The following is a 144,179-nucleotide window of genomic DNA, read 5'->3' on the forward strand; positions in this document are numbered from 1 at the left end:
AATACAAGCCACACATAGTTTTTAATTTATTGGTGGCCACATTTAAAAAGTAAAGAGAAACAGATGAAGTTAATTTTAGTGTTATGTTTAACCAATATATTCAATATTATTTTATTTCGACACATAATCAGTATAAAATTTTGAGATATTTTACTTTCTCTTTTTCATATTAAGTCTTTTCTCCAGTGTGTATCATATACAACAGCATATATCAATTCACAATAGCCATTAGTGGCCAGACTTTCTTTCTCCCAGTCTAACTTATCCTATTGACCAGATAATTTCATATCATGTTCAGTGTTTTGAAGTGTTTCCTTCCCCCAGTTATCAAATTTCTACTCATTTTATATCTTTCAATTTAATAAGTATACTTTATTTAGTGCCTACTATAAAAAATGAAGGAAATACTTCCTACTTTTGAGCCACTTACCTGTTTGGTAAAGAGAGCCTACTCAGAACTCCTACTTTTCTCTCCCCATCATGCTTTGTATGCACCTGCCTTACAGTAATTATTAGGCCTTCTGCACTTAGGAAATGGCTAGGGAGACAGAGAGCACTGATTCTGCTTACAGGAGAGATTTTTGCCTATGTACTAGTGGTAAATATGGTTTTGTATCACAGAGGTATAAACTGGAAGAGGCTTCAGAAGGCGGGAGGGTTAATTTTATGTGTCAACTTGACTGGGCCATGAGGTACCCAGATATTTGGTCAAACAAGACTTGATGTTTCTGTGAGGGAATTTTGGGACACGATTAACATTTAAATCAGTAGCTTGAGGAAATGGAATTGCCCTCCATAATGTGGGTGAGCCTCATCCAATCAGTTGAAGGTCTGAATAGAAAAAAAAACTGACCTTCCCCAAGTGAGCGTATTCTTCCTGTCTGAAGGCCTTTGAGCTGAGACATCAGCTTTTTTCTGCCTTCCAACTCAAACTGAAACATCAGGTCTTCCTGGGTTTCACGTCTGCTGGCCTCCAGACGGGAACCATACCATCAATTCTCCTAGGTCTCCAACCTGCTGACTAACCCTGCAGATCTTGGGACTCGCCAGCCTCCTTAAATCACACAAGCCAATTCCTTATCATAAATAAATAAATAAACAAATAAATATCCTATTGGTTCTATTTCTCTGGAGAACCCTAATACAGAAAGCTTTTCATCCAACCTCCCTCATTTTAGAGCAGAATCAGCTGAAGACCGGAGAGATTAGTGATCTGCTCAAGGTCACACAGCCAGCTGGGGATGGGTCAAGATCAGAGGCCAAGTCCTCAAGTTCCTACTTCAGTGCTCTTGCACCCTGTACCACACGTGTACAGTACCACACTGGGACGCTCACACGCTCGCACTTTTTAAAAATGAAAGCAACCTACTTCAATGAGAATTTTGCTTTTGTACCCAGCAGGAGATATTTTTGGAACTCAAATCATGATAGAAAGTCCATCAGTTATATGAAGAGAATTCATTAGCTAGGAGGTGCAATTAAGGTTGGTGGTGAGAAGTCTGAAGCAACGGGTGGTTTTTCAATAGCCATGGAAAAACCTGCCTGGAGTTGTGGCTGAACCTGCGGATCTGGGTTAATGATTTAATGAGTAAGCTGATCTGAGATCTGAGGTTTCTGTTTGGCACACTCTCCTAGTATACTGTGTTCCAACCCAGAGTATCAGAACCTTGAGAAGCTCAGGGATCTATGTTAGAAAATAGCAATGCTGGGGTGAGCTGGAGGTCCCAGCACACAGGAGACACACAGCTGCTGAGACAGCCTTTCTTTGCCAAGGTGGAGTGAGAATAGTAGCCAACATTTACTGGTTGCCATGGCCAGGCACTCTTCTAAGCCTTTTCCTAGAGTTAACTCTTTTTTCTTTCTTTTTTTTTTTTTAGTCGCATCGCACGGCATGCAGCATGTTTGTTCCCCAACCAGGGATCAAACCTGTGCCCCCTGCAGTGGAAGCAGGGAGTCTTAACCACTGGACCACCATGGAAGTCCCTGGAGATAACTCATTTAATCCGACACTAATTCTATGAGGACGTGCTGTCGATACCCCCTTTTTACATGTGGCAAAACTGAGGGACGCAGAGGTCAGGAAATGGTGGGTCTGGTTTCTAGCCCAGGTGTTCTGGCTAAAGAGCCTGTGCCCTTAGCACACAGAAGCCTGGGCATGTTTCCTCAGAAAACTTGAGGTTTTATGTTTAATGCAAATTTCTGACTTTCTCCACTGCTTCCTGGGTGAGAGTGAGGAGACTTGATTTGGTCCCAGCTCTGCCACTATTTAGCCACCCGCCCTTTGGCAAGTCACACAGCCACTCTAGGCAACCATTTCCTTATATACAAATTATGTTGTTAGTTTAATTCCAACAATCACATCTAGCTATCAAGTTCTATGATCCTAATCACTCACTCTGAGATTATCCTATTTAAAACTTAGTTTTATCATTACATGGATTCTTATTATAATCTTTTTCATTATATTCAGGAAATACCCTTAATAATACATAGGTGACTTAACTAATTTGTGAGTAAAACTCTGAGGGTATATATTTTATCCTTTGAATGATATTTTAATATCATGCCCTTCTAATATTTTCAAATGGGATCAGAAAAGAAAGATTTCAGAAGGAATTTTTCTGAGACAAGGCTGAGCAATGCATTACGCTAAATTTTCTAAGTGTACATGGAACTGTCATGAGTGGGGAAATACACAATGCTTTGATTAATAGAGAGTTGTTTGTGCCATAGTTTGTATTAATCACTGTCAGTGAAAAGAGCATGGTCTAGGCAGACAGGAGAAAGGAATTGTAGCCCCAGCTCTGGCACCAGCTAGACTTGGGATCTCGGGCAAGTCCCCTTACCTCCTAGTTCTCAGTGTTTGAAGAGAGTTGTTTAGTACAACCAATTTCCTTACCAGTATAATGGTGAAGACGTGGGCAGGGCCTCCTGAAAGGGCTCATTTCTGGGGCCGCTCCCCTAGTGTGGACCACCCAAGGTAATTGCACTCTTGGCATCTTTTACAGGCTCCATGGGATATATCGTTAAAGGTGAAAATTTCAAACTTGCATTGAAATAATGTTGAGAAAAGGGCAAGAGGACATGGTCTCCCTCACCCTCTCTCCAACTCCAAGCACAGGATCCAGGAGAAGCTGCCCAGGGGTCATGCCCAATAGCTAGACTCTAAAGGATCACCCTTCAAAAGCTAATGTTTTCCTTGAAGTGTAATGGCAGGTTATTACCTCTTATGACTATTTCCCTTAGAAGCAGAGCTTTCAGAAACTACTCCCTAAAACCCAGCAGAACCACCATTACCTGAATATTTTAATTCATTTGGCCCTTTACGAGGGAGGTTACTTTACATTCCATCTGGTCTTTCCCAGAAATTCAATTTAATTCCATTCTGTTCAGTTCAGTGTAATTTGCCTCTGAGTACACCTTCTAAGGAGCAGGGTCCCAGGCCTAGCTCTCCCATTCTCTAGTCCCATGATGTTGGGCAAACCACATACCCTATAATCTGTTCTAGCATTTCCCAGTAATGCTCCATCAGAATTCCTAAACTAATCTCTCCATTTTTTCCTGGTTGGAGAACTAGTCAATTAACTACATAAGACAACATTTCTATATGTAAGTAGAGACAACTATTCATCTTCATGATCTTTTTGTGTGTGTGTGTCCTAAAGCTGCTTTCAAACTTGAGTTTTGCCATTCTTAAACACCTTTTTGGTGCTTCTCTAAAGATTCTGGGTGTTCTTTTTGTACCAGTGTATTTTGTACCACACCTACCAACCCCCAAGTAGGCACCAATCCCCCACGGTGACTAGCCCTAACCAATATTTAAGTGCTTAATTTTTTTTCAAGGTCTGTGTGTTTTGCCCATGACACTAATTTACGGTTAGGTTATAACAATGGCTATTTAAATTGCTGTGGACCTTATTTGGGGGAGAAAAAACCCTAAAGTGTTGTTTGTATTTATCATTATTCTTGTTTTAAAATTCTTCCAGGATTTTCTCTCCATACTTCACCTCATTCTAGGTATTTTAGGAATAACTAACAGTGAACTTGTCTGAGTAAAACTGCCCTGAGCTATTCTTTAAGTTAATTATCACTTCTTTTGGTCCTGTGAATTGCTGTTCAATGACTGTCAGCAAGTGGAATGAACCAAATTACTTTAATTATGGAGTAATTGCAAGGAGTGATGGTAATTAAATCTTGATCAGTTTAAGTGAGTGAATTAATTGCTCTAACTTGGAATGCACACCACAGCAAGAGGAGTTGTTTTGTAGTTTAATTAACACCATCCACTAAAGTCTTATCATATCTAAAATGTAGACAATTATTGAGTTTGATATTATTCTCACCTTGACAAGAACTAGGACAGAATACATGCTGAGAAAGGTAGTGTATTAGGGGAAAGACAGAAAACCTAATATTCGTGTCACTTGTATAGATATATTGGTTGCAATCTCTACATTGCCTTCTGGAGAAATGTGCAAATAGAAATATTTCCAAATAATTAGCTTCTGGCTCCATCTCATTTCAGCATTCCCTGAAATATGCAACAGTGTAAATTTCCAAATTTGTTAATGTCTTAAATTTCTACTGCCTGAATTTCATTGTGAATCTATCCATCATTTCTTTCCTTTTAGTTTGGAGGAGTACTGCCCTTATGAAGGTGTGCCTGGGGTCTTCATAAAATTTGATCATTTATCAATCACTTATTCGATATAGATTTCCATGCTTGTTTTATTATCCATTCCCCAGTCCTAGGAAATGCTTTATGTTTTTAGAGGAACTTTCCTGCCTAAATCTAGATCAGTGATGCTCAGCCCTGACTATGAATTAGACCTACAAAACTTTAAAAAGATTATTCATGCCCAGGCAGCCCTCCAGACTTTAGAGGGTAGACCCAGGCATGGGTATGTTTCAAAAGCTCCTTCTAATGTGCATCACAGGTCGAGAACCACTGATTTAGAAAGTTCATACAGCCCATCCATTAACCCTCAGAGGAAGATGGTATTATCACAAATTTTCAGATGGAGACCCTCTGGCTTGGTCAAGTGGTCAGGACAGAATCTGAGGATTGAGATCTGGCTGTAATCCTCAGACCCTCTACCACTGTCTCTTAAGAGCCAATTCTTCATCTATGTTTCACAACCATGGTCTAGAATAAGTCAAATTGATAATTCCCAGTTTACAAACTCGAGAAGCAAAGAAAATGAACATGATTTATTTAGCCATCTTGGGCATTGTCTTATTAAGCTCCAAATAAGAAAAAGATGTATTGTTCTCAGCCCCAGGATTATTAATAGGTGTGCAGTTGGTTTCAGGGTTGTTTCTTAAGTGAGAAAGAGGGTGGTAACCCTCTATTCTATTCTAAATAGAATTCGTTGGGAGAATAGCATTTGCTAGTTCAGCCCTAATTTGAGTAGAAAGTAAGCGTCTCTAGGTCATACATTGCAAAAACCAGAACTTGAATCTGGTCTTCTCTGATTTCAATGTCCACAGAGGTTGAGCCTCTACGTCAGAGGCTCTGGCTGAGCGTTAACACAAAACAATGCGAACTTGACCCAAGAAAGTGTGTAGGATCTTGGAAGTGTTCACACATGACTTGACATGGGAGTTGCATTTTGAAAATTAAGATAGAGTTTTCTATGTGGAGAAAGGGAGGAAAAATGTCCTGGAAGCCAAGGGAGCTGCCTGTGCTAAAGGATGCATGTTAGGGAAACTGCATGTGGGCTTGCTGTGACCAGAGCAACCGCTGTGGAGGGGAGAGATGTGTTAAAGCCCATGGACCAAAACCATCAAGAACTTACACCTGGGCAAAAAGGGTAAATTTATTTAGCTTGTTATAGCAGGAGAGAATGATCAGCGAAGGTAATAGGAAGTTGAGAGGGGCTCATTCGGGCTTTTGCTGAGTGGTTTTAAGGAGGGTGTAAGCAAGTGCAGGCCTGCTCTGGATTGAGTCCCATCCAGAACAGGGGCTATTCAGTCGTTGGGTATTTAATTTAATCTAGGAGATGGAAGGATTAAAGCGGGGTTAGCATTGTCGTGGTAGAGTCTTCCATGTTAGTTGGGAAGAGGGGATATTTACTCATTTTTGTGGTTGCAGAGCATCCTTGTCTGTTTCAGACATGGTCATGGAGAGAAAGTGAGCACACTTTATGTTCAGTTGGGAACATCACAGCCTGGCTGCCCCAGATGCTTTTTACTTTCTCAAGCAACCACTCCCTTGATATACATGTTGAAAAGTTTTTAAAAGTGGAATAACATAATAACGTCTCTGTTTGGGGAAGACTCCCCTCAGGTGGCTACGTAGAGGATGGTTTTGAATGTGGCAAGACTAGATACAGATGGCCCAACAGAAGCAGAGGAAAGAAAATGCCCTGGGAATGGGGATGGAAAGGAAAGCACTGCTAACAGATGCTTTAAGAGCAGAAAAGAGAAAACTTGTGCTACATAACAATTCAGAGAGAAATAACAATGTAAACTTACTGGGACAAATCACAGGATGTCTCTTTATCTCCATTGTTTCATTGGGGAAAACTACTTTGGGGGGAAAATTGTAAAGGGTTTCCTTTTCTTTGAAAACTAAAACCCAGTGCTTATTAAGTTCCTGCAGGGCAAATATAATTTCTCAGGCACCTGAAACTTGTTTCAGCTATGGTAATGGTCCTACAGTAGCCTTTTCTTACTTCGGATGCAAAAAGTTTGTAATCTATTCATCCTGGTACAATTCAGAGCAAATAGACCAAGCACAGAGACTGCTGATTCCAGGTTTTCTTGGGAGATGGACTCTCTTGGTCCAAGACTGTGAGTCCTGAATCAGCTGCCAGGAACCTGAGCAGCAGATAGAAAAGGCTGGTGATAAAAGAGAGTCAGGTCGCCCAGCTCCTAGCCCCCAAGGAAAAGAGTAAATGGGCCATTCTGGAGAAACAAGAGATTAGTAGAATGCAGTAGAACCCTGGAAATTAGGAAGGAAAAAAAAGAGGGAGAAAAGAAAGAAAATTTTCTTTAATGTCAGGCAGGAGATTGGTAGTAACTGAGCATAAAGGAGAGGAGACCATCTTCTTCTAAAGAAACAGAGTGCTTCAGATGTAGAGAACAAACGTATGGACACCAAGGGGGGAAGGTGGAGGGGTGTTGAATTGGGAGATTGGGATTGACATATATACACTACTATGTATAAAATAGATAACTAATAAGAACCCACTATATAAAAAAATTTAATTTAATTTAATTAAAAAAAAGAGAGTGCTAATTACATTGTTGTCCGACTTTTTTTATCCGTAAAATTGTCATTTACTGATGTAAAAACAGATGCATAGAGAAGACGCACGTGATAGAGGGGAAAGTAAAGAGAACAATGAAATAAGTAAATCATTTAGTATTACAACTATTAATGGCCGTAAGATAGAAATTTTAGCCATGTAGAAGGAAAAAGGTTATGGAAAAATCCAATCTTTCCTTTTAGTCTTGTTTTGTTTGGGGGAGATTGCCTCAAGTCACTTAATTTTAATCTGTGACAGCACATTTACATAAAGAGCTTTGAGCAAAGTGCTTCTTAACATTTACTTCTACTCCATTTAACAGAAATATTTTGAGGATCAGACATTACTTTGAGAGCAACATTTCCTAAAACTCAGATGGCTTATTTACCCACTTCTTCTACAGGCCTATCCTGCAGATTAATCTTTCCTAAAACTGTTTTTTTAAAGCCAACTGAAACCCTCAGAAAGTGAGGATTCTATTAGTTCACGACCTTATGTTTTAGTGGAGAAAAAGTGGCTTTGCAACCCATAAAATGTATTAATGTAGGGATAGAAATCTTTATCCTTCCACTGATACTAGGTCCAATCAACAGAATGGATTAGACCTTAAGTCATCTGACATTAGTATTAAAACATATTTAAAAACACGTGTATCCATTACTGGTACACTATGTATGGAGCTTTATTTCTTGGTATTAAGACATATCCTGACCCCAAAAACCTTGAGCAGAAATCATGACTATATGTGAAGTTGGGTAGGGAATACAGATTATGACTTACATCACTTTTTCAGTTAGTAGCAGAGCAAAGATTTGATGGTCTTTTAAGAACTGATTAGTGAGACAGCGGATTAAAAAGAGGGAAGAGGGTACCTTGTGACATATTTTGCTTCCCTGCCTTTGAATGTGTCTGATTGCAGTGAAGGACATCTGCCATGATCAACCAGTGAGTCAATGTTCAGATTTCACGACCGAACAATGTATTAACAAGCACAAAAGGCAGGTCCAAGTCTCCAAAAAGCAAAAACCAGCTCTATTATCAACAAATTGGAAGTGGCATTGCAACAGCTATTTGTATGGTTAATTTAAATCATCTTCTGAAAATACGATTTTACATATTTCAAAATGTACCTCATTTTCCATTCAACTGCCTACAATTTTCCAGTGCCTAATTATGACTAAGTAACTCATTTCTTTAACATTTTATTTTGAGCACCTGCCATTCATTTTCATGCTGACAAACCCCATGGGGTATAGATGCACATCACATTGTTCCTGCTCTCATGGAGCTTAAAATCCACATGAAGAATCATTAAGGTTAAATGGTGGCATGTTAAGAAAATAACTCTGAAAACATCCTAAGCCACAATATACTGCGTAAGTGTCAAATAAGTGGAATAGATCGTACATGTGCCCTCAAACTGTGGCAGGCAGGAGATCATTGAGTTGGAGTTGAAGCTTTATGAGGAAATGAGTATTAAGCTGGTTCATGAAAGATGGATAGGAGCAGGGGTGTGCTGGTAGGCTGGGGGAGCCTAATCTGTAGCATCTGCTATTCCCATAAACACTCCCACCATTGCTGATTGAAAGCTACCAACCTGATCTCACTGAACGTGACATGGGGAGAACTGTTCATAACTGGCTCTTGTGAGCCAGTGCAAGCTGATTCCAACACCACTGAATACACCTACAAGTGATGAAGATTCATTCAGTTCAACAAGTGTTTTGAAAAAAAGAAAAGATGGTGTTGTTTGAGGTCTTCCTAAGAAGTAAAATAGCATTTTGCCTTATCTCTTTTCCCTCATCAATCCCAAATTCAAGCACAGTCCTAATTATAAGTGGAATACTTTTGATAACTCCAGAAGGATGTTTCCTATTAAAGGTGGCAGTGCTGACCTAGCACCAGCAATGCCTTTGAGGTGCTTTTCCCAGGGGTGGTGGTGGTAGTCTTGCCCTATGTATTTACCCCTTCTTTCTCAGCATCTCTTATGAGCAGGACCATTGGCCCAGATTAGAAGTTCAGGCTGTGTTTCTAAAACAGATCGGAGTTACACACACGCACAGAATTAGGCTGGATATAAAACTTGGTAGAACCTGGCTGATTTGCTCTCTCTTAGCTGTACATCTGAAGTGTTCAGTGGGGACCCCAAGTCCTGATCCCATCGCTCAAGAAATGTTAAAATGCCTCTAGTGAATCTGATTTTAAATCAATGTGACTGCTAAAACAGAGGCTTTGGAAACTAGAGGAGTAGCAAATCTCCTATGTGAGATCAGAACTGGCAGGGGAATATTCTGCAGCAGCTGCTTTGGCTATATATGTGGATCCAAAAAAATAAAATAAGTATTTCTAGCAACTTTTCCAAGTGCAAATGCATGGCTGAGGGGGTAAAGAGGCAATTTATTCATCTGGTTCCAAAAGGATTAGAACAGACCTCATTTTCCTTGCTTCAAACCTTGCCTCCTTTCTTTTTCTTTTTCTCTTTTTCTCCACCTCATCCTTTTTTTAGCTACCTCCCTTGTCCAAGACCTTGATTAACAGACAACTCCCAAGCTTACAAAAACAGCTCTGGAAAGAACTATGCTGATGGTTGCTGGGGTGAGATTGCTCCAGTGACCTCCAGCAAGAATCATGAACACCCAGAGCAATCTCCAACCATTTGTTGCAAGGCAAATTTTGCAGCAGTTAGAGATCAAGAAAATTGCAACTTGGGCCAGACCACAAGGTCACGTACTCCTCGCTTCTCAATTTATAATACACCAATACTGCTTCCTCTTGGAAAGTTTCTGGGTCTTCAGAGCCAGATTTGCATCAGCTGAATAGAGCCTTTAACCTCTGTTTGAATCGCTTGAACTATTTCTTTTTCCTCCAACACAACAAATATTTATTGAGCATCTCCTGTGGCCAAGCACTAATGTTGGTGCTTTGGGTACACAAGTGAACACTACAAGGCAAGGACCCCGGCCTGCATGGGGCCTACATTCCAGCTATCCACAACACCATGGGCTGACTGATTTTGGATGGGACAACAGGTTTACATGGGGAGTGGAAAGTAAAGGCTGAAGGCAAAATTCTAGGATTTTAGACCCATTGCCTATTCCCTGAATGTTGTTTATGCACATAATCCTCTCACTGATGTCCCTTTTTCATTCTAAATTGGAATAATGATCTGACTTTTACCAAATACTGGACTTTCCAGAAAGGTGAGGTGAGAGATTGAAAATAGAAAGCTTAACTTATTTGACAGAAGGAATGGGGAGGTCAAATACTTAAGACAGAAAGACACTGATTTCTCTGAGAGTAAATATAAAGCACCCAGCTCATAGTGTTTTGTAAGAATTACTAGGGCAATAAAGGACTACTACCAGGATAATCTTTTATTATCTAGAATTGCTGGTTCACAATGATAATAAAGAGTGGACTGACTTTTAGTTGGTTTTATTGTTTTTAGATTCTCTCCAGAGAACACCTTCCTTTTCCCTGCACCCGGGGGTAACCACTCTTATGACTCTGGCCCCCCGCCCCTTGGTACACCACTGCTCTTCCTTCAAACATTGTCTTAGGTTCATCTCATCTATAACATCTTTTTGACCAGCCCATGTCAAGGTGACTCCTAGTACCTGTTTCTTCTAAGATCTTGTATAGCCATTATACTCTGTCCATCTTCATTAGCCCTTATCTAAATATAAACTTAAATGTTAATTACCCCTTCCTGTACATCCTGTACCTCCTCAAAAAGCACATAACAAGGATAGGACTGGGTCCGGCATCCATCACCTGCTGAATGACCTAACAGGTGCACAGTAATTGTTCATCAGTTGGTAGTGGAAGAGGGTGGGGATGGCGATGTGTAGACCAGTACCCCCCCCAAAGGCCCTCCTCCTTTCATGGAGGGAAAGCGCATCAGTGTCCCAGCCTGGCCCAAGCTGTGCTCTCTGCAGAGATTCAGCTCTGTGTGCCCAGCAATGTCTAATGACCCGGTGCAGGTGGGGCACAGAGGGAGTCAGGCCGGTAAGCACAACCTGGTAGCAACAGTTAAGGAATAAAGGGCAGAATATGCTTCTGAGTACAAAGCAGGGACTTATGCCTGTGTCAGAGGGAGAAAAGGAAGCAAGTAAAAGCTTAGTGAGACTTTGGGGCCCAAGCAGTCCTGCCCCGGGAACCTGCGTAACAAAATGTCTCCCAAAAGGCTGGGACTCTGCTCATCTTTGCCACGAGCCCCTGTGCGGTCTCCAGACAATGGTAGGAGCATCGTGAGGGAGCAGTCTAATGGGGAAAAGACAGCAGCGTCGGGAAGGGACAGCGGGGCCTGGCAAACGGAGTGGTGCCTGGCAGGGTGGCTGAGCCCGGCAGGTGTCACCTATCAATGGTAAAAACCCCTAACATTTACTGAAAACATGCCTTGTTCCAAACACTAGGCTAACGTACATCATGTATGTTATTTATTTACTATTCACAATCCTCTGAGGTAATTTGAGGTCTCAGGTATGGTGCAACAGAACAAGGCAGGTAACAGACTGGATTTGTTCAAGAACACACGTGAGCCTGCTGCCCCATCCCCAGGAAACAGACACTTGTGGGGCGAGTTCTCCAGGGGCTAAATATTGGGGTTTTTCTGCTGACTATTTTAATCAAACTCCATTGGATTTCATGGGTTGGAGAAGCCTCAGAAAACGTGGGTGACAATAAAATAATCATACTGGGTTAAGGAGAAGGTAGATAACCACAAATCAGAAATAAAGTAGTCCTAGCTCAAATATCCAGAGAGAAGGAGCTGTGCAGTGCTGATGTCCCCGGGGCAGAGACGTAACTAGGAAGAAACTGATTAGCGCTGATGGCTGGCAGATTGCTGTTCTGGCAAGTTGGAAAAGAAGAAAGACAAGCCTTGGGGGTGTGTATGAGAGGGGGGTGGGCAGCCTCTCCCCCTCCCCCTTTCCTCCCCACCAGTCCTGGGGCAGGCTAATTAGCTAGTGCCCATTACTAGGCTCCTTAGCTACAGGTAGACCAGTGGTTCTCAATCTAGGCTGAACATCTGAACCGCCTGGAGCTTTAAAATAGCCCCCACACCCACTCAGCCCCTCAGGGATTATCTTTGAATTGGGCTGCAGTGTGGTGGAGGGGGAAGGAGGGCAGAATTGGGTTTTTCTGAACTCCTCCAGGTGATTCTTATGTGCAGCTGCCGAGGTGCCAAGTTTGAAAACCCATGGATTAGAGCAAGCCCTGATGAGTTAATTGCACCTGATATTTATTGAGCAACTACTATCCCCAGGCACTGCACTGGGCACTTTACATGGATCCTTTTCGATCCTTCAAATCAACTTGCAGGTAGGTATGCTCATCCCATTTTGAGAAGTGAATACACTAAGCCTTAAGGCTAAATCAGGGTCACAGAGAGTCTGTCCCATCTGCCCACCCTCAAACCTAGTCATTTCCTGCTCTAACTGCTGCTCCCCTGGAAGGAGAGTACCATCATTTCAAACACTGAAAAGAGAAGTAAAAAGAGACCAGAGATGCTCTTCTCAAACATTCTTCCTGAGAGACTATAAAGACACGAAGAGAGGCTCTCTGACACCTTTTCTGCCGATATCACACATTGTCCTTGAACTTAAGGGTCCTACCTCGCAGCTCTGCTGCCATCACCTCTGAAAGGGTTTGCCTCTGAAACTGTTCGTTACTTCATCTTTCTTGTTCTGATGATGGCGCTAGGCTAGGTGCTAAGGGGTATACCAAGGAGCTAGAATAGGCAGTGCTTGTCTTCGGGAGATCTCTTGTTGAGTTGAATAGCAATTCTTAAATGAGACTACTTTGAAATAATATGTGGGGGGGGGGATGATTATTTGAAAGACCAGTAAATTGCTCTAGCCCCTAATTATTTAAAATGTGGTCCTCAGACCAGCTGCACCGACATCCTCTGGGAGCCTGTCAGAAATGCAGAGTCTCAGACCCTACCCCAGATCTACTGGTTCACAATCTGCATCTTACACAATCCCTGGGTGATATATTTACACATTAAAATTGGAAGGAGTGGTCAGGAGAAATATTGGCATTACTTTTGTCCCACTTTGTTGCTTTAGGAACATCTGTTTTACCCTTTTTCCTAAGAATTTCTCTCATACATGCTTTTTTTTTTTTTTTTTTTTTTTTTTAAAGAGCATAGCTGCAATTCTCCCAATTCTCCCTGCCCTTCTTAAAGTACATGAAACCACGATGAGCGGAGAACTGGGATCTTGTTCATAACTAAGTCTTTTGTCAGGTTTCCTTTTATGGCCCCAGGTGCCCTGGCACAGCTGCTGATATTTAGTTACGTTCTGCACCAGCAATTCTAGCATTTGGGAAGTGAAATTCATTTTTCTCTCTCTGGCTTATGAAAGCCTGGGGCAAAGGAGGTGAAGAAAGGGGAGCTTGGAGGAAATCAGCCTTGGAAGTATCAGGTGTAGTACTGAGGTCAAACCATTTTCGTTTTAGGTTCTGACGTTTTATTTAGACCTTGGCGATCTATCGCTTTAAATGGAGATGGGAGGATTTCTTCTTAAGGCCACAGACAAATGTTTGTAGTTCTAAGGACTCAACATTTGACTCACAAGTCCTTATATTGAGTTACACCCTAAACAGGGGTTGTGTGCCGCTCTGTGTTTGGAAGGATTACTCTCAGAAATGTTCAGTGAAGTCCTCCCGAGCATGATCTTCAGACACTTGTAATATTAATTGTTCCATTTAATAAGGGAACCGCAGTCCCACTGAACCTCACATGAAGCTATGATTTTCATTTAGTCAGGTAATAAGGTGAATGGCTTTCTCAGATCCCAGATCTCCTCTTTCATAAACCTGTTCTGCTCCTTGTTTTAGCATTGAGAATAAAGACCTACCTTTGTTATTGAACAGATTCACAAGCAAAACCTACTCAAAGCAAGGAATGGATCTGCACATATTGGGAAACTCTTTGGGGTTTAAGGATGTGGGTGACTGAAACTAACTGTATTATTCTTGCAAAGTTGCAGAATTATGCTATATGATGTTTGCATTTGGGAAAGCAAATTATGATCCTAAGTCATGGGTTAGAAATATAAACTGATTAGTGTCATAGGATAAAAATAAAAAGCAAGGCCTGTGACAGCTTCCCACTTTCCCTTGACTCCCCAGAAAGCCTCTTAAAGGAACATTTAAAACATGAGCCTTTGTTCCCTCAATCTATGGTGCTCAGGTCAGGTGGACCCTGCAGCGTGGCTGCAATATTTCAAGCAGGCACTCACAAATGTGTCATTTGACCTGCTGTTCTTCCAAAGAGGTAGGAAAAATGTGTTCCTTGCTGAGATAACTTGAAATCAAATAAACATAATCTCTTTAATTCTTTGTAAATAGTTCCATATTTTAAGTCTAAACACAATAGAACACAAAGCTTCTGGCTTTTAAAAAAAAGTTTTTCTTTTTTTATATGTGTGTTGTTGGATTTTTTTCTTCCAGTTTGTGTTTGTTTGATTTTAAGAGTATAATTTACCTTTCAAACCTAGTGAATCTATTTCCTTTGGTCAAGAGTAACACACAAAAGATGGTAACATTGTTACTTGGTTAAATGGATAGGGGTGCTTTTCTAAGAGTGCTATCTGTAAGCAAAGACAGATGTTCTTATTTATATTAACCATCACTTGATAGACCAGAGAAAAGTCTAAACCAAGGCCTGCAAAAAATTGAATGATATTTCCTTATGTAAAATTGGTTCTGGTCCATTGTTTTTATTTATCTGCAATAATGGTACTCACTCAAGTTTGTAATAACACCGTCATGGCTGAAGGGAGTTTGTTTTAGGTATTATATCTATTATCTGCTTCCTCTCCTTTCTTTAAACAGAATCTCCAAGGAGAAAGTCTGAATGTGGCTTGGATTTAAGAAGAAAAGAAAAAACAAAAGCTTTCCTAAATCCTCACTGGGTAGGGTGTTATTTTTGATTGTTTTACAATTTTGAATAATTCTTGTTTGTTTGCCTTTGGCATTGAACATTGGATAAAACAGAACTTGCCTTATTCTTAGAGGAGAATTATAAGGCTTGGAGTCATCATAAATGTTCTACTAATTCCCTTAGCTGTTTTGAGGCAAGCCTACCTAACCTTTTGCCCGAACAAGGAATATTTATCTAGTGCTCCTTCGCAGTGGATAAATTTAGCAGTTTGGAAGTATTTGCTTTGCTTCACCACCACTAGAGTGTGCTCTAGTGCCATAAGATTCAGAATGTTTTCTTTAGGAAGTTGGCAAGGTAGACGGATGAAATGCCTAGGAAAAAAAATCTTTTGCATCTAATTTCACAAGTGTCCCTTTAAGTGTCTTGGTAAGGCTGGATTATGTTCTTGGATATGATTAAAGTAGAACCGGAGACTTTACCTTCAATATTAATGTATGCTGTTTTGAGTGAGTTCATTTTTTGTATTTGGAATTTGCCTCGTTTAGCTCCAATGGTAAGAAATATTTCCCTCTCCATCGACGAGCTATGTTTTCAGGCAGTAAGTCTTGATTTATAAAATAACCATCACCATGGCCCAGTGCATGGATGTACAGTGACATGACTTGGAAAGAATTCATTCCTTGAGTGTCCCTTGCCCTCGTCTCAAGTTCCTGGCAGAAGACCCCTCCCCTGGTCTTGGGACACCCTGATGGTGATGAGAGCACAGTCTCAGTCTCCGCACTGGGGGCCGGTCATGCTGGCGGACAGCACCGCACTCATCAGTGTGATGCTAGCACGTTTTAGCATTACCTCCTCCTCCTTCAGCCCCACCACTGGAACAGAGTACTGCCTTTCATCTTTACTCCTCTCCAAGAGAAAGTAGCCCCTCATACCTCCACTGACCCGCTCTTTTGCTCTTAGGCCTTTAAACAGCTTGAGACCCAGTATAACTTCCTTCTTTAGGCATCCGTATCGTTGCTCCAGCAAAGTCTGCAACTACATCCTTGTAGCTGGGACCCCTTGTCTGCCTGGATGTCTAAGGCTCGCTGCCCAGGGTTCAGCGACCACCACCTCTGGGGCTTACATTCTCCTTCTAAACGGAGGATAGCCCAGGACCACTTTCACAGCAGTACGTGGCTGGGTCCTACCTAGACAGATGGAGACCCGGCCCAGGTCCCGCTCTGGAGGCCACCCTGAAGCAGACTGGCCCTAAAGGGACCACAGCCCAGGGTGCTGAGTTGGTCCAGCGAGCCAGGCTTCCTTTGCCCCTGGAGAGACCCCCCCCATAGGTGTCTAACCACCCCTGTGCGACTTGTGCCCCCTCTTCCCAGGAACCTCAGATTTAGAACAGACAACATTCCAGCCCTCTTTTCAGCTGGGAGGTGATGGTGAACGTTCTTTAGTTCAAAGTTTCTCTTGCACAATGGAGCCACAAAGAGGTAGCTTGGAAGATTTCAGGCCCCCCTCCTCCCTGTAGTAATAGTTACCAAGCAAGGGCTCGCTGCCCGAAACGCACAGAAGCCAGTAACATGGCACTTTTTGAGAAAAGAAAGAGTGCATTACAAGGCTGACTGACAAAGAGACAGGCGGCAAGACTCTCAAACCTATCTCCTAGATCCAGGGTTCCCTGCGAAATTTAAGGAGTTAGGGGAATTTTAAACTCAGAAGCTGATTGGCTAGTCTTGAATCAGTCCACATAAGCTACTCCGGCTGCTTGAAGCCAGATTTTCCTTACTGAAGGTCTTCTCACTTCGTAAAGGGCGCCGGTGGCATCATTTCTATTCTCTGAGTTCCGAAGACTGAAGATTCTTGGTTCTGGGGTCATTCTGGAGGCAAGGGTTCCAGGCTGGCCCATGTGCTGTAAAATAACGCAAGGTTTGATCAATCAACTGCCCATTGAAGGAGGCAAAACCAGTTTAAGCTGGTGCTGTTTCAATTTGATTAATCAACAACCTATTGAAGGAGGCAAAACCAGTTTAAGCTGGTCAATGTCTTACGTGCTGTTTCATAACCTACACCCAGGCCCTTTCAAAGCCACCCCAAATAAAAGCAGACTCTAAATAAAGGAAGCACACTCGCTATGTCAGTACAGTTTTAAGCCAAGTCACGTGAGGAGCAGCTTCTCTCGCTTCCAAGCAGAGCCCCATCCATGTGGACACTTAGGAGCCGTCTTTCTTCCACTGCGGCTCCTGAACAGTCGGTCCTTCAGACTCCCCTTCCAGAAACCCAGGGGAACTAGCCTCTGTGGACTCTAGGCCTCCAGGAGCAAATCAGCACCATCTGTCCCACTCCTGACCCCGAGATTCTATCAGGACCAGGAGCCCCTCAAATACCACGGTTTGGGCACCTCGTTGGCTTCTGAGAACACCCATAAGGATGGCTTGTGTGACAGCAAAGCTCCCACGCTGGTCCTGCCTTTTCTCTCACTCTCAGAGTTCCTTCAGCCCTGTGCTCCTGTGACTCTGGGCAGAAAAAACTAACACAAACCCAGCAGCGTGATGCTAGGTATAGAAAGAGCACAGGCCCCAAATTTCTCAGCTTGTCGGTTGTGTGATCGAGGTTTACTCAAACTTTCCAGGCCTCAGTTTTCTTCTTTGTAAAAGAGAGATCATATGAGAACCAGGCTTTTGTGGCGCACTACCAAAAGTGAACATCAGCGCTGTTAACTCAGAGGATTCTTCAATCTACAGCAGGGTTTCTGCAACCCCATTTGTCAAAACTGCCTTAAAAAAAGAAGATAATTACTCCTTCTTGGGTTTATATTATTTACCAAACAAGCTGTAATTTCAAAAGCAACAAAGTTTTGCCAGACTTAAAAAGAAAAAAGAATTTTGAGATTTGCCCCAAAATAAATGTTTTCCTACTGAACGTACGTTGGCTTTTTAAAAGTCATTGCAGTTATTTAACATGGGAGAAATTGGTGACATAAAAATGAAAAAAATAATATGGTTCCAGCTTCTGAGCTGCTCACATTTCACTTGAGGATAGAACCACACACCTTGAAGTTGTGAAGGGAGACTTACATAGAATGTACATTGTGTATAATTATGGTTACTCCCAGTTTATGATGATGAATACTATATGATAGTGGCATACCAAAACACAAATGCACTTATATTTGGGTGTTTTTCCCCCGAAAGCATTGGACCCATTCAATATAGTGACAGGAAGGTAGAATGTTGTGGAAAGAACATTGGGCTAAAAGCCCAGTTCCACTTCTGCCATCAACCAGCTATGTGGCTCAGGTGAGACGCTTAACCTCCCTGGCATCTGCTTCCTTATCTATAAAATGAAGGGTTGTAACTTTAGATCGGTGGGCTCCAGACCAAGCTAGTCAACAGGTTCACCTGGGAATCTTTGAAAACGTGAAGATACCCAAGATCTACCTGGAACTACTAATTAAAATCTCCAGGGGTGGGCCCAGGCATTTACATTTTTTAAAAGCGTTGCCGAATGTTTCTGATGATCAGGCAGCTCTAAGAAATACCGCCTTAGAAAACTGTCCACCCTTGGTCTTTCTTTAACACACCTGTTTTCTCATCCTGCTTAAAGAAATCTCTCTCAAATTCACCCCAGTCTCTTCCATCACTTTCCCACTCCTTGCTGAGGGGTTTCATGATGTGCTCCTTTGCACCTGTGGCCACAGACAGACATCTCTTCTCCCCCTATGTCCTCAGGTCCCTCCTCCACTGGGAGCCCCGTCACTGTTCCCACTGCTTGGATTCCTGCCCTGGCAGCTCACTACCCCCCGCAGCTGAAGCCACTGATGGGATGAACCCAGTCCCTAGAGGGTACCACCCACATATCCACTTACTCAGGCTCTGGGGCAAAGGCTAGCCCAAGACAAGGTCACTTCAAATGCTCATTCAAGGACGTGGTGTCAAAGCAAGGGGTACAGACGAGACAGTTGCCCATCGTGGTTAACGTGTGGGCCCTGAGATGAAATACGTGGCTCCACCACTAACTGGCAAGCTACCTAACCTCTCCATAGCTCCCTTCCCTCCTCTGTAAAACAGGAATAAAAATGGTTTCTAGCTCACAGGGTTGCTGGAATGTAAAATGAGATCATGTGACACAGCTAACTTTGTTTTAGGTGCTTACTGCGCAGCAGGCAGCATTCTAAGCATTGTACGAGTATGGACACATGTCACTGGTGGACGCGGGTCTCCAACCCAGGCAGGTAGGCTCAGACTCCACGGCCTCAGCCACTACTCCATAACTCACATAACACACTTGCTGAAGTGCCTGGCACACAGTAGCAGTTCAATAATATTAATTTAAAGAAAGTCTGTCCAGACCACTCCAGGGCTGGCCTTTGTGACATTTGGACTCATGGATGTTGGTTTGTCCCATAGAGGGGGAAGAAGGGCACAAGAGCCGAGGATTTAAGAAACAGAAGTAGCCAAACTAGACAGGTGAGGGAGATTTCCAGAGAGGCCAGATTCTCAAGGGTTTTCAAGCAGGTGGAGATCCAGCTTAACCTGTTAGCACCACCTGAGACTAAGGACTGATGGAGTGGAGTGAGGGGAACAAGTGTGGGGTACATACACAGAGACACATCTCTTTGGTATTCAGGTGGGAAAATCTCTGCTGGCCCCAACTTGGCATTGGTGTAGATGACACCTGCCTTCAAGAGACCAGGTGGAGGCTTCCCTGGTGGCGCAGTGGTTGAGAGTCTGCCTGCCAATGCAGGGGACACGGGTTCGAGCCCTGGTCTGGGAAGATACCACATGCCGCGGAGCAACTAGGCCCGTGAGCCACAGCTACTGAGCCTGCGCGTCTGGAGCCTGTGCTCCGCAACAAGAGAGGCCGCGATAATGAGAGGCCCGGGCACCGCGATGAAGAGTGGCCCCCGCTCGCCGCAACTAGAGAAAGCCCTCGCACAGAAACGAAGACCCAACACAGCCAAAAATAAATAAATAAATAAATAAATAAAATAAATAAATTAAAAGTTTAAAAAAAAAAGAGACCAGGTGGACTTGAACAACGAGCACGTCACCAGAGGCCACCATGTAGATTAAGCCCAGAGTGTGGTGGCTGTATAAGCCCCAGGACTCTCATGTGACCTGGATGGGGTGGAAAGGAGCCCCAATAATGACTGGGTGAATTTCCTGACAACCAAGTGGGATGGAGAAATAATGCCTGCCATACTTACAACTGTTTACACAGTGCACAAAGCCTGGCACACAGATACCCAGCTGATATTTTTGAAGTGAATAATAATAGAATGACAAACACTGTTGTTCTGGCTTATTCTGTGCCAGGCTGGCTGCTAAGCACTTAACCTAGATGATTTTATTTAATTCTGACAATATCGCCATTTTATACACGGGAAAAATAAGGTAAGAGAAGTTAAGAAACTTGCTCAGCTCGTAAGTGATGGAGGTGGGATTTGAACTCAGGTAGCCTAATTCCACAGCCCATGGACTTAAACACTGCCCTGAAAGGAGCACAGCTCCTGGTAGGCAGGCACCACCATCTTCCTGGGCTCTAGCAAGACTACCGCTCTGCTGAGAGGCCCACCTCACGGTTCATGACCACTTCCTGCACTCCGTGCATACTCTCTTCACTCCACTCTCCCCACCTGCCGCTCTTGCAACCTTCCTTTATTTCTACGAACATACATGCTTTATGTGCTGCCCTCATGTCCAGGACATTGCCTTCCAAGGTGAACACTCTAGAACTTACTAACCCCATCTTCTTTCATGTGCACAGGGGAGAAAGGTCTCATTTGCCCCTCAGGTTGCATATTTGAATCTTAATAATAACACTTGATGAATGCTCCCTCAATTAACTCCACTGATTTACTGGCAGCTTATTCCCAATGTCCTGAGCCCAAACTCGTGATTGAACTAAATGATGCACTTAACATGGTGCATTCCCACAGGGGAGCAAAGCCCTTTTATTGGGTTTGTGGGGGGGAAAATCCCACTAGGAATGGCACTAATTGCCCAGTCTGCCATACTCCTTCTCCTGACCCCGTGACAGAAGTCTAGTGTGTTCGGGCATTCTTCATCTTGGCTTATCTTTGGCTTCACAGGGACCTGCTGTTAACATCCTTCTAAAATGAGGACTCAACTGTCAGCATCCTCACCTTTTCCATCTGGAAACGAGCAGGAGGGCTGGATCTGGGGCATCCTCTTACAGGATGTAATGCCAGCCCCAGAAGCCTTGGGGTGTGTAGGGCTCAGGCCCTCAGAAGGGCCCCCTCTCCCCACTCTACTCAAGGCTCCCATCCTTCAGAGAAAAGCCAGTTTCCCACTGGGCTCTATTACCTGGGAAGTAAGGGGCTTCTCCCTCACTCCTAAGGCTCAGGCAGAAGAAAGATGATCCATTTTAGCTTACTCAACAAGACAAATTTAACACTCCTGGGTTGTGTTATGGGTTGTGAAACACTAAGTTGTCCTTTGACTGTCAACATTTTGAGACACTATTTGCCTTCTTCTAAACCCCAGTTATTAGTGTGTGGCTATTTTCTAAAGGGGAAGAAAAGAATCAGTATCAGAACATCAGTGATTTTACTTTTCTTCTTCTCCAACTTCCAAGATTAGATCATCACAAGCAAACTGACACTTCTGGAGACAACGTTCTCAACTTTGGTGTTTAGTGTGGCTGAATGACAAACCATAGAATTTCAGGTCAGGGAGGAGGTAAACAACAGGATTACAGCCCAACTGACCACCGGGGTCTTGGGTTATTGATCCTCAAAGAGCACCATCCAGGGACTCCATTGCCTATACCCAGAGAGACCACTGCATAGTCTATGGAAGGTAGACTTTAATTATATGTGGAATCACTACTTGTATGCATATATGTGAAAATATTTAGTTCATCTTATCAACTATGTTAAACTCATCAAGCTATTACACATCTATCCTTTGGTAATTTTTCTTCTAATGTTGAAAGCATCAATGCAGGAAACCTGAGAGAGAAGAAAGTGTACTAGACTGGGAGTCAGGTCCTAGATCATTAACTATGCCTGTGATTCAGAGCTTGTAAATCCTGTCACATGGAAGGTCCTTTATTTTACTAACTAAATGCCTTTGGTGACTGTGGTATGCTAGTTTGAGCAAGCACACATGCTGTGCATAAGTGGGGGAAGAACTCAGAGTTTGCAAAGGCAATTTTGAGACATAAGGGGATGAGGAGGAGAGTGAGCAGGAAGCTGGGGTTGTTGTTTGAACACTTCTTTCCATTTCACTAGAACTCAAGCTTGTTTGGCATGAGTGGATCTCTGTGGAAACTGGAGAAAGGGTTGAGTTTGGGTTAATGCAGCATGATTAAAGAGCTACAGACAGGGCTTCCCTGGTGGCACAGTGGTTGAGAATCTGCCTGCCAATGCAGGGGACACGGGTTCGAGCCCTGGTCTGGGAAGATCCCACATGCCGCGGAGCAACTTGGTCCGTGAGCCACAACTACTGAGCCTGCACGTCTGGAGCCTGTGCTCCGCAATGAGAGGCCGTGATAGTGAGAGGCCCGCGCACCGCGATGAAGAGTGGCCCCCGCTCGCCGCAACTAGAGAAAGCCCTCGCACAGAAACGAAGACCCAACACAGCCAAAAATAAATAAATAAATAAATAAATTTAAATTATTAAAAAAAAAAGAGCTACAGACAGTGTGGGACATTACAGCAAGATTTCCCACCCCGGACATATTGGAAAGGGCTTTGGGTTGGGGGTTTTACCCAAGTTAGACTAAATCTCTAGGGAGCAAGGAGCTTCTCAGATCACACCTAGGCTGCAAATGGATGGTTCGTTTCTCTCATATATATTTTCATTTCTAGTGAATTAAGTTTTAAATGAAGTAGAAAAGTATGAGTTTTACTTGTCCTATTTTAAAACCATATCCTAGAGTATTTCTTCTAAATTTAGATAATAATAATGATAGCAAATATTTATTGTGGCTCACAATGAGAAAGGCTTTGTTCTTTTAACTATTTTACCTACTCTTCAGACCAAACTTACGAGGACGGCACTACTGCTATTCTCATTTTTCAGATGAGCCATCCGAGGGCCAGAGAAGTTAAGAAACTTGTTCAAGATCACAAAGATAATTAGTAGAGCCAAGACTTAACACAGCTGCTCCCTGAACTATTATGAAAATGCTTAATATAAGTTCCATAATTACTTTCTAAATTACCCTGTATAGTTATATGCCTCTTAAATTTCCTTTGTCATTTAATTTATCGCAGATCTGATTTAGGAGAGACCTTCCTTAGGGTGGGTGGTTTAGATATAATCTTTTCTGAAAACAGTTGGCAAAGTTAGATATCCCCTCTACAGCTTTTCTACTGTCAATCATCGAATACTTTTGAGTACATATTACGTTCTAAGTACTATGATAGGCACTGGGATAAATCCACAGTCCTAGTATTCAATGTTCATTTTCAATCTGATAGATACTTTTAAATATCATCTTCTTTACTGAACGTAAAAAAGTCATTATTTGAACTGAATTAGAACAAAAAGGTTTTGAAAATAGCTCAAACCATCAAAAACTCTAGTTGAATTAAGGTATAAGCTCACCAGATTTTGGAACAGTTGTACCATAATATTTAAGACTCTTCTGTGTTGGGGCCAGACATTTCTTTTCCTAAATACGTATTGGGTTAATGGTTTGAATTTTCCAGACATCTGCCTCAAATGTGTTTTCTTTTGCTCAGGTAGAAAAAAATAATGTTTGTGCCATATATTTTCTTCATTTTTGTAAGAGCTCTTATTGGATGATATATTAAAGATGGCTGTAAATTCTTTCCTACTCCCTTTGATAGGTGGAGTCCAATTCCCCTCCCCTTGAATCTGGGCCGGTTTTAGTAACTTGTCTGACCAATGGAATACAGCAGAAGGAAAATTCTGGGCTTTCTGAGGCTAAGTCATTAAAACAACAATAACGACAAAACAAACACACACAGAGAAACCTTGCAGCTTCCACCCTTGCCTCTTATAAGTCTCTGGTAAACAAACTTGAACAGGTAATAAGTTCCAGTACCCTGAGACTGCAACATGTGACCACTCAGATCAAAAGTTTCAGCCAAGCCCAGCATTCCCACCATTCCCACCAAAGCATCAGACATGTAATGAAGGCATCTTGGACCTTACAGACCGTCTGCCAGCTGCATACCACAAAGTGACCTCAGTCAATGCCAAACGATGCAGAAGAATCTTCTAGCTGAGCCCTGTCCACATTTCTGACTCACAAAATTGTGAGATATAATGAATGGTTGTTGTTATATGCCACTAAGTTTTGGGGTAGTTTTTAACATGAAAACAGATCATTAGAATCAAGATTTTCAAAATACTTTATGAATTTGTCTAATATGGATAAAACTCTATTTGCAAATTGAAATAGAATGGCTAAATCAGAGAAATTTTCAAATGTAACTAATTAAGAGGGACAAACTTCCAGTTTCAAAATAAATGAGTCGAGGGTATGAAATGTACAGTGTGGGGAATATAGTCAATAACTATGTAACATCTTCATATGGTGACATTGCAACTAGACTTATGGTGGTGATCAGTTTGAAAATGTATAGAAATATCGAAGCCCTATGCCATATAACAAGAAATAATATAATCTTGTAGGTCAATTATACTTCAAAAACAAACAAACAAACAAACATAGAAAAAGAGATCAGATTTGTGGCTACCAGATATGGGGGATTGGGAGAGGAGGAACTGGATAAAGGCAGTCAAAAGGTACTACAAACTTCCAGTTACAAGGTAAATAAATACTAGTGATGTAACGTACAACATGATAAATACAATTAACACTGTTGTATTCTATATATGAAAGCTGTTAGAGAAAATCCTGAGAGTTCTCATCATGAGAAAGCAATGTTTTTCCTATTTCTTTAATTTTGTATCTTGCAGCTTGCACCCTTGCCTCTTATAAGTCTCTGGTAAACAAACTTGAACAGGTAATAAGTTCCAGTACCCCGAGACTGCAACATGTGACCACTCGGATCAAAAGTTTCAGCCAAGCCCACCATTCCCACCATTCCCACCAAAGCATCAGACATGTAATGAAGCATCAGACATGTAATCTATATGAGGTGATGCATGTTCAGTAGACTTATTGTGATAATCACTTCATGATGTATGTAAATCATCATGCTGTACACCTTAAACTTATCCAGTGCTGTACGGCAATTATATCTCAATAAAACTGCAAGAAAAATAAATAAATAACATGTAATTCAAACAGGAAACAATCGCTTTAGGGCAAATATTTATATATCTCCTACTATGTTTCAGGCTCTTCACATATATTATAATCTCTAATTCAAAAAAAGCTATGGTTTTGGCTTTTTTTTTCATTCTCATTTGTTCCTTTACAAATATTTTCCTATTTTTTTAATCAAAATAGTACAATGCAGATGGCAAAATATATAGTAGTGCAGAACAACTGTAACGAAAGCCGTTATCTCCCATCCTACTTCTCCCCTCCCCATCTCCCGTCTCAGAGGCAACCACTTTTAACCTTTTCTGATTTTGGTTCTTCCCATGATTACCTCCCTAAATAATAGGCCTCTAGAACGATCTGCTGATTTATCACTTTAAGACATTATCTATTATTCCCCAGACACAATGAGGATTTGGCTCATTGCTACAATCCTCACCTCCACTTCTAACTTTGATAGTTGTAGGTTTAGCTTTTTTAATTGTTTACTTCTGTGCCTTTAAACAATATTCATTTCTTGTGTGATATCTTAGAGTTTTGTCTGAAAAAAAATTGGTTCATTAAAACTTTGAGGAATACTGACAGATACCAGACTATGAAACCAAGTATTTATTTTTGCCAAAGATTTCTGCCAAATTGAAACACAATTCACAAAATTTATGTTTAAAAAGTAAATTGATTTCAGGAGAGAGTTTAGTACTCTATTATATGATATATCCAGAAGGGATTTTGAAAAAGAATTTACTTTCATGCTGAAAGTTATTTTCCTTGAGTATAAAACACCTCCATATAACCACTTATATTACAGGGAACTAAACAAATGCAGAAATATTCATGAGTTATTGCATGCTAACTCAGGGTAATATTCTTGCTAGCATTCATTACAAAACTATCCATTAGGTAACAGCTCCGCAATCTTCCTTCCCTCCTGTCTATTTTTTTTATCATGAGATATATCATATAGATAGAAAAGTATATATTTATAAATAGTTTAAAGAATAATTATAGGACAGTGGAACTTTCCATGTCTGTCATCACTAGAATACCATTTTTTGGATTACTAGTTAGGCTGGTATTATGATTTTAATTTATTAAAGACTGCAATTTATTTTAAACCAAAAAAAAAAAAAAAAAGAATGATTATAAAGGAAATACCCATGTAGCCACCACCCAAGTCAAGAATAGAAACATTGAAGAACAGAATAGCACATAAAGCCCAAATGTACCCCTTCCCATCAAAGCACCCACCCATCTCTAGAAGTAACTACCACTGTCCCAACATCTGAGATGATGATTTTTTATTTTCTTTATAGTTTAAAACTCTATGAATATATCTCTAAACTATTTATCTTTCAACTTTAAATAACTAGAATCATTCTGTGTGTATTGTTTTATCACTTGTCCCTTTTGCTCACTATTTTTTGTGGGAGTCATCCATATTATTCCATGGTAGCTAGCTGTAGTTTGTTCATTGTTTGTTATACAGTATTTCATTGTATAAATATGTTAGGATTTATTTCTCTATTCCAGTGTTGTTGAGTGTCTGGGGTCATTCGTATTTGGGGGCTCTTAGGAACAATATTGCCATAAACATTTTGTCTCTGTCTCCTGGCTTCTCTAGGTACAAACGTAGAGTAGAACTGCTGAGTTGTAGGCTCTGCATATCTTTGGCTTTACTGGAAAAAAATGTTTGTTTTCCAAAGTGGTTGTACCATTTTGCTCTCCTGCTAACATTTCCATTGTTCTACACGCTTGCCAACTTTATAAACAGTTAGACTTTCAGTTTTGCTAACCTGGTAAGTGTGTAGTATCCCATTGTGGTTTTAATTTGCATTTCTCTGATTACTAATAAAGTTGAACACATTTTCATATATTTACTCACAATTCTAGGTCAAATTATATGAGTATCTTACAGATTGTTGATACACAGAGGTATATTGCCCTCTAAAATGTTATACCAAATTCCTTTATCACCAGTACTCTAGAGATATTAAGTATCTTTGGAATGGCCATCATCAAAATGTCTACAAATAATAAATGCTGGAGAGGGTGGGGAGAAAAGGGAACCCTCCTACATTGTTGGTAGGAATGTAAATTGGTGCAGCCACTGTGGAGAACAGTATGGAGGTTCCTTAAAAACTAAAAATAGGGTTACCATATGATCCAGCAATCCCACTCCTGGGCATATATCTGGAAAAGATGAAAACTCTAATTTGAAAAGATATATGCACCCCAATGTTCATGGCAGCACTATTTACAATAGTCAAGATGTGGAAGCAACCTAAGTGTCCACTGACAATGAATGAAGAAGATGTGTGTGTGTGTGTGTGTGTGTGTATATATGTGTGTTATATATATATATATATATATACATATATACATATATACAATGGACTATTACTCAGCCATAATAAAGGATGAAATAATGCCATTTGCAGCAATACAGATGGACCTAGAGATTATCAAACTAAGTGAAGTAAGTCAGACAAAGACAAATATCATATGATATCACTTACATGTGGAATCTAAAAAAATGATACAAATGAACTTATTTACAAAACAGAAACAGACTCACAGACACAGAAAACAATCTTATGGTTACCAAAGGGGAAGGGGGTAAATTAGGAGTTTAGCATTAACAGATACATACTACTATATACAAAATATATAAACAACAAGGACCTACTGTATAGCACAGGGAATTATAGTCAATGTCTTGTAATAACCTATAATGAAAAAGAATCTGAAAAAGAATATATATACATGTATGTGTATATATATATATATATATATACACACACACACATATATATATAACTGAATCACTTTGCTGTATACCTGAAACTAACATGACATTGTGTATCAGCTACACTTCAATTTTAAAAAATCTTTGATAATTAGAAAGGTGAAAATGGCTTTTCTTTCTTTTATTTTAAATTCCTTTGGTTACTAGTATATTTGAATGTTTAAAATTATTTTTCTAAGGCACTTAACAGGGATGTTTGCATCTTCTTGTATTGTCCTATTGTAGATGGCTTATTGGATAGTATTCCAGGTATCTAATTTCTATTGTTTCTAATCTAAAATTTCACAGGTATTTGTAAGATTAAGATGCATTTGACTTTATTTCAAGTGGGGTTTTGGGGGATAATGACAAAATTTTCAGGTGAATTTCAGTGCATTAATATCTGTGAAGCTGCTCTGAATGCTCAGAAAGAATAAAACAAAGGGGAGGGACTTCTGCTTCCAGAGAGATGGAGTGGCCATAGTTTCCCCTATTCCTCTTGCTAAGTACAACTAAACACCCTGGATATTATATATAAGACAAACGTAACAAGACGGAAAGGTGGAGAGAATAAGGTAGACCAGACAGGAGCCTTGAAACCTGAAGAACAACACAGTGGTGAGATCCCTGGATTTCCTTTTGCTTCGTGCAGCCCAGACTGCGTGCCAGAGAAGCGAGCAACACAGAGACCCCAACAGCACATAGAAGAAAAAAAAAAAAAAAAAAAAGCCTGCTCTCTCTGGTCAGAGGACGAGGAAAAGGCAACATAGATACATTTAGAAAATAACTCTCTACTGTAGCCAGAAACCAAAGAGAAAACTGTGGCCATCCACCCCTACTCCAGCAAAAGCTGAGTGGGGAACCTTGACCTCCACCCTCTCCAGTCGCCCCAACACACCCACCAGGCTGATGGCAAAGAAGGCTGAACAGGGACCCAGACCTTTCATCCATGGCATCAGTGGAGTCCACGTGGGGAGCACAGACTCCCACCCACCCAGCAGTAATGAGCTGCCCGTCTTCTCCCTGCTGCGGTGGTGTTAGAGGGGCCCTAGAGGAGAGTCAGGACTTGTGCCCAGAAAATGGAGGGCACTCCCCCACTCTGCCCTCTCCTCACCGTGGTGTCGTGTCGGAGGGGGCTACGGGGGAGCAGTCACGGGCACTCTTACCCCTTTCCCACTGAGGCAGGTATCAGTGGAGGCCTGGTGGGGAGCTGGGACACCCACCGCTGCCCGGCTGTAATGCGGAGCCCTAGACTGTCCGTAGATGCTAGACTTGGCTTTCCCTGTGGATATAAGCCCTGTGGCTTTCCCAGTGGCTTTCCCACTGGCCTAGCCAGCCCCCCAATCACATGAGACAATTCCTTGCAATAAATCTCCTAATATGTATCTCCCACTAGTTCTGTTTCTCTGGTTGGATCCTCAATGATCCACATATTTTTCTGTTGTACAGTATGTATTCTTTTAAATTATTTATTTATTTATTTATCTTTGGCTGCGTTGGGTCTTCGTTGCTGCGTGCTGGCTTTCTCTAGTTGCGATGAGCGGGGGCTACTCTTCATTGTGGTGCATGGGCTTCCCATTGCAGTGGCTTCCCTTGCTGCGGAGCCAGGGCTCTAGGTGCGCGTGGGCTCAGTAGTTGTGGCGCGTGGGCTTAGTTGCTCCGCAGCATGTGGGATCTTCCCGGACCAGGGCTCGAACCTGTGTCCCCTGCATTGGCAGGCAGACTATTAACCACTGCGCCACCAGGAAAGCCACACTGTATGTATTATAGTAGCTGCCTCTAACCCACTGTGGAGTGAAGCAGAGCATACATAACAGGTAAATAATACTCTTTGTATATTTTGCTAGTGTGCCTAAAGATAAGGTCCAACTGTCATGTGTTTCCCTCTTTCTTCTACAACTACAACTCTAACATTTTCTGTTTTCATCTCTTCTCTTCTTCCCTCCTTTGTTCCATCCCCTCCATCCTCCAGTACATCTTTATCTCCTCACTATTTCTCTCCAAATACTCCCTTGGATTACCAAAAACCCATTTGACACTTCAATCCCTGTGACTTCCCACACTACTTCTCTCTCTCCCCTCACCGCCAAACTTCTTGCAAATGTATTCTATTTTCCCTTCTTCCATTTCCTCACTTCTTACCCACTATTACCTTGTTTCCATATGTACTAATCTACTGAAACTCCATCCTCAAAGGAGATTAGCTATGAAGCCAGCAAAGCCCAAATCTTATGGTTACGAAAGGGGAAGGGGAGGGAAGGGATAAATGAGGAGTTGGGGATTAACAGATATACACTACTGTACATAAAATAGATAAACAACAAGAACCTACTTATAGCACAGGGAACTATATCGTAATAACCTACAATGGAAAAGAATCTGAAACTAATACAACATTGTAAATCAACTATACTTCAATTAAAAAAACTTTCACAGCCTGTCACTAGCACAAGCTCCTTCCAATGCCCATACCTAATTTTGTATCTGCAGTTTTGTATTCTTTTGCTTACACGATTCTCCAAATTGTATAAACTTAAGCCCCATAAACCTAGATGTGGCTCTCCTCACCGTCCTTCTCCTCTCTGTGACAACCTGACCACACAACCTGACCACACATACATTGCTGATATCATTTCATCCTTAGGTCCCTGTGGTGCATCCCTCTCTTCCACTGTTCTCTCCTCTTCTCTTGCCATTCCCTAAACGAAGATGTGGTCTAACATTTGACCTCAACCTTCTCCCTACATTATGCCTCTGTGAACTTATTAATTCATCTCATCCTTACATGACAACTCCCAAATTCAAACTTCCAGCACTGAGCTCTACCTCTCAAACATGGGCAAATAATTATGCGCTTTTTTTTTTTTAAGGGATCACTTGGAGCCCTTCTTTTTTTAAAAAATTTTTAAAATAAATTTATTTATTTATTTAATTTATTTATTTTTGGCTATGTTGGGTCTTCGTTGCTGCGCGCGGGCTTTCTCTAGTTGTGGCGAGCAGGGGCTGCTCTTCATTGCGGTGCACGGGCCTCTCATTGTGGTGGCTCCTCTTGTTGCGGAGCACGGGCTCTAGGCGCACAGGCTTCAGTAGTTGCAGCACGTGAGCTCAGTAGTTGTGGCTCGAGGGCTCTAGAGCACAAGCTCAGTAGTTGTGGCTCATGGGCTTAGTTGCTCCGTGGCATGTGGGATCTTCCCAGACCAGGGCTCGAACCCATGTCCCCTGCATTGGCAAGCAGATTCTTAACCAATGCGCCACCGGGGAAGCCCCATAATTATGCTCTTTTGAAAGTAATTGCCATGATAGAAAGTTATCTTTTTATAAAACTCATGAGCAAAAGATGAAATGGATAAAAAAGGAAAGAAGCATATGCTTGGCTCGGTCAGTATTAATCACTGGCATGCTCTTTCAGAAAAGAAATTGAAGGCAGGCTGTCTTAGTAATCTATTGCTGAGCAACAAATTACCCCAAATTTAGTGGACTAAAACAACAACATTTATTATTTCAGTTTTTGCAGGACAGTAATCTGGGTGAGACTTAGCTGGGTCCTCTGCATTAGGGTCTGTAGTCAAGGCTGCAGTCAAGGTCTTGGAGGGAGTTAGTCATTATCTCATGGCTCACGTGGGGAAGGCTCGGCTCCCTAGCTCCCTCGTGAGGTATTAGTGGGATTCAGTTCCTTGCAGGTTGTTGGACTGAGGGCCTCAGCGCCTCGCTGGCTGTTTGGCTGGAGGTGACGCTCAGTTCCTTGCCGTGTGGACCTCTCCATAAAGCAGCTCACAACATGGTCGGTGGCTTCATCAGAGTGAACAAGTGGGAGGACAAGAGAGGTAGCGCCCACCAAGGGGAGGGCAAGCAAGATGAAAAGTCGGTCTTTTATAACCTAATCTCCAAAGTGACATCCATCACTTTTTCCTTATGCTATTATAGACAGAACTGAGTCACTAGATCCTGCCCACACACAAGGGGAGAGGATTACACAAGGGAGTGAATACCAGGAGTCAGGGATTGCTGGGGGTCCATTTAGAAGCTGCCTACCTGCTCTCCAGGGCTCACAATATAGCAGAGAAAGCATTATGTAGTACCTGAGATGCTGACACAATGGCTGCCTATCTTTGCAAGTGTGTTAGTCACTCTACATTTGAGACTCTATGTTCCTGTCAGATTGCTTGTAACACGTTTTAGATGGTCACTGATCTTCAGTGTATTTTGAGATGCATTCCAGGGAGGTTGCCCTCCTCTCCTCCCACTCCAGAATAATTGCTATAATAATGTAAAACGTAAGCTTAAAGATCTCACCAAGAGCCATGCTATGTGGTGATCCAAGAGTCCCCATTCTTTTTTGCATTGCAGCTAGTTGGAAAGTGCAGTGTCTTCAGTTCATTTTCCATTGTGTGGTCAAATCTTCATCTAAATACTTCTCTTCATTAAAGTAGGAGACAACTTTATCACGTTGTAAATTATTTGTATTACTACAGGAACTCAAGTTTCTCAATTCATCTCCCAAGTTTTCCTCATGCTATAAGAAAAAAAATAGACCAACTAGCTTATTTTAATCTCTCTGAAAATAACTCAGCGATTTAACAATTAGCACACGGGCTCGTGTGCTAATTGTTATGCATGTTTACTATTACTCGTAGTAAACATGCGATTAATGTATGTATTGGCTTACTCTGCACATACCGTGCGCACACGTCCCCTCGGGCTGGCGGTCTGGGGCCCCTCGTGTAGTTCCACCCCACACCGCAGGGGGCAGTCGCGGCCCTTCCTCACGCCCGCTTGGCAACCCGGCTCCTGTCTCTGTCAGACCCGACCAAGTCGCTGAGACGTTGGGGGAGGCCATAGAGACGGAGGCCCTGGGCCCAGGCTTCCTTTCTTAAAATAAGGCTGTCGCTTGTGATGCGCTAGTGGAAAGCACATTATAATTCTGTAAACCCTGGCGCGCGGTACGGCGCCAGAAGGCTGCCTGGGCCTGGCTCCAGCGAGACCCCGCATTTTCCCCCCCCGCGCCGGCGCAGAAGGTGCGGTCCTGTCCGCCCGGCCCGACCCGGAAGCCGCCGCGCGACGCGCTCGCCTGTCGCCCTGGGGACTCCCGGCTGCCCTGAGTCTTGGGGCCTGCGGCGTCCTCCTTCCTCGGTCCCCTCTGGCCCATGGGTCTCCATGGCGACGGCGGGGGCCCGGCCGGGGGGCGGGCAGCCCGAGCGGGGCCGCGGCGCTCTGGGGGCCTCCGCGGTGGCGTCGCCGTGTTCGCCGCTGTGGCCGCCGTGTTCACCCTCACGCTGCCCCCCTCGGTGCCGGGGGGCGACTCGGGTAACGTACTCTCAGGGTCGTGCCTCCTGCCCCCCTCTCTGGTCCGCACTCTCCCCACGAGGTCTGGTCAGCTCGACCCCTCCATCCACCCGCCGGGGCCCCCGCAGGGTTTTGCGTTCCAGAACCAACCTGTGTTTCCATTCGTGTAATTTTTCTGTAATTCTGGTCTCTTTAGTTCTCAGGCTTTCGAGACAGGGCTGGTTGGTTTCGCCTGATGGGACTTACCGAGCTCTCTCTCCACTTCTCCAGATCATTTTCCTGGACATGAGTTTTTGCTTTCCATTCCTTTTTAGTCCACAAACATTACTTACTGAGTCTTTATCGCGTTCCAGACAAAAGGACTAACAGGAGTGGTGGACAAGTATCTTGGAGAGTGTTGTAATGCGGGCAGAGACAATACACAAACTACTGAATAGCCAACAACGTATTAGGTGGGGAGAATTTAATGGAGACAGTAAGAGGGAAATGTGATTGACAGTGGGGTAGGCAGTGGCTCCATCAGAATGGCTAGTTGGGAAAGGCCTCTGAGGAGGTGATATTTTAGTTGAAACCTGAATGTTGAAAAGGAACCAGCCTTGCAGACTATTTGCGGGAGAACGCCTGAAAGGGTGGAAGCCAGTTGAGGCTTAAAGCTGCTTGTATTGAAAAGCGGGACCCGTGGGCCATTTAAATCACATGAATAATCGTTATGTATTTAGGATGAAAGACAAGATGCAGGTTTTGTTTTGCTGCCAAATTGACCATCTAATAACGCCTAGTAATCCGTAATTTTGTTAGAATGGTGCTGTAAATTTGGGACGTGAATCTATATAGGTTGAAAAAAAACTGAGTGCCCTAGTTCCTGCAAAACAAAATACCCCCAAATTGAGTGGCTTAAAACAAGAAACGTGTATTGTTTCACATTTTCTGTTGATCAGGAATCTGGGTGCAGTTTAAGTGGGTGCTCTTAGGACAAGGTTGCTGTCGTGGTATGGGGTAGGGCTGCAGTCCTCTCAGGGTTCAGCTTAGCGAGGATTAACTTCTAAACCCCATCCAGCTCTTTGCCAAACGGGTTTCTCTGTAAGCTGACTTTTGTCAAGAGAAAGAGATGGCACCTCTGCCTGACAACGCTGTCATTTCGTAACCTAATCTTGGAAGTGACAGACCACTGCCCTGTTTTATTCTTGGAAGTGAGTCAATATGTCAGCCCACACTCAAGGGCGAGAGGATTACACAGTGAGAATACTGGAGTTGGGAAGCTTTGGAGGCCATCTTCAAGGCTGCCTACCACATTGATGATCCTTGATGTTCCTTTTACACGTCATTACCTTTACCCTTTCTTTCAGGTCCTATTGAACAAATAGGAGCAATGTTTCGTTAGTATAGTGGGGAACGGAGTTACCATATTTCTACGGTTTATACTAAATAATAGAAATAGCTTTATAGTTGTGAGAGTTTTGACATTGGAGAGCATTACTCAGGGGTTGAGTAGTTCTGTAACTTTCAAAAAAACATTGACAGTTCTTTACCATAGTTGTTTGAGCCTGAAGGACGGGATTAGGATGAATAATAATAACACTTATTGAGTACTTACTATGTGCCAGCACTGTTCCAAGTGCTTTACGTGAATTATTTTAATCCTCCCAGCTACTACCCTGTGAGGTAGGTACTATCAATTTCTTTATTTTATAGATGACAAAGCGGTTAAGCTGTGTCCAGAATCACACAGCTAGAAAGTAGAGGCAGTCAAGGAAAGAAACCAAATAGACTGACTTTAGAACATGCTCTCTTAACCAACCTTTGCTCTAAATTCTTTGTTAAATCTATCATCACGTATTTAGTGATAAAGTCTATATAAAATTTACAATTGTGTTACGGAGCCCAGGCTTGGTCTGCTCACCACATGACAGGCCAATAAATCGGGAGATGTGTTGTTAGAGCAAAGAATAACCACTTGAATCGGAAAGCTAGCAGACCAAGAAGATGGCTGACTAGTGTCTGAAAAAACATCTTCCCTCAATCCAAATTTGAGCTCCTTTTATACAGATGGGGAGGAGGAGGGGCCCACTGCAGTGCCAACCAATGGCTGAGCGGGGCTGCTATAGCTCGCACCTGTCCCGCCCCTATTACAACTGTTGCTTTGTTTTTATTAATACTGTCTTTTTTCCCCAAAAGAATAAAGTTATCTATTCACTTTGAGTTATCAGACTTTTTAGGCATTCTGACTTGTTTAGTTTGACGCTGAATAGTGGTTGCTTTTAATATTTCTATGTTCATTTTGGGGAGTGATAAACTGTTTTCCAAGGGTTGCCAGTAAAATTTGTATAATCACATCTTTGATGATTTTGTTTATATGTTGAATGTACTGTTCTCTTTGAATTTTGTGTTTATGAAATTTTTTTTTATCAATAAACAGAACACATCTCAAAACCAACATAAAGCATGTATTCTTCTTCCTGATAAGTCTTAAATTATACTCCATGAATCCATCACATTGTGTGGCCTTGCCAAAATTTGTTTTTTGCACCGCTTGATACACATAGTTGACTTATGGTCAGGAGCACTCCTGGTCCTTTAGAGGAAAGGGTAGGAATCTAGCCTTCACTTCTATTTGTTATCCTTGGGAAAAATAAATTAGCTTATATATGTGTTTATATATTTTTAAGATACTGTCTTTAACACACTTGATATATGACAATATAATTTTATAATTAATATAAAAAGTATAATATGGAGGGAGCTGGGTTTTGTAAAGGTGAAGCTTCTGCTAACAACTCTGAGCTTGCCACCCATTTGTGTCCCAGATGAAAAAGCTGTGGTTCTCAAACTTGAATGTACTGGAGAATTGCCTGGGAAACTTGGGCCCCAATGCCAGAGGGTTTAGTGTAGGTAGATTTGGGTTATGGTCAAGAAATCTTCATTTTTTAAAAGGCATCTGGGTAATTCTGATGCAGGTTGTAGTAGGACTTAACATTTGAGGCAACCCTAGTGTAAAGGGTTGAGGGAAAGCAAGGACCCTTTCTCTTATATCATATTTACTTTCTCTTTTTATCATATTCAATTTTAAGAGTCGTGTTTAGCTTTTTATCAAGGGTGCATTCATAGACTTTGAATAGTAGCATCTTTTCTATTTAGATTTTAGTTTTACACTTGATAAGAGTTGGTGATGGAGGTTAGTCACATTCCAGATTCATCTTTCTACCAACAGAACTCCAGCAAAGAATAACAGCATATTGACTTTTCAATGATAAAAAGAAATTAGAGAAAATAGGCTATTTTTCTTAATGTTAAATGTAATTCTAAGTACATTTTAAATGGAGGAGAATGAATAGCAACCTTGGAAATCTGAACTGAACTGTGCTTCATAGCACCTACAGAAATACAAGAACCAAAAATTGATTAAAACCATTTGGGACTGAAGACATAAAGAGCAAACCCATTCTAGAATAAAACTATGAAATACTATAAAATACTGGTAACAGCTACAAAGGGAGGAGTTACTTTAAACGTATTAAAACCATAAACAATTTCTTTATATAAGGTACAAGAAGGGCCTTTGGCTTGTAAGATGCTCTTGAATATCTCCAGCAAACGTCAAAGATGTCCTTAAGTAAATGACTTAAGTGAGCAGTATCTGTCTTTGGTGCCCTTATGGAATTTCTGTGAAGTGAGCAGTCTTTCAACCTGAGATGGGGGTGTCTGAGTAGCAAGGATGACAACATGATAGGTCTTTTTGTCAGTCTCTATGTGCGGGGCTTTTCTGTGTGGCACGAGGAGGGAGAGGTGCTGATGTCTTCTTGACAGAACCCTGAAATGGATAGGATATTTTCAACTTAGTGGAAAAGACAAATGAGAACAACTAACCAGAATAAAAGGCAATCTAAGTAAGTGCTAAATAGAGAGGTTCCAGCAGGTTCTATGGAGGAAGAGGAAGTGATTCATTCTGATGGGTGAAGCTGGGGAAGGGTATGTGTAAGGAAAGGTGTCACTGAGAAGGTAGCAACTGAACTAGGCCTTGACGGATTTAGGAGAGAATGCTGGATGAGAAAATGAGTGATAAGAGGTGCAAAAGAGGACCATTCAGAGGAACAGTGGGTAGTCAGATCTGACAAAGGTGAGCATAGGTTTCATGGACATAAGCCTTGGAAAGGGACCTGGAAGCCATAGAGGGCTTGCATGTCACGCTGAGGAATCAACTTCATTCAGTACACAGAGAGCAGCCATTGAGCAGTTTTAGTCTAAGGAAAAACAATCTGACCTCTGGGGAGTGGGGATGGCAGTAATTAGTGATTTCAGTAGGAAGATGAATTGGAATAGAACATTGGTCAAAGCTATTGCTGTAGCCCAGGCCAGAGAGAGGAAGGGTCTAAAATACGGTCAGGGCAGTAGAAATGAAGAGTACTGATATCCACTGAAGGATAGAAAATGGACATTAATACATTTCCCAATAGATAATAGTACTTTCATAAATCATCAATTAATATTGATTGATTTCGTACACTGTACTGTATTAAGTGTATAGGGATAATCAGAAACAGTCCCTGTGCTCTGGATACTTAAAGTGTTAACAACTAAGCATTGAATCACTACATCATAATTTTAGAAGTAATTACTAATGGTGAGGAATTACAAAGAACTATGTAAATAATATGATTTAATGGTTTGAAAAAAATGTACTCTGGTAGTCAAAGCTTACCAAAATAACCTGGAGTTAATAAGCATTTGTCAATTGTTTAAAGATATCCAACATAATTAATGTAGAGAATGTATCCAAATGTCAGTTTAGGGCAGAATGGCACATTTTATAGACTGTTCAAGTCTCCAGTGTCTGCACATTTTACATATCATAAGGTTGCATCTTTACCGACAGTTTTGTACTAAATTCTTGAGGGATAATACAGCATTTTACACTAATGCTCTGTAAGAGTTTTTATATATTTGCAAGGGTAGACAACTTTCAGGAGGGAAAGTAGGCATATTTTTAAAATTGAAGTATAGTTGATTTACAATGTTGTGTTAGTTTCTGGTGTACAGCAAAGTGATTCAGTTATACATTTTACATATTCTTCATTATAGGTTATTACAAGATATTGAATATGGTTCCCTATGCTATACAGTAGGACCTTGTTTAAAATAAGCATTTTTAGAAACTAGAATTCACATATATTTACACTGACCAGTTATTAAAAACTATCAAAGATAGTTTGTTCAGTAGTACCTAAGGGAGAACATATTCTGATACTATTTCATGCTGTTAAATCTCTACAGATTTACAGTTTTATCCAGTCAAATTAATGCAAAACCCCAATGCAAGCATTTGGATTTTGAAAACTTCGGAGGAGTGTCATTTTCTAATAGTAATTATTGGTTTTCCATTATTTTTTCACAGGGGAACTGATCACAGCCGCACATGAGCTTGGAGTAAGTATTAGTTTTATTGTTTAATCAATGCTCTCATTAACAGTTTTAGGAATTAAGAAAGTTTAATTAAGCATGGAGTAAAGTAGATTAATTTATTTTCAAACCCCAGTTTTTAGTAACTTATAAGTACAGTACATGACAATTTACTTTAAGTTTTAAATCCAATTAAACTGAATTATAAAGCAAAGCCCTTACTATATATACAGTAGCTGGCTTATTATCACCCCAAATTTTGTATAAGCTATGGAGAATAAAATAAATCGGGTTAACAGTTTTAATAAGTTTATTATTTAATAAACTTTATTGTGGTGCATGATCCCTTTAGGCAAGACCTTAGGACTGTCAGCATGGTGGTAATCCGATAGCAGTGTGGTCTTTCAACTTACTAACCAATACGATATTTCAGAACCCGCTTTTTTTCAATAGCCTTTTAAATGACCCTAATGTACTGTGAACCCAGAGAACAAACTGCTTAAGAACTGACAATGAAATATGTCACCCTTTCTCTAGGTGACACACCATGTGATAGACCCTGCCAAATCCACTAAAGAAAATATTTATTTGTATTGGCACAAGAGGATTACAATAGAAAACCACTATTCAAACATTTAGTCATTGTCTCTTAATCTTTATACTTGCCTGAGAAAAGCGCTACTTTTCAATTAAAGCCAGTGTGACTCTTCCTTTACTAGATGAAAACCTTCTGACTGTTGCTAATTTTCCCTTAGGTTGCCCATCCTCCTGGCTATCCTTTGTTCACTCTGGTGGCTAAACTGGCAATTATACTATTTCCTTTTGGTTCGGTTGCCTACCGAGTCAATCTTCTGTGTGGCTTCTTTGGAGCAGTAGCTGCAGCATTACTTTTTTTCACCGTTTTCAGGTAAAGTAGTTGATTAGTTAATTTTGACTAATTGGAGATGGCCCATGTACATACATTACAAAAAAAAAATCTTTTGTTGTTTGAATGGTTTTTCCTAATCACTCATGTGATTTCACTTCCTCAATTTACAGTAATTTCATATGCGTTTGACTGCTTAAATGATTACACAGTTGGTTCTGCTTCATACAATGGAGAGAAGGTGTCACCAGTTCATTATCACAGTTCTCTGGTTAGGCAGAACTAATAAGGTTTGTCATTTCAGGAAGATGCAGATGGGCCAGTTTAATTCAACAATATAAAGTTCATCTTTTGGTAAATGGTAAATATCACTTAATTACTCACAGTATTGCTGATGGGCAGCTGCCTGTCAGGTCCAGAGCTAATACCTAATTATACTGTATTTTAAATATGCACATGTGTACTTTTTGAAATGAAGCTGTTAACTAAGGAAATCAATTTGGGTTGTGGTTTTAGTAAGGTTTCACGTTGTTCCGTTACTGCTGTAGGGAAGATAGGCGAATTAGACACCACTTACTTCATGATGGAAGGCTTTCTTAGTTTGGAAGGCTATGCTGCTTTTAAAAAAACAGGTCATTAGTTTAGGATATTGGTAAACACATTTGTCTTTGCTGTTTCTCTCTCCTTCGGTATTAACTCAGTCTAACCTATACCTAAAAGGATTGTAGTCAAAAATACAAATTATTCTTCCTGCAAAGGGGAAACCAAGTTAAAACATTTCTTTCAAAAAGTATTGCAGATTTTATTATAAAAACAAATAATTTTTGTATGTAAATAGAGTATAATTTGAATAGACAATTTCAAATGTCATTTTTGGAGACTAATATTTTTATTTACATTTGTCATATCACTGCCCTTTGACTAAATTCTTTGTAAATTCCCTTTTGATTATTTGTAGAAAGGTAAAAGTTACAATAATTATGGCTAAAGCTTACTATTAAATCTATTTGTGGAAATCTTTCAGATTCAAAGTTGTAATTGTTGATCATTTACTAAACTTTAATCTGTATTGTTTAATTTGTTTCTATTTCAGTCTTACAGGTTTTCAGTGATAGCCATATCTTTAAGTATGAAATGTTTAAAATAACATTTCTGCTTGGATTAATAGGTGTTATGAATACTTTCTTTTTCTAAATGATTAGAATAATCATTATTAGTATTGTTCCTTCTGATCTTTTATAATTAAGGCTCTGTCATTTTCGTTGAGAGAAAAACTCTTTTTTTATTTTTAAATATCTAGGTTGAAATTTAGAACTTACCTGTCCTGTATTAAATGTATGAGTTTTTGCAAGACATTTAAGACAAAGACATTTTAAAGAAAACTAATACTTGTATTTGTTTTGTTAGTTCATCTGTACTTTAGATTATTTCTACAACATATACATATATTTAAAGGCTGTAGCTAGCTCTTAAGCAGGTAAAGTGATTCGTTTTCTAAAACTTTTCCATGTTTTCCACTATATTAATTGTCGATGCCCTTCCTCATAAAAACCACTGTAAAAATCATATATAAAAATCTTCATCTTTCCAGAATCCGAATAGTTTGGGACAATAATTTTCCTTTGAGTTGTCCACATTTTAAAATAGCTTTGATTAATTATTATGCTTGATTATAATGGGTTTTAGATTAGCACACAAGCCTGTGACCCTTTTCTTTTAATATACAGTCTTAATGATAAATTCGTATACTTGCTGACATATGTTTTAAATCAAAAACTCTTCATAGACTAAATTGGATATATGCATGCTTTTAGTAATCTAGTACTTTGGAAAAGTTGCTTTCTTTCTGAAAAGGGACCTGACAACATTATCTCTTACGTACTTTTAATGTGAAAATACTTCATTATTTTGAATACAAATAATTGACAAGGTACACGTCCTTTGGGAACAACCTAGTTCAAGTGGCAAATCTGTTTTGTCAAACAATAGCCACCCTTTCGGGAAAGAGCACGCCATCTCTATGGTAATAGGACTAACAGTAGCCTATTGATCGAGTGGAAGAAGACATTATACAATGTCAGCTGGCTTGTTACAATTTCATTTGTCGTATGACCTGAACCTACCCTCTAAAACCTTCCTTCTGTGAATATAAGCCCAAGAGCAGGACGCGGTTTTTGTGCAGCCATTACAGTGACGGCTTTTTTTCCTGTCCCAGCGTACAGTAAATGTGTTCCTTCACAGGTTGACTCCTTCACCAGAACTCATTCAGGAGACATTTCACTACTTTATTCATTTGCCGACCAAGTCATCATTCCATTTTGTTGTTGAATATTGAAGGGTTTTGATCCAGGAGACAGCTGTATTCTTTCTTTCCCCCATCACTTAAGAGAACATTACTGTACATGTAGGATTAGTGCTGACTGGTGTGCAGGAAATTAATTCTTTTAACAGTTTTAGGTTTTTTTCAGGTAATTGTTCACATAGCATTCACTATATTTAGCTCTTGGGGTGGGTATAAAGACCTTCTGTACCTTTTAAACAAAGATTGTATTTCAAAAGCAAATTTCTGTTTAAATATGTTGATGTAAAAAGCTCCATTTTTTCAGTAAACATGACTTAGATTGAAAGAACAATTTATTTGTTGTTTCCAATTACTTTGTAATTTTTGCTTTTCTTACATCTTTCTCTTGCTTTTAAAAGCCTTTAAGATGTCATTAACACTGCATTTTTTGTCAGTCTTTCCTAATGGTTGGCAAGAACTCTTTTATGTTTGCTTTGCCCTGATGTAGAAAGCATATGAGTAAAACAGCACATTGAAAGCTGTGTCACTGTAGTTTATTGAATTAAAAATAGTAAGATTGTGGCAGTTGTTTCTGCATGTATTTATTTATGTATTGTCCCCTTCAGGGGTATTTTAAAGCATGCACTATGTTAAGGGAGTTTAATATATTTCATTTATAGGAACTAGTATTCATTTTATTAATACGTACATCTGTGCATTTGACTGTACTACAGTTAGTGATTTAGAGAAACTGGGATTTTCTCTTTTAAGGCCAATGAAGTAAATGATTTTTTAGTTTGATAGTATGATATTTAAAATGTCATATTTGAAATTCACAAATCCTATTAATATAAAATTTTAAAAGTTATAGGTATGTAAATCACTAATAGGAACATCATTTAGCTTTCCTTAGTACTTGAATTTCAAAATTGTTTTCTAAGAAACCTCAAACTAGATCCTCTATACTTAGTAAGGAAGGAGTACTGAAATCACTGTAATTAATATCAACATGCTTATATTTCATATGTTCTGGTAACACTGAAATAGAATGGAGTCTGTTGATAGTATATAAAAATTCTTTACTTGAGGGAAGATTTAAATTGCTTATGATCTCAGGTGAGGGCATGTCTTGTATCATGTATTTTGATAGTTACAAGGCAGGGAATATATTCTCAACAGGCTTGAGAGTCAGCATATCCTTTTCAAGCTAGTATGGGCCAAATGGAACTATAGAAGAATTCATTGAACAATATTTGTTACACACTCATATGAATCAAAAGTAAAATTCTTTTAGTTTTTATAATCAAAATTCAGTGCTTATTTTAAAGAAAGTAAGACAAAGTTACTATTAAATAAACAGTTTTTCTAAAAGGCACTGTTTCAGGAAACTTGCGTAAAAAATCTTTCTAACACCATTAACGTTGTACAGTAAGAAATCAGATCTCTTAATGTCAAGCAGGTTCCCTAGAATATATGAATATTAATTATAATTAAAGGTATCTTGAAACTATGCCTGCTTACTACAAAGAACTTACAACCAATTTCAGTAATATTTAAATATCTCCTGGAAGATTGTTTTGTGCCAGTATTTTATTTATGCATATTTTATTTTTTATAAGTTATATATTCCTAAACATTCTGCCGCTGCTAAAAATTAATTTTATTAAACTTTTGGAACAGGAACGCTTGATTCTGAGCACTGTGTCTGCTATTCTTACAGCTTCAGCTAAGATTCCATTCAATAAAAATCGAAAATTAAAATGCCATACCTTAGAGAACGTAGGATCTCCTGCTTAAGAGACATTTGGATTTTCCAGCTCAAAGAGTATTTTAGATTATTGCCATAGAGAATAATGTGAAGCTCTTCCAAATTTCAGAGGTAACTATGCATAAGTAACAAATAGTCACCAAGTTTTTGTAGTTGAAGAAGAATGGAAAGTACTGGAGCATTAATTTCTATTCAGGAGAATATCTGTCTTGATCCCTGGTTAATTGATCATATATTTCTCTCATACTTGTATTAAAGTTGCATTGACTCAGACTGGCTAAGCATATTAATAGCTTGGTTCATTTGCATTTTCTTATAAGTAGAGGAACATATTAGGCTCAAATAGCAGCATTTCGTTTTGAAGGGAAAAAAGCAAGGCAAAAACTCTTTTTTAAGACTGTAGAGTCTCTTCTGACAGCTAGTCAGAGTTAGAATTAGTTCAAGGAAATGTTAATAATGCATTGCCTGGCCTAATCCCCTTGATATCACCAGGTATCCTCCTGTTCATGGGTTAATTGCTTTAAAAGCGAAGGCAATATTCTGAGCGGTGGGCCGCTTCACCTTTTCACAGCTGTTACCATTGAGTGACAACTAAATCCCATGTGTAAGATGAGGAAGAGCTCAATCTCCAATTGGGAGAAAATTTATGTAAACCACAATCCCTTCAGAATGTGCGGAAGTCATAGACTTTCTTGATTTACTCTGCTTTTCCCAGAAAGCTCTATTGTTCACTTTCCTAAGTCCCATCAACCCTTTGTAGCAGAATATCACAGCGGCAGCAGATAGCTTGAAATATATAAATGCTATCATAGCTCTGATTAATAGCAGTGCTTATGAGTCAAGTCTGATAACAGTGCAGCTCTCCACTCAATTTCAGATACTGCTAATGGAATCTGTCTTCTCCAATTGTAATATGAGAAGGCCTAATTTGCCATGGAGCTTGGAGCTGTCACCAGTAGGGGATTGTGGGGTCAGATGGGAGCTGCCAGGTTTTTGCCCTGCAGCTTGTATCTCTCACTTTGAATAGAGCAGCCCCCTGCCTGCCAGTTAGCTGATAGGCCGCCGTGGGGTTTATGCCACTATATACAATAGGAAAGGGCTACATAGGCTGACTTTATAATTGTGAAGCTAGCTCATATTTCCACAGCTACTGTGCTGCATAATTTCTAATAAGTGGTTTTAACAAACGTCAGATTATGAAAAGTTTCCTCAATTACAGAAACTTATAAAACATTTAAATTGCTAAATCTGTTTCCTGCCGAGATTTTGCCAGTGGAACTAGTCATCAGTCATTATGGCTATCATAATAAATGCATATATTTCTTAAAGTTACAAATAAAATTATAAACCATAACTCATATAGATTTGCTGCTTTTCAAAGCCATAAAAAGTAGAAAACAGTCTTAATGAATTGAAATATTATGATATACTTCATAACTTTGCATAATAAGACTACTTTATATTAAATCTCTATTGTTTAGTAAGTTAGTGTTGCTGATGAAAGTAGTTTAATACCCTCATTCTGTTGATCTTAGTTATTTGGATCTTTTAAGTTTACTTCATATACCTTTAGTATATAACATTTTAAAAATTATGGAGCATTTTCTAAGTTTTCAGTTAAAAAGGACTTTGAGAATAATATGCTGCATTATACTTTTAACCAATTTCAGTTTTGCTACCGAATACAAAATACACTGTCAAGATTGAGTAATAAGCTAATCTTGAGGCTTTGTGTGTGTGCGTTTTTCTTTTCTAAATTAATTAATTTGTTTATTTTTGGCTGTGTTGGGTCTTTGTTGCTGCGCACGGGCTTTCTCTAGTTGCGGCGAGCGGGGGCTACTCTTCGTTGCGGTGCGCGGGCTTCTCATTGCGGTGGCTTCTCTTGTTGCGGAGCACGGGCTCTAGGCGCACAGGCTTCAGTAGTTGTGGCTTGAGGGCTCTAGAGCGCAGGCTCAGTAGTTGTGGTGCACGGGCTTAGTTGCTCCAGGGCATGTGGGATCTTCCTGGACCAGGGCTCGAACCCGTGTCCCCTGCATTGCCCGGAGGATTCTTAACCACTGTACCACCAGGGAAGCCTAAGGCCTTGTGTGTTTTTAAACATTTCAAACAAAATTGATGAAAATCTGTAATTTGGGAGTTATTTTAAGCTAGGCTGTACCTTAAGATATTGCCTCCCATAGTGCAAGTCATTTGGCATACTATGGAAACTTGGTAAAATGTAAAGTAAATGATGGTGATTCCTATAAAGCTCAGTTCAGTGTTTTCCTTTTAGATATTTGGGTATGAGGTTGATGAGCTGTAATAAAGTGAATTGTTCTAAGCCTTGAATAGTTTCATCATTTATTGGTTAGTGAACAAATTTTAATTCTAATGGAAATTGTGTAATTACATTTTATTTATGGAAGCTATTCATAATCTTGTTCCTTCCATTTCACTTGTGCCTTTTTCCTTTTTGAAGGCTTTTCCACTTTTTTCCCAAGTTTATTTAGTGGTTTTAAATCAGGAATAATACTTTGTATTTTTCCTTTCAGTGTACTGGTAGTTGATATTTACGTAGCTGAAAATTCAGGATAGAAGTTTTCTTCCTTTTGATAGAATCTCATGGAACAGAATAAACCTTGGTAGGATTTTACCTGGAGTGAAAGTAAATTTTTATAAAATATAGGAAAATGGGATTACTTGCAAATTTATTAAAGATGGAAATGTTTTGCATTATTTTTTAGGTGCAGTTCAGAGATAGAACTTTAATATACCATGTCCTCAATTATTGATTTATGTTTATTAGGTCTAAACTTGAAAATGACAAGAAAAAATTTAGATTCTACTGCTCTCCAAATGCCCACTGACTATAATTTGCCCACCTGGAACACGTTACATACTCAATACGTATTTGTTGAAAGGGTCTTGAGTGAACTGCCACTGAATGAGAAATGTTCAGCTGAAACTGAAAACCTTTCTTGTCAGTAGCTTAGCTTCCCAGTTTGACCATCTCCAGGTACATTGAAGAGAGAAATATATGGGTGTTGATTTTGTGAATGGGAGCCAGAGATAACATTTGTATAATCTTCATGAACAAGACCCAGAAAGATAAGAACTTGGGAGGACAGGGGCAGTAGATTTGCCACTAATTGTACCCTGCTTTACCATATCTCTTCCCTGTAATCCACTGCATTTTTTTAAAGTCGTGAATATGAGTTGACACTAATAATAATTTATTTAACAGTAATGCTCAGATGCTGCATTGTGGCCTTCCTACTCGATTCTACTTACTTCAAGTAGGAGTTTTCAGTGTTGAAGGAAAGTAGTGTACCCTCCATGTTGGGTTCTTTGCACACAAGTAACACTGAAGACAAATACATTCATGAATTTTATGAGGCACATCAAATGTGTGTTCTGAAAGAATTTCAGGTTTCTGTTATTTGCCTTTTGATTGAGGGTTAGACAAACATGTGACTACACATGAAAATCAAATACTGTGTAGCGGAAAGAAAAATATACCTTATCATCAATAGCAAACCTGTGTCAGTGGTGTAAATTGTAACCTCCTGATTTATCCATTGTGTCAACAGATGAATAGTATTCCATAAGTGAGAAAACTGCTGCACAATCAGTACCTTTCTTAGGAATCTCATGTAGGCCTTGTAGAATTCTGAGCCTCACATTTGTTAGGATGCTCTTAAAAGCATCACATATTCCTTACCCTAGTGGAGAATTTCTGTCATTTGCATTTTCTGGGTGAAATTTTAAATACTTAACCACCTTTCCCATACTATCTGTCATACTCTTGGTATATCTTTTCTCAGTGACTGACCACTGTGATCTCCTGGAATGTGAACTACATGGTTTTAGTGTTAGCCCAAGTTAAAAACAATTAGGAAAATTTATTTACTGCCAATATACTGCAAAATATATTTTATATATAACATATTTGTAAGATATATTTATTTATATAAAACATACTTCAGTGACTTTTAGATTATTTGTTATTTTGAATCATCCATATCATTACCTTACTCTGTTAGTGTGAGACCTTGAAAATTAAGCATGCCTCTCTAATAGTGTAAAAACTTGATTTTGATTGTTGACATGTGACTCTTTTAAAATACAATGGTCGTTTTATTAAAATTTCACGGTAATGTTTGAAGTGTGTGTTCTTCATATAGCCTTGTAAGATGTTATCTTTCTGTAAGTCAGGTTAGATTCTAAGAACATGTATTTCACTTGAAGAAGTGTCTCCCTTGATATCCTTCTATGAGGCTTTATGAGCCTCTAGATTGGGAATAGAAAACAGTTTTTTCTCATATTATATATAATTTATCATGAGGTGTTCTTTAGTTCAAGTGGAAAACAGTTTAGATTATTTTGCAATTTATTAGTGAGTTCTGCTGAAAACAGTTCTCATTTTGTTCACAACCTCACTTGAATTTCCCTTTTTTTTCCCTCCAGCTTCCTATTAGTGTGGTTGAAGTAGGTTCATCAATTTCAGTAGAAAAATGTACATCTTTTAATTTTAATGAGCTAATTTTAAGATGTCACTTTAGCATATTAAGGGTAAATAAATTCATTAATTCCTTAGTTGCTTTTTAAAAAAATAATAATTACTTAAGCATATTTATTTAAAAGAATGAAATGAAAATTGAAAGTAGGCCTCCTTGACTGCTAAGTGAAAACACAATGGTGTTTTTGATTATGCCATTTTTCTTTGGGAAAAAAACCCTTCATACTTAGTCTACAGATAGATGACAGTTGTTTTGTCTTATTTGGGAGGTATTTATATTTATACTCCATCTGTACATTTGACTTTATGGATGATACCAAACAGCTCGTTTTGTGGGCTCAGAACAACAATTTCATTTAAAACTCATGTTTAAATAACAATATCAGATTAGATATTCCTTCCATATATTTTTGAAAGAAATATTGCTTAGCCAGAAATTTGGACTACCAATTCATGTACCAGTATTTGTGCATAGTGTTTCACTCTACTTATATAATCTAACTCTGCCAAAAAATTACAAATATATATTGTAGCCTTTTCAGGGGAAAAAAAATGTAGAGTGTGTGTTCTGGTTAGAATTATTGCCCAAAAGAGTTAGATTACAACTAACTTGTTTGATCACCCATTTTGGGGAACCCTTCATCGAGAAGGCTCATAATTGGTCCAACTCATAACAAAGGCCCCAGCAATCAAAACAGATGGTGGATTAATTAGAGGCTTTAAGAATTCAGTAGCCAACAAACACATGAAAGAATGCTCAACATCATTAATCATTAGAGAAATGCAAATCAAAGCTACAATGAGATATCATCTCACACCAGTCAGAATGGCCATCATCAAAAAATCTACAAACAATAAATGCTGGAGAGGGTGTGGAGAAAAGGGAACCCTCTTGCACTGTTGGTGGGAATGTAAATTGATACAGCCACTATGGAGAACAGTATGGAGGTTCCTTAAAAAACTAAAAATAGAACTACCATGTGACCCAGCAATCCCATTACTGGGCATATACCCTGAGAAAACCATAATTCAAAAAGAGTCATGTACCACAATGTTCATTGCAGCTCTATTTACAATAGCCAGCACATGGAAGCAACCTAAGTGTCCATCAACAGATGAATGGATAAAGAAGATGTGGCACATATATACAATGGAATATTACTCAGCCATAAAAAGAAACGAAATTGAGTTGTTTGTAGTGAGGTGGATGGACCTAGAGTCTGTCGTACAAAGTGAAGTAAGTCAGAAAGAGAAAAACAAATACCGTATGCTAACACATATATATGGAATCTAAACAAAAAAACAAAAAAATGGTCATGAAGAACCTAGGGGCAAGATGGGAATAAATACACAGACCTACTAGAGAATGGACTTGAGGATACGGGGAGGGGGAAGGGTAAGCTGGGACAAAGTGAGAGAATGGCATGGACATACATACACTACCAAACGTAAAATAGATAGCTAGTGGGAAGCAGCTGCATAGCACAGGGAGATCAGCTTGGTGCTTTGTGACCACCTAGAGGGGTGGGATAGGGAGGGTGGGAGGGAGGGAGACGCAAGAGGGAAGAGATATGGGGACATATGTATATGTTTAACTGATTCACTTTGTTATAAAGCAGAAACTAACACACCATTGTAAAGCAATTATACTCCAATAAAGATGTTTAAAAAAAAAAAAAGGATTCAGTAGATTCATAGTATTCATAGAATTCATGCCTTTTTAAAAAAAAAACTGATAAACAGATTTAAAACAGTGCTTGCTAAGTCATCTTTTCTTTTTAATTTATTTATTTATTACTTATTTGGCTGCATCAGGTCTTAGTTGCGGTATGCGGGACCTTTCCTTGCAGCGCGCAGGCTCTTTGTTGTGGTGTGCAGGCTTCAGAGCGCGCAGCCTCAGTAGTTGTGGCGCATGGGCTCTGTAGTTGTGGCACATGGGCTCCAGAGCGCATGGGCTCAGTAGTTGCGGCGCACGGGCTTAGTTGCCCTGTGGCATGTGGGATCTTAGTTCCCTGACCAGGGATCGAACCCGTGTCCCCTGCATTGGAAGGTGGATTCTTAACCACTGGACCACCAGGGAAGTCCCGCTAAGTCATCTTATTTGCTTAACAAGTTTAAGACCAGATTCACTTACAGACATATTTGTCAATGTGATTTTTGCAGCATCACTTAGATAAGTCTTGTGCACATTTAATGTCTTTTTCTATCTCAAATTCACAGTGGCTTATTGATATGAAAGATTCATTGATATTTGGCTCAAAAAGACATCAAATGGAAACTTTGAGGTACTTCATTTGAAATTTCACAAAAGTTTGAGAAACCGTAAGGGATCTTCTTTACACATCAGTGTGAAAGGCAATATGAGTAACTGTGAACCTTCCGTATTTTATTTTTCCCTTTGAAATATTTATGTTATAGACAAGGGATAAATCAAGTAATATGAAAAAAACTTTTAAAGTAAATTATTATTTCTATACTGTTGCCAAAAGAATATTTAAACACTTGAATTAAAGTACAGAATGATGAAATGATTATTCCCTAGTTTCTGAAAGATATGTCCATATGGACCTCACTTTATTTAAAAAAATCAGCGTAACAAAATCAAAATGAATCTTTTAGTTTTTTTCCCTTAATCTCATTTGTTACTAAAACATCACTTTTATAACAGTAAAGGACAGCAGTGATAAAGGACATGGTTCTTAAAAGAAACAAAATTCACTCCAGTACCAAAACATCTTTTCTTTCAATTTTTTTACAATTAAAAAAGAATAATTTCTAAGTAATGGCATAAGTTATTTTATAAAGCATTAACTGGAGATGGTTGGACTTAGGTTGAGGTAATTAGAAACCATTGCTATTTGGATATTTGAAGAGGATTAAAAACTGAAGATAAAGTATATCTGAAATTAAATACATATATATAAACATTTAGTTTTCAAAAAATCATATAGCTTTTCTAGGGATACACAAATACACATATATGTAAAGTGCAATATACTTTTACCTTTTAAAAAGTGCTGATATGCTGACATGGCTATCTAGTGGTATCGGTAGTCCAAAAATAATTCTCTTGGCTTTGTAATACTTTGGAGAGTTTTAAGCTCCTCACATCTGGTTTCCTTACTATGTTTTGATTAGGTTACAGTTAAAATATTCTATTCCTCAGAAATACAGAAAAATCTACCTATTCAGTACCCATTTAATATGTTTAATGAGAATCTGGAGATGGAGCAACTACCCTCGTCTTGGTGAAAGTACTTTTGGGAAAACTTCTTGGAAAGGTGACGCCCGTATTGAGTTGTAAACAATGAGTGGCAGTGGCCAAGTGAAGGCAGAACCGTGTTCCAGATACAGAGAACCTCCTGTGCAGAGAAACCCAGAGGTGGAGGAGAAAGAGCCTGTAAGCACAGGGACTTACGAGTCATTCAGTGTTGCTGGAGCACAGCTCGAAATGGGTTATGTCAGAAATGAAGCTACAGGTGGACGGAGACCAGATCACGAAAATCCTTGTCTGTTGTCATGGGGAGCTCGGAATATGCTCGATGGTCAAAGAGGAATCCTTAAAGGGTTGGAGGCAGAAAAGTTCAAGATCAGATATGCTTGAGGTCCCTCACTCTGGTGGCAGTGGTGGGCCTAGCCCTGGAAGCAGGCAGCACGCAAAGCTGCAGTATTGGTGTGAACCTGAGGTGAGGATTCAGATGAGCTGAACTAGGGCAGTGGCGATGTGGGTGGAGAGAAGAGCGTGAGTGGTTAAAATGTTGATGAAGTACAGTTGGCAGGATGTGATATGTTTGGCAGGGAGAAAGGGAGAGGAGCTCTGATGATGACTCCTAGGTCTCTTCACTTAGATAACTAAATGAGGGAGATAATGAAATTTACTAAGAGAGAGAACACGGGAGCAGGAATTATTTCAGGGAGGAGGATGAGAAATCAATTTTGCATGTACGGACACTGAGGTTCTATGGAATATCCAGAGTTGGGGTGGCTTTGTGGTGAGGGTACAACAGTAAGTTGGGGATAAGGTAAGTTCAAAACTAAGGGAGAGGCATTGCTGGAGACATTTGGTTTCTTTAGTTTGTAGCTGGCAGGTGAAATCAAGATGGTGAATGAAGTCACCCAGGCAGAGCAGAACGAGAACAATGTGCTGAGAAAGAAATCTTGGGAAACACTGGCTTTAAAGGACTTAAATGCGAGAAGAGGAGCCATTTGGAGAAAACACATAAGGAAGATCCGGAGCCATAGAAGGAAAACCAGAGGATGTGAGGTCCAGATGTCAACTCAGTGAGTGTGGCTGGGGGAGTGACCCAGTGCAGCAGAGGGGTCCCCAGAGCCTATCGTATTTGGCAGTTAGATGGTCATTGGGGACCCCAGTGAGAACAATTTCAGTAGAGAGCTAGGGTGAGAACAGAGGGTGGAGGCTGCAGATGTAGACGGTGTGAAGCCAGTCCTGAGCCTCGCCATGACCCTGAAACTTGCCTTCAGGAAAGCGTCCTCGACATCAGCTTGCTCTTTAGTCGTTTATCTCCATCTCAATAAGGTGAAACGAAGCATGCACAGATAATGTGTATACCGTGAACAATATAATGAGACTGCCTACCTACAGAGTCAGTGAATGAATTGGAGACCTTCGAAGTCTTCAGAAGCTCCTCATCCTCACCATTGCTGACATTATCCTTTGACTGGTTAGCCAGTCACAGACTCAGCTTGCTGTACTGATGTGGAGTGTCACATCTCCTCGTTAGCCTGCGTGTGATGTGGCACTGGGCCACACACCTGTCTTCCTACATTGGGCTCACCCTGCAGACTTATTAATGTATGATGTACTGCTTGTCTTTGGAGACAAATGCTTAATTTTAATGAATATCGTATGATTTTGAGAACAGCTTTATTAAACTCTTCCATCACAGGCTCCTTTCAACAGTAGAGTCCAGTCTTGCTTTACAGGCCTGTTCCATCCTTCAACAATCTGCCATCCCCTTTCCCAACCCACTTCCCACTCCCTGCCTGACTTGAGCTTTCAGCTCCCTCATTTCCTCGATGCCCCTACACTTGTCTTCCATTTAACTGAGACCTACATCCCTTTGCTCATCTTCTTGATTCCTCCATCAGCCCCCTGCTGGCTCTGCTTCCATCCCCATCCAGTGTAGACCCTGTGGTTCATACTTTAACACCTTTCCCTCTTGTCCTTCTGTCCTGCTTACCTAGTAAAGCCCCTAACCCCAGCTCCGTCCAGCCTGCCCAGGCCCAGCTCAGGCTGCTGCAGACCTTTCCACAGCCATGCGGACTGAGGCTACTGCCCCATCTCCACAGCCCCTGCGGTCTCCAGCCTCCGCTGAGCGTTTATTATTACGTGTTATTTGCTACCTACAAGTCCTTGTTATGTAGCCCTCCTCAGCTTGTGGAGTTTTCTCACAACAGACGTTTCAAATTATCTCGACTTTTCTTAATCCATTAATTTGTACATGTTACATGGTCAGTAAATGTTGCTTGATTCTGAATCTTAGTATGAAGCAAACTTTTAAAGGCAGTGTGTTCAAACGTGTGTGTTTGAAGGGACATTCACAGTTTGATTTATAAAAGGCTGTTGGAATCAAAGAAATTCTCACAGGCTTAGCCTATATACATTATTTTATGGAAAACATAAATAGTAAAATGACGAGGCCTCCAAAATGTTTTAGTATATTCTCTGTATGGATGCACACGTAACTTTCTGCTCTTAAGCATACTGCCGTCTCTTCTGTGTTCCACAAAGCTCTGACAACTTCAGCATTTATTTTCAGAATTTCCTCACAGTTTTTCTTGAAGACTTAATAGAAATAATAAACAGGGAAGGCAGGTTGTTTTAGTCAGGATTCTTGGTTGCAAGCAGTTGACTCTGGCTGTGTTTAGCAGAAAAGAAACATTGAAAGGAAGTTGGGAAGAATGCTGCAACTCAATAATAAAAAGACAACATAATTTTAAAAATGGGCAAAAGATCTGAATAGACATTTCTCCAGGGAAGATGTACAAATGGCCAATAAGCGCTTGAAAAGTTGCACAACATCATTAGCCATTAGGGAAATGCAAATCAAAATCTCAATGAGAGGGACTGCCCTAGTGGCGCAGTGGTTAAGACTCTGTGCTCCCAATGCACAGAGCCTGGTTTCGATCCCTAGTCAAGGAACTAGATCCCACATGCATGCTGCAACTAAGGAGCTGGAGAGCTGGAGAGCTGCAACTAAGGAGCCCGCCTGCCGTGACTAAGGAGCCTGCCTGCCGCAACTAAGACTCAGCGCAACCAAATAAATAAATGTTTTTTTTTAAATGCTTTTAAAAAAAAATCTCAGTGAGATACCACTTCACACCCACTAGGATGGCTAGAATCAAAAAATCAGATAACAAGTGTTCACTAGGTTGTGGAAAAATCAGAACCCTCATCCATTGCTAGTGGGAATGTAAAATTATGTAGTGACTTTGGAAAACAGTCTAGCCTCAAATGATTAAATGGGTTGCCATAGGCTCCAGCAATTCCACTCCTAGTTACATACCCTAGAGAAATGAAAGCATATGTCCACACAAAAACCTGTACACAAATGTTTATAGGCGCACTATTCATAGTAGGCAGAAGGTGGAAACAATCCAAACGTCCATCAATGGAAGAATGAATAAGCAAAATGTGGTATATCTATACAGTGGAATATTAATTCAGCCATAAAAAGAAGTGAGATACTGATACTACAAGTTGGATGAACCTCGAACACATTGTGCTAAGTGAAAGAAGCCGGTCACAAAAGTCCACATATTCTATGATTCCATTTATAAGAAATCCCAGAAGAGGGAAATACACAGACAGAAAGTAGATTAGTGGTTGCTTAAGCCTGGCAGTGAGATTGGGGGTGGGGATAGGGGGGAGATAGTTAAAGGAGATAGAGTTTCTTTCTGAGGTGATGAAAATGTTATAAAATTGACTGTAGTGATGGTTGCATATATCTGTAAATATACTAAAAATCTTTCATTGTACACTTTAAATGGGTGAATGTACAGTATATGAATTATGTCTCAATAAAGCTTTTTACAAAAGGAAACATTCAAATCTAGCATTGGAAGAAAAAAAAAAGAGAGAGAAGGAAGTTGCAGAGCTTGCAGAATTTCTAGGAGGGCTGGATTACCAGGCTCTGAGCCCAAAATATTCAGAGTCCTAGGCAGGTATATGCTAGTGAAACCACCACTGCTGCCATCTCTGGGCCCCAGACACCCCAGCTTACACCACCAACACGGACCTGGATTCTGAGCACTGCCCTTCAAAGTGCTGCCATCGTTGTATGTGAAAATGATGCACAAATCCCACCAGCCATGTCTGATTCTGTCTCCATCCTTGCTTCTTGGCCTCACGATTTTCCAGTTCAAAGAATGGAGCAGGTGATTCTGACAGACAGAGCCCAGGTCATACACCCATGCTCTAGCTGCAAGGGAGATTGGAAAAGTATCTCGTATTTTCAGTGTGTAAAATAGGAGGGGCCGTGCCTCATAAACTCGTATCCCTCAAGCATAGGAGAGGATTTTAGATGTTAAGCAGCAAAACCAAAACAAAAGAAAAGGTCCACTACCCTTTTGTCTTCAATTTATATTAGGACTACAACCCAAATTCCTATAGACTGAGTTGATTTCTAAGCAAGCTCATTTGAGATGCTAAAAAGATCAAGATTATAGGTCTGATTTCCATTACTGGTTTTATAATCAGTTACCTTCTCTTCTATAACCTTACTCAGCAGTCTCACAAATTATTTCTCTGATACCAAGAAAAATCTAGTGAAAGAGTATATGGATTATTTGTTGTAAAACCATCCTGACCTTGCCAGGGGGGTGGTGTGGGACAGAAATCAGGTGGGGAAAATTCAGATTATAAAGACCTTGCTGTTGTGGGATAAGTCTTCAATAAAATGCTAATGTACATAACTATCTGTAAGAGTCTAAGGTGACTGGATAAATTTTATCACTGAAGTTGATAATTTTTACCTTTACCCTTCAATTTCTAAAACCTTATGAAATATTTGAAAAGGCAGTTAACATAGTTCATAATTCCAATAATTAATGTCAACAATTCAAACACTAGGATGTCTTCTGAGCATAATAATGTGTTAAAAATCATTGTAGATTAGTGAGTCATGAGTTTTCTTCCTGAGGATTTGTACATATCAGTTCTCTTTAATTAACTGTTCGGTGGTTTTAAACTTTAACTAATTGCCCTTTAAAAAAAAAAAAAAGGTTAACATCAATCTTGACAGGTGTTGTGTACAATTCAAGTTGGTAGTATGTTGTGTTGATAAAACATAGACATAAACACGATTCTAATAATGGACAAAACTTTTGTTCTGTTCTATTCTTCACTCAAGGAGGTGCATAGTTAACCAAGTAAAAGTACAATGTATCATTAGCCTGGAATAAATTATTTGACATTAAAACTAAAATAACCATCTTTTACCCCATAATGTCATGGTCCTAAATAGCTAGACTAACAATTTCAATCCTGGTTCTGCCACTTAATTACCTACCATAGGACTTGGAAAAATTACTTGGCCTCCCTGAGCCTCAGTTACTTCATTTGAAAAAAGGAGACAAATCACATCTACTCATAGGGTTATTGTGCAAATTAAATGAATTAATATAAAGAAGGCACTTAGAGCAATACCTGAAAACACAGCTAGCAAGAAACTCAATAAATGTTAGCAAATTATCTTGGAAATTTGCTGATTTGTTTTTTTAACTTCTTATTTTGACGTAATTTCAGATTTATAGAAAAGTGGCAAGAAGAGCCCAATTCTTTGTCTACCCTTTACCCAGGTTCCCCAGATGTTAGTGTTTTACCACATTTGCTTTATCCTTGATTCAGTGGGTATGTATGTATTGTTTTGTTTTGTTTTTTAACCATTTAAGAATAAGCTGCAGTCATAGTATCCTTTTACCCTTAAATGCTTCAAGATATGTTCCTTAAAAACATTTTCTTGTATATCCACAGTGGAGGTCTCAAAATAAAGAAATTATCAGTGATACAACCCTGTTACCTAACCTTCAGACTTGATTCGATTTTTCCAATTTTCTCAGATAGTGTGCTTATAGTAGAAGAAAATCCTAGATCATGTCTTTTATTCTATTGTGTTATTCCTTTAGTGTCTTTAATCTGAGACGGTTCCTCATGATGTTTTTTTTGTTTTTTGTTAAGACCTTGACATTTTTTGATACATACAGGCTAGTTATTTTGTACAATGTCCTTCAGTTTGAGTTTGTCTTTGCTCTTGCTTAAATTCAGGTAATGCATTTTTGGCAGGAATGCCATAGAAATGATGCTGTATTCTTTTTATTGCAATAGATAAGGAAGCATATGATGTTTGTTTGTCCCATTACTGGGCTGTTAACTTTGATCATGTGGTTAAGATTGTGTCTGTCCAGTTTGCCACTGTAAAGTTACCATTTCTCCCTTTGTAATTAATCTTTTTACAGGGCGATAACTTTAGACTATGTACATATTTCTGTTACTGCAAACCTTTTACCCACTATTTTGGTATCCATTGATTATTGTTATGACAGTTGCCAAATGGTGATTTTAATTCCATCATTTCTTCTACAGTTATTAGTTGACTTTCCATGGACTTTCTCTTCTCACCCAATTTTTGTATCACTATAGATTCATAGATTCTTATTTATTCATTGGGTTACAGTCTATTACTATAATTATCTTATGATCAAGTTATCCCCAGTTTGGCCATGAGAGCCCTGTAAGCTGGCTCCTATGTCCTTTTGTCATGTCTCCGTTTGAGCACTTCCTTTCTTTTAAGTAGAGGAAGGAATCTTGTATCTTATGCTGACTGTCCAGAGTCATATTGAGAGCTGAAACTTAGAAGTTCCTTTAAAATGTTACTAATACTTTAAGATATAATTCATTCTCTCATTTGCTAAGTTTCCTTTCTGTGCTTGGGGCTAGATGCTTCCAATCTAAGTGAAGTTTAACTCCAGTTCATATTTCAAAAACAATGTCAAAATAATTGTTACAGACAATTAAATGCTATCGATACGCAGAGATGGGCTAGAAACCAGGGAATTGAAGAGAAAATTGAGAAAAGAGCAGAGTTTTAATAAAGGAGCAGCGAGGCTATTCAGTTCAGCACTACAGCATGAGCAAAGGTGCAGAGCTAGGAATAGTCCTGTCTTATTAGGGAATTTTGAGGAGCTTGACTAGTTGGCGGGAGATCATGTTGGTAATTAGTGGCTAGGGGTGTCTGGTTTATTGGGAGCCTGGATTCCAGGCTGACTCATTTCTAATTTATCCTATAGGGATGAAGAGTATTCACAAAGAGTATGTTTCAGAAAGTTTAATCTGATGTTATATTGCAGAAGGGTTGGAAAAACATAAGACAAGTTAGGAAACTATTAAAATAATTGAGTCTAAGGCAATAGGAATATAAATCAAAAGGAATCTGGGAAGGAATTTGGAAGGAAGAAATAACTTTAGGGTACTGAATCAGGATAACTGGGAGAATGGGGTACTCTGCAAGAAATAGGAAACTGATGATTTTTATAAGGGAAAGAAAACAGAAAAATTGTAAAGAGAAACTCAAAGAAAAACAGGTTTGGTGATACTGAAATTTTTTAGGTGTTTTTTTTTTTTCTATTAAGATTGATTAAAAGCCATACAATTACTCCATAATTTTTATACAAAGCAATACAGTTAAAAAGTAATGACTTGGGGCCATATAATATCATAATTATTAAACACAGAGATGCTTGCTGAATAATGCTTGTAAGCAATAGATTTTCAGTAGTAGCTTTAATTTTCATAGCTTTAGATTTATAGAGAAATAGGAAGTTGTTTTGGTTTGATATGCCACATTACCAGTTTCAAATCTTATCTCTGAATTGAGATCCAGTTTCCTTGACTGATTTGAAATGTGGGGCTCTTGTTGGCATTTGGGGGCGAGGAATTTGTTTCCAAGTGTAGTATTTGATTCTTCAGGGTTTCTAAAATTCACATTCCCATCCTTCTCTTTAAAAGGTATATCATTTTTAACTTTGACTTTGTGTAAAGAAGAAATCATCAGAAACTAAGAATCTAGCTTACAAGATCTTAAAAGCACCAAATATTGTGACCAAGACATATTTTGCCAAATGTTGGGAGATAAATGTAGGAAGTACCTAGATCCAAACATTCCACAATAAGTGAATGTTCCTGAACAGATATTCTGCCGTTTCATTAATTTTTACAATTAAACACATTTCAGTCTTAACCAGTCGTTATCATTCTTCTTCTTAGATATAGCAAGAAAAATGACACAGGTTTGTTATCTCTCTAGCTACTGTCTCTTCAGGCTTTCTGAACTGGCTTGAATCCTAAAGGTTACATCTGAGAACTAAACCTCATCCAATCCATAGGATACCAAGCAGGTTTGTTCATTTGTTTGTTAATAGGTTAATATATGGACTTCATAATTAAAATCTGTTGAAAGGAGTTATTACATGAAGTAATGTATTAACCATCTAATGTGTTGGGATAGTGCTGGGCAACTGTCATAATTTCTGCTGCTACAGTTCACATAAAGGAAAATAAAGTTGGTTCTTTTTGTTGGGAAAGAAGATTTCATGTTATCTGTATTTGCAGGCTTTCTGGCTCATATGCTGGAGGAATCCTTGCTGCGGGGGTGTTTTCATTTTCTCGTCTAACATGGCAGTGGTCCATTGCAGCAGAGGTTTTTAGCTTAAACAATCTGTTTGTGGGGCTGCTTATGGCTCTTACTGTACATTTTGAGGAGGCAGCAACTGCACAAGAAAGATCAAAGGTAACCTATTTTGATCAAAGTGGAATCACTTTTTGTTTTAATTTTTAGACAGATGCTCTATTTCTTTTTAACTTTGGTTTAGATATTGTTTATCTATTCTGATTACTGTCAAGGTAGTCTAGGCATGTTGAGAGAGAAAATATTCTCAATTCTTTACTCTGAACCATGAGAACCTTTATAAAACATGAAATTTTTTTTTTTCTTTCAGAGTTCAAAAGTTTTTTGGAGAATGAGGGTATTCTGAAATCCCTTTTGAGTCCTATGGGAAAGATAGACTTGTTGGTTAATCCACCATCGTGTGTGTGTGTGTGTGTGTGTGTGTGATCTTAAGATGCCAAGTCCTAGGTTGACTACCTTAAATTATTTACCATTATGGCACATTGACTTATTATCTAATTGCAAAAAAGATCAAATTTGCACTTTTTTTTTTAAATTAAAAGTAGAGGATCAACTGTAAAATGAAGTAGTCCCAAAGAGATTACAGTGACTTCTAAGGCCAACACTATCATCAAAATAATTTGAAATGTGGAGGAACCCTGTCTTCTAAGGGCTTACCGTCTGTACATTGAAGAGTGCCAGATCATCTTAGTATATGCGCAGCCTGTGTCATTAAAGATTATAGAAACAAAAGAATATAAAAGTTTATCTGTGGCTTCCATAAACAAACCTGTGGTGCTATTAGAGTTTATTTTTTGTTTAAAATAAACTTTTTTCTGATTATGAAAATAACACATGTTTAAAAATAGCAAAAAGACCACCCATAGAGAACCAGGTTTCTAAATAAAAGTGTTATATTCAATTTATTTAATTCAATAGGAAAAAAGTAAAACGGAATTGTTGAACTTCAGTTCTAGATTTCACTTGAATGAGAATTACACAATATCCTGTTACTGTTAGGACATGTCATCATATAGGACTTTCTAAAACTTAGTTTGAAGACGGTAATTTAAGGTCACTCTGCAATGATTTGATGAGAATGAAAAATAATAATAAAAAATAATGGTGATAAATATTAGTGCATGTTAAAGCATGACTGTTTGCATGTAAGAGGTTGATTTTAACCTGACTTATTGTACAAATGCTTAGCTTTAATATAAAGAGTAGCTTTTTACTATTGTGCTGTTTTTGGTGAATTCTTAACTTGGATTTTTTTCTTTTATTTTTTTTCAGATAGCTAAAATTGGTGCTTTCTGCTGTGGCCTTAGCTTATGTAATCAGCACACAATAGTACTCTATGTTTTGTGCATAATACCATGGATTCTCTTTCGACTTTTAAAAGAGGAGGTAAGTTTTTGAGTAAAAATGAAAATTCATAATATTTTATTTATGCCCACTATGACATTTATGGAATCAGAAAACATGGGGCTTGCTTTATTTATTTATTTATTTATTTATTTATTTATTTATTTATTTATTTAATATAAAGCTTGATAGGAATATCATTGAATCTATAGATGGCGTTGGGTAGTATGAACATTTTAACAATATTAATTATTTTAATCCATGAACATGATATATCTTTTCATTTATTTGTGTCTTCTTCAATTTCTTTCATCAATGTCTTATAGTTTTCAGTAAACAGATATTTCACCTCCTTGGTTAAATTTATTCCTAAGCATTTTATCTTTTTTGATGTTATTGTAAATGAGATAGTTTATTTTTTTCCAGATAGTTTATTGTTATTATATAGAAACACAACTAATTTTTGTGTTGATTTTGTATCCTGCAACTTTCCTGAATTTGTTTATTAGTTCTAACAGCTTTTTGATGGAATCTTTAGGATTTTCTGTATAAGATCATGTCATCTGCAAACAGAGACAATTTTATTTCTTCTTTTTTTTTTTTTTTTTTTGGCCCTGCTGAGCCGCACGTGGGATCTTAGTTCTCCCACCAGGGATCGAACCCCTGCCACCTGCAGTGGAAGCGTGGAGTCCTAACCACTGGACTGCCAGGGAATTCCCACTTCTTCCTTTCTAATTTGGATTCCTTTTATTTCTTTTTCTTGCCTGATTACTCTGAGTAGGACTTCCAGTACTATGTTGAACATGAGTGGTGAGACTGGTGAGTGGGCACCCTTGTCTTGTTCCTGATCTTAGAGGAGCAGCTTTCAGTCTGTCACCACTGAGTATGATGTTAGCTGTGGGCTTGTCATATATGGCTTTTATTACATTAATGTATGACCCACATCCATTAAATCAGAATTATTTTAGAGTGGGATCAGCCACTGGCTCGGCTCTGCAGATGGGCAGAACTGCTGGCTGAGATCTCTGCTCTGGCACTGCTGCAAGCAGGAACGTGGTCTGCCAAGATTGGAGACTGGTTGCTGTAAGGCCTGCTCCCCTTCTCCGTCTCTATCTGATCCCCAGTGGTTGAGCCCTGAAGATCCCCCCAGTGGTCCCTGCGAGGTGAGAACTGAGTGAGCCTCCTGGGAAGCATCCTGCAATGCTGGGGGAGCTGGATATCCACCTTGGGCTCTCTTTTCCCACTGTAAAAACTGTAGTCCTAGGGGAGTCCTCTTGGTGCAGTGCTGTGCTGGCCTAGCAGAGGGGTGACATGGTCAGAGTGCCCCCTGACACTTCGAAAGCGGTCCTTCTGAGTCTCTGTAGTCCAGGAGTATGCTTTAGCCTCAACCCCATTTTCTGGGATTTTCACAGTGGGGCCATGTCTATGGATAGTTGCTGATGGTGTTTTGTGAGAAGGACTGAAGTTGGGAATGATTTATGTTGCCATCTTGATGGTGTCACTCTTAGCCGGTCTTCTGACATCACAGGAGGTGCATTTAGATATCAGAGAGGTACATTCTCTGGCATGAACTTAAAAAGCAAATCTTTTGTGTTAGTTCTTTGAAGGGAGAGCCGTATTCTTGTATAAAACATGCAAGACTCATAGTTGATGAGTTAGGAGCCTGGTCTGAGAGCCTGTTTACTCTGTACTTAGATCAGCTACTGATGAATGACGAAATTTGGGGAAGCATGACTCTTCAAAGGACCTTTTATTTTCATTATTTAAAGAGCAGAGGCTAGAAAATAAGATCTACCAGTGAAGTGACAGGGAGTTGGATCTCACTGGTCAGGTGATCTAAGGCAGAGCTGGAAGTCCTGAGTCAGTTGGTTGCAACCCTGACTGCTCACTTAAATTATCTGGGAAGCTTTAAGAAAGTAAGTAAGAGAGAGTGTGCATGTGTGTGTGTGTGTGTGTGATCCCAGCACCCTAAAATAATTCTGATTTAATTGATTTGGGGTAAGGCCCAGATATTAATATTTTTTAAAAGTTCCCCAGGTGATTCCAGTATACATGCAGCTGGGACTCAGAACCACTCTCCTGCACTCTCTGAAATAGTTCTCATGTGATTGTTTCCCTGTTTATCTCCCATACAAAAGGAAAATTCTGCAGCAACTGCATCTTGCCATTCTAAACTGAACCTTATAATATGCAGAAACTGCCAAAATCTAAACATTTACTTTCTTTAAAGCTACTTTTAAGAATAGCAAAGGCATATTTTTAAATTAGTTATTTCTTACACTTTTTTCATCCCATCATTTTTATGACTCTCATTACCACTTTGAAATGTCAAACAAAATTAGTACTATAATAAAAACACTCCATTTTCAATTAAGAATGTTTATTTGAAAATGCTGATGGAAGTCAACTGCTTTTCTACTTCTGGTGAATGCAAACTTTGGTACTCATATTCACTGTCACCTATGAATTTTCATTTTTTGTAAAGGAAAAATGGGCAATTTCCAATCACAATATTTGTAAGAGACCCCTTTCCCAGTTACTAAAGCAACCACTATTTGAACCTTTCTAGTATACCAGAATTCTTCTGGACTTAATCTTTATAAAAATTTGGCAGTGTTGTCCTTTGTTTTAGAAATGTGAAGATGAGAAATATATTCTCCTTGAGGCAAGACTGTTGCATGCAACAACAAATTTCCTTCCTTCCTTCCTATGTAAATTGAGAAAAAAGAACATTTGGATGAACTGGGATGTTACTTAAAAGCTAGCTTCATTTGTGCCAAGTATTTCCATGAAATGTCCAAAACACTTGTAGAAAGAACATATTGTCAACGTACAGTCATAATAAAGTATATAGTTGAAGTCTGCTCCTGATGATGGGAATGAAGTGAATCAGTATTAGAACAATATTTTGGGCATTTTCAAAAACGGCCAGACACCGTAATCACTTCCAAGTGGGTTATCTCAGCTGTGCAATGCTGCATGTCATGACATGGTTTTAAATGTAAAAGATGCAATAAACATGATACTCATGAGTCTTTGCTAATATTATTTGCTTCACTCAGATTTCACCTGCCGTGCAAAGGAATTCAGACTGATGCAATTTTCTAGTAATCCACAGTAATCAGAAAGTTTAACATCGTATTCTGTGGTGACTTAATATAAATTGAGAGATCAGCTCTGAGTAAACATATTTGATGTTTTCCTTGATGTGTTCTTGAAGTTCCAGGATGAATCTGACTAAAATAAACATTATTATACATGTGACACCGTGTGCTCTGACGCAGGAACTCTCGCTGGGCTCTTTGTTGAAGTTGAGTCTGTACCTCTCTGCTGGTTTGCTGCCCTATATCTACCTTCCTATCTCATCCTACCTCCATCAAGCCCGTTGGACCTGGGGAGACCAGACAACATTGCTAGGATTTTTGACACATTTTCTCAGGGAAGAATATGGAACATTCAGTCTGGTAAATTTATATTTCAAGCCCTTTTAAGGAAATAAGTGGCAAAACTTCAGTGTTCTGCCTGGATCTTGAGTGGAAAGAACAAAAATCAGTGTTTGTATCAATGACAGTACCTGGAATTTTCATTTGTTATTTGTATAGCAGACTTGCCCCTTGGAATGTAGCCTTTCACATATGTTAGAAAAAAAAGGAATCACTTAATCCGACATCATCCTGTTGTATATCCTGAATATATTTTTCAGGATAACAAGCAGTAAAAAGACTGCTGCCAGCAGTTGAAGCATTTCAGTCTTGTTAGCATTGGGTATCACTTTGGGCTCTTGGTCTGTGATTAAAAATATTTGGAAATGATTAAAGGGGAAAAAATCTCAAAAATTTTAATACACCTTAATGAGTATATTTGTTTCTTTTTTTAAAACATATTTGATGAACAGTGTTCATGTTAGTATTCAGTGGGGGATCTAAATATGTAAATGCTTCATAAAATATGATCTCACTCAATGGAAACTGTATGTTCTAAAGAATTTCAAAAGGCCTTTCTTTCCCTAAGACATAAATTAGGGGAAAACACTAAATGTGGTTGTAGGTAATGGCTATCTGAAAAGTGAAAGGATAAACAGATGGGTTTTTATTTTAAGATAGACAGTTGTATCTGATTTTTCTTTCATGGTTTGCACTTTTTGTGTCTTAAGAAGGCAAATCTCAGAAGACTACAATATTATATGATAACATTTATACAGAATTCTAAACCATGCAAAAACTAAACAGTCTATTGCTGAAGGATACATAAAAAGTAGTAAAACTATATATTTTTAGAAAGTAGGGGAATAACTAACACAAAATTCTTATCCCCCAGTTACGACTGGGGGATAAGAAAGCCCCTTTGAGAGCTTTGTGAGATACCTTATGGTATTCGTGCGGTTCTGTTTCTTCAATGAGTGGTGAGTCTATAGATTTTTTAAAACTCTTTATTCCCTAAATATATATTATATATGTTTTTTGTATGTAGGAGGTATTTCATAATAAAGTCATTTAATAAAAGGATAATTATTATTTTTTGACTTAGAAAGTTTGGTACTTTAAATTTATACTCTGGTTTACTTACATTGGTTATTCCATTGAAATGTTGCTTGAGGGCCATTCCAGATTTGAAATGTGTATAATTCACACATAATTGTGAAATTACAGGCAGGCGATAATGAGCTTTAACCAAAGTGCCCAAAAAAAGAGCTTAAAGAGACTTTGTAATGAAAGTGTAAAATCTGTTAGTTCATTAATGTGTTAATCATTCCTGCTGGAAGAGTGTAACTGATTTTTAGCCAATTATTGTCTCTGAAATTATTCCTAAGGGATATCTATGTTTAGTTTTCACTGACTTCTCCTAAAAAATCCAATAAGGCTCAGAAGTAAACACTTTGAATGAAGAGACAAGTTGCATTGTATATTTAAACATGTATCTTTTAAATCAGGGTAATTAGAACACAATAGTCTACCAAAGCTTCAGTTTAATGCTTATGCAAATAAACTTTTTTATGTTTAGGCCAAATCTGAAATAGGATCCAGTATGTCTGAAATATTGCTGTGAGTATGAAATATCTTAAACTATTTTAAAATGAATTCTTTATTAGTTCCTTTAAATGATTTTAGGGATTTCTGAGTTTATCTCTTTGTGAAGCAGTACGTCTGAGATGTAGTTTTCACCTCTGTGGTTAACAGTTTTTGTGTATAATGACAAATATTCCAGCATTTCCTTCAGTAAGATAAAGCTTAACATGAGCAATAAATAAAACAGTAAATAAGACTATTAGGAGACTAAATAGAATATATAAAATGAAAATGTTTCAACTTTCAGTTGTATACAAAATTACCCAATGTATTGTTGCTTTAGAAATAACTTTTTCTTTGTTTATATCTTCTTTCTTTTGGAGACATTTTAGAACATTGTATTTAGCACAATTTGAACAATTATTTTCTTGTTATTTTGGTTTGAGCTATATTCATTTAATTCTTCAAACATTAATTTATTTAATGTTTTTTAAGACTTCCTTTAAGCTGTCCGTAAGCTCTATTTTTGACTTGCATATTTTTAAACATCCAGCCTTATTAGAGCCAGCAAATATATTTTCATCTATATTATCTATTAGAGTTCTTTGAAAAATGGGTTAATATTTGCTTTAAAACCTATACAAAGCTGGGATGAAGTGAGAGAGTAACATTGACATATATACACTACCAAATGTAAAATAGATAGCTAGTGGGAAGCAGCTGCATAGCACAGGGAGATCAGCTCAGTGCTTTGTGACCACCTAGAGGGGTGGGATAGGGAGGGTGGGAGGGAGACACAAGAGGGAGGGGACATGGGGATATATGTATACATATAGTTGATTCACTTTGTTACACAGCAGAAACTAACACAACATTGTAAAGCAATTATACTCCAATAAAGATGTTAAAAAAGAAAACTACACAGATTAAGGCAACTTGAAAAATATACATACCAGTTCTGTAATATTCTTACAATATTTTCAATATAAAATTAGGGATGAATAGGTTTCTGTAACACTAAAGTGATCTCCTAACTATTAATATGGAATTCACAGGACTACTTGAAAACTATTTTTAAAATATGGGGAAAATATTTCAAATCTATATGTGAGGTAGTTCACAGGTTCTCACAATTTCTGTCTTGTTCATTTGCTAGCTTGCTTGCTTCCTTCCATACTTCCTTCTTTTCTTTTTAAATTACTTTCTTTTTACTCCAAGAAATGATACATAATTATTACAGAAAATTTAGCAAATACAGGTAAGCAGACCAAGAAATTAAAATTACTATAATTCCAACATGCAGAGATAACCACTGTTCTTAATCCATTAACATTTTTGTCTATGTCCTTCCAATATTTTTAATATTTTTGCTTGTTTTTGAAAATGTAATCATAATGTATACTCTGTTTTGTTAGCCTGCTGTTTTTCATTTAATAGTATATCTTGAAAATATTTCCCTGCCACCAGTTATTCTTATATAACCTTTTGAGGTTCTTACAATTGACTTTAAATATTTCTTTTTATGTCTGACAGACACTTTTGTGGCTCCTTTTTCTTTTCTGTTGGGAAGAAGGTAGCAAGAAGCTCAGTTCCCGTTTTAAAGATAAAGACAACTTTATCAGTGTCTCTGGGCTTCTCCATTGTTTTGCTTTTCTCCATGCCAAGACTCCCTGCCTGCTCTTTTCTACCTACCTTTCTTTTCTACCTACCTTCGAAGTTGTTACCACATTCAGGATCACTAGTATATTTTGTCTTAACAATCCCACATGAACTCCAGAGAAGCCTCAAGACTAATCGTAGACCATACATCTAACTTTCATTAGTTGCACATAAAAGTCATTTATTGGGGAACTTAAAGGCCTCCTTTACATTGAAATAATAGCAGTTAGGTCATATACTTAGAAAAAAAGACTTGACAAGAGTGATGACCACTCACACCGACACTCTTTGCTCAAACGAAATCATAATACGGTATGGGGGCATAATCCTAGCACTCTCTGAATGAGTGAGAGAATTTCTAGTCTTTAATTGTTTCAGGTGGACAAGAGTATTGAGAAAGGCAACTCATAATTAACTTACTAGAAAATCCTTCAACATGATGGAACCTAATCATCTACTCTCTTCCAGTCAAGCAAATTACATTCTTTCTCCATGCATATCTTTAAATTGCAATCCTGTTGAATTGCATACTGGAAATTATTGAATCTAACCCTAGGCAGTGACCATGTTTTAGAGCTTACATTTAAGCAACAGATCTCCAAGAATAAATTTTGAGACTGACTTCATTCCTTTTGAAGAATGGTTTGAAATGGGCCTCATGCTGGAATCAATTTTTCAAGTGTATTTGAAAATGAGTAAGGATATCTTCTCATAGTAGATAAGTTTCCATTAGTAAAATACACATTGTGTGGTTTCCATAATTATGGCATCACATTTTCTTCAGTAAAATTGCCAGTAGGGAGAAGAAAGTTCTTTGAGATAGTGTATAGAGTCATTTCTTTTTTAAAAATTGGAGACTGCTAGAGCTATTTGAGAACTCAGATAACACTTAGAAAATGCTTATTAGTTAATGAAAGAATTTAGATTAATTGTAGGGGAAAAATACATTTCTTGGAGATTGCTTAAACATTTTTTGAACCAAATAGTATAGAAAACAAGGAAGCCTTTTACGGAAGAAGATAACCTAGAAAAGGATGGTTAGAGATCACTTCTCTTTCCTTTTTTCTTCATGATTGGATCTCCAGAAAATTATTTGAATTGTTTTATTTTCAGTTTCACATGACTTCTTATCAAACTAATCTAGGATACAAATTGGTTTATAATATCAGCATAGTATACCAATATCAAAAATACCGAATAATTATTTGTTCTTATCTCAGGTCAAATTGTGTAAGTTGTTAACCAAATGTTACAACTGGAAAATATCTTAGACTGTTTAACTCTTTCTTGTGGTACTTTTTCTCCCAAATTTAAAAGAATACAAAATAATTTTAAAATCTGACTCAAAGCCTTAAAATTATTCAGTGCATAATCAGATATAGTCTATAAAGAATGCTTTATTTTGAACTAACAAATTTGTTTTTTGCCAACAATAAATTAGATTGTCTTTTACAGTTCTCAGGTGACAAATATGAGGACGCAACTCTCACTCAACATTCAAGCCCTTGCAGTTTGGGCAAATATATGTTTAGTAAGAAAGTGAGTAAAGTAATTCCTTTTTCCATTATTTTTCCCATGTTCATTAATTGAATTAATATATTCAATATGTCATTATAGAACATTGCCAGTAGTATTTTATATTCCAAATAAATGACTCTAACCAGTTCTATTAAGGCAAATATGTATTGCTTTTTTGCTAGGTTTTTTTTCTAATTATAAATTAATGACTTTGAAACATTGAACAGTATATTATAATCTAACTAGGTGGGCCATCTGATATCTTAAACTTCTGGTTTGATCTCTTACTATCCCATAGCCAATTATTGTTGCTTTGCAAAAGAGGCAAACAATTATTTGAACTCCCCTGAAGAAAAAAGTAACCTCCAATAATAAAAGGAAACCTAAAAAATATAGCACTATTAACCTCCATTAATTTCTTGTTCATTTACTTTCTAGTCTGTTGAGTGTATTTTATGTAAATATATATTTGTATATATATTTATAGTTTTATTTCCTTAACATTATATTTTGAGCTTTTTCCCATACCATAAGAGATACTTAGAATCATTTAAATTTCTGTATAATATTCCATACTATAACCTAGGACAATTAATTTAAATGTTCTCCTATTTGAGGGTCTTAGATTACTTCCACTTTTTCCACTATTATAAGTAATACCAAAGCATTGTTGTGGATTAATTCTTATCCACATTTCTGGTTATTGCTTAAAAATTTATGCCCACATGTCAAATTACTGGGTCAATGAATGTGAATATTTTCTTTAAGGCTCTTGATATATATTATCAAATTAACTTTTCTTGAACATTGTACTAACATATATTCTCATACAACTGCATTCTCACCAGCACTGAGATTTGTCATTTTTAAATCTTTATTATTTTGATGCATAAAATTACTCTTTTGTTTTGCATATGTTTAATTACATCTTAAATTTAACAAGATTAGTAATTTATATTTCTTCTGCAGATTTTAACTTCATATCTTTTGCTGCATAGTTCCAAATTATGCTGTCGACAATATGTAGTGCAGTGTATAGTTTATTACTATGCTTTGGTTATCTATTCCAACTCATATTTTTCAACCTAAGATCTTTCTTTTTTCCTACTTAAAAATGGAAAGTTTTTTAGTTCCAAATATTTTTTCATAGTTTAAAACTATGTAATATTATTATTGATATTCATGTCACATAAATAATTTGGACATATTTTAATTTTTTTATAGGGACAGACAGAACTCATCATTAGTATGGCTTTTTACTGGAATGTTTTGCATTTATTCATTGTTCTTTGCTTGGAGGGCAAATTTAGATATTTCAAAACCACTTTTCATGGGTGTGGTAAGTTTTACTTAGATATATCCTTTGACCAGAAAGTTAGTGAAGAATGTACAAATTTGTCTTTCATGAATATTGTAGAAGAGCAAGTTATCTCAGAAATAGTTAAAATTGTATATACATTATTATAAATCAAAATTTAAATTATTGAACCAGTAAGGCTAAGCCTTCTTTTTTTTGGGGGGGGAGGGGGGCGGGAAGCATTGTTTAGTCAACACAATAGTTAAATAGAAAAATAAATGTAAGGTAGATTTCAGTGAGTCATTTTATATGTGTGCTTGCAGATATAGGTACTACTGCATTTCTCCTGGATTTTTTTTTTTTAAATAGCAAAGAAATATGGGTTGTAATTAGGGGCTCTACCAACACATTCCCTTATTTCTTACCTCACCAGTCAGTCCAAGCCTGTGCAAAAGAGCAAGTATATTTCTGTTTTTCCCTGACTACCATATCTGAGATTAGAGTATTTCTTCTCCTTACAGAAGAAACTATATAAATGTAGATAGCTCTTTTTTTAACAGCTGAAACAGTGTGTGTGTGTGTGTTCAAGAGGCCTGATGAATAATACCTTACTTGAGCACCTGAGTTCTGAATCAGTTGAGAACAAGATAAACCAGTACACTGGGTGGGAGAATTACCTTTGTTACCCATAATGCTGAGATTGGAGAATGTGGTTAATATCTGTGGGGAAGGGAGTCTCCTCATCCTGCATCCCTGAATGGGCTAGTCACAGGCAGTGCTGCACAGGGCAGGCCTCACCCCTCCCCAGCTCACCTCACCCCAGAGTCTGCCCCTGGACAAGTACTTCCTATGGACGGCTCACTTCCAAGAGGAAGAGAGAGGAAAGAGGAGGGCTATGCAGGCCCAGTCCCAGCTCCCAAACTCCCCAGTCAGCTGAATCCCTACAATCCTTCAGGAAGAAATAAGTGAGGGTAGAGAGAGGCCAGGAGTGTTATACTAGTGGAGCTTCTCTACATGGAAGGAAACATCAGGAGTTAAGCAAAAGCATTTCTCCACCTCTTCTGCTTTGCATGTTAGAATAAAGAGTTCAAGATGAAGTTTGTAGTATAGAAAAGAATGTGTGGATCCAAAAAGGGAGATCCACACGTCAAACAGGGAAGGAGGAATGCTTGAAAATTGAAAAGTAAAGTGACATGGAGTTAGGTTGGAGAAGTCAGTTAAGAAGACCTAAATGACAGGCATAAGCAACTAGATACATGCAATATATTTTTAAAATATATAAATACCTGATTGATTGCATGAACCAGTCAACTGGACACGCTGTTTGCATGCCTCTTTCACAGGTGGAACGATTCTGGATGCAGAGCAATGCAGTGGTGGCTGTCCTCGCTGGCATCGGTTTGGCTGCACTTGTTTCTGAGAGTAACCGAGTACTGAACACCAATGGGCTTCAGTGTCTGGAATGGCTTTCAGCAACTCTTTTTGTAATTTACCAAATATATTCTAATTATAGGTAACACATGGTTATTTTTATGAAAAGTAGCATTCAAGGCGGAAGCATTTGGATATTTAGATTCTAGGGGTTTGTCTTATTTTTACCTTCCACTAGTTTTCAAAGGGAGACAGCTTGGTCTGAATGCAGTGGTTCTTAGACTTTTGAACAAGAATCTCAGCATGAGTGATGTGTAGTTTCAGGCCATTGCAAACAAGGTTTTGGGTGGTGCATGTAAACTATCTGTATATTTTCCACTAAGGAATCCTAGAGATACTTTGTAGAATCTGGAGTGTACGTAAAATTCCATGATCTAAAATACCACTTAGATGGAGACTAAAGACATTTGGGGTTTTTTTGTATGCCCTAAAATAATTCACTTTATGCTTCAAAGATTTCATCTTTTGAGTAATTCTTGGCCCTTATCTAGTACTCTCTGTAGTAGTGTATATTAAGTATTTTAAATAATCAAAGTTCTAGAAGTTTCTTAACCCTTATGCATTATTAGTATTAAATGTATTTTTCAAAATCTGCTTAATAACCATTATAATGAAAATTTCAGTCTAACATAAAAGATGTAGAAGTTTAGATGATAGTTCATTTATTTGCAGCAGTATTGAGTAAACATTACAGAAGTGGAAGAGTCCACTGGAGTTTTGTTACACTGAGACTTGATTGGTACTTTAAAAGGTTACATTCCCCCTTTCAACTTAACTTGAAAAACTGATGTTCTTTATAATACTGAGGAAGAGCCGGTGTTAGGAAGGCTGTGTCACCAGGAGGCCTTGTGGAAAGGGGATGCAGGTCCCAGATACAACTCCAAGCTCAAGAAGGGTTTGCCGAGCCCATAGTGTGTTTCCCACCCTTTTTTTAAAAAAAAAACCTTAACTATTTATTTTATTTATTTATTTGTTTTTTTGGCTGCACTGAGTCTTCGTTGCTGTGCACGGGCTTTCTCTAGTTACGGCGAGCGGGGGCTCCTCTTCGTTGCAGTGTGGGGGCTTCTCATTGCGGTGCCTTCTCTTGTTGCGGAGCACCGGCTCTAGGCGTGCAGGGTCAGTAGCTGTGGCTCGCGGGCTCTAGAGCGCAGGGTCAGTAGCTGTGGCTTGCGGGCTCTAGACCGCAGGGTCAGTAGCTGTAGCTCGCGGGCTCTAGGTGTGCGGGCTTCAGTAGTTGTGGCACACAGGCTTAGTTGCTCCACGGCATGTGGGATCTCCCCGGAACAGGGCTCGAACCCGTGTCCCCTGCATTAGCAGGCGGATTCTTAACCACTGTGCCACCAGGGAAGTTCCACTCACCCTTTTTTATCCCAGTCTTCTCGTGGCTCAGGTCTTTAGGGCAATTCCGGTTCCACACCAGGGATGCCTGCACAGACTGGGTGGTTTGGTTTGGTTTTGATTCTTTTTTTACCCCAGGTGAATGGAATAGACAGCAACTTTCCTGGGTGGCAAAATGTGAGGCATCGCCCTGCAATGTAGGGAATCACAGTAGAAAATGGTTGCATCAGTTATAAAGGCAAGGATAATATTTTGTTCCTGGAAGTATTCATTTGCTTTGTGATGCTAACCCAGTGATTCAACTTTAGGCTGTGTTTTTCAGTACCATTACATGTAATGGGCCTGATAATATCAGGAAGGACATTGCTTGTTCTGTTTTTCGATGCTTTTCCTTTCTTGTATTCTTTTTCTTTTTTCATGGAAAGCTCTCAGAATTCATGCCAGTTTTTTCTTTGAAGTTAGAAAGTCCACTTCATCATTGAAAAGAGTTGTACTGCTATTGTTGGCAATGGCAAATAATGCCTGGAGAGAAGTAAACATCTCAACAAATTATTCCTTCCCTTCTTTCTCACTGGTCTCATTCTGTAGTGATTTCTCAGTCTAGAAGGGAGAGAGGAACACAGGGAGTCTTTGGTCCAGGGAAGTGGTGGAAAGGATCAACCTCTATGTGCAAGAGAGTCAGACAAACGTGCAAATTTATGCCAGAAACTGGCAGATTTCCTTTTGCATTTCTGAACATTCCTTTGAGCTAAATGGAATTAACATGAAATTACCTTAAACTCCAAGTGGAATCAGAAACCTTACTTCTTTTTAGTGAAATTGGATATGCTTTTAGGGAAAAAAGTACTTATTATTGACCACTAACTGATTCCCTTTTTTATGGAAATGATAATGAATTCCAGAAGTAAAGCAGTATGGTGATTTTTCTCAATTGCACAATTAGTTCCTTCTTTTTTTTTCCCCAGTTAATAGTGTTCCCTTTTCAAATATATGCATCCTCTTAGAAGAGACGTTAGAATATTTTAAAGCACTAAATGTAGATTGTGTGATGGGAAAGGAATGGAGCAGGAAATAAGCCCAGTCTTATTAAAACAATGTGTTGCTATTTTAATATTTTGTAATCCTTTTATTTAGCATTTGTGACCAAAGGACCAACTATGTGATCGATAAGTTTGCAAAGAATCTTCTAGCCTCTATGCCTCATGATGCAATTATCTTACTCAGAGGAGATCTGCCAGGGAATTCTCTCCGTTACATGCATTATTGTGAGGGACTGAGGCCAGATATTTCATTAGTGGATCAGGAAGTAAGTATATGAAAGATACACTTAGAATATAGTAGTAGCGATCATTTTAAAACATACGTTTTTTAAAGAACTATTTTTTTTAAACATTGAGTGGGTACAGTTTCTATGATCACTCTTAGGTAAAATATATATCACATTCTTTTCTTTATTTTAACTAATAGGAAAAGTCATGAGTTGCTTCTTTCCTTTTTAAACTGAATGTTCTAAGAATTATGTTCTAAGAATTAATGTGTTTCATATTAGATTCAAACAGCATCCTAGGTCTCTAGTTCACATGACAGACCATGACAATGTTGTGTTGTAAATTTATTTTTAAATTGTTCTTTTACATCCAGCCAACTCAACCATTCAAATTAACACTTCCCAGTGATCCAGGGATTAAAATAAATTAGGTTGACTATAAAATAAGTCATACTGCAGGTTGGTATACATTTCATGCAAAATAGAAATTATTGACCACAATTCTGCTATAGAATTTATTTGTAAATTTTGTTGATCTTATGACAAAAGTATTTTTGGAGAGGACTTGTGAAAATTTCAAGGTCTATTAAAACAATCTTCTTGAACTGAAAAAAATATATGTAAACTATAGGATGTATTGTTTAAGCCATAAATAGTTAAAGGGAACAAATCTTTCTCTGGTGTTTTTAGAATGGTTGTCAGGAAAAGAGAAATTCTTAACCTTGAAAAAATACATTTAGTTTGACTGAGCAAACTATTAGGCACAATACTCACTTAATAAATTTCATTCAATTAATGAATAATTAAAATTTTTTGAGAACACTATAAACAGATTTGCAAATATAGGGAAATTTGAAAATTACACATTTTTAGAAGGAGTTTGCATTTATATCATGTACACAAATGATTAATTTGATCTTCAGTCTAGCATCTGACAAAAGCTAGATCATTTGTTGAAAATATGGTATCATACTATGATTTTAAATACTATTTGGGATGACAGCTACTATGATTGAGAAGCTTGGATTTCAAAGTTAATTAGACCCAAATTCAAGTCCTCATCCTCTCACTTCCTAGATGTGTGACTGGGGTCTATTGATTTTTCCTCTCAGAGCTTCTGTTTCCTTATCTATAAAATGGAAATGATCATTAGATAAGTAAGTTAGGATGCTTCTGAATGTAAGGAACAAAATCCCTGACTACGAGTAGCTTAAACTATGGAGTTTTTAATCTCACAAGACAAGTAGTCTGGAGAGAGGAGGTTTAGGATTGATAATACAAGCGGTTCCATGAGGGCAGTGTTCTGGGGCAGCTTTTCTGCAGGTCTCCTGAACTGATGGATGCCTGGTGCCAAACATCACATGCAAAGTGCTTCTTCTGGGGTCTCTCTCTTTCTCTCTCTCTCTCTGTATTGGGAGTAACATGTACCCCAGAGGCCCCCAGCAGACCTCTACTTGGGCCCCACTAACCAGTATTGGGTCACATGACCGCTCCTAAACTACTCACTAGCAAAGGAGAATGACTAGAACTACCTGATTAAAACCAGGATTGTGTTAGTTGGAAAGGATTGGCTGTTGAGTGGGCAATCAACAGTATCTGATATAATTTAATTATTCTCACATAATAAGGTTATTATGAGAATTAAATTAGAAAGAGTAAGGCCATAGCACACAGTGGGTATTTAATTGTTACTATACCCAAGAACTGAAACTATTGGGTAATAAACTCTAATTCAATAAGTATTTTTTGAGTATTTACAATGTACACTTAGATTAAAATTAATTTGTCACTTCTAGTTAAATGACTTGTATAGACAAGTAAAACATAAGCATAATTGCTCAAACGATGATATCCAAACTTAATGAAGCTTTGAAGGTGTAAATAGGAGTCTTTTCTTTAAAAAAAAAAAAGAAATCTGTACATATAAAAGTATAGAATGAAGTATAAAGTATAGAATTAAGAAAAAATTTTTGATACTAATGATTTATTTTAATCAAAAGGATATGTAATTAATTTGGAGCTACTAATAAATTCAGATAATTTAGCCAAAGGGTTTTTAATTTTGAGGCCTAGGTTATCATATAATTGAGCTTCTCAAGGGCAGGGATTATATCTTCTTCATTATAGGTGAGCAATACTTGTTTTTTGAATGAATGAATGAAAGAACAGAGTAATGACACATCTCTGTATTTTGCCTAGGTTGTCTAGTCTGGCCATCAGAAAGACATTTCAGGCCCAGCAAACATAGTTTGGGAACTATTCTATGCCAGGCAGTGTGATAGGTGCAGAGGCAGTGAGATGAAAACAGTCCCTTTCATGTGGGAGCTTGCAGTCTAGTGAGGAATAGGCTAAGAGCTATAACTGAGGTAGGTACAAAGTACTGTAGGAGCATGGGACCTGGGGAGGGCATCTGAGAGGAAGTGGTATTTAAGCTGCTTCCGAAAGTTCAGTACACACTCTATAGGCATGAGAACGGAAGGTCATTCTGGGTAGTCTGGCAAATGCATGGAGGTAAGTGAAACTAGGTGCTGATTTTATTGATGGCTGATAGTTATAATTTAAGGCATGAAACCTAAGGTCTAAGTCATTAGAAGAATAGTCAGTGCCACATACCTCAGTTGCATTTGTATGTACTTTTCAATTATGTTTCTATTTAATGAGTACCTCCACATTTTAGAACCTTTTCATTGTCCTTGATAAACTTGATTCTTTTTAAAGAAACATATTAAAAGCATGATATCATATTTTATCTTTCTGGCAGATGATGACTTATGAGTGGTATTTACCCAAGATGGCAAAGCATTTACCAGGCGTCAAATTTCCTGGGAACCGGTGGAATCCTGTGGAAGGAATATTACCTAGTGGAATGGTCACATTTAATCTTTATCATTTTCTTGAAGTAAATAAACTGTAAGCACTCTTTTCATATAATAGCTTTTCTAAAATCTTAAGCTTTTCTAAAATTGTTTATGTAGCAGCTGTGCTTCATCCAAAAGACCAATTTTCTACACCTATTTCCCTGTCACCGGTGAGATTATCTCTGTAATTAAATTGAATATCTGTGCATAAATGAGGCCAGGCAGAAATAAATGTTATTGTTCTGGGTAAAAGAAAAATAAAGACAGATTAGCAAGAATAGCAAATAAGATCTTAGTACAATTCAGAGAAATTGGAGATGTGCCTGCCTACTTGAAATCATTGCAGGTAGATCGCAAGCAATTATAGTTTCCCCCTGATCAACACCATGGCCACCTTTTAAGTTTAATGCAAATGTTTTCCAGGAATAATCACTATATAAAAATAGCTTAAGGATTTTTTTCTAAAGGATAAGGCATTTTTATAAATAAGAAGAACACCCACAGTTATGCTGGCTGAGATAACATATGAGAATTGTGAATTCTATACTTGAGAACATAAAATTATTCATAGTTAAGGTCAAGAATAAATAACTCCTTCAGTGGTAGAGCATTGAACATTTTTCCTGTCTGTGAAATGCTTGGGATTGTCCAGAGCGTGAAGAAGAAAACTTATTTCATAATTTCTATTCTCTTATAAAGGGGACTTCAGAAATTCTTTGTAAAAGTTAAACTATCCCTTACCAAGAACCTAATGATGTGGTACTTTTGGTGTTCAGAGCCTGAAGTTTACTGTGGCTCATGAAGTAATATGAAGGTGATAGGTATAAATGTGCTATGAGAGTAATATTTAATTGTTCTATTTTGGAATAAAATGTTAACAATTAACATCTCCAAATCAGCATTTTTTGGTGAATTTTATTTAATTCAACCTTATAAACATTAATTGAACCTACTATGTACCAGTTTGTATTAGGCAATAAAGTGAGACAGTTCCAGATTTAAGTAAGGCTACAATCTAGTTGTATCTATACACAGATATGAATACAATTGGCCATAATATGATGGCATAAGCTCTATACTAACAAAGCCTTGTAAAGTGTGAGACACAGTAAATGTTCAATGTGTGTTTACTAAATAGATGATTTAATTGACAGTATAAGCCAAGTGTTCTGGGAGCATGGATGAGGAAGCAATTAATTCTGCCCAGGGGCATTCATTCAGTATTTATTTAATAAATATTGGGTATTCAAAATGTCCCAAGACCTATACTAGCTGCAGATGCATGGGTGTGATCCCTGCTGTTGCAGTCTTTCAGAGAGGTGTCAAGTGGTACCTTAAACATGAAACAGATAAGTTATAGTATCAGCTGGCAAGCATGATAATAGTGGTATGGATAAAATGTTGGAGACTTAAAGGCTAAGTAAGAATTTGCCAAGTGGGTAGGAACAATTAGGATACAGAACACATCCATGACCCCAGAAACTCCCTTTCGCTGTCCTGTGTCATCATACTGTCCCCGAAGCCCTAACCCTCACAACCACTGATCTATTATCTGTTCCTATAGTTTTATCTTTTCCAGAATGTCATACAAATGGACTCATAAAGTATGTAACTTTTTGACACCAGCATATTTCACTTAGCATAATGCCTTTGAGATCCATACAAGTTATTGTTGTATATTAATAGTTTATTCCTTTTCGTTACTGAGTAGTATTCCATTGTATGGATGTACTACAGTTTATCCATCCACCTGTTGAAGGACATTTGGGTTGTTTCCAGTTTGGGGCATTTGTGAATAGAGCTGCTATAAACATTTATGTACACGTTTGTGTGTAAATATGTTTTCATACCTAGGAGTGGGATTACTGGATTGTTTGTTTTTTACTATTGAGTTTTGAGAGTTCTGTGTATATTCTAGATTCAAATCCTTTGTCAAATACGTGATTCATAAATATTTTCTCCCAGTCTTTTTGTTCTCTTCAAAGTGTCTTTTGCAGATAAAAGTTTCTTTATTTTGATGAAATCCAATTATCATTTTTTTCTTTTATGGATCATACTTTTTGATCTCATATCTAAGAACTCTTTCCCTAATACCAGGTCACAAAGATTCTCTCATGTTTTCTTCTAAGAGTTTTATAGTTTTATGTTTTACATTTCAGATCAATGGTCCCTTTTGAGTTAATTTTTGCAAGGGGGTTGCTTAGAACAAAGGTCTTTTTTTGCATATGAATATCATTTGTTGAAAACATTATTCTTTCTTCATTGAATTGCATTTGCACCTTTTTCTATATTTACAAAAAAATCCTTCTGGGTTTTTGGTTGGTTTTAATTTGATTAGTGTTTTCATGGTATTTCTCTTTTTATCCTTTTGCTTTTAACCACCTATGTCACGTTTAAAGTGGGTTTCTTGTAGACAGTACATATTTGGCTCTTGTTTTATTATCCATTCTGACAATGTCTATATTTTCATTGTGTATTCAGATCATTTGCATTTAATGTAAATATTGATATGTTTTAGACGTACATCTATCATTTTATTATTTGTTTTCTGTTTGTTTCTCTGTTTTTCATTCCACTGTTTCCCTTCCTGCTTTCTTTGGGATACTTTGATTTTTCCTAGTATTCCATATTAAGTTATTTTTACTATGTCTCTTGGTAAATTTTTTCACTGGTTGCTCTTGGAATTACAGTATACAGACATACTTAACTTTTTACAATCTACTTATTACTTCAAGTGAACTGTAGAAACCTTAGTGGCATATAAGTTCCTTTAACCTCCCCACTTTTGATTGAGTTGTCAAATATATTAGACATGTGATAATTTTTGTTTTCAACCATCATACATATATTTTTAAATCTAAGAGAAAAGATAATCTAAAATATTTGTCCACATATTTACCAGATCTGTTGCTCTTCCTGCAATCCTGATATTCCAAGTTCCCTCTTGTATCATTTCTCTTCATCTGAAATTAGTCCTTTAGCATTTCTTTTAGAACAAGACTGTTAGCAGTGAATTCTCTTAGTTTTCCTGTATCTGAAAATGTCTTTATTTCACCTTCATATTTGAAGGATATTTCTGGATATGGAATTCTGGCTTGATAGTTCTTTTTTTTCCCCACCACTTTAACAATGTTATTTTATATCCTTTTGACATGCATGGTTTCTGATGAGAAATCTGCAGTTACTCAAATCATTGTTTCCCTTGTGTGAAATGTGTTGTTTTTCTCTGGCTGCTTTCAAGATTTTTTATTTGTCTTTAGTTTTCAGCAGTTTGATTATGATGTATCTGGGCATGAATTTCTTTGAGTTTAACCTACTTGGGATTTACTGAGTGTCTCGAATCTGAAAGATTGTCTTTCACAAAATTTGGAAGCTTCCTGACATTATTTCTTTAAGTACTTTTTCTGCCCCACCTTCTTTCTCTTCTCCTTCTGGGATTCTGATGACACCAGTGTTAGAACTTTTGATATTGTCCCACAGGTGCCTAAACTCTGTACATTTTTCTCAGTATTTTTTCTCTTTGTTTAAATTGTATAATTTCTCTTGGTCTGTCTTCAAGTTCACCCAGTGGAGGAGTAATAGGAATTTGCTCCCAACCTTTGCCTCTGATTAGCGAGAAGTGTTGCCCTTCCTCAGAGCTATAGGGACCTGCCCAGCTGCCACTGCTGTAACTGTGGTGCTGCTGGCACAGTATTGCCCGGTGCCCAGGGAAGGAAAGAAGGGAAAACATCCTGGGGATTTCCTCTGCTCTCCCCAGTCCGTACAAGTTCCTTTTCCTGCCCCTTGGGCTAGGAAAAAGGGAGGTGGCCGGGCTTTTCTTGGAGTTCTTGCTGTCCTTACTTGGTATGTACTTTTGGGTTTCAGGCTTCCTTTGAGTCCAGGCCAGGTAATCCTGGAATGGGAAAAGGGATAAACTCACTGCGGATTTGGTGGAACTTAGAATTCTGCTTTCTTCCTTCAATCTTCTTTCTACCATTTACTTTTCAGAGTCTTCAGATAGTTGTTCCAGGTCTTCTGTTCAGAAATTATAGTTGTGTGCAGTGAGAGAGACAGAATAGAATAGGATGACTCCATCTTCCCTAGAACCAGAACTCTATTATGTTTTACTATGTCAGATAGTGCATTTAATCTTAAACAGCTGTGAAAGATAGTTCATACCAATTTCACTGATGAGGAGACCAGACACAGGTAATTAAGTAATTTCCCCAAAATCATAGAGGTAATACATGGTGGAAAAAATCCAAAATCTAAGCCAGAAGTGTCTTGTTTCAAAGTTCATGAAATTTTTACTTTCAAGTAATTGCTCCTAACATGCTCCTTTTTTTTTTCTACTTGGTAATAGCTGTTAAGGTATACATCAAAAATTGGAATAGAACCAGTCAATTGTAATGTTTTTGAGCTAAGCTTATTTAAACCATTTCTATTACTAATTTTTGCAGGATTTGAAGATCCTAATAGTTAGTCAAATCTAATTAATTTTATTCAGCAAATATTGTGTATTAGCTATGCATCATGCTATGTGGGATTTAGAATTAATTCAGAGATAGAGAGCCTATCCTCAGGATGCTTCTGGGCTTCTCAGAAAGATTTATAAATGAAGATAACAAGTTCAATAAAATAATGTTAAAAGAGATTAAAAATGCAATGGAAATTTGAGGAAGGAGAGATTAGTAGTAGTAGTAGTACTACTACTACTACTACTACTATGAAGACATATTTCCACCTATACAATTTTAAAGGTATCAAATAATATGTATGTTTACACGTGAGACAGAACCACAGAAGCGTTCCTTGTAACAGTGCTTATCCGCAGGTGATTTCTTACAATGTCACAAACAGGTAGTTTTATCATTTATGTCTGTGTGCTTCCCCTCAACCTCCCAAACGGCATTTTTTACACTAATATCAATGTAAATTTATTTATTTTTAAAATTTATTTATTTATTTTTGGCTGCTTTGGGTCTTTGTGGCTGTGCACGGGCTTTCTCTAGTTGCGGCGAGCCGAGGCTACTCTTCGTTGCGGTGCACAGGCTTCTCATTGTGGTGGCTTCTCTTGTTGCAGAGCACGTGCTCTAGGTGCGTGGGCTTCAGTAGTTGTGGCATGCGAGCTCAGTAGTTATGGCTCACGGGCTCTAGAGCACAGGCTCAGTAGTGGTGGCGCACGGGCTTAGTTGCTCCACGGCATGTGGGATCTTCCCGGACTAGGGATCGAACCTGTGTTCCGTACATAGGCAGGCGGATTCCCAACCACTGCACCACCAGGGAAGTCCCTCAGTGTAAATTTAAAACAATCTATTTGGGAGAGATTTAAATAAACCAAAGTGTTCACAAATGGTTTATTGGTAACCGAGGTTTAAAGAGTCAGAAATGACCCTTCGTGAGTTATACTTTAACATTTAGAACTTTAAGTTAAAAATGCATATTTTTCTGTTTTCAATAGAAAAGAAACATTTGTTTGCATAGGAATTCATGAAGGCGACCCAACCTGGAAAAAGAACTATTCACTTTGGCCATGGGGTTCTTGTGACAAATTAGTTTCTTCAGAGATTGTATTCAACCCTGAGGAGTGGATTAAACTTACGAGAAACATCTATAACTGGACTGAAGACTATGGAAGGTATGGAGAGCAGTTATGTTTTTCATCAGTGTATAGCCATTTTGTGTGCCTAAAAAACTTACTAAATTTTGAGATGCCTTTTAATTTTTTGATATATTTTGTGTTTTTTAATTAGTAGTTAGTATTGTTATTTGCGGCCCACAGAGTATTGTAATAGAGAAAGAGAACATATATTTCTTGTTCTTAGGCTTGGAGATGGAGGAAGGGCGGTGGTGGTTGAGTGGGCACCACGGTAGTTAAACATGTGCCACCGTCCACCTCCAGCTGTTGTAATGCTACACGGTCCACCATCCTGTAGCCTAGACCCTAAAAGTGGAAGAGATTTATTAACTGCAACAGAGCTTTAAAAGGCACTCACTCTGTTGCCCATGATAGTTTCCACCTGCATAAACTCATATTTTTTTTTCTTCAAGAATGGCAGATCACTTCTCTGTAGGGAAGACTGGGATTTGAGTAACTTTTTCTTCAGTTGTTTGTCATCAGCCTTGGTCTGTCGTTTTTGGCATGATTAGTCTTCCTGGAAGCATTTCTACCTAGACTTGACTCTCTCCCATATGGAAGATGAGTCACCATCTGAAGATAGGTGTCTCTATTGCCTATTTTTTAAATTATGAATTATTCAAAGATTAGATAATTATTGTTTATAATTCAAGAACAGTCAAGATCATATGAACAAATGGTACCAAAGTTTTTTGAGTCAATATGAGCAAATAGACCACATTGCTGTGCACCAGCGAGAGCTGGATAAGTAGTTCTACGTCAGAGTACTCTGTGATGGGAATTCCCTGGCAGTCCCGTGGTTAGGACTCAGCGCTTTCACTGCCGTGGCCCAGGTTCAATCCCTGGTCAGAGAACTAAGATCCCACAAGCTGCATGGTGCGGCCAAAAAAAAAGTACTCTGTGACCATTGTGAGGAAAAGTTAGAAAATCACCTGTTCTCCAAACAGCTGACGACAGTACAGGTACATGGCATCACTCATTATCTCCATTCTGTCAAAATAGATACATAATAAAAGAAATTTTAATTAAGTGAAAAAAAATCAGCAAATGGTTCAGCCAGTGTTTTTGGAGCAGCATCCTAGCTCCAGCAATGATTTATCCAAGCCGGGAGTCCCCTCTCTTTACAGCTCAGTGGCTCTTAGCTGTGTCCATAGAGTGACCCAGGCCTCACCCCTGCCCCATCGCCCACCTGACAGTTCTTAGGGACAGCTGGCTCCCCAAATGCCTCCAGCCTCTTCCCACTAATCTTTAGTTTGCTCCCGTGAGGCACTGGGGCTCATTATGCAGATTAAGACTAAATTTACCAAAACCTCAAATTCCTAATGATCAAATTTTTCTAGGAGAATAAGTTTGTTATTTTGGTCTCTATCAGTACTTCAGGATGCAGCCTATTTTATTTGCCTTGTAAGATTATAAAACAAGAATTACATGTCCACAGCAATAAAGGTAGCTAGCAGAAACATGTTACCGTTTTCTTGTAACTGCAGGTTTGCTCCATCTTCCTGGGAATCTGTGGCCAATGAAGAGATGTGGCAAGCCAGGTGAATAATGTACACGTGTGTGTTTGCAGTCTGTCTGTAATGCAGCAGAAGAGCCTCTGGCGCTTTTCACCTGGGGAGTAGTGGTGCGCGGGGATCATAAAAATAATACTCATGAGCAATTATTTTGTTTGAGGCATTGTACTAATCATTACCCATGCATAATCTCATTTCATCCTCACAATAACCTGTGAAGAAGTTATTATTATCCCCGTTTTAGAAAAGAACAAACTGGAGGTAGAGAGGTTACTTGTCCAAGGCCACATAGTTCTACCAATAGAGTCCAAAACTCACATCTGTCTGACTCTGGAACATTCCTAATTCCTATGCTCTCCTATCTCAACTAAACCAAAGTGAGTGTAATTGATTGAGGAGAAGTTGATAATTACAACCCTGTCTCCATGTGTAATGTGCTAGTTAATTATTTAAGCACTTATTGAAAACTTCCTAGAGACCAGGCACTGTGCTAGGCATGGAAGCTACACATATGAATATGACACAGTTCCTGCTCTCAAGGAGCTCAGTCTAATGGAACAGACAGACATGTTCAAAGAGATCTGACTCTTCATGTGCTAGATGCTGTACTTTCCTGTTGTTCCTGTGTGGAACAAACCCTTCATGGTGACGCTCTTGACTCTCTGGGTTCCTGTCATTCTTTTAAAGTATTCAAAATATCTAACACTAACAGACTTTGGCCTAAATATTTTTTTTTTTTTAAACATCTTTATTGAAGTATAATTGCTTTACAATGGTGTGCTAGCTTCTGCTTTACAACAAAGTGAATCAGTTACACATATACATATGTTGCCATATCTCTTCCCTCTTGCATCTCCCTCCCTCCCACCCTCCCTATCCCACCCCTCTAGGTGGTCACAAAGCACCGAGCTGATCTCCCTGTGCTATGCGGCTGCTTCCCACTAGTTATCTATTTTACATTTGGTAGTGTATATATGTCCATGACACTCTCTCACCCTGTCACATCTCACCCCTCCCCCTCCCCATATCCTCAAGTCCATTCTCTAGTAGGTCTGTGTCTTTATTCCCATCTTGCCACTAGGTTCTTCATGACCTCTTTTTTTTTTTTTTCCCTTAGATTCCATATATATGTGTTAGCATACTGTATTTGTTTTTCTCTTTCTGACTTACTTCACTCTGTATGACAGACTCTAACTCCATCCACCTCATTACAAACACCTCCATTTCATTTCTTTTTATGGCTGAGTAATATTCCATTGTATATATGTGCCACATCTTCTTTATCCATTCATCCGATGATGGACACCTAGGTTGCTTCCATGTCCTGGCTATTGTAAACAGAGCTGCAATGAATATTTTGGTACATGACTCTTTCTGAATTATGGTTTTCTCAGGGTATATGCCCAGTAGTGGGATTGCTGGGTCATATGGTAGTTCTATTTTTAGTTTTTTGGCCTAAATATTAATGTAAAAGTCCTAAGTGATGCAGACAGGGGTACCAAGTATGAAGTGCTTCCTCCAGTAAAAATGTGTTGATGCCCACTCTGGGCCAGGGACGGTGCTTTGCACCAAGAATTGAGTTAGGGTGTAAAGGGCTTACATACATTTAAAGAGGTTTTTTAAAAAATTGTCAAGAGGGACTTCCCTGGCGGTCCAGTGGTTGGGGCTTTGCCCTCCGGTGCGGGGGGTGCGGGTTCGATCCCTGGTTGGGGAGCTGGGATCCCGCATGCCTCGCGGCCAAAGGGCCAAAGCATAAAGCAGGGGCAACGTTGTGACAGATGCAATAAAGACTTTGAAAGTGGTCCACATCAAAAAAATCTTAAAAAAAAAAAACTGCTAAGAAATGGTTCTTGACAAAATAACAATTACAAAAAAGATACAGTTTTTGCAGTAGTGTTTTTGAAAAAGTTAGAAAATTGCATATTTCAAGTTATCAGCCCAGTTATAGGAACAAATACTTGCTTTGAAGAACTAATCAAAGATACACCGAATGTCTCCACAATTCCTCACTGTGATTGAATGTGGGAAAGCTGGGGGAGAAATCACATAAAAGAAGAAAGCAGGTCATTATTCGGGCAGGTATTGATTTAATTGGTGTGCTGAATACAATTTAGATGAGCTCATGTGGTCAAAGAGTCCAGCCATCTTTGAAGAACTGGTCACACGTGGCATGAACCGTCACGATGGGTACCTTCAGGGATGTGCTGACAAACTCAGCAAGTCTCCGCCTCCCAGCTGCTCTTGCATAATGAAATGTACATCTGGAGGGAAGATGATGTACAATAGGGATGATGAACATACGCTTTTTTCTAAAAGATTTGGCAGTAGGTGTGAATGCAGTGTCTTGGGATGGCGGGGGAGGATTACCGTTGGTTCAGAGTAAACTATTAATATGAGAGAAGTGAAAAGAATACAATAAATGGTTTTGTATGTTCCTTATCAGTGGAAAAGTCTGGCAGATTTAGCTCTGAATGTAAAATTGACATGAACACTCTTCCACTCCCAGGATGAAAACCCCGTTCTTCATCTTTAACCTGGCAGAAACTGCAAGTTTGCCTTCAGATGTGAAAGCTCAACTCTACACTCACGCGTATAACGTATGTTGTACTTTTAACGTATATAAATTTATTTGGTGGGAGGGTGGTGGTGACTGTTTGGGATGGAGAAAGGGTGTATCACAGTAGAGTTTTTACTTTTTTGTTTCCAGCTTTATTTGGCATTATAAAGCAGTATAAATGGAAAAATAGTCATGTGTATCACAAATAATATCTAAAGTAAATGGCTGTGGTCCACAAAATAATGAAAGAAGTTCATGTCCTAATCTCCAGAACCTATGAATATATGGCCTTACATGGCAAAGGGCACTTTGCAGATGTGATTAAGGATCTTGCGGTGGGGAGATGATCCTGGATTTCCGGGTGGGCCCAACGTAATCACAAGGGTCCTTAGAAGAAGGAGGCAGGAAGGTCAGAGTCAGAGAAGGAGATGTGGCATTGCAAGCAGAGGTCAGAGAGAAAGACTTAAAAGATTGCCACACGGCTGGCCTGGAAGATGGAGGAAGGGGCCACAAGTTGGGGAGTGCAGGCAGCCTTTGGAAGCTGGAAAGGGCAAAGAAAGATTCCAGAGCCTCCAGAAGGAACACAGCCCTGCTGATTTTACAAAAACCTTGATTTTTATGACTTTTGACCCCTAGAAGTATTCGATAATACATTTATATTGTTTTAAGCCACTACATTTGTGGTGATTAGTTACAATAGCAATAGGAAACTAATATGATGGCTTTACTTAAAAAAAGAAACAAGTTCTGATGGGTTGCCCTCTACGCAAAATCATGACCCTGGCTACACTTGAAATGATCGGGCTGTGGCTGGTTGGGATTTCTTTTTTTTTTTTAATTAATTAATTTATTTTTATTTATATATTTTTGGCTGCGTTGGGTCTTCGTTGCTGTGCACAGGCTTTCTCTAGTTGCGGCGAGCAGGGGCTGCTCTTCGTTGCGGTGCACAGGCTTCTCATTGTGGTGGCTTCTCTTGTTGTGGAGCACGGGCTCTAGGGCGCGCGGGCTTCAGTAGTTGTGGCATGCAGGCTCAGTAGTTGTGGCTCGCAGGCTCTAGAGCGCAGGCTTAGTAGTTGTGACACACGGGCTTAGTTGCTCCGCGGCATGTGGGATCTTCCTGAACCAGGGCTTGAACCCGTGTCCCCTGCATTGGCAGGCGGATTCTTAACCACTGCGCCACCAGGGAAGCCCTGGTTGGGATTTTTATGAGAGAGATAAAGGGTCATGGAGAGTGGCTCTGTCTTCTGATGTGGCCCCAGGACACCAAACAGCCTTCACATCCAGCCACACTGAGGCTCTTGCTTAGCTGGTCCTCTGTGATGGCCAGGGGAGTACAGAGCAGGGGCTTGCTTTGCTGTAGCACTATGTTAACAAGTCCCTGCTTTTCTGTGATTTATAGCACTGGGCTCTTCATCACCTTCAGAGATAGTCTTGGAGCCTGCTGTGTAGGAAATAGACATCCTGGCGAAGGCCAATAAGAACAGAGCCCAGGAGCTGTATGTCTAAGCAAGTGAGGAGGTATTTCTGCTGTCTCTGGGCTGCTGTAGATCTACTCAGCCAGGGCATTTGTTTGGTGCTGAGTCAAAATTGCATGGTGTCCAATTAGTATGACAGATTTTACTCCTCAATTTTGTGCTCATTGGTCCACTGTTTATTCATTTATTCATTCACTCACAGGGCATTTATGGAGCACCCAGTCTGTACCAAATACTGTGATGGAGACAATCAGGAATATTCCCTGCTGTCAAAGAGGCACAAGCTAGAGAGAGAGATGGAAGATAAGGTCCTCAGTTAATTCAGTCGTGAGAGTTACGAGAGGTTTGCAGAGGTGCGGTGGGAGCAGAGAGCAGCATATGAGTACAGCCTTCTAGGGAGGGGGTGGTGAGGAAGGGAGGGAAGGCTTCTAGAGGAGATGTCACCGCAGTGTCATCTTGGAAGATCAGAAGGAACTGGCCAGGCAGATGTGGGGCAGGGTAGCGAGAAAGTGGGGGAGGGCGGACAGTCCATAAGGATGGAACCACAGGGACAAAGGCGGAAACCTCCTAGGTGCCCACTCCAGGACAGCCAGGGACTAGTTATAGGAAGCGGCATGCTGGAGTTCTGTCTGGCAGTCAGGAGGTCCAGGTTCAAGGCCTGCTCCACCATTCACTGTCAACTGTGAGCCAGTTAACCTTTCCAGACCTCTATCTTTTCTTAAAAAAAAAAAGTGGACTGTAAACTTTATAGATTATCTCTCATATCCTGGTCATATCCAGTTCATCTCTAATACCCTGTGATTCTGTGAAAAACAAGTAGTATTTAGTTGGGAGGAATCCGAGACTTACTAATATTTTATATTCTCATCAGTGATCTGTTCCATGGTCAGTTGTTAGGCCACTACTGAAGCTAATTCATGGATTTATTGTCCCTTTGGGCCTGTAAGCATTACTCTGTTCAGTGAACACAAGTCTGTAGCAGTCTATAGGTATCTCCTTCACATACGTCTCCAGATGTGTGACATCATTTGCAAGACAAATGAGGCCAAATACTCCATGGGTCAACACAAATCAGCCCCTAGTACAGGTTTTTCAAGAACATTCTTGTTAGGTATAAAAGATATTTTTGTTATTATTTACATTATCCTGCTCAATAGCTTATACAGAACATTAAGTTCAGGTATAGTGGGAGAGCAAGAATGATCTTTGTTATCTTTAGGAATACATCTGATACACTGAAGATTTCCCCCCAAGACAGAATATGTTCCACTAACACTAATGTCACAGTGATACACGCCTAGAGGGGGAAATGTAATTCCACATGATGAGAAATGACTCTTAGCTTCTTAAGATACAGCACATGTGGCCTAATGGGCCATCCAGAATGAGTCGATGTTCTAGAAAAGGGTAGCGTAGTTTTTCTGATGTCTGAAGACTGAAGCAGGGAGGTCACGAGCGTGCCTCTTATTCTCTTGACCCATTGGGAAATGAAGTGCTAGCATCTGTCTTGCACTCCAGAACCTTATCAGGATTCTGAAAACTTGGGAAAGAAAAGAACCTGAGCAGTTCCTGAGCGCCTACTTTGTTCCGGGCAGCCTGCCGTGCATTTTACAGATGTCCCTCATCAGAGGGAGGCTTGGGAAGAGAAGCAACGGATAGGGGAAAAAAAACCCAAAAAACTATGAGGAAAGGTAGAGAAGCTTTGAATATTTTACTAAGAAAATAAACGGGTAGGAGGCTGACTTAATAGCTTTGATGTCTATGAAAGTGCGAGGTGACTCTCCTATTTTATGGAGTGAAGAGAACTAAGGGGAAAATAGCTTTAAAAGGCAGCTTGAGGACTGAGGGTTATTAAGTATCAAAATGACATATCAAATACGGATCGGGGACTTTTTCATGGGGATGTTGTTTTGAAATAGATTAGGTAGGCATTTGTCTGCTCTGGAGTAGGGGTTGGGGAAACAGAGAATATAATTGGGTCCCTTTCAACTGGATGATGTAATGAGTATAGTTCTAATTCAAAAAACCCTTGTCCCTGGAGAAAGCATCATTGCTTGTCCTGTGCTCTCATGGAGGCTACTGGTTAACTCAAGTGCCTGTGGATCTGACTCCAATTTGATAATCCCCAAGAAGGCTGTGAAATTCCCAAATAAGCAAGTATAATCTGTTTTGTAGATTTGCATCTACTTTTTGGTTTATTTGTTAAATTTTGATGTTTTTCCTCTGGAAAACTCAATATTAAAGATTCTAACTCTATCCAATTAATACTATCTCTGATATTGAAAAACAAAATTCTGAATTCCTGTGGGCAAAGTTTTAACTATGAAAATTGTAATTTTAGGACACTGTGAAGATTTTCAATATCTCACTTTAAGGATGTCTCTTAAATTCTATTATGCCCAGTCTGTTTGATGCTGGATTTGTTTGATGTGTTTTATTGTCGCTATTGTTATTACTGTTGTTTATAATATAGAGAGAAATTTATGTAAAAATGAGGGACAAAATTTTAATTTCTTCAAGTTCTTTTTCCATGCAGGTTCCTAAAGAAAACTATTTTTTTCTCCAATAGCTAAATTTAGAGTTTCAACCTTTCTGCCTGTTGAGTAAATAGCTTTCCATGAATTAGAACTAAATCCCTTTCTCAGAACGTCTTTCTGGAGGAAGAGCATTTTGTCCTGACACAGTGTGTCTTAGGTTCCCTCTGCAACATCCAAAAAACCCCAGAAGCAGTTTTAGATGAAGCACATTTGCCTCCTGCTACTGTAATAATTATAGTAACATTCTTGCATTTTCTGCATGGCCTAGCAACAATTAGATTTTTACTGTAGGCTGCTTGGATTTTTTTTTCTTGTGTTAATTTCTCTGTGTTTTCTGTTTTTTTTTTTTGAAAAAAGTCAAGGGATAACAATGGAATACCAACATTTTTGCTGTCTTCCAGCTTTATAAGGAGATTGTCTATTTACGAAAGGAACACCCAGTGAACTGGCATAAGAACTATGCCATCGCCTGTGAACGGATGCTGCGCCTTCGGGAAAGAGGTGCAGACCCTGAAGTCTTGTTATCTGAAACCATCAGACACTTCCGTCTCTACACTCAGAAGGCCCAGAATGATCCACAGCTGGCTGATATTTCAGTTGCTCTAAAACACCTAAGAAAAGAACTGCAAAGTCTGAGAAATATGAAAAATGGCTGAGACAGCAAACTATGAAAAACCTGCTTGGCGTTTGGCTTCCAAAATTCCAAAATCTAAAAGTTTTTCATCCAAGAAAAGAAACAGCATAAAAAAATGGAAGCCTAAGTCATCTCCCAGATATAAGTACATGGTGCAGCCGTACTGTTTCAGAGGGGGGCACGGTTAGAGACTGAGATGTGCTATTTATGCAAATTATATTTAGCCCATGTTACTGAATTAGCATTTCAGCGAGAATATTTTGAAAAATCTTCCTACTTCCACAATCTTTCACCAAATGAGTTGCTTGATTAGATTCTAGAAGAGAATGAACTGTTTTCATATACTTAAAATATTGACCATGAATCTTAAGGGCCCTGCTTATTGGAATTGGTATTGAAATTAAATTCTTAAAACATTAATACCATACCAGAGACATTCTTTGTTTCCAAGAAGTGAAATCATTTTTTTTTAAGAATGAATCTTGTTATGCTTCAAGTTAGAATACTGGGTTGGTTTTTTTTTGTTTTTTTTTGAGTAGCTGCAGTTGTTACATAATCTCACACTTCAAACTAAATACCAACCAAATGATATTTTGAAAAGGTTGGGGTTTTATTGTCTTAGATCATTCTCTGAAATCACTAAAAAATTAAGCTAATTGTTGTTTGCTTTTTTTCAGTTGCTTAAACTGATTGGCAAGTAAAAAGGATTTTGTCTTTCCTTAATTAATTTTATATTCATGTTTTACTTCTATTTGGGCTCATAAATCTGGGCCCAATAATTAGTAGGCTTCCTGCTGCCAAAATGCCAAAAAAAAAAAAAAAAAGGGCAGGGGCTCGGGGGGTGTGGGGAAGTGGTTCAATAAATTCATTTCTGTTACAAGCATCTTTTATACATATTACTAAAGAGAACATAGTAAGAAATGCAAATAATAGTTCTTTATTTTATTATGACAGTTAATTAATAGCAACCTGTTTTAATGAATAAAGTCACTCAGAGTCCTTCAGCACTTCCTAAGTAGAGGCCTGAATCTGTAGGGATTCTTTTCCCCCCAATTGTATAGCTCCTAGACTCCAAGAACTATATAGGCCCCTGTATAGAAATGCTCACTAATGAAGAGGGAGGGCTAGAAGCTTGTCTGCATTCAAAGATCACTGGTGAGTCATTCAGCAAGAAAAGGCCCCTTACCAGGAATAGTCACAGTTCCGTGGCATTGTACTAGCAAAAGGGTCTGATCAAAGGTCTCCTGTGGAGCTTGCATGGTTCCCTTTCATACTACGACCATAATTAAAACCACTAATTCTCTTTTAAAATGCTGCAGGATGCCATGTAGGCATCTGTCTGGAGTGTCCTTTGTGATGTCATAAGCTGTTAAGGACCAGTGCCGAGGGCTTTTGAGTGAAATGCCAGTCATGAAGGTGCTTCAAGACAAGGGTGCCTCTAAAAGCTTGACAGGGCCTTGACTGCACAATTCGAGCTGAATTTGCCCCTTGTCAGCTGCCAGTAAATAAATCTCAAAGGGGGAAAAGCTGAAGTTTCATTACCTGATCCATGGGGCTTTGTTGGTTTTGGCATCACACAGGGGAAGCTCTTGCCCCTCCATTCTCTGGATTTGAAGATGTCCATTGGAGCCTGCAGTGCCTGGACGGGGTTCAGAGCGGAACCTTTTGAAGAGTGTCAATAGTTGTAACAGTTCAGCTGTTAGGAAGACAAATAAATGGAGGAGCTCATTAATCCGCTTTTGGCTCTCAGTGCCTTTTGCCCTTTTATCACAGCCTTATTAGGCTCCTACTCATCTTGAACCAGAAAAAAATGAATTGAAGTTGTTGAGTACTAATTGGCAAAGACTTTTAATCATGGGCCAAGAACTTTCACTGACTTGAAAGTAACTTCTCCACAGGGAAGAACCAAAAACCTGGTTTACCTTAAAACAAAAACCTGTTGGAGTGCAGTGTGGTGTAAAAATTTAAGGAAGCATTGATAAATTGTCTAAGTTGATCCATTTGAAAGAATTATATAAGATTATGATTTCCACTTTTCTTTAAAAAAGTACAATAAGACTCATATATGCGTTCCCTGGAAATGCATTGTCTATTATTTCGGAAAAGAGATTGCATGCGTATGTGAGATGATCATATTGGTTTTGAACATCTACATATTGTATATGGAATAATGTGTAAATATTCACTTCAGCATCTACATACACATCTGGTGTTGGAGTAATATTTCCTATTTATGGCCTTAAGAATGGAAAATGTGGGCCTCTTTTTGAAAATATCTGCATTTTAAATGTGTCTATAATGTGGTACTACATATATGCCTGAATATGCTTTGCATATTGACTGTTGTCTGATGGTGCATAGATTATTCTGTATTTGTGCATCAGTGGCTTTGGACCACTCTCTGTTTGAGAAAGCGATGATATGATGGCCCACAGTAGACAGGATCATAATCATTTAAATTTCCAAAAACCAGCAGTGAATGAAAAAAGAGCAAACTGAGCTGAGATTTTGGGATGTTGGGCTTCATTCCCAGATCAACTACTTTGAAGAATTCTTTCCTTTCTACTGTGTGAGGTTAAACAAGTTGCTTTCCTTTTCTTTCTCTTACTTCTCCTTGGCTAGTACACAAACACCATAAAATCTGACAGAAGGGGTATCCTTTAGTCTAACCCCCGACATGGAAGAGAATGTGAAGGAGGTGACTTCTGCGGGATTTGGCTAGCATTCTCCTAGCAGTGTCCCTGGAGTGCCGTGGGTTGGCAGGATGACAGGAACCCTGCAAGGCCAACTTCTGCCTGGACTTTGGCCTGAGGAGCAAGTGGGAGCCAGCAAAACTGTCTGCCTCTCCACATGCTGTGGTGCCCTCCTGCCCGGCACCGAGGCTGGCACGCACCACAGAGTGGAGAGGGAGATTGTGGCTTCCATGTTCCCTAACAAACCTCCCCAGCCCTGTTCCCGCTGATGGAGGTATGCTTGCTTCTTGCTATTGACTTTCCTCTTCTCTTTGTTTTTTCAAAGGGTTCTTTTTTTTCTTTTTTAATGCTTTTGTTCTATGACTCAAAATGCAGCCAAAATAGAAGTGAATCAATGACTAGTGTCCTCTTTTGAAGTCTTCTAATAGAAATTGTGAAATGTTATTTCTGCCTGTATTCGTAGTCCTTTCTAATGACAGAACCATGATGTTTAGCCTTTATTATACTTAAATAAAGCCATTTTGAGTGTTAGGATTATTGTATGATACCCTGCTGATTTCTTTAAGTCATCAGATTAGGATATGAAGAGTAGTTTTTTAATTTATATTTTGAAAGTTAAACAGTGTGAGTCCTTTTTCATAGTTCCTACCAATATCCCTCAGAATTTTGAACTGTTAATGCTTTTAATATTCAGGACAAAAAGTTAACACCAAAGATTTTTTTAAAAAATGGATCCTATTACAGCAAATCCTTTTACTTTGTTTTAATTCTGGTATATTTTGTAAAAGCACCAATGTAGAGTACTACTTAAAATTCTGTTCTTCTGACTGGCTCCAAGTCCTATGGTTTGGTAAAGAAAAAAATTCAAACTCAGTAAGAGATTCACACTGCTTTGTTCATCCTCATATTTTGTTGTGAATGCAAACCCATTCTAAGGCTTATACTCACAAACAAATAAGTAATGTTTCCAGGGATTCTGGAAACATCTAAAGGCCAAGATCTTGGCACAGCATTACAGAGCAAACAGGGAGCTAAAGCTTTAGCCGCGATCATATTCAATGAAGACGTCATTGTCAGTACCCTCTAAAGGTCTGTTTGATTTGGATCAGCGTGGACGGTATAAAACAAGCCTCAGGAATAGCACGATGTGCTTACCTGGATATCAGAAGGTAAACTAGTAGGAATATATCTTGAGGAAGGGATTTTTCTGAAAAAACTGATTGCTCTTCAACAATGTAACATATATTTGTATAGCCTGGAAAGATTAGCTTATGTCGTATCACAAAAAGAAAAAGATGGGAGAGACAGGTAGAAGTTACAAAACTGTAAACACAGAGCCTGAAATTATTGCCCTGTAAATAGAGTTATCTGGATCCTTTCCACCGATCCCAAGTGTTATTGGTGAGGGTTAATTTTCAATAGCACAGATATTGTGATGATTTTAAAAAGTTGATAAGGTTGAGAAAGTTTCAAGATACAGATCGAATACAAAGGCAAATAATTGGACCATGTTCCCATCCACGTGATCTAACTTCACAGAGCACCTAAGTAGTTGCAGGTCTTTTCGTACATAATTGCCATTAGATGAGGTTAATGTTAAATAAATGTCTAATAGAAGATAAATAGAAATAAGCCCAATCGAAGTTTTAACCCATTCAGAATGTTAATTGTTTAGAATCTGTTATAAATCTGTACAAGTAGTATGGGGGGGTAACATAGGTGAATTATAATTTTTATATTGGTAAATTCGTTATATATTATAAACTAATAAATGAAGATTACATCCTGTTTTTTAAAATATGCAAACAAACCATAACCATCTCCTATTTTAGAAATGTTATCTGGGGACTTCCCTGGTAGTCCAGTGGTTAAGAATCCGCCTTCCAATGCAGGGGATGCAGGTTTGATCCCTGGTTGGGGAACTAAGATCCCACATGCCACAGGGCAACTAAGCCCTTAAGCCTCAACTACTGAGCACATGAGCCACAGCTAGAGAGAAGCCCATGTGCCACAACTAGAGAAAAGCCCGCGCACCACAACTAGAGAGAAACCCGTGCCACAATGAAGAGCCCACGCGCTGCAACGAAGATCCCGCATACTTAGCTGCGTTGCAACTAAGACCCAACGCAGCCAAAAATAAAAAGTAAATAAATAAATATTTTTTTAAAAAAAGAAATGTTATCTGAGGAGTTATTTTATAATGTAACCTTTTAAAGAAAATCTTTGGAGATTTCTCTCATATAAATAAAATATTCCCTAATGGTTGAACCATTGGAAATACCCTTAATACCTGTGGTTGTCACTTATATGCAAAAGTATGTGTGATTAAAGCCACAAAGGGAACAATGCTTGGGAAGTCAGACCCAATTTTCTCTTCCTTGGATTATAGTGTGATGGAACCTAAATGAATCACTTATTACCACACATCCTTGAGTACCATCTGAGACACAAGAAATCCCTGTAATATCTGGCATGCCAAGACTTTTACTCAAAAACTGCCACAGAGGATTCGAGGACAGGGTAAAAGATGCAAGGACTAGAATCTTGTTACAGTATCTCCCCCCAAAATGGGTTTTGAAAGTGGAAGGAAAACATTATATAATTGTTTTATTTATTAAAAAAAATTTTTTCTTGGCTGCACTATGTGGTTTGCAGGACTTTAGCTCCCTGACCAGGGATCAAACCCGGGCCCCCTGCAGTGGAAGCACGGAGTCCTAACCACTGGACCACCAGGAAATTCCCTAAAGTTGTTTTATTATTAACAGTGCTTTTAAAAGTTAATATTAAAAAAAATCAAGGGCTCTTTTAAAATACTCTAGCAAAAGCCACAGAAGCTTTAAAAGGGGTTGTTTATAAATAGAAGATGATTCATTTATCAAAACTCTAGGTTCCTTTGCTTGAAGACTTAAAAGCCAATCTACCAGGTGAGAGGAAGTTTCAAAAATAGTTTTGCTTATAGAAGAATGAAAAACCAGAGTTCAATTATGCAGAGCTTAAAATGGGTAAGTTCGCTGATAGAGAGTACTTGTACTTAGTGGTTGTTTTTATTTAGTGTGTCATAATTTTTCACTAAAATTAGAGCATAGTCCTTCAATATGGGGACTGGTATCCACACAGTTTTTATATTTTTCTTTCGGTGATCAGAGTTTTAACCATTAACCTGTGCAGTAACCTGCATTCATCTGGAGGCAGCCCCTCAAAGTGCAGGACTGGGCCTAGTTACAGTGATAGTAAGGCTGGGTCAGAAAGTCAATTTAGTGGAAATTGACCAGCTTTTTCATAATGAAATAGAATAAAAGCTATAATGCATCAGAGGTAACAAGGGTAGCTATTGTTTCATGAAATTTTGTTTCAGTTCACATATATGTGTGTGTGGTTTATGTACAGCATATATATCATACTATGAGTGATATATATATATATAGATATATATAGATACAACATTTACATATAAATCTATAAATGTATGTGAACTAGGTCATAATATAAAATGTACTTCTTATTGTGGATCACAGTAAAGAATAAATGTGAAAGCCGCTGGCCTAGGAGAATTTATCCAAATTTATTGAATATTAATGCCAAAAAGGTTGGTTAAGGGAACATCTAGTATAACTAGCACAACTAAGCTAGTTGGGGACTAGAACACAAGGTTCTTGGCTCAATCTGGTATACTTTCCCCTCTTCCATCACAGTTAAATGAAACCAGTTACGGGCTTCCCTGGTGGTGCAGTGGTTGAGAATCTGCCTGCCAATGCAGGGTACACGGGTTCGAGCCCTGGTCTGGGAAGATCCCACATGCCGCGGAGCAACTGGGCCCGTGAGCCACAACTACTGAGCCTGCGCGTCTGGAGCCTGTGCTCCGCAACAAGAGAGGCCGCGATAGTGAGAGGCCCGCGCACCGCGATGAAGAGTGGCCCCCGCTCGCCGCAACTAGAGAAAGCCCTCACACAGAAACGAAGACCCAACACAGCCAAAAATAAATAAATAAATAAATAAATAAATAAATAAATAAATAAATAAAAATTAAAAAAAAAAAATGAAACCAGTTACATTGTACTATCAACTCTGTGTCACATTGACCCAAATTATGCAGTCATGTTAAAATTATGATAAACTTTTCTAGCGGAAAAAGGTGTGTGAAATCAAGAACTATGTCGTAGGAAATTGTTTAAAAGTCATACACTGAACTTCTTTCTTGCCCTCCTCCAAACCTCTGGAATATAATTTCTTTTTTTTTCTTCCTTTCTACACAGGGCCAGTTGTATCTCTGGCTTTTGATAGAGAATTTTCCTACCCATTCTGGACTTAGGAATATATATCCAAATTAAAGGTTTTAGTGTGATAAGAAAAAGTCACTTTGAAATCCAGGAACTTATTAGCATAAATTACATTCCAGCTGAATCAGCTACTGAAAGCTCCATTTGAAAAATGTCACTCTAGTTTATATACTCCTTCCCCCTCCTATGCAGGGTTCAGAACATAATAGTATTTCTATGTTTTGCAGAAGGAAATATGTCCCAGCTCCACTGGAATGTTCATTGAGTTGGGAATTAGACTTTTCCTCCCAGAAACCAAAACCACCTAGAGCCAGTGTTCATGATTGTTCTGTTTGGTTCAGCCACTCTATTAAAAATTTTTGACAGTGTCCAGAAGGTCAGAGGCCTCTGTGAAGAACTAAATATCTGGTTTCCTAATTATGAGCCTTACCAATTCAGTGTTTAGATGATAATGATTTCTTCCAAATTTGGCTCTGAAGTCATAAGTATGATTTGTAAAAATGTATAACAACAATAATAATAACAATTATTGTTATAACAACTAATTCCATTTAATATCCATTGAATGGCTTCATTCCTGCATTGACTGGCAGAGCTGGAAGTAGTTTGGCTTTTCATCTTTGGGAGGCAAATAAATTTAGTGTCATTCATGCGACAAAGACTCCTTCTAATGTGACCACACAAGCCATGCTGCATGCATTTATGTGACAATACTTTTCTCCTTTCACATGTCCCCTTGTGAACAATTAAATAGTTGATCTACAGAGCCTAAACCTGTTGAATACTATGAGCTAATTTGTACAAGATAAATATGGGAGCCTGTGCAAGAATCAAACAAAACTAGAACTTTATTTTAAATCAATTCCATACGATTTCTTAATAACTGTGCATATAATTGTCATGTGAAACATGCGACCTGCTTGAAATTTTGTAAGATAGATATTTTATGTCCCTTTTTTATTATAGTGCTGCTGGATTAAAGAAATGCTTTAACTAACACCTTCATCTCATCTGAAAGCTCCCCCAGCATTGTGCGCTCTCCTGCAGGAACTCACTGTCACCTCCCATGGAGGGAGGGGCAACTCGAGATCTTGTTGCCTGCACGAAGCAGTACACACACACACAGGGACGTGTGCCTGGCGGGTTCATTGTGTCCCTGAAAGAGCAGAATCCTAGTCCTTCCCAACTCTTCCATTCACATTTCCAGGCACCAGGCTGTTCCAGAAAGCACAGGCCTTTTCTGGACTGCACTAGAACACCGTATAGTACAGTGGTTAGGGCTGGGCAAGGGCTCTGCCGCTTGGTAGCTGGATGACATGGTGCAAGTGTCTGTGTGCCTTACCCTCCTCATCTGTAGAAGGGAGTTACAGCAGACTTACCTCGCAGTGTGTCTGTAGGGACGAAATGCGCTGATGCAGACAGCGTGCACGGAAGCGTCCCCGGCGCATAGCCGCTGTTCACGGTGCTGACTGTTCTCATTAATGCGCCAGAACGCCAGCGCTCCACTCTACACACCTGAGCACGCCAAGTCTTCAAAGCCTCCTGCTGCTTTGCTTCTCTCTTGAACGTTTAAAAAGTTCTCACTAAATATACATCTGAAAACAATTCAATTTAAATTACAATGATAATTATAAATAATGTGTTATTTAAATTATACGGAAAACTGGCAATTATAAGAGCATAACCAAGAAGAACTGAACACATGAAGAAATGCAGTCAGTCCCATCAGTAAGGGAAACACGACTCAACCTGCAAGTACGTGTGTGTGTGCGCGCGCGCACACACACACGAGTAAAATCCATTCCGCGCAACCCCATTACCATCACCGTCTTCCCTTCTTTACTGGCTTCCCCAAACCATAGTCCACTAGGCAGGAAGCTCCAACATTACTCCTATTTGCCTCTTCCCAGACTGAGATTTTGCCATCTACACGTTTGATCTGATTCCACTTTCCCCCAAAGAGTGTAGATTCCGTTGTAGATTCCCAGGACCTCTCAAAGAACAGCCCCCTGCCAGCACAGCTTCTCCAGGCACTCTGAGGACAGATATGGGTCGGAAAGCTTGGAGCCCTGAACTCACAGTCACCGCTGGGCTTCCAAAACCATGCTGGGGGCGGGGCCACAGACCTGCAATAAGGAATGAGTGGCGTGCCCGTCAGTGTGTTTTGTAAATGAGTACCTCATCCACTCAATTTTTTAAAACTCATTTTAAAAAATTCATTTAATCAGGGCTTCCCTGGTGGCGCAGTGGTTAAGAATCCGCCTGCCAATGCAGGGGACACGGGTTCGAGCCCTGGTCCGGGAAGATCCCACATGCCGCGGAGCAACTAAGCCCGTGCGCCACAACTACTGAGCCTGCACTCTAGAGCCCGCGAGCCACAACTACTGAGCCCACGAGCCACAACTACTGAGCCTGCACTCTAGAGCCCGCGAGCCACAACTACTGAGCCCACGAGCCACAACTACTGAGCCTGCGTGCCTAGAGCCCATGCTCCGCAACAAGAGAAGCCACCGCCATGAGAAGCCCGCGCACCGCAACGAAGAGTAGCCCCCGCTCCGGGCAACTAGAGAAAGCCCACACGCGGCAATGAAGACCCAACGCAGCCAAAAACAAATAAACAAAAAATAAATAAATTTATTTTTTAAAAAAATCCATTTAATCAATAAACACTTTTTGAGCTCCTACAGTGTTCCAGGCCCCGGGTACTAGGTTTTCAGAGGGGGAGGGGAACAGACAGAGTAGGGCCTGTTCCCTAGGGAACTTCAATCTAGAGAAGGAGAAAACCAAAATGCAACCATTTAAAATCTACCCGAGGGTCCTTTTGTACCACCACTACGTTTAACCCCACTGAGGAAATCAAACCTGCTTTCTCACTGTTACAAACGCTGATTGAGGAATGTTTACCACCACTGCCTCAACACAAATTAACAAGGTTCCCACCCACGGAGAGGTCCTCATCTCATTCCTAGGTCATAGCCCTGCTGAATCCACAAACCGCTGCACTGGATCACAAAGCAGTTCCTTTCCCCACGCTTCCATCTTGGTCCTCCTCTCCCCACATCTCTTCTCCCCCCAGCATCCATAATACTCCTCTTTCCTTGGCTACACCTTGTCCTTCTGCAGGTCTCAACGGCACCGGATTAAGAAAATACTGGTGCTATCTGCCTACAGAGAAGAAACCTTCTCACTTCTCCATTGCCACCGTGGTAACGGAGAAGGGAAGAGACAGGTAAGAGAAGCATGCTGAGTGCCCTCAGGCTCAGTGCCTGACTCTCTGGGACCCACCACCCAGGTTCTAAGAGGTGCAATGGCCCCTCAGGCCCTCAGCACATGCTGTCGCTTCACTCCGCTGCTGGAGGAGAACAGGCCTCTCTTCCACAAAGCGATGAGAAGGAATCAGCACTTCTGTAACATTCTTGCCGAAAATGTATAACCTCAAGGTAGTCACAAGAAAATAGCACCCAAACCCAAATTAAGGGACACTCTGCAAAATACCTGACCAGTACTCTTCAAAAGTGTCAAAGTTGTGAATGACAAGGAAAGACAAAGAGTGTGACACAGATTGAAGGGGACTGAGGAGTTGTGACAACTAAATGCAATAAAGGATCCTGTATTAGACTCTAGAACGGAAGAAATATTAGTGGAAACACTAGTGAATCCGAATCCAAGTCTGCCGTGTAGTTAATAGTTAATAATGTTGCACTAACGTCAGTTTCTTGGTTTTGATCATCGTACTGTAGTCACGTAAGCTATTAAATTCGGTGAAATTGGGGGAAGGGTATACAGGAACTCTCTGAGTTATTTTTGCAACTTTTCTATAATTCTAAGATGATTTCCAAATAAAGCGGTTTAAAGAATTTCTTTTAAGGCAAAGCACTTCTTTTCTCTCTTAGTCCTTGTCGTTCTTTATTGAAAGCTTTAAGCCTCAAGATGAGCAATAGCTAGCACAGTGGTCTTTACTACTTGGGCGCACCAGTGATCAAAGAGACAAGATCCTTAAGGCCAAAGGCCACAGCCCTGCCATTCGGGTAGGTGGTCCTCACTGGCCCTGGGCCTGAGTCCCCTCCTAGTGGCTGTCCAGTGGGACCTGGGTGAGGACTGGGCATCTCCAGGGAGCCTGAGGCTCTGTTTCAGCATCTTGGGGGAGGCTCAGGAGAGGTCTGTGGGATTAACTTCCCCGAAAAGCCAATGGACTCACACCCAGTTTGAAGACAGCAGGATCTCGCCTTGGATTATTCCTGCGGTCCGGGTTTCTCTCTTCAGGCAGTCCTTCTCCAGGAGAAGAGGGAGTGAAGGCAAAGCACCCTTAATTCCCTAATTCTTTCCAAGGATGATTCAGGTTTTTGCCGCTTCATTAGCATTTGCAGATAGAAATACATTTTAAGTGGCATTATGCTAAGTAATTATTCTTACAGGATGTGAAATTAAACACATTTTACTCAGCATGAAATTATTCCTGCCACGTACAGAGTTTGGTGACAGCTTGAGAGTTGGGACAGTGGGTTGCACGAAGGGGAGAAGCAATCTATGTATTAAAAAAAAAAAAAGGCCAACCCAAAATATTCCACCAAAGGTAAGTCCTTGTAGCAAAATAATTTTGGCTGGATGGAATATTAAACCTGCTACTATAAATTTCAAGCCTTGCATTCTTAAAGCAGATGCAGAGGGATGATGCCAAAAATTAATTGGAAATAATGCGACTTGTCTTGTGTACTCTATCCAGTAGAGGGCATAGCAGATAAGCGTTGTGTGTGTTGGTGACTTAGCGACTGATAAGGCTTGTTTGTAATTGCTTCTGTAAAGATATGTAGCAGCATGCTTGGTTGCTTATTTACATTTAGGAATGTGATTCGGAATAGGAGGTTTAGATTTATAACTTTGTTTTTGTCTGTCAGCACATGGGAGACTTTGGGTCGTTGTGAGCATTATATTTACCAATGCGTAATGTTAAATTGCTGGATTTAATTGTTACAGTACAGTGAATTATTCTATTATTTCTTACTTTTTTATCCTAAGGAAAATTCAAACTTTCCAGGCTTTAGGGCAGGATAAAATGGCTCTGAGCATGTCAATGTCTCAAGAGCACATTATTTTCTTATTGGATTGTATTAACTTTACAGATGGAAATTTGAAGGAGAATTAGAAGGCTTAGGGATGGGAAATTTGGAGAAGAAAAGAATAATGTCTTAAGATTTCTGGAGGGGTTAACTGGTAAGTCATTTTGAAAGCTGCTGATGCTAATTCTCATAGCAAGAGACATAGCAGACCCTAAAATTATCAGGAATGAGGCACAGAACTGCTAAGAAAGAAGAGAATCTTGTGTCACACTCAGAATTGCCAGAGGATTATTCAGGTTTTCTGTCTCTGTCTCAGTCTCTGTCTCTGTCTCTCCCTCCCTCCTCCTTTCTCAATACCTGCTATAACTGGCACAGATTTTTCTTCTGTAAACTCCTAATAGGGCAACTTTCCATGATCTAGGCAGAGGGTGTTTGGCAGTTCCACTTAGTTTAAAAAACAAACACAGCCTCCTGCCTCAGATGCACGTATTTGGACCTGAAAGGACAGCAACATGACATATATAAACAAACATTCATCCATAAGCACTCTAATTTGCAGCTGAAGGGAAAGCTGTGGGAATAAACCACAACATAATAAAACCTAACAGACAATAACGTTAAAAGGAAAACGGCACAGGCCCGCCTCCTGCCAGGGAACCGGCTATTTCCTGAGGATCAAGCGGCTGGGAGGCGGCAAGCACAGGTGTCCTGTCCACGCTGTGGGATCGGATCTCGGCCAGGCACCAGCCGGCTGGGCTGGAGTCCTGGCCGTCACCGCCTCCGCCACCACCACGGACTCCCCTTCCTCCACCTTTACCCCCAGAGCTCCTCCCCACCATTTCGGAGGCTTCCACGCAATCCCCAGGTCAGAAGTGCCCCTTTGGGAAAACGAGCTGGGGAAGAAACTCACCACAGTGCTGGCTTCTGAGTCTGGGACGAGGAGCGTGGGCTCCAGGGTGGCAGGAGACTTGCTGTGTGCCCGTTTTTCGCTTTGAATTTTGTACCATGAGCAAGTATTGCCTAATCTTAAAATTGTAGAGAAATGGAACCTGAACCTGAGAGAGATGATGAGTGACTTGACCGTTCTTGGACCTGTCTTGTTTACTCTCTCCTTGCCACACTGACTTTCTCCCCTTGTGCTTTTCATAAAGGAACAATGAGCCTTTCTCCCGGGGACAGACTCTACTGCAGACCTTGTTATTTCTCCTTGGAAACTTTAATTTGTTGTTTATAGCACTCTGTTTCTTTACACATGGACTCCTCCCTTGTGTGTGTGTGTGTGTGTCTGTGATGGGTGACTAGCTGGAGGTGGTGAAGGACCCCTGTAGGAGGGGAAGGAGGGAACCAGAGAGATGACAGGGAGAGAATGGGGAGGGGCCACTCATCATTGGAAAAGTGGCAGGAGAATTTGACCTGAAAGCTTATACATTTAGGGTTGAGTTTTAGGATAAATTCAAGTTAATGTGAAAGTTAGGGCCTCCAGAGCTCTGCCTCCCATCCATCACTCAAAACCCTATTGGCACAGAAAGTTATATATGCACCCAAAATGGCAAGAGCCTCGATTTGGTTCCTACATAGCTGCAGCTGCCAATAAAAAGCCTGAATCTTGCCTCTCTCCTTAGATAGCCGCTTCTCTTGCCTTAAAATCTTTCTAAGCAGAAGCTATATTTAATATTGCAAATAACTACTCCCATGGTTTATCGGTCAGGGTCCCCCTTGCAAAGTCCAGAATCCATTCCAGCTAGTGTCAGCAGAAAGGGCCTTAGTACATGGCATTAAATGGCTCACAAATTAGCAGAGACAGGCTCTAGGTTGGTCCTTTCCAGGATTGGCTCAACACCGCTCTGCAGAGCTGGGTCACCAGCAGAACTGTGGCTTCCACCACCAGGAAGCTCTCTGCCAAAGCAGGAAGCTACTCCAGAACCACAACACCCCTGCCGCCCTCGGGAAGCCACCATGGTCAGGAAGCCCCTGCATCTGCTACAGCCTGAACCACCCGAGTGGACACTAGAACCCACACCAGGAAACAGCTGACCTGCCATAGCTTTCAACACACAGAGCCAGTGATGAGACCCAGCGAAACTAAATGTGCGTGACCACGCCTCCAGTGAAAAGAACAGAAGCAAGGGCTGTGTCTCACTCCTGCCTTCCAAACCCCATGCATCTGAATGGCTGAACGGAGCTCACTTCCAGAACCCCAGCTGCAAGGTTGGTGCCTGAGAAATACAGTTTTCATTTCCCAGCCTCTGCAGTATGGAAAGCATTCTAGAAGGCGGTTGGAATAAATATCAAACATCAGTACACTGTGTCTGCTACACTTCAAACAGTTGCAATGCTGAAAACATGGTTTTATGGAAGAAGCTTATTTACAAACTAAACACAAGAGAAAATAGTTTCTTTTGAACCAAAAATAAATGTGCATTCTGAAGTGGACAAATTCGTAAAGCAGGATTGTCCCAACAAGAATTTGTAGGTATTGAGGTCAACACACAAAGAAGCGGGGGATGGGAATTCTTTCATTTCCTCTATCCTAGCAATAGAGGAATCAGCAAAGGCCAATACACTGTAACTGTTTATGTGATATCTGGAGCATAGTAAACAGTACATTATTAGAAGATAGAGCAGAAGGGCAAATAGCAGCTGATTTCACCTAGTAATGGCACAGGAACTGGTGTGGACTCCCCTGTTGTGAAGGCTAGAACTGAGAAAGGAAACTATTACATCATCAATGGAATGGGTTAAAGTAGTAAAGTGGTCACGGTGGGAATTGGGTCTTCATACAGGAGTAGTGGAATCAACATGCCTCCAGCAAGATCAGAGGGCCTGCTGAGAGGAGAGAAATACATGTTGTATTTCTTTTCCATTGTCACTTGAGAAGCCATCTGAGGACAACTTGGGCATAAGCGGGAGTACCTCCCTGGGCCACTGCTGGAAGGCAGAGCAGGAAGTACCACTCAAGAGTCGGAACTAGGACAAAGTTGTTTTTGCTGCAGGAAAAAAGCAGCTTAAAAAAAGAATTTCTGAGAACCCAACATCCAATGACCCAAGAGACTACAATACACACACTGTCCCAAGACTTTCAGAAGCTGGAAGACCACTTATAAAGAAAAGCATAACCTATAACCAAATAACAGAGGCCACAGATTGTGGAAGGAGGTGGATAGAGCAAAAAGACACAGCAGAGATTATCCTGTGGGGAACCCTTACAAAGCCTCGCGCAATTTATGATGGAAAGTCAGGAGTCCAACTGAGAACCAGAGCGTGAAACAGGTAGCTGAGTTGCGATGGCCATGCAGGGTGCAGTTCCCTGATGTCACAGCATAAAGTTCAATCGCATCGTGCCTTGAGGGGAAGCAGAGTCAACCGCTCTAAAGCTTTGAGTTACTGACGACCTTCAGCATAGACATGAACTTGTCTTAGTCTTTTCATTTATTTACTTTTTTAATAGATTTTTTAAAAAGTATTTACTATGTGTAAGGTAATATGAAAACCATAGGTATGGTACTTTAGGGGGGTTATTGCTTTATGAGGGCCAAATAGAAATGAAAAAGCAATTACATTGTAATGTGGTAACTGCTAAAAAAAAAGGAGAGCACAGAGGGTTATGCAGGAAACCCACCCAAACTCCGAGTGGGCGAATGACAGAGAAAGCTGCCTGGGGAGGAGACACTGAGAGGGGAGGAGGAGAGTCAGCCAGGCAGACAGCGGAGGGGGCTAGAGCAGGAGGAGAAAGTATTTCGGGAAGAAGGAATAGTGAGTGAAAAGCCTCAGAGTGGAGAGAGAGTGTAGCACATTCAAGAATTTATAGTAATTCTGGATGTTTGAAATGTGGAATTTGAAGTAGTAGTGGCAAGAAATGAGGCTGTGAATCGAGCATGGACCAGCCCATAAAGGACCTGAAGACTCACATGAAAGAGCTTGGGTTGTATGTTAGGGTGATGGGAAACTATTGGAAGAGTTCTACGCTGGGGTGTGATGCCATGTGAATTTAGGATGATCAGAGCGACAGCAGTGTAGAGAATAGACTGGAGTAGGGGCGAGGTTGAGAAAGAGAAACCCATCAGATGTGGCTGCAGTCACATAGAGGTGATAATGTGGCCTGAGCTGGGGCGACAGTGAAAGGCAGAAAAATGGGCATATTCTAGAGAACCACACACCTGGAAAGGGCTCTTAACTCTGCCTAGCAATCCTGGTAAGCTTGATCTCTCTCTCTCCAAGACAACTATCACAAGTTTCTTCTCTCCTCTAAACTCCAGCTCCTTTCCTCTACCTCTTAGCTATCTCCCATTTAATTGAGAAAATAGAGGCCATTAGAAAGGATTTCTCTTTTCCTCGCCATCACACCTACCTGCTCCTGTGCCCATCTTCCCCTTCTCTGCTTTTGAACCCTCCTCCTATCACAAGCCAACCCTGTCCCAACCGTGACATCCTATGCTGGCCACCTTCTCAAGGACTCTGATCCTTCGGACTTCTTATCTTCCACATCATTGGTGCCTCATTCCTTCCCTCTCCCTCTCCCTCTTTCCTCCACGATCTGGCTTTGCCTCTCTCTCCAAGCTTCCGTGGGTCTGTTCTACTCCTTACGCCTACACTTCAGCCACACTGGCTCCAAACACTCCAAGCTCCTTCCTACCTGAAGGGCCTGTGTAAAAGCTGCTCCACCTACTTGGAAAAGATCTCGCCATTTGTACTGGGTTGAATCATGTCTCCCCCAAAATTCATGTCCACCCAGAATTTCAGGATGTGAACTTATTTGGAAATAGGACCTTCGTAGATATAATTAATTAAGATTAAGTCATACTGGGTAAAAGTGGGCCCTAAATCCAATGACTGGTGTTCTTATAAGAAGAAGAGAGGACATATAAAGATACAGACACAGAGGGAAGGGGACCATGTGAAGATGGAGGCAGACGTTGGAGTGGTGTGTCTACAAGCCAAGGACTGTGGGTAACCATAGCAACCAGGAAGGGGCACCAAAAAATCCTTCCCTAGAGCCTTTGGAGGGAGCATGGCCCTGCTGATACCTTGGTTTCTGACCTCTAGCCTCGAGAACTGTGAGAGATAAAACTCTGTTGTTTGCAGCCTCCCAATTTGTGGTCCTTTGCTATGGCGCCATTCTCACATGACCCATCCCTTCTTAGCCCTGTGCCTTCCCTAGGGGGTTCTTCCCTGGCCACCTTATCTAAGAATTTCTCTCATATTTTTCTTCTTTGCTGAAACAAGTTCATTTTCTTTATAGTCCTTATCATGAGAGGATGTCATATGTGTATTGGCTTATTTTTGTCTATATTGTCTATTTCCCACACTAAACTCTAAGCTCCAAGAGGGCAGGGATCACATCTGATTGTTTACCAATCTAGCACTGGCCTAAAACCTGGTAAGTATTCAGCAGATATTTGGTAAATGAGTGAAATAATAAATAAAGGAAGGAAGGAATGAGGTACTTAGAAGTTGGAGTGGACAGGATTCATGACAGGTTAGATGCAAAGGGAAGGGGGCTGGAGTGGTCAGGGATTCCAGGTTCCCACTCAAGTCCTTGGTGGATTCAGCTGCCCTTCACTGAACTGCAGAGCATGGGAGGAAGAGCAAGTTTGGGGAAAGGTACTGAGTTCAGTTTTGGAGTTTTGAGTCTGAGGTGTCTGTGGGTCATTCAAAAGTAGAGGTCAACTAACTGGCATCCCTGTTTCTGCCTTCCCACCTCCCCCAGCCTGTCTGTAACACAGCAGGCCAGGGGAGCCTTTAAAAACATGAACAGATGACGTCCCTGCTCTGCTTACCACCTTCCAGTGGCTCTCACTATTTATTTTACTGGTTTATTCATTCTCCAACTTCTCTGACTCTAGCAAGATATTTGTTCCATGAGGGCAGGGCTTTCTGTCTGTTTTGTTCACTATGTATATCCAGTACCTACAACAATGTCTGGGGACTTCCCTGGTGGCGAAGTGGTTGGGAGTCCGCCTGCCAGTGCAGGGGACATGGGTTCGAGCCCTGGTCCAGGAGGATCCCACGTGCCGCAGAGCAACTGAGCCTGTGTGCCACGGCTGCTGAAGCCCGTGCGCCTGGGGCCCGTGCTCCGCAACAAGAGAAGCCACCTCTCATTGCAACTAGAGAAAGCCCTCGTGCAGCGACGGAGACCCAACGCAGCCAAAAATGAATAATAAATAAATAAATTAAAAAAAAAAAAACAGTGTCTGGCAGGTAGGAGGTACCCAATAAAATGTTGGATAAAGGAATAAGATTCCATTAGGACTCTGGGTTATGGGTCTGGCACTCAGGAGTGAATTCTGGGCTGAAGATGTGGATTGGAAGCCGTTGACAGATGATAGATTAGATAGGTAGATAGATAGATAGGTAGGTAGAGAAAGCTCCTGGAGTGGATGTGATCTCCCATGGGCAGGACATAATGTGGAAGAGAAAGTGGGTTAGGACCAAGCCCCAAGAAACATGAACCTTTAAGAGAAGGGCAGAGAAAGTGGTATCCTCAAAGGAGACTAGGAGGCAACAGCTGGTGTGGTATCAAACAACCAAGGGTAGAGAGCATTCCATAGAGGGAGTGATCCACAGTCAAATACGACTGAGAGGAAGCAGACAAAGAATGGCAGCTTCATGAGATGGTAGAGGCGACAATCCAATTTCAGTGTGGAGGAATGAGTTGGAGGGAGGATATGCAGACAGGAAGTTTAGCAGCTGGTATGGACAAATCTCCAAGAAATCAGATTGAGGAGAGACTGGATGATTACTGGGGTCAATATGGAGGTTTTCATTTAATGATTGGAGAGAGTAGAGCCAGCTTCAATGCTGATGAGAAGGAATAAGCAAAAAGAACAGTTTGTGGACATAGCTGAGAGCCTGAAGTGCCTGTTCTACAGCAGTGAGAATGGGCTGCAGAACAGGTAAAGAAAAGGGACAAGTCCTTCCGTGAAGGAGGGGTCAAAGAAAGGTGGGGCAGCAGCTTACAATGGCAAGAATTTGTTTCTCGCTCACAGTCTGTAATTAGATTGGAGATTGGCCGATCGAAGTTGGAGCTGGCCCTTGGCTCCAGGCTGTTCAAAGTATCTCTCATTTTCTGGGACCAGCAGAGCGTGTTCTTACTGCAATGGCAGAAGCCAGTGGAGGAAACCCAACCATACAAGCACATCTCTAGCCTCTGCTGACATTCCATATGCCATCATCCCATCAGTGAAGGAAAGTTACTTGGCCAAGCTCAAAATCAAGAGTTGGGGAAAGTATACTTTGCCAGCTTGAGGCCATGGCAAGGCTGTGAATGTGCAATTCTATTATGGGGGTGGGGGCAGGTGAAGAACTGAGGATGATATTATCATTTTTATTTATTTTTATTTTTATTTTTTGGCCACACAGCTTGCAGGATCTTAGTTCCCCGACCAGGGATTGAACCCACACCCTCAGCAGTGAAAGCACAGAGTCCTAACCACTGGACCACCAGGGAATTCCCGATATTATCATTTTAATTACTATCGCCTCATCTAGGCTGTATGTGGTACAACTGCTGTGGCTCCCAACCAGCCTCCCCACTTCTGATTAATCCTTTAAGGCATCAGATTCATCCTTCTCACATGCCATTATCATGGTGTCACTCCTCTTTCCAAACCCTGCCTATAAGATAAAGTCCAAAGTCCTTGGCCAGGTATCCAAAGCCTCCCAACCCCACTTGTGCAGTGTATTCCCTTCACTCTCCAAGATGTACGCTCCACTCGGCCCGTTTAATACTACGCACCCTCCCCCAAACACTTCCTTTCTTAACCACTTCACCACTTATCTAAAGTTTCCTTATCCAAGGTCTAGCTTCCATGAATTTATCCCAAACTCCTCCAGCCTCTCTTCTGAACTCCTATAAGTGAACGTCAACTGAGTTTTTACTACCCTTTTAAAACTTAATTATACAGGAACTTAAATATAGTGACTTAAATTATGAATATGTTTTGTTTACATATTTGCTAAACAAATATTTGCTCTTTTCAGCCTCCATTTGTCAACCAACTAATATTGTGATTGGCCTCCTACCAGGAGCTGAATGCTTATTGGAAACCTGGCAGAGTCCTGCCCTTCAGGAGTCTCCAGTGGAGTACAAAAACAGGGCAACGGGTAATTGCAATGCAATAAATGCTCCCCTGGGGGTGAGCATGGAGAGTCCGTAGGAGGGCACTATCCCAATTTAGAGGAAATGGGAGGCTTTCCAGAGGAAGATGAGATAGATCTGGATGATCAGGGGCTAACTAAGTCTAAGAGAGGGTGAGGTGGTCCAGGCTGAGAGGACAGCATGGGTAAAGGCACGGAGGCTTGAAGGAAGGCAGTGTGTTTAGGGAATAAGGTGTGTGTGATTCCTAAGTAGGAGTGAGGGCTGAAGTAACAGGGAGACAGCGTGGAATGCTGGGTTGAGGCCATCTGCTGAAGGATTTTGTGTGCCACCCGCAGGAATTTGAACTTTATCGGGGAGTGGGGACGAGATGAGGCCAGAGAAACATATGGGGTGGACGGGCCTCCCCTTTATGTTTCTTCTCAGGGTTACACATGGCAGAGTTTGCCCTCCAAATGGCAGCCAAAGGCTGAACATACAGCGAGACCCCCGTGCCATCCTAGAGCCTGCTTCCCCTCTTAGCATGTCTCAGCCCTAAACTGAAAGGGGGATCTTTGAGATGATTCAGCAGTTTCCCATTGCCAGACAGTCCCCGGATCCTCTGTCCTAACCGCCTCCCAGGATAATGGGGCCCCATTCTGGGGTAGGGCTGCATCAACACCTGCACGGCCCTCTTCACTCCTGCCCGTGGCAGCCAGGGAGTGGACTGTCCTTTTAGGACCTGTTAACATAGGCTTGATCTTCAATTTATCCCTAATTTAGAGGCAGGGAAAAGTATTTCATCTCCCTCCATCTTTTCAAAGTGTTTTCAGGCACCGTCCATAGGAGCCTCGGCTGCTTGGCAGAGAGATCCCTTTGGAAGCTTTGGCGCCCTCCGAGGCTGGCGGTAATTGGAAGTCCCCATCACAGGGTCACCTCTCAACATGGCTCTGTGTGTTCTGGAGTTTGATAAATACCAGCAACACAACGCTGTTTCCTTTGTTAACTCATTCGTATGCTGTCACCCTTCCTCTCATCGCTCCATGCAGGTGTGCACGGTTCATTCACAATGTTGTCCACTGCCTCCAGGCCCTTCATGCCCTGGCCCTGTGCTTGATAAGGTGGACATTGCCTTCCTCCTTCTCATCTGCCAGAGACAGAAGCAGGACCTCCCCAGCATCCACAGTTCCATGGTCCCCACTTAGGAATGCCCCACTCAATACTGCTTTCTGGCTACAGCCCCTTTCTTTGCCTTCAGAGATTGGCAGAAAGCTTCCCACATAGCTCTCTACCTACACATTCAGAATGACATGTGTAATTTTATTGTAACCTGAGATGTTTCTAGAGGAGGTCAGTGAACCACACTGAGCCTTCGAACATTCCTCACTAAGTCTTTTGCCCAACACACCTTTACATCTTACCGCCGTAACCTGTTTGCTTTCTTGAGATGACCACACATCTCCCTGGTTATGAGGATGGAGCGGGGCCTGCCGGCTCCAGCCTCCAGTTTGCATCTCTAGGCACTTCCTCCAGGAGCGCTAGCCCTGGGTGAGGAGCTGGCGTGTGGCATGTGGTCAAGAGTGTGAGCTCTGAGCCCAGGGGACTTGTGATGCCACCCTCCCTTCTCATTTACCAGCTACGGGGGTCTCTGTCTGAGTTGAAGCCACCAGCAGGTGGTAGGAATTCTGTTCTTCCAAAGCCCTAAGTTTAAATACCAACTCTGCCGTCTTCTGGTTGAACAATCTTACCCAAATTCCTGAACTTCCCTGAGCCTCTTGCTACCCTGTAGAATGGGCACACTACTTACATGGAACGATACATTGGAAATACACATGGGAGTTAATACTACAATATCCATTTCATCCCTCTACCATTAGGTAGTGGCAACGTTACCATCTGGAGAAACAGGGAAGCTACCAGAAGCCATCCTATAACTACAAGGAGAGTTCTGACTCTGTGGACTACAATCGGCAAGACTGAATGAACCCAAATTCTTTAGGAAAATATTTATAATGGTTGTTTGAATTGTTGTCTCTCCAACAGACTGTAGGCTTCTCTAAGATAGGGACTTTGATAGGTCTGGCACATAGGTAGTATCAGTCCTCAAACTTCATTCTTCTTGAATATTGTGTTGACTCTTCCGGGTCTTTTGCCTTTCTATATAAAGTTTCTAATCAGCTTGTTAATATTCACTTGCTGGGATTTTGATAGGAATTACATTAAATCTATATAGATCAAGTTGGGAAGAATTGACTTCCTAACAATATTGAGTCTTCCTAGCCGTGAGCACTGAATACCTCTCAATTTACTTAGATCTTCTGTGATTTCTTTCATCAGAGTTTTTTGTTTTCATCATATAGATCTTGCACACATTTGTTAAATGTATACCTAAATATTTCATTTTTATGTGCTAATGCAAAGATTGTTAATGTTATGTCGTAGGCAATAGGAAGTCAAAGAAGTGGCTAAACAGAGGAGTAATAATGTACATTATTTTTAAGGAGATTGTTCTACTAACAGTGTGAAAGGTGGATTATATTTAAGTAAAATTAGAGGTAAGAAGACCAGTCAGGAGAATTTTTTTTCAATGTGTACAAGTGGAAGCAAAGACCTAAGAGAAGTAAGTAAAGGCAGAAGGTATAGGAAATGTTAAATCTGACTCAAGAAATAAGGCGAATAATAAGGATGCTCTTTCTCTGAGAAAACCAAGCAGACAGATGTTGCAACAGCCTTGATGACTATTCACCTACACCAGTCTGCCCAGGGAAGTGGTATTTAAAGACCAAAAATGGCAGTGTTAGCTGTCTACTCCAGCATCCATTAATCCCCTGCCCTTTTTCCTGCCTAACACAATCCCAATTTTGCTCAGGAATCCTCCTTCCCCACCTGGCCAAGGACTACAGGGTTGGCCTGCTTGGTCTATGGGTGTCCCTGTCCCCCTTGCCAGGACTGAATCAGAAATGGGCAAGTGGGCCAATTCTGGCCAGTGGGACAAAAAGGGATGTCTGCTGAATGGGGTGGGGACAGCAGCAATAAAAAAATTTTCCTCCATCCTAAGTGAAAGCCGCAGGAAGAAATGGTCTCCTGCCTTGTTCTGGAGGTTGTCCTGAATTTGTGACTCCTAGAGCTACTGTATCCAAATTGCTATCAGCCTGAGGATGGAGCCAACAGTGAAGGTGGTGTAGCACAGGGAAAGCACTGTTGAGCTGCTGAATCAAAGAAACCACATTTCTTTATTGGTTAAGCCAGTATAAGTTGGGATTTCTGAGACTTGCGTCTGAAAGCATCCTCTCTGTTACACCTGACCTTATTCAGCAGCTAAGCTAAAGAAAGCTCACCTGCTACCCACCCACCCCTCTGAGGATGCTAAGTTCTTTTCTAGTGTCAGGTTAGATCATACCTCTAGAGTAAGGACTTTGCCTGCTTGTTTACTGCTCTACCCTCCACATCTAGAACCTGACATTTAGTAGGAACTTAATAAACATCTAATATATCAGTGAATGAATGAAACACTGAAGAGCTAAAATTTGAATCACATTTGTTTGGCTACTCCCCACCCCACACTCTGTTTTCTCCCATTAGAACTTACCATTATTGAGTTGTGAATGTTGTATGCCTTTGACAAGTGACAAAGATTATAGCAAGAAATAGCTATATCAGAATAGCCTCTGCGTTTGCTATATGAAAAGACAGTCAAACACACTTGTATGATGTTTTCAGAGTTCCTATACAAAGTCTTCTACAAGAATATTAATGCCAGAAAAAAAAGCATACCTCTCTTGGAGAATTTTTCTACTTCCTTCCAGTAGGTTGTATGGATGATCTAATTGAATGTCCTTTTTCACCCTGGCTGCCAGGAAGCTCAGAGCCTACTCTGATGCTAAATCATAGTAACTCTATTACACTTCACAGTCAATGCTTGCTTCTTCTTCCTTTCCATGGCTTTGCTTTTCCAATTTTAGTTGAATGACCTTATTGTGTTTGCCTTTATTGTAAGTTGCTTCAAATCCTTTTCAGAAAGAGGTGCGTATTTAAAAAAAAAAATTAACAACTCAATTCTAAAAAGCCATGCAGAGCCTGAGTTGGCACCACTTGCTCTTTGTAATAGCCTGGAAGGGCCCCCAAAGTAGCCTGGTGCTTTATCTTTACAAACACATGTCAGCCAGAGCAGCGGTGCTCACCGGAGATCTCCTGAGACAAGGGCAAAAATCACCCGTCATTTTCTACTGAATGGGTGTCTGGAGGACCATTCAGTCTCCTAGTGGCTGGATTTGGTGGGGCGGATTAATGTGGAGAGCCCTTGGAAAAATCAGCATCGCCCCTGCCTAAACCAGCTATTGTTCCAGAGGTGAGTGTTCTGTCTAGTTTTGGAGATAGAATCTCTTTCCTGCCTGGCCCCCAGCCCCGCCGGCTTTGTAGGCAGAGTCCCGTGTCCTTCCCCTTCCCCGCGCACCCCCTCTCCTGACTCTGGACCTCAGGTCTCTCCAGCCAGCCTTCTGTGCCAACTGGCAGAGGGTGCTCTTGTATAGCAGATCTGAATCCCTCCCCACCAATGAGCTCCCAATGCCTTCCCGCTCCAGCCAGGCTGTCTCCACCAGCTGGAGGCCCTGGAACCCTCACGTGGGGCAAATTGCTGTTTTTCTTTCCAAAGACTGGCGTAGGCCATGCCCCCAAACACTGCTGAGCTGGCCTCTTTCCCCTTCAAGCTTGTGTGCCCCTCCCTGCGCTCCAATTTCCCCACAGGTGGAACAGAATGAAGCTAAATATGGGAGGACATAGTTTGATTTGTGATATCGAAGTTGAGTCAGAGAGAGAGAGAGAGAGAGAGCCCTCTCTGAGCTCTGCGATAATAGATTTTGTGATTTAATTGGAAATTTAGTAAATCTGCTAAAACATTTAGTGGTTTAAATTTTTCCTGTTCTGCAAAGAAACAAAGGCTTCTGGTTTACCCTGTGTCTTTCAACAACTTTAATTTCATTTGTAGATTACGGATGGAAGTAGCATTTCCACTCGATTGCATACTGGGCATTAAGAAGACAAAAACCTTCATTGTTTGCAGCCCTCGGAATTTTTTTTCAGACATTAAGCTGTAGGTGGCATTCTTTATACCTGACATCAGAGCACTTTTGTCAGGCGTTTAGTTGACAGGATTTACTGCAAGCCCATCCTAGGTGTGTGAAGCAGAGAAAACAAGAAAATATTTCATTCGGGTGGGCAGACAGAGGAGTGCACAGGCCCATCAGCCTGACTGGGTAACCGCTGCTTTTCAAACTGTGTAATTAAAGATCTTTAGAGTTCTTTGAAGGGAATTAATTAGTAGAGAAAGGCTGTTTTGTTTACAGTCTTTATCATCAACATAATCAAAAGCTAGCCTTGATATTGGTGGCAAATTGGACTGAATTCTCCCGAAGCGAAAAATGCTTCCTGCAGAGCTGTTGTTTGTGGAGGTTTGTTCCATCTGTGTGTTAGCTTGCCATCGGGTGGGGGGGAGAGGCCGGTGGGGAAATAGAGCACTGTGTCTGGGGCGGGATCGCCAAAACACCCGTGGCCCATGTAGAGGCCCCATCACCAATCCCCACGTGTGCGTGGTGTGTTGGGAGGTTGCGGTTAGTGTTTAGGTTCACCTGTCTGGATGCTTTGTCCATGGGTAGCTGTGTTTTCAGGTCTGGGAAGCCCTAAAGAAATCATCTGGTAATGTGTCACAGTGGATCTCACTGTACTGGCCTGATGGCATCAGTGCTTCGTAATCAACGCTGACATCTGGGTCCCACTCAGACCTACTGAAGAACCTCCTGGGATAGGAATCAGGAATCTGTGTTATTAACTCACTACCCAGGTGCTTCTGATATGCAGCCAGGTCTGAAATGTAGAACTACTGACTCATGCCCATGTCCTTTTGGTGAAAGGACATGGGCATGAGGTGGGGAGAAGAGCAGGGGTACCAGGGAAATTACCTTGAGATTACCAGAGAAGGCTGCTCACAGGGTATAATGACCATAGCCTCTGAGTATAGACTAAAGCTGCTGAGAGGCAGGTCATCCTTCGCAAAGTGCAAGCAAACCCTTACCGTGAAGGATTCTCCTATAAACCTAGCCTGAACAATAGGGGTCGTTCTCCAAACCAAGAGAGGCTGGGGGCAGCTTCGGCCCCATTGCTCCCCTTCCCCCAAGAATCCCATTTCATGGTGCCAGGAAATGTTCTAAAGGACCAGCATCTTAGGGGAGGGAGCTGAGTTGGTCATATGTTTATCCGAGTGAGAAGCAGGTCTGAGTAGAATCTAGGTTTTATAGGCCCAATTTCATCTGATTACCTTATGATCGTATTCCAGATCCTATCTTGTCTTGGTCATTACAAGAGCTCAAAGACTTCCTCGGCTGCCCAAATTGTCTTTACCTGGCCACCTCTGTAATCCATACCCATCAGTCCTATCCCTTTACTTTAGTTTCATTTTCAATGAAAAGTTTCTGTTGTAGAAATAATACAAGTGTGTTGTTAAGAAGAATTTTCTTAAACAAGAGAGGTGTTCAAAGTGGGGAGGGAAAGCTCTCCCTGCAATCTCACACTTCAGAGAGAATCCCTGTCAAAGGTGTCAACAACCTCACGTTCCAGATGTGGACACGAGGGTCCAGAGAGGTGAAGTCAGTGATTCTGTTGCAAAGCAGGAACAGGGGCCCCTGACCTCTCCACCCAATGCTCTTCCCACCTATTGCTCTTTGAAGGAGGCCTCTTCCAGCACCCCAAGCTGTCGGAAACTTTTCAATGCTATTGACAAGGAGATGACTTACTCATTTCTCATGAATCAGTACAGGTGATCAACACACTTCTCTGGAAGCCTGAAGCCACACCTCAAAACCGATTCTTCGGGATTACAGGAAACATATCCTGTGGCTGATTTCTCTTCCACGGCTCTGGCCTTTATACCCATCACTTTCTCATCACAAGGCTTCACTTTTCTGAACCAGGTTCCCAGAGGTTACAGATTCTCAACTAGGAAAGCAGAACTGAGCATGCTTCATCCCTGTTGGCCAGCTGGGGCCCAAAAGCAGAGCACCTGCAGCCATGCTGAAAGATGCCGTGGGGAAAGCAGAGAGGATAAGGCAGGTGGAGTTAATGTCCCCTAGCAGAGCCCACTATGCTTTTCTAAGAGTTCTCCAAAGGGATTTTTCACTTTTTCCCAACATTCCTGGGGACTCGAGCCTCCCCAGGGTTGTCATATCTTTATACCACACACAATCTGGTGAAGGGGTCGTGAGTGGAGAATGAAATATTCTTGATTCCCAAGTCCTGGGGGGCATCCAGGCGCAGTTTGGTTACAGTGAGAGCCTTCAACAACACTAGAAAAGTGGAGGTTTATGCTTCAGGATGTGTTTTGTTCTGTTTAACAGACCCGGTGAACAGTCACGCTCAGCCCAGTCCTCAGTACTTGCAGAGTCCTAATACAACAATAATAAGTTTCATTACATTAACTCACGTATTAAGAATCAAGCATGTGCCAGGCACTAGGCTAGCTGCTTCACATAAATTATCTCATTTAATCAACTCAAGCAGAGTGAGTTATGATCACTTCATTTATAGATGAAGAAATTGAGACTCAGAAAAGGTACCCAAGGTCACACAGCCAGTTGACAAAAGAGTCAAGTTTCCAGTCCAGGTTGATTTCATTGCAAAGCCGGGTAAGTTTATAAATATAAAGGCAGGCCTGGTGTCAGATCTCAGCCTATATCTCCCACACCCTGAGACGAAGTTCATGGGGGAAGGCAAGGTTGGCTAAAGTGAGGACTGGTTTCCCACCCTGCACCCCGAGTGGATGCTGAGACACGTCCACCTGTCGTGTTGGAAAGAACTTTGGGGGCCACCATGTTACCTGAAAACATGACAACTGCAGACTCAGCTGAGGCTAGGAATTGGTTATTTTGCCTTGTCGATTTATTTATTTTACATTTAATCCCCTTTTTCCCTAGAAAAATAATCTCCACCTCTTTTGAAGCCCTTTACCAATAGTTCTGTTGACCGCAGTTATGGATGCTGAGCACAGCAATTGATAAAGAAATAAAGGCTTCTGTCACATCTCAGGGTGGAGGGAAGCCAAGGGGGCACTAATCAGAGAGGGAGACCTGGCCAGCTCGGAAGTAATTTTCAGGCTAGCCAAGAGCCCAGAGTGGTGGGGTTTTTTTCCTTTCCTTTTTTTTTTTTTTTCTTCTTTTACCATTTTAAATCCATGTCAGCAGAGTCAGGTTCTTGGTGCACCCCTCTGAGAAACTTCTTGCTTTTTCAGCTTAGTCTGAATCTCCCCTGTATTGGCCATGCCGTTATTGAAAGAGACCTCAATTTTAATTCTCTTCTCTTCTGTGGGCCCCTCCTTCTTTCCCTCCTCCCCAAATGTTTTAGCATCTGTTAATCCCAGTTGGAAACCTTAGCAGATAAAAGTCGTGTTCTGTGTAGATTGCTTCCAGAACAAATACAGGGTGGTAGATAATTTAGCATTTGGTTTCAAGAGGGCTTAGGGTAGGGGCTGCAGAGGACACCACCTCTTCCTCATAAGACATCCAGTAAAAGCAAAAGCAAAGTTAATTCCCAAGCTCAGATGGAATGCATGTAGATCAGGTTCATTTCCAGGACGGCCGCTGCCTGCGTTTAGGTGATATTAGAAGCCACCATGACAGCAAAGTAGTTCTATGCATAGCGGCTTAGTGAACACTCTGAGAACTAGTTTTTAGTGAAGCTATCAGGTTGAAAAATACCAAGTCACAAAGTTTTAATGAAACTAAATGTGGATCAACGTATCATAAAGAGCATCCAGGACGACTTAAAAGATCCACGGGTGGAAATTAGAATGGATCTTCAGGATTTATTTGGCAAAGCCCGTCTATTTTGACCTTTTTTCCGTTTCATATTAAGGCTACTCAAAGTGTGTTTTGTTTGGCTAAGGCTGGAGGAGTTCAGCAGCTACGGGGGCTGTTACACTGATGCCGCCACTGAAGTTTAGCGGCATTAATTGACTGATAAGGGCCCGGGCATCAAACAGCAGAGAGAAAGGCCATCGGAGATTTTCTTGCTTTATTTCTCTCTGCACTTCATTTACATCTTAAGCCATATTGGTGATCCAGATTTGAATAAAGCCACAGCTTAAGCAGTGATTAGATCTCAATAGCTTGGATTTTCTATGAAATTGCGGCATTTTTACTAGATGTATTTAGAAATACTGGTGAAAACTGACACCTTGGGTAACTTTATCATTTAAAATGGAGCTTCGGGTGGATAAAAAAAACCCAGCTAAGATGTGGGTATTAGTCGCCAGGCCTTTGACTCAAGCAGTGTCAGAGGTTAGAATTAGACAAAAGCCAAGCTCAGCACGACTTGGGCAGGAAAGAATGCAGATAAGTCAACCCACCACCTTCCCCATCAGCCTACTCTCCCCCCAAATGTTAATCGAAGCAGTGATCCCATAACCTGAAGAAAAATAAGGAAGCCAAAAGGAATATATAATGCAACAAGAAGCTTTTTTTATTCTGAGATTTTTTTTTTTTAATCATGAAGCAATATTTTTAACTCTGAGGTTAACCTGCTAATCCTTAAGCTGGTGATATGACAGTGTCAAATGTGATGGGATTTTTGTGATTCTCATTATTGTTATGTATTGTTCTTTCCCTGGTATTCCATATTAATATTTATAAATGCCCTTTTTATAGAACCAAGAGGACCAAAACCCATTATTAAATTTTTAAAATGGACAAACCTCGCATCCAATATAGTTGATTACAATTTAGAACAAAAAGGATTTCGGTAGTAATCCACTTCTTGTTTCTCATTGTTGTTGATTTGTGTAGACAGCAGAGCTACTGACGTTATTTTTTTTTTAAACTACTGTTTGCACAAAGTAACATCCAAATGACAGAGAATAACAGAATATTGATTGTGCTCCACAAGAAGGAGATGAAAGGCACCATGAGCAGGTAAGAGGGCATAATGGAAAAAAGGTGTGCGTTTAAAATGCTAAGTCACCCACCAAGAGCAAGGGCAAAATGAAAGAATCGATTAAATTTTTAAAAGAGGGGTTGTTCATTCCGTTGTTTTCAAGTGCCTCATTTTACTTGACAAGTGGCCTCTGGAGGGTTCGGTAGGCATCCACGTGTGTGAAAGAGGAACTCTTGTAATAAAGAGAGGCAAATCAATCATGCCATGGCCTAACCATAGACAACAGTCAAAACTCACAACTAATCTACCCAGTCCCTTCTCCTTTCAGCACCACGGGACGATGCAATCAAACATCCTTTGGAGTCAGAAGGAAGAAAAAGTCCCCACCCAGCTCAGGGTAGACTATGCTCCCAGCACTAGGCAGCCAAGAATAGTCTTCAGCCCCAGAGAGGAATATTCATGGAAGGAAGATATTTCATGGCCGACTGGCCCCACCACTCCCTCTGCATTTAAAAGGACCTAAATAACTCAGCATAATTAGCCGGAGTGTGTAGGACTAATTGGTTGTGATTTGGGGGAGGGGTGGGGGTGGTGGCTGGGTGGCCTGGTTTTGTAGAAGAACAATCAAGAAAGAGAATAGGTAGCATCTCTGCTCATGAGGCCGAGAATCCGAAGCAATTATGACAAATTATTAGAAACGTCTCAACTCTTCTTAGCCTTTTGGAGAGAAGGTGTTTTCATGGGGGATATTTTTATTCTTGTTTATAAAAATCATTTTTTCCCAATTCAGTGTCCAAAGCCTGGGCTTCAGAATCAGACCTAAGTGTGAGTCCTGGATCTTCCCCTTCAAGCTGTGTGATCTTGGGCAAGTTACTTTGTCAAGCTTTCTTGATTATAAAATTGGGAAATGGGGAAGGATAAATTAGGAGATTGGGATTAGCAGATATAAACTACTATATATAAAACACAAAACAACAAGGACCTACTGTATAGCACAGGGAACTATATTCAATATCCAGTAATAAACTATTTATAATGGAAAAGAATATGAAAAAGAATATATATATGTATAACTGAATCACTTTGCTGTATACCAGAAACTAAAACAACATTGTAAATTAACTATACTTCAATTTAAAAAAAATGGGGAAATGGACACCTACTTCATGCTGTTGTGGTGAGGATTAAACATGAAGATGCATGTTATATGGGGCCTGGCACAGAGTGCAAGCATGCAAGAAACGGCGGCTCTAATTAATAAATCTATGACTTTGGAGATTTGAAACTCTGTTTCTTGTGGATGATTTTCTCTCTTTTATCCTCTTCTGGTTTAGGAATTACAACCCATGCATATGGATCTCTGTAGGTTTGCACATGCGAAAAATAGACCACGTGGGATATTGTGGAGGCCCAGGCTGCTTGAAGAATTCCAGGCTATATTTGGCCTTCTGGGATAAAACACTTGGGCATTTATTTTTACTTGCAGTTTTTTATTTTTTAATTTTTTTTTATTGGAATATAGTTGATTTACAATGTTGTGTTAGTTTCTGCTGTACAGCAAAGTGAATCAGTTATACATATACATATATCCACTTTTTTTAGATTCTATTCCCGTATAGGTCATTACAGAGTATTGAGAAGAGTTCCCTGTGCTATATTATTTATTTATTTATTTATTTATTTATTTATTTATTTATTTTTGGCTCTGTTGGGTCTTCGTTGCTGCGCATGGGCTTTCTGTAGTTGCGGCAAGCAGGGGCTACTCTTCGTTGTGGTGCACGGGCTTCTCATTGCGGTGGCTTCTCTTGTTGCGGAGCATGGGGTCTAGGTGCACGGGCTTCAGTAGTTGTGGCACACGGGCTCAGTAGTTGTGGCTTGCGGGCTCTAGAGCGCAGGCTCAGTAGTTGTGGCGCACGGGCTTAGTTGCTCCGTGGCATGTGGGATCTTCCCAGACCAGGGCTCGAACCCGTGTCCCCTGCATTGGCAGGTGGATTCTTAACCACTGCGCCACCAGGGAAGCCCGGGCATTTATTCTTAAACACAACTATGGTATTTTCCAACACCAATAAGGAAAGAAGAGTCAGAACTGATGCCTAGTGGTTCTGACAGTTATTGTATTATAGCGCAGGGTTACAGCCACAGAGCTGGTGTGTTAGCTCCCAGCTGAGGAATATTGTATGTTCAAAGCAGCAATAGTGTAATTCAATTCCAATGAAACCCAAGTTTGATGAAACAATGAGAAGGCTATTCATTACGACCAGTCTTTGTGGAAACTGGCCTCGCCTTCTGGGGAAACATGTCTTATGTTTCAAGTATGTGCAATGGCCTGGGTTTGCAATGTGGCATTAGTTCAAAAAACATGCTGAGCATGCAAGCTTCTCAGACCTCTCGAAGACTTGTCAGCCTACCTCTTCTTGAAGTCCCTGAGTCCTGAGTAAAGTGGCAGAGATTTGCTTTGGGTGCCTTTCTCTTCCTTTTCACAAGAGACCCCAGGCTTCTCTCCATGCTCTCCTCAGGCAGTTGGTGACCTGAGTTGGCCTCCTGGGTCTTCCCTCTCCACCATCAAACTGTTCTCCTCCCACTGACTTATCAAAATTTACTGCCCTCTACTCTGTTTCCTCAGGACCCTGAATGAGCAAGCCGGCACTCTTGATAAATGCTTGATCATAGCTGAATACATGTATTCAGTAACTGGCACTAACCTAAAGTAATAATGACTTATTTCCCCTCAGATAACATTTCCTTTTTGCCAGACAGCTTTTGTGCCCTTTCTCATATAGACTAAGGGCACCTGCACCCGCTGCTGCCCGACAGTCCCTTTCCTCAGCTGTGCCTCCGTTCTCCTGCTTTCTGCCCAGGTCTCCTCTCCCTCCCTGCCTGTGGGGACCAGCTTGGCCACTCTAATACAACCACGAACAGATCTGGAGTGTGAGGGAGCTGGCACTCCCCAGAGCAAATTTTGACCAATGGAGATAAAAGCCAGTGGGTAAAACTCCCCTCTCCCCTGTCCTCCACATGGTTCTTCCGAAACTCCCCCGGGGGACTGATCTCACTTACCCACAGTGATAAACAGCTCCCTAATGCAACCCTGGATTGGCTTTCCCCCACTCCAGATTCCTAAGTTCACATCTCAAAATAAACAGCCTGCACATAAGTCCTTATCTCAGACTATCCTTTTTGGAAGAACACAAGGTAAGACATCCCTTCTAATAGAGGACTTCTCAAGAAGGCTCGCTCCCTTAACCTAAGACAATACATCTCCACAGTGGAATTTCTGTTCTGTGGGATATATGTTCGGGTAGTGCTCTTCCCCGGAGCCCCCAGAGCTACCAAGGCATAATCTCCCATAGCTTTTTTCATGTTAGATTATCACGACCTGTTTGTTTACCTCCTCAGTATACCGAATTCAGGGACAGTGTCTCTTCTTTCTGTATCCATGTGCCTAGCCGAGTGACTGGCATGTGGTAGATACTTAATAAACATATGTTTGATGGATGGATGAATAAATGAATGAATGAGTGAATGCAAGAGAACCACAGCTGTCCCATATCACATATGGTAGTTAACTATTTACATAAACCCTATCTACATCCTCCCACATACAAATATAGTACAATATAAAAATAATAGAACAGAATTAAGTTAAATTTTAGGGGAAGAAAAAAGAAATATAAACTCTCATGGATAATCCCTCCCACACACAAAGAACACTTTTGTCATTGAACACACCCCTTCAACGGCGTCCCTCCCTTGTCACTTCTTGCTCTTGCTACTGACGAGCCAGTCCCATTTTGGTCCCTTTCTTCTGCCTTCCTGGGCGACCCTTTAGGTATAATTTGGATCTGCGTAGATTTACCTTCAGAGATTCCTTGAGGGGATTTGTAAGAGAGTCTTCTATCAAGAATATCAGGTCTTTCCCCTGTGCTCCTGCAGGAACTCTCTGTCTACAGGCCCTTGTGGAGCATTCTGGAAGAGCTTTCCAACTCCAGTTTGATGAATTCCAGATGGTCAGTAGTTCACATGATGACACAGTCCTCATCGGGGACTTCCTAAATGATCCAGCTGCCCAAGCCGAACACCCGCTGCTCCCCTTCTCGAACGTACACCTGTATCTCGAGATAAGTAGTCATACACTGACCTCAGACTTGCCCAGGACCCATTAAAGTTGTGGTATTTAGTGTATCTGCCGATACCAGGATGAGGAACAACAGTAACAATCAAACTACCACCCACTTTCCCCGGACTAGCCTTGGAGCGGGGTTTTAAGACTCCTGTTGGGACACAGTTGGTCTGCAGTCGACCCAGGATGGTCTACTCAGCACAGCTGACTGCTTCCATGCTGCTATCAGATGTCTTTTATCTTTTGTGAATGATTGGAAGTTTTAAACCTCACTTCTCTCACCTCACCTCCTTCTTTCCCCTCTGCACCTGTTTTTACCTCATTTGGTCCCAGACAAAGATGACTTATAAATATAGTTAGTGTTTTGCCAGGAAAAAAAAAAAAAAAAAGACTATCAGGTCCTTTCTATGAGGCTTTAAGAACACTCACAACTGGAGTGACAACGCACATATTTTACCTGGACTTCCCACAATAAAAGACAAAGCCATCTTGGGAAGTTGGTACAAGAAGAGAAATTCATCTTACAAGGCATTCCAGGGTGCAAACAAGCTCTGTTCAGATTCCCTTACCTTCCATCTGAAACATCCCGTGCAACTGTGAGATCTTTCTCTGAAACCCATATGTTCCATTTGGGGAGATGCTGACCTAGCAGGTCGGGAAGCAGGATCTCTATGGGAGAATATATCTCCAGGGCTGAGCACCCCCTCTGTGGCCAGTAAGACTCAGCATCTCTGTGCCATCCCCACAGCTGGTAGATAGACATATTCTCTCACTGGCTTAAGCGGAGTTTAAGACTTAATTACAATAAAGCATTTGGAACAACTGCAGGTCTGGACATCATCTTACTTTAAATTTAGTTTCCCACTAAATGAGAAATTGAGCTTTTAGCAGTGTTTTTCCTATAAGAGTAATAGTTGCAGTGAACTGAAGTAAGTTTAATCTTGCCTTGCTAATAGCCATGATTTATCAGTTACGATGTTTTTGGTTGCAAGTAACAGAAAGTCCAAATCAAACCAATCTGAACAATAAGGAGATTTATTATCTCATATAACGGGGAAAAAAAGTGATATGGTGAGTTCCAAGACTGGTTGATTCTGGGAATTCCCTGGCGGTCCAGTGGTTAGGACTGCTGTGGGCCCGGGTTCCATCCCTGGTAGGGGAACTAAGATCCCACAAGCTGCGTGGTGCGTTCAAAAAAAAAAAAGACTGCAGCTTAAAGATGTCATCTAGGACCCAAGTTCTCTCTACTCTGCCATCTTAAGTGTTAGCCCCTCCTTTGCGCTGTGAGTGAGATAGCTGTAGCAGTCCGTCCCAGGCTTCACACCCAGACCCAAAATCCAGAGGAAAAAGAGAAATTACCTCTTCGTGTGTGTGTGTGTGTGTGTGTATTTAGAAGAGAGGAAACATTTTCTTAAAGTACCCCATCAGACTTTATCTCACATCTCATATCTAGAATAGGATCATAGCGTAAGCTAAGTTATGCTCTAGTAAAAAATAATCCCCAAACCTCAGTGGTCTCACACAGCAGTTTTTTTCTTTCTTCATGAAAAGTCTGCTGTGAGTCCAGAGACTTTCCAGGGTGGAGATCTCTATGAGTTGGCTCAGAAATCTTGTAGCATCTGCATCCCCAAAAATTCTTCCACACTCATTGTGGCAGAGGAATAGAGTGGTAGAGGGTCTTGTGCAATAATCCAATGCTGAATCCTGGAGCAATACTTGTCACTTTCATTCATGGTCCACTGGTCATATGGCCCCATCCAGATGCAAGTGGATGAGAAGTGTGATCTTCTTACGTCCTAAGGAAGGAAAGTAGAAACAGATATGGAGGGCGCCGGAAAGCCTCCACCACTGTCCCCAGTCCTGACCAATTGCTTGCAAAACTGGTGGGAGTAGAGCAGTGGAATAAGATTAGGCTAATCTAAGGTGGGATGGATGTTGGGGAGTAAATTACAAATCTACTCCAGGTAATTTGAAGATTAAGAAGACAACAAACATAAGCCTTTTAGATTCTTGGAAGATGACACAGAGCTCAGAGAGCAGTTCCTTCTGGATTGCTCATGTATTGATTACCCAATCACTGATTTGATCATCAGAGAAAAGGAGAAGAATGACAATTCCAGTTACACGTGTTAGAATCTTACCTAAACACACCACTACCTAAACAACTTGAATTTGGAGATACAGATGTTTTTTACATCAGGATTCATTTGCACACCACAATAGAATATTTGATGGCCCAAACCATGCTTTTTGACCCTGCAGAGCTATCTCTATTAAATTAAAACTCAATTAAATCTCTAGCAATCACACTCAATCCTGGATATCAGTAAGAAGCTGGTGGGCAACTTTTGGAAGCTCTTTTTTCCTGTAATACCAAACAGAGGACACTATAAAACGGTTCTTCATGTCCTCTCCATTTCTCAAAATGGGACTTGGACTCCTCTCTAACGGCATCTGTCACTTTTTAAAAAACTTCTTTCAGTCCTGTCGCCCATCCAATGACCAGCTACATAAAAATTCCCCAGAGAATTGTAAAACCATGCACAAACAGGTAAAAGTAAATAAATAAATATAAATAGAAGCAGCTCAAGTCTGGAGATTCAGCTGGAGGAGCTGTAGTATGTGGCTTGGGAATCTGCATTTTTTAAAAGGCTCTCAAGTAATCGGATGTGCTGCCAGGTCTCACATCACAGCTGTCTGTCAACAGGTAAAGAGCTCCCTATTGACAGTTTTTTTCTTCACTTGGTTAGTTTATTTAACAAATCATGGTTCTCTTTACCTTATTAGGGCAACAAAGTAACATTTATTGAGCTAAATAGAATGATAAATCCAGTTGGCAGTCACTTTATTGTGTCCAAGTTTAGTTCTTTTGTTTCTTAACGCTTTTCTGATGGATGAGGGTGTCTCTAAAGGAAGCACAGACGTTTCTTTCTGATTTGACTCTTTATAGAATAAATTTTAATGTAATTGAGCCCACCTTTAATATAGCTTTCTCTCATTATAAGCAGAAGTGCTCGAAAGTGTTCATTGCTTGCCCCTTACAGTAGAAAAGAGGATGATAGAAACCTTGCTTCCAACTTTGTACCTTAGTTTCTTCATCTGTAGAGATAGCAATAGCATCTATTGCAAAGGGTTGTTAAAAATTAAGCAAAACAGAACAGAGAACCTAGAAACAGACTCACACAAATACACCCAACTGAATTTTGACAAAGGTTAAAAAGAAATTCAATACAGGAAAATAGCCTTTTCAAGGTTGCTGGTGCTAGAGGAATTGGATGTCCATAGGGAATAAGGGGGAAGAAAGACTTCAGTGTCACATCTTATATAAAAATGAACTCAAAATGGATCATGGTCTTAAACGTAAAATGGAAACTATAAAACTTTTAGAAACAAACATAGGAGAAAATCTAGGGCTAGGCAAGGAGTTCTTATACTTGACACCAAAAGCATGATCCATAAAAGGGAAAATTAATAAATTGGACTTCATCAAAATTTAAAAGTCTGCTCTGCAAAAGACCCTGCTAAGATGATGAAAAAAAAACAAGCTACAGAGTGGAAGAAAATATTGCAAATCATATATCCAATAAAGGACCAGTATCTAGAACATGTAAAACTCAAAAACACAAACCTCAACAGTAAAAAAGAATAAAATAAAACCAAAAACGAACAACAATCCAATAGAAAATGGGCAAAAGACATGAAGAGATGCTTTAGCAAAGATGATATACAAATAAATGAGCACATGAAAAGACGTTCAACAGCATTGGGGAAATGCAAAAAAAACTACAATGAAATATCAGTACACACCTATCAGAAAGACTAAAATAAAAATAGTGAGGGACTTCCCTGGTGGTCCAGTGGTAAAGAATCTGCCTTCCAATGCAGGGGACACAGGTTCAATCCCTGGTCAGGGAACTAAGATCCCACATGCCACAGGAAAACTAAGCCCAGGTGCCACAACTACTGAGCCTGCGCGCCTCAACTAGAGAGCCCACACGCCCTGGAGCCCGTGTGCCACAGTAGAGAAAGAAAAACCCGTACACCACAACTAGAGAGAAGCCCGTGTGCTGCAGCGAAGAGACTGTGCCACAATGAAAGATCTTGCATGGCGCAACGAAGATCCCGTGTGCCACAACTAAGACCTGACACAGTCAAAAATAAAAATAAATAAATAAATAAATAAATAAAACATAAATATAAAAAATAAATAAAAATAGTGACAACACCAAATGCTGGTAAGGATGTGGAAAAACTGGATTGCTCATGTATTGCTGGTAGGAATGTAAAACAGCTTGGCAATTGCCTAAGAAACTAAACACATAACTATCATACAACCCAATAATTGCAACCCTGGGTATTTTCCCCAGAGAAATGAAGACACACAAACTTATACACAAATGTTCATAATAACTTTCTTCATATTAGCCCCAAACTGGAAACAACCCAGATTGTCCTTCAAGAGGTGAATGGTTAAACAAACTTGGAGCATCGTACCATGGAATACAACTCAGCAATAAAGAGGAATAAACTTCTGATGCATGAGACAACCTAGATGAATCTCTAGACAACTATGCTGAGTGGGGGAAAAAAACCACAAAAGAGTACATGCTGTATAATTCCATTATGTAATAATCTTGAAATAACAAATTTATAGACATGGAAATCAGATTAGTGGCTGTCAAGCGTTAAGGAGGGATGGGGGTGAGAGTGAAGTAGGTGTGAATAAAAGGACAACATGAGGGATCCTGGGGTGATGGAAATATTGTATATCTTGACTGTGTCCATGTCAATATCCTGGTTCTGACATTGTTCTGTAGTTCTGCAAGACATCACCAGTGGAAAAGACCCTCTTCTTATTTCCCACAATTGCGTGTGCATCTACAGCTACCCCAAACTAAAAAGTTTAAAATCATTAAATGAGTTAATATCCACGACAGACACCTGGTAAGCCTAGTAATACATTTTAGCTATTATTGATTGAACTTTCCTGCAGTCACTTAATACAACTTCTGTTTTGTCCCCCTTGTCCCTTCTGAAATACCACGAGGCAACGTGGCACAGCAGTAAGGCAGTGCTAGCTGGGAGTCAGACTCAAGTTCTAATCATAACTCTGACACTTATGACTCAGCTGTGTGACATTGGGCAAGATAAAATCTTTCTTGAGCCTTATTTTCTTCATCAGTAAAATGAGGATAATAACTCCCCCCTGTCCTCATCACAGGGCTTTTGGGTTTGTTTGTTTGCTTGTTTAAGAATCAAATAGATGATGTACAGGGGGTAAAAAAAAAAGCTTTGAAAACTGTTAAGTGCTATAGAAATGCTATACATTCAACATACATTTATTAAATACCTCTTACTCATCTACTACTGCTATTACTAATAAATATGACCATTTACTCGCTTGAAACCCTTGTTGGAATTTGGCATGCAAATTTCCCGTGTTGCTCATTTGCATTGGAAAAAAGGGAAAGAGGTGGGAGGCCTTTTGAAGCCATTTGAAAATTGAGCTCAGGCGGGATGAATTCTTATCACTGGGCTCAAGGTATAATTGATTTTCTACACAATGGCTCACAGGTGCTACATTTAACACCCTGAGTAGCAGGAGGATGGAAATGTATCCCAAGGTGCAGCTTTTACTTAAAATATCTACATAGTCAGCCTCTTCACTCTAGGGAAAGTTGAGAAGCCTGGGGGACTGGGGTACCCCACCTTTCCACCACTTATCTAAATGTGCTGATGGAGGCACCTGCTCCTTACTTCTCATCCCACTGGGAGAATTGGGCTTTGGGTTTCTTGTTTTCAGTGGCCAGCTGCCAAAAGCACCTCTTTTCAGACCTGGATCACAAGGTTAGAGAAGAACACAGGGCAAGCCCACCATGAAATACATATTAATATTATAACAGCCCTTTCAGAATTCACTGTTGCTATGTCAACAAAGCAGCTGGGGAAATTGGGTCTTTGGGAAATTGGGAAATGAGGTCAGCTTTGGCAACATGGCAAATGCTTCCTTCTCTCAGAACGATTGCTCTGTGACACCAGCCAACCTTTTTCTACCTACCCTTTCTCCTTCTTATTTATAGGAAAATTGAGCAGCAAAACAATGGCCCTTAAGGTTTGGGATTAGGGCACGTCTGCGTCATGCAAGAAGCACTAGAAACAAAATTATACCCCTCCCTGCCTTTTCACCAGTTTGTATCAGTTTCTCACTCCCAATCTGGACTCCAATGGACTGAAAATGGATTCTGTAACCAGCTCTGCAACTTTAAATGAATTACTGACTTCATCTCAGTCTCAATTACTGCCTCTTCTGAAATTAAGGTATATTTGCAGGATCAGCTACATAATTTAGGGGGCCCAATACAAGATGAAAATGCAGGGCCCCTTATTCAAAAATTAAGAATTTCAAGATGAAATTCTAAAGAGCCTAAAACCAAGATCAGTGCCTTCCTAAGCATGGGGACCTGTGCAAATGCCCAGGTCTCACATTCATGAAGCCAGCCCTGTATACTAGTTATGAGTCTAGATTTACAAATGAGAGAAGCCAAGTCATACTCATTCTGAAGGTAAAGATAATTTAGTGGATGTTTACTGTGGTATCGTGGAACCAAGGGAGAGCTGAACAACTAAGGGGCCCAAGGGACACCTCTAGGGCTCTGTTCTTTCATCTCTGCTCTCCTCAGAGTAACAGCTCCATCCTACCCTGATGATAAAGCAGAGCCCAGACAGCTCATGAGTTTTCCTTCTCACAGTTTCAGCCACCAGGATGTGCTCTTGGTCTAAATGCGGAATCTTGGTTAGGACCGCTCACCTTAGGTCAGGTGCCCACACTAGATCAATCAACCCTGGATGGAGGGCCCAGGTGAATTTCAGAATACTGGTGGAAGCCCAACAGATAATCCCACAGCTTCCCTACAAATTGTCAGAACAGAGATAACAGATTTTATCTCAACACTACTGGGGATCTGTTGGTAGCAGCTGCCTACAGGGAGGTGTAGATGCCTGGGGCTACACGGGACTGTCACGAGGGCAGGCCATCATGCACATCTGCCAAGAAAAGTGATGGCCCAGGTGACTGCATTTGCCATCCGTGGACTAGATTCTGTGAGCTCCAAGTTTTCTTACAGCCCTAACATTCTATGAGTATTTCCTCTCGCGCTCATGCTCATCCCCAATTCAACTTTTAGGAAGGCTTCACATGTAGGGACAATTTATTTCATTCAGCAGATGTTGGTGGAATGTGATTAAATCTTTTAAAAATAAATGGATGTATTGGAAATACACAAGAGAAATGCTCAGGCTTAAGCAATTCTGAAGCGAATCCTTTGGTAAAGCAGACTCTTATTTAAACTGAAATGAATACCTTAGCTCCTTAGCTAAGATAGAGAGACTGAGGGTCCGACTTGGAAAGACAACCACTGAGGAAGAAGGTGATGGTAGCTTGTAGAAAAACACACCAATAGGCTTCAATCTATCCCAATCCCACCTAAGCAACAAGGGAGGATTCTCCTTCATCTGTACATCCTTGGGTGGCTTGCCTCCTTCAAGGATGCCTAAGTGTTTATTCTAGCATAAGTCCACTTTAAGAGCATTTTTTCTTTTGGGGGACGGGGTGGGGCAAATACCAGTGACAGGGCTTTAGACCTGCACTGTCCAATACAGTAGCTGCTAGCCACTAGCACTTGAGAGGTGGATTGAACTGAAACAGGCTGTATGTGTAAAATACACACTGGGTTTTGAAGATTCCACATAAAAAAAGAATGTAAAATATCTCAATAATTTTATTGATTGATTACAGGCATACCTTGGAGTTTGGTTCCAGACCACGCAATAAAGCAAATATGGCTATAAAGCAAATCACATGAATTTTTTGGGTTTCCCAGGGTATATAAAAATTATGTTTATACTGTAGTGTAGTCTATGAAGTGTGCAATTGCATTATATCTTTAAAAACAATGTACATAACTTAATTAAAAATAGTTTACTGCTAAAAAATGCTAACCATCATCTGAGCCTTCAGTGAGTCTTAGTAGTAACATCAAAGATCACTGATCACAGATTACCATAATAAATATAATTTAAAAGTTTGAAATACTGTGAGAATTACCAAATGGGACACAGAGACACGAAGTGAGCCAGTGGCGTTGGAAAAATGGCACCAATAGACTTTCTCAACGCCGGGTTGCCACAAACCTTCAATTTGTAAAAAATACAATACCTGCAAAGCACAAGAAAGTTAGACGTGCCTGTATATGTTGAACTAATTTCATCATATATTGCGTCAAGTAAAATATATTAATTTCACTTGTTTCTTTTTTACTTTTTAATGTAGTTACTAGAAAACTTAAAGTAACTCATGTGGCTTGCATTATATTTCTATTAGACAGAGCTGCTCTAGACTCCATTGTCCAGTGGTGTCCTGGGTCTGGCCATGATGTCTCATTGATTAAAGCTTTGCCAAAGCAGAAGATGAGAGTAGGTCAATTAAGGGAGACTAGATAAAGGGCAGAGGTAAAATAAGGGGAGAAGTGAAGATTTTTTTTCCACTTCAGGGCTATGCTGACAACAGGGTCTGAAAGAAACTTGTAGAACTGTAAAGGTGGAAGCTGCAGCTTGACACCTGTGCTATAATATCACCCATACAGTTAATCTACCCTGTCGGGGAGGATTCGAGTCAGCTGCAAATACTTAAGATACCTCCCATCAGGAGCTGGGTCTGTGTCTCTCTCTCTCACACACACACACACACACCCTGTGAGTCTGAGCAGGCTCTATGACTGCTCCACCAGCTCTGGGTCCAGCCTTTAGGAGGACTGAAAGTCTCTGCTGCCTTCCTCTAGAGCCTTGAGCCATTATGGAAAAAGTTCCATTCCCTCTCTGGGGAGTGGAGACTACCTGGAGGAGAGGAAACCAGTTGAGCCTAGCCTGCCCACTGTCTACACTGAGATGACAGGATGCAAAGGGAAGCCATCTTGGATCCTCCTGACCAGACCAGCTACCAGCTGATACCACCAAGCACCCCCCTTGACACCACGTGGAACAAAAGAATTGCCCAGCAGAACCCTGCCCAAATTCCTGACCCAAGGGTTTATAATAAAAATAAAATTGGTTGAAGATACTAAGATTTGAGTAGTTTATGATGCAGCATTAGTCAATTGAAGAGGAAACAGTAGAGAGTAAGGAATATGAAGGCCAATTTATACAGTCTTGAATTCAAGGCTAAGGAGTTAGATTTTATTACAGAGGCAGTAGAGAGCTACTCCATGTTTTGAATGGGGAGTAATTTAATCAGAGGTGTGCTTTAGAAACATTACTTAACAGCTTTGTGAAAAATGGATTGGAGAAAGGAGAGATTAGGAGTGAGAAGGCCAATTAGAGCATCCAAAATCCAACATCTCCGATGAAAGTAAATTGCCAGAATCCAGGGTAGTGACACTTTCTGTGTTTCTCAACTGGGATGACATCGAGCCTGGGGGATATTTGGGAAAGTCTAGATCTGTTTCTGATTGTCACAGGGACTGGAGGGCATTACTGGCATTTGGTGGGCAGCGATCAAGAATGCTAAATGATCTGCAATGCATAGGACAGTCCCACAAAATGAAGACGTATTCTACCCACCATGCCCTGTTGAATAATACTAGTAGATAGAAGACTCTACATGGGGTAGAGTCAATAGAACTCAGCAAGTGATTGAATGAAGGTGGAGCAAAGGGGGAGACAGGAGTCAATGACCATGCTGAGGTTTCTAGATTTGATGACCGGTATCATAAAGAGTTGGAAATTCAGGAAGAAGAACAGGCTTGGGTAGAAGCTATAGAGTCTGAGGTGCTCATGAGGCCTCCAGATGGAGGTATCTCACCAGCAGTAGGATGGAAGTCAGGATACACTCAGAAAAGAGGCCATGGGGTGGAGGTGTTGTAAAGCCAGAAGCCCACTGTCCCGTTTATGTTTTCCACCACTCTTCAGGGTCTGCGTACCCCCTGCTTTAGGTCTTATATAAGGCTCATGGTTCCCTGCTCTAGCAGACCCCCCTCTGGCCTGGGGACAGCCATCAGCATTTAGAGACCATCTAGCCTGAGAAAGGTGATTTGGGGCAGGGAGGATGCTGGGCCAAAGAGCAGCAACCTTGGTCTGCAACAAACTCTGCTCTTCACCCACCATGCAGATGCAGCCAAGCAGCTGACCTTCTGTAAAACAGCAGTGTTGAACCACTGGATGTGCCATGAAGACTGTGCAAATCTAAACTGGACTGGGGACCACGGCTCCAGGGAAGGACCCTCATTATGAGGGTCCTCCTACATGAGGGGGAAGGGTTCTCACAGAACCACGGGGGGTTCTCTAAAATGACAAGCCAGTGCTCCCCCAAAGGAAGGAAAGGGGGTTTCCATGGACACTCAGGTTCAGATGATGGACAACATAAGCTTCCCTCTCTCTCTCCTCCTTGATTCTGTTCTAACCTAAGGCCTATCTTCTGCTCATCTTGCACCTGCTCTTGTCTTCGGGACTGGCGAGACGCAGCTCTCCCTGCTCCACTAGGTGCCCACATCAGACCTGAGCCTGCCCATTGCTTCAGTACCTTCCCTTCCCTCTCCCTCCAGGCAGGTGCCATAAGACTTGTTTCCTGTGCGAGAAATAAAAGCAGAATGTGGCAATGGACCATCCGTTGTCAATTCTGAGGTGCATTACATAGCAAGGAGATTTGGGGACCCAGAGCAGCTAAGTGACACCTTTGCTCCCCGGGGCGGTATTTGAAAGTGACGTCACCCCCAATACCCAATTAAAATTCACACCCTTTAACCTCCACAATCATCTGAGATCCATATCATTCAGTTTGATTCCGGTTAAGATGCCTCGATATTCTAAATTATTTATCAGCCTGGCACAGCAAATAAACATTTGTGAAATTCATTTCAAAAGATGTTAACACTGGTGAAACCCACGTGCCCCCAGAGGGATTATACAAATTTCCATGTCAAATATTTGAGGCAAAGTACTCGTAGAGAAACAGTGTTTTTTTGTGTTGTGATGCCTTTCATTTCCATAAACTAGATTACTTTCTGAAATTACTTTCACACAGAGAACAGCTTCTATTGAATTCCAGTCAGTGAACTCCTTCGAGTGTGAGGTGAATAAAATATCTCGGGGCTGTGGGGCTTCCCTGATGCATATGCACCCATGTTGTGCAAGGAGGGCAAACCGAGTTGAGATGTTATCTTTAGAAAGCTCATGTACTCAGATCTGCTGTCTAACGGTAATTGCTAAACAACCAATTCATTTAGAGCCTAACAAGGAAGCTCTGGGGCTTTCTCTTCCCCACCATCTCTCCCACCTGGCTAACAATGACTCCAGCTCTGTTGTTAACTGGAGATTTGCTGGCAGGCAGCTGCTTGCTACAGCAAGGTTCTTCAACAGTCAAGTTTTATCTGCTTCTTGCAAACACTGATTCTGCCAAAAAAATTCGCACAAAAAAATTTGATCCGAGCAAACATTGTCCTATTGTCCTAGTTCTGTCAAGCCCATAAAATTAAAACAGACTTAGTTTTCTTAAAGGGAAGAAAAAAGAGAAAAAGTAGTTGAAGGCCCAAGTACAAGAAAGCTGCTGGGTTAAATGTTGCTTGAAACAAACAGGTGTTTCCTATAGGTGTGGGTTCTGAGCTGCCGCATGATGACAATGTGGTGATTCCCATCTGGGTGGGGACAAAGGGGACAATCTCTCCTTAGATAAAGCCACTAGAAGGTCTTATCTTCCAGGGCTAGGAGGGGGAGTTCCCGGATCTGGGGTAGACATTTCTTAGCAAATCTAACCTTGACCAACTTTAAAATGACCAGCTGATTAGCATGTGAGGATTAACTGGAACCAGGGTGTGGCCCTGAAAACAGCAGCAGCCCTGGCGCTCTCACAAGAGAGCGAGGGAGAACAAAACGGTGTTGCCTAGGACAGGCAAGGCTTGTTTTTTGTTTTTGTTTTTTTCCAGAAAGCAGCGGTGAAGAGAGCAGCTTCCAGCTTGACTCCTCGGGGTGAGGAGGAAGCCATTGGAGGGTGTAATCCAAGGAGCCAGCTGATCTGATTTGCTTTTTTAACAAGATCACTCGGGCTGCTGAGTTAAGAGTAGACCAAAGGAAGAAAGAGTAGAAGGCTGTTGGAATAGCCAAAGCAAGACAGGATGATGGCTTAGACCAGAGTGGTAGCAGAGGAAATGGTGGGAAAAGATTCTGGATTTATTTGGAGGTGAACCAATGCTTTCAGGGTGTTAGAATAAAGGAAGAGTAAAAGATGACCCCAAATTTGTTGTCCTGAGCAGCTGGGAAAATGAAGTTGCCATTTACTTACATGGAGAAGGCTGCAGATGGAAACCAGGATTTGGGCATACAGTTGTCATCTGAAGATGTTTATTAGACTTCCCAGTGGAAAAGTCAGATAGGCAGAGAGGGTGATCTACATGGAATATAAATTTGAGTTATCTATTTATCTACTTATAGATGCATTTAAAAGCCTTGAAACCGGATGAGATCACCAAAGAGGTGAATGTAAAGGCAAGAAAAAGTCCTGGGACACTTCAACCTTAGGTTAGGCAAATTTGTAGCCTATCAAAATGTAATACAAATGCATAACCAGCTAACTTTGTATAGAAAAAAATTAACTATCTGGTCACTTAATGGACCCTGGAGGATTGAACCACAGGATGTGTATTATAAAGGAGACAAGGCAAGGTCACAAGGAAATGGTGACATCTAAGGGGCTGGAAGGGACGGTGGTGATAGCTATCGTCTTCAGAGCAGAATCGCCCAGGAAGTAGAGGATGTAGCAAGGGTCACAGTGCAGGTGAGGAAGATTGGGTGTGCTGGGAGTGTTGAAAGAGAACATAGACAGCCTGATGCCCAAGGAACAAGCCTTCTTTGGAAGTTTTGCTTGGTCTCCTTGTTCCTCCTCTCTCTCTGTTTCACTGCCCTCACTCCCAGCATTCCATGCAGTGCAGGTGCCCATTCGTGTGCCCACACGCACCCCTGCACGTTCTCTTCTCGTCCAGGAAAGAGACTGGCAACACAATGCACTCTGCTGGAAACACGCCTGACGCTGAATGGACAGATGCTCAAGAGCCACCCCCTGCTTTCATTCTCCATCCCCTCCCCCTGCTTCATGTTTCTTCATCTCCTCGCCACTGCCCAACATCTCATCACGTGTCTGTTTACTGCCTTCTCAACCATCGGGTTAGAGACTCCATGAGGAAGAGACTTTGTTTTGTCACCACTGTATCCTTAGTGCCAGTAACTGTGCCTAGCACATAGTAGGTGCTCAAGGAAGTTCTGTATTGATTAAATGGATGACGTGCTGAAAGGCAGTGAGGGTTAGCAATGCCAGTACCTCCTAGTTACTTGACTTCATACAAGTTTCATCATCCCTCCTAGCCTCAGTTTTTTGAACTATAATATGGAAATCTTGGGACTTCCCTGGTGGCACAGTGCTTAAGAATCCGCCTGCCAATGCAGGTGACACGGGTTCGATCCCTGGTCCGGGAAGATCCCACATGCCATGGAGCAACTAAGCCCATGTGCCACAACTACTGAGCCTGCGCCCTAGGGCCCATGCGCCGCAACTACTGAGCCCATGTGCTACAACTACTGAAGCCCGTGTGCCTAGAGCCCGCGCTCCACAACAAGAGAAGCCACTGCAATGAGAAGCCCATGCACCACAATGAAGAGTAGCCCCCGCTCGCCGCAACTAGAGAAAGCCCGAACACAGCAACAAAGACCCAATGCAGCCAAAAATAAATAAAAGATTAAAAATAAATTAAAAATAAAAATAAATGGAAATCTTACCTATCTGTGGGTTGTGAGAATTAAAATTAAATGGGATTATTTTTGTAAAGCATCTGGTCTATAATAGGTACACAAGAAAAGTTTTCTCCCTACATGCCCTCCACTTTGGTCCTAAGAGAGTCAAGGCAGAGTTCCAACACTGATCTTAGTGATGGGAACTAGCTTCTGGCACGTGGGTTCTCTCTAGCATCATAGCTTCCTATGAAGGAAAAAATTTTAAGTGTCAGAGAATGAACTTTCACGGTAAGAACTGCACTCTAAAAAAGTTTTAATAATGTAAAACAACATGATTAACAAGGTTTCTCAGAAAAGAACCATATAACATTTTCTAAATGAGAACTTGGCACAAATTAGGCATTTGGTAATATTTGATGAATGAATAAATAGACAGTGAGATCAATTTAAATTTAACTTAAAAGTAAAGACTTTATTAAATCTCACGCTAGATTATCAATAAATTTCATTTTAATGAAAGTAACCCACACTGCATTTTTAAGAGCTCTCACTTTGTCAGTGGGCTTTCCTTTGATCAAATGGTAAAGTGCAAAATTTACACTTCTGTATTGAAAAAAATTATATTTGAGTCTAATGTCTTTAATTTTCCCAGCAAAAATGCTAATTTCTTAGTAATTATGTGTGAGATTTAAGCACTTCAAACATCCCTCATCCTCCCTTGTCCTTTTTTTGTACATCCTATACTGTTCAGAACGTGTTTCTCTCTACTTGCGAGATTCTCACTAGTGCCCAGGGAAATTCTGGGCACAGAAAAAATAAAAGGAATTGATGCCAGGAGGAAGGCTGTGATGTTTGCCCCCAGACTGTTTCACTCTAGTGGAGTCAGCTAAGGACCTGAGAGGGACACAATTACAGACATTAAGGTCACTTGGCCCTTGCCATTCTTAAGGGAAAACAAGGTTGTCTGAGCTTTTTCCCATGACCTTGTGAGTGGCCACTTGGCTAATATTGGTGGCCAGGGATGTTGACCTTATCTGGGTTATTAGTTTTTAACAGGATTGGTTTTCCCATTTCTGGGGTAACATGGCTATTTCCAGTTGCTCTGTATCGATCTATGACCACCTATTAGAAAAGAGACCGCCTGTATAGAACAAATGAATGGTCTTTTTCCAGTTATGCTAACGCGGGCAGCTGGGGAAACCTTAGACCCCTCTGATTTCTGATTTCTGCGGTCACATAGAAGGCTTTTGGGACTCAGCAGCAAAGGTAGCCTCCATATCTTGGGTGATAAATGCAAATAAAATCAGATCAGAACAAGTTAACAGTTAGTACTTTACTGACTCAAAATAGGTCACAAGACATCTAGGGATTTAGTTGACAGGAAGTGCACAAGCCTCTTCTCAAAAGTAGATCTCCAGTTCATGGCTCAGTTTCCAAATACTTGTAGTTCATTAAAGATGGATAAAGATGGCAAATATGAGGCCCAGCTCAGAGACCAAGGATAAGGAGACAGATCTGGCCACCAGACCTGGATTGGAGCAGGCCTCCATTGACCATTTTCTCCCGGGTGGGTTATGCCTTGCAGTTCCAGCCCAATACCGCTCACACTTCCTGCAGCCAGGTCAGCTCTGGAAGGACCCTCTCCCCTCAGTTCCTGCCTCTGTCCCCTGTCCCCGCCCTGTCCCCAGGGCCTCACCATATCCACATCCATCTTCACCTCTGCTCTCTCTCTATGCTTCCTTACCTCCCTCCCTCACCTTCTTCACCACGCGCCATCCTTAGTCTCAGGCTTGGAACCAGGGATACTCCTGAGGCTTTTTTCTTGGGAGCGGAAGTATCAGAGATGTCTTAGAAAAATATTTGAGAGTCGGTGTCTTAATCAGGCTCCTTGCAAAAATCGTTAGGCAAATGTGAAGAGGGGCAAGAGGGCCCCCAATCCCATTCTGAAGGCCTTAGCTCTCACCTGTGTCCCCACTACCCACAGACAGAAACCCGGCCAGCAGTGGGGCTCTTGGCTCCCAAGACGCCCTGGTTAGTGAAGCTGCCATCAAGGGGCTGCCTGCTACTTCCGGTATTCAAGATAAGCCCTCTCTCTTCTCCAGGGCCTCCCAGGCAGGGGTGACATGGAGAGAACCATAGGATGGCATCTGTCCCCGCTTGCCTTGGGGAGCAATTCCCCCCCACCCCCGCCTATGGGGGTTAAACGCACACCCCTCAGGAACACAACGGCTGTCCCTTCCCAGGTAGCACATGGCTGTCCTTTCCACACAGTGTCACATTTGGAAGCTTTGTTTATGTTTTACAGGTAATTAATTCATTGTGAAAACAAACACCTACAGAAAGCAAACTTTTCTCAGGGATGCAAATAACCGTGGATGCTCTATGTTTTAGAAAGACGACTAAACACTGGTTTCATGAATGGCTTTATTACATGTGTGAAGCATCAGAAATTTAGCCTCACTCCCAATCAACATGAGCGATTTGTAATCACAAACTTTGTGACAGAAAGACAAATGAAGAAATCTCAGGACCAAATTAGGCATAATTAGTATCCATACAGGAAACTCTCCAGTAACCTGGCAATTTGCAGCCAGGGGAGGACACATGCGGCATTGTCTTAACAACAAGTTCATCAAACATGTAATTAGCCACCGGCCACCAGCCACCTTTGCAAACTGAATCTGAGCTGCTGCCAGTCACAGACTGGCCTGCGGATGCCTCTTAACAGAAGCCTAGGTGGATATGCAAATACAGTGTGTGCCAGTAGGGGCAAACAGCCATGCCTGTCTGGCTTTTTATTTGATGGACTCACAGTATTTTTCCTTATTTTAATGAACTTGGATTTCAGGGGTCAGTTTCACTCAAGTTACTTTCTGAAGCAAGAAGCCCAGGGTATTGCTCTTTGTCAGAGTTTAGTGTCAGCAATGAAGAGAGTTGGCCTGTAGAGGATGGCCTTGATTCAGACAATCAGATTTTCCATCGGAAGGAGCTGATTTCAAACACTTCTAATAAGGAGAAATAATTGGAACCCCAGTACTCCTAGTCCCCTACATCCAATACACTGAGAAAAGCCTAAGGATCCCACCTTCCCTTTCCAGCACTGCAGAAAGAATTAACTGAAAAATATTGTCTCTGCAAATAAAAAATAATAGTACATCCAATTAAGCATGACCAATAAAGATTAAAGTCTGTGGCTTTTCTTTCTGGACATATCTGTCAATTCACTCTAGGACCAATATAGACTATTTCTCTCAGGAGGTAAGATTACAAAGGAAGAAAAATGTTCTCAGAGCTCAGTTGGTAATTAATCTTTGCATATGACTTCCTCATAGTTCCCATTAATTATCAATATTCAATCATGCATTAAAAATGGATTTTTCTTTGACAGAATTTAGCTGTTTATAAGACTTACTATATCAAACTTACTTCTAACGTAATCACAGAGCTTGGCCTTGTAAACCTTCATTACATTTTTACAAATCCTTTAGTGGAAGGTTACATACAAACACATTAATAATAGCCAATTCAGCAGGATCAATGGGCAAAAATGTATCAAAAGCAAACATGAGCATGTCAATCAACTGTAATGTGTGGACTTTATTTGTATTCTGATTCAAACAAACTGAATTTTTAAAAAAATTATGACATTTTGAGGTTGGAAATTGAACACTGGGTATTTTTAAGAAACGCTTGTTTTTAGGGGTGATAACCATATTATGGTTATGTTTAAATATTTATGGATAAGATAATATGATATCTGAGGGTTGCTTGAAAATAATATGGGAAGAAGTGAGTATAGTTAAAATAATATTGACCATTAGTTGATAAATGCACATGGGAGATTTTTATGTCTCCTCAGCCAGATATTATAGTTAAACAAAAAAAAGTAAAGCGCATGAAGTCAACACAAGTGTTGTCTCTCTAAAGATCATTTGTCAGGTAGCAATCACTTAACAGAAAAGAAAGCCAGTTCTTTTTAATAATAAAAACTCTTAAGTCAGAGGCATCAACCCAAAGACCTGCTGATTGAATCTGGCTTGCTGTTATGTTTTGCTTGGCTTGCATAGTGTTTTATCAAAATTTTGTATTTCTTACTAACATAATAAAATCAGGATCTTTTGCCAGATTCCTGGCTTCTCTTGAAATGTCACAAGCCTTGGCAACCCCAGGCCCACGTTCCTACTTGGCAGTACTCAGCTGGAGCTAAATAGAGGCTGCCCCCTTTGGATGGGGCAAGATTACTAGATTGCTGGTCCCTACCAGGCCCACTTAACTCACTG

General features: G+C 40.3%; 1 protein-coding gene across 3 annotated transcripts; it reads left to right on the forward strand.

The window, feature by feature from the left end:
* Positions 1–33,193: 33,193 nt before the first annotated feature.
* On the forward strand, positions 33,194–92,380 carry TMEM260 (transmembrane protein 260). Of its 3 annotated transcripts, none has more exons than XM_061182595.1 (16): positions 33,194–33,451; positions 38,820–38,851; positions 39,580–39,731; positions 59,866–60,043; positions 61,214–61,327; positions 64,570–64,749; positions 66,287–66,327; positions 69,406–69,489; positions 70,693–70,807; positions 72,109–72,278; positions 74,669–74,840; positions 77,563–77,711; positions 83,100–83,276; positions 84,764–84,817; positions 87,297–87,387; positions 91,761–92,380. In XM_061182595.1, exons 1-16 carry the CDS (start codon positions 33,292–33,294, stop codon positions 92,013–92,015), a joined length of 2,124 nt encoding a protein of 707 aa, XP_061038578.1. In that variant the 5' UTR covers positions 33,194–33,291; the 3' UTR covers positions 92,016–92,380. The 3 variants fall into 3 exon arrangements, with proteins under 3 accessions (XP_061038578.1, XP_061038579.1, XP_061038580.1); XM_061182596.1 differs by having other exon boundaries at positions 91,717–91,898; XM_061182597.1 differs by lacking the exon at positions 74,669–74,840 and having other exon boundaries at positions 72,109–72,249.
* Positions 92,381–144,179: the final 51,799 nt, after the last annotated feature.

Source organism: Eubalaena glacialis, chromosome 2 (genome assembly GCF_028564815.1).
Source record: "Eubalaena glacialis isolate mEubGla1 chromosome 2, mEubGla1.1.hap2.+ XY, whole genome shotgun sequence".
Taxonomy (NCBI): domain Eukaryota; kingdom Metazoa; phylum Chordata; class Mammalia; order Artiodactyla; family Balaenidae; genus Eubalaena; species Eubalaena glacialis.

Coding starts and splice junctions, on each gene's coding strand:
- TMEM260 (XM_061182595.1), top strand. CDS start 33,292: ATGGGTCTCCATGGCGACGGCGGGGGCCCGGCCGGGGGGCGGGCAGCC. Junction 60,044..61,213: donor CTGCACAAGAAAGATCAAAG/GTAACCTATTTT, acceptor ATTTTTTTTCAG/ATAGCTAAAATTGGTGCTTT. Junction 83,277..84,763: donor TGGACTGAAGACTATGGAAG/GTATGGAGAGCA, acceptor TTGTAACTGCAG/GTTTGCTCCATCTTCCTGGG.